Below are 121,896 nucleotides of genomic sequence, written 5' to 3'. Positions count from 1 at the left end.
GTTTAGGGTTTTTAGTTTTACTTAGTACAAGGAATAAGGAAAAGTATGTCTACTCCATCTTCCCAGAAGCAGAAGTGTTCAGATTTTTTTTTTTAAATGTAGTTGAATTTGTTTCCTTTTGTGGCTTCTGAGTTTAGTGTCACATTTAGGAAGACCTTCTTCATGCCAAAGTCATTAAGAATTTTTTCATGGTTTCTTCTGGAATTGACAATTTTTTTCACATTTAAATCTCATCCATTTGGAATCATCTTGCGATTAAGTAGTTTTATGTGAGTTTATGAACTATCGAGCTACATTGCCCTGAATTGATCAATGACATAGCGACCTGATTTATTCTAGACAAATTAAGATCACCATTTAAAAAGATGCCTTTATTGATTTATAAAACTAGAACTTAGTCCTTAAAGGCCATAGAAACTAGGCCAAGAGCCACCTTTAGGCGGGGGTGGGGGCAGAATCTCCTGTTTATCTGCTAAAGTAATTATTATGAGAAGAAATTTTCTTTTTCTGAAATTAAGATCTTGCTTTTCATCTATGCAAATGATGCTTTAATATCGTCTTAATTTACATAAGCATGCATTAATCTCTATACAATTTCAAGCAAATACGAGGTTTTCCAAAATAAACATCAGTAAAGAGGTGCAAAAACACCTTGTACTGAGCTTCTTTTCCAACCAAAATAACTATAATCTAATCCAAAACTTGATGTGCCTTTGTACTTTTTCTAAGAGCATATAAATCTCAAAAATATTAATTTATGTGCCTTCATTTTCCTTTGTTATATTTACGTATATTTAACTTTTGAAATTTGATCCCATTTGTTTTCTAGTTGTCACAAGATGTATTACTGATTCTTTGTTTCTGATTTATAGAAAGCCAGATGAGAAATTTGCTCATGTAACCAAACCCCATAAACCCAGTGCAGAGCCCAGGGGATTCAACATTTTCCCCTCCTTTTATCCCTCTCTTGTCTGTGTCTGCTCAGTGGCTACATTCTCTCAGGTACCTCTACCTGTCAGCTCTAGCAGCTCTGGAACTGAATCCCTGTAATTTATAATTGTCCCAAGGGAGAAACAAACAAACAAACATCCTCCCTCTTTGGCTTCAGGAATGTAAAATTTCTGAAAAGTATCCTTATTGGCCTAGTTGTAAACCATGAGAACTGGAAGACATCTACCTCCCGCTCAAGAAGGGGACTGATTTGCTTCAGAAGCAGGGGAGATGATACTGAGAAGATAAAAACACTGCAAGAACATCTACTTTAAGAATTTCTATTAAGTTTAATATCCAATAATATTAAAACTCAAGTAAACTCATCTACATCATGATGACTAAAATCACTCATCTTTTTAAGAGCCTAGGGATTATCTACCACATCCTGTAAAATAATGGCTTGTCTTCAGAGCTCTATTATTATCTTACATCTGCAGAGAAACTACAGTGATGGTAACATATTAAGAGTGTACAATGTTGTAGTCAAAACTGCAGACCTTGTTGAGTTCCAGTTCTGTATTTTTGGATACATTAGTAGACCTCTTTAGACTTTAGCCTCCTTATCTGTGTTATGGGGATAAAAATAAAGTCTACTTCATGGGATTGTTGTGAATATTAAACAAGATAACTTCAGGGATATAGTAACTTTCAGTGGTAGCTATTATTACCACCTATTGGATCAAAAAGCAGAATCCAATTTCCTAATAAACCCACTGGCTAATTTAATATTCTATTACATCTGCTCTAAGTATAAGACATATTGGAATAGTAAGGCTATTCTTATCCTTTAGGTCTATTTTTGTTTAAGAAGTTTCTTGATGGCATATTGAAAAACAAAACAAAAAAACGGGTAACACCTGTTTTGATGGTGTTATAATGGAAACATCTATTTTTGGTTATTTATGACAAAGGAAGGGAGTATAATGAGAACCAACCTCATTTCTCTTAAACTCCATCTTCTGACCACCCCCCCTTTTTTTTTTTTTTAATGGTATGCGGGCCTCTCACTGTTGTGGCCTCTTGCGGAGCACAGGCTCCAGGCACGCAGGCTCAGCGGCCATGGCTCACGGGCCCAGCCGCTCCACGGCATGTGGGGTCTTCCCGGACCGGGGCACGAACCCGTATCCCCTGCATCGGCAGGCGGACTCTCAAACACTACGCCACCAGGGAAGCCCAACCACCCCTTTCTTGAAATACATCCATGGAAATTTTGATATTGACATGGCTTATATCTAAAGTTCCCTTTGTCCAATTGGAAAGTTACTATTAATGCCAGTTGTAGCTTTGTTAGAGTTCTGATTCATATTAGCATTCATTTCAATGAAGGGAAAATTACCTCTACGTTGCCTCATCTCTTGACTTTCCTATTCCCTTCTGCTGTTTCATAACCTTCCATGCTATCCAAAGACAGGGACCATGATGATACCACACACCCAGAAAATAATTAGAATCAGGGAACTCAGGTTAAAAAACATACTTGTGGAAGAGGAAGGCCTGGGAGGACTATTTTTCTGGTCAAAGATAAATGTTTATCAGTGTGTAGATTGAGGTACCTTGATGAGTGAAAGGAGGCTCATCATGATTGACAGGTTCAGGTAAAATCTGCCTGTAGAATTCCTACCCACTTAACTGTGATTTACTCACATGAAGTCTTCCTAGAGCAGCATGGTACAGGGTGTGCAGAAGATGTATGTGTTGGCACTGGGAGAAAAGTAACTGAGCGTAAGGAAGAGGAAAAGCAGCAAGACAGAAAAATCTAATCAGTGAAGTGAGGTGAGAATTCTAGTCATTTTGATTTGCAATTGTGAATATTAAAATAATTATACTGTGTTCTCCAGTATTTGCTAAGTTTCCTAAAATGTTTTAAGTTCTCTAGTATTTCTTTAATATTTGCCACCCTCGACAGCAAAACACTATGAAACAAGATGTGAGGTGGCGATATCAGTAGGCACAATTTATTTTACAAATCAACACAAGAAACTTTGAAACACAGCACTATCTTCAGATCTCATACTCTAGCTTTATTTAAATACTCAGACACTAAAAACTGATGCCAGGACAGTCTATAAGTGACAGTTACAAATCAGTTTGTGGACAGGAAGAGCCATATGAAAAGCTTACAGGAAGGTAAAAGCCTTTCAAGTGGAAAATGGCACATGAGTTAGTTTTATAATTGTGGACACAGTATGTTTAGCCTTTGTTTAATTGACAGTTCCGTCAGGTATCTTTTTAAATGCACATGCTGAGATAACTGTGGCTATGCCTTAGTTCCTCCTGGGGGATTTGACATTTCTGAAGGTACAAAGACTGTAGATAAAACACCACTGCAGGAACTATATAAAGTTCAGGCTGCTCAGGATAAATTCTGTAGAAAAACTACAATTAGGTGAACTATGGCAAAGATCCTTTAACATGTAGCTTTTCTTCATTTCATTGCATCTGTTTTTTTTTACCATCTTTATTGGAGTATAATTGCTTTACAATGATGTGTTAGTTTCTGCTTTATAACAAAGTGAATCAGCTCTACATATACATATATCCCCATATCTTCATTGCACCTTAATAAGTAGAACTTCACTATTGTAAATGCTATTTATATGCATTTTATTTACATATAAGTTATGATTCTTTTAACTACCCATCTCTATGGCTATAAAATTTTTCTTTCCTGAAAATCTCCTCTCTCCTACAACTGTTCTGCTTGCCTCTGTGTTCCCTAAAACCTATATTTCTTCTTTAAAAGGCGATTTATTTTCCTTTGAGAACAACTGCTGGGAAGCCTGCCTCAGAAAGGGAATAGAAATGTTTCTCCTACATTTTGAAAAAAAATTTTTCTCCCTAGGAATATGTGACCAATTATTGAACAGAATCAGTAGGAAATTAGGGCTTGGTAGACAGAGCTTTGCTGGAGAGCACGTATTCTGTGAAATGTGGAATCCTGCCACAGTGCCATGCAGGTGTGGAGGCAAGGAGGACAGTCTCGTGAGTTTTCCAGCTGCCCGCCAGGGTGAGGACTGTCCACGCTGACACCTGCTCCGGCTCTTACTCCTCGGACTGCTGTGGACCTGCAGGAGCATCCTGTAAGCATTCCAGCCCAGCACCACTCTGAAGAGATTCTCTCTCCCCTTCCACAGAATCCTTAGGATTGCAGTCCTCCTGGGAGATTCCTGTTTCAGCCTCTGGCTGCTCTTCATTAACACAGTTAGAATTGACATTAAGTTTGCCATCTGATAAAAAGAAAAAAAGTGAGTCATTTTGTTCCTACCATGTGCTGGACACTCTTCTAAGTACTTTACGTGTATTCAATCATTTAATCCTCATAACAACCATGAGGCCAAGTATCATCTCTATTATCATTTTTTACAAATGGAGAAACTGAGAAGAGAGGGGTTTGTTAACTTGCTCATAGTTGCACCGCTAGGAGAAGAACAGAACTGGCATTTGAACTCAGGCCTTGAAATCAGGATTGCTGACTGGCAAAATCCACATTCGAATACAGTTCTGCCATGAGGTAGCTTGACGTGCTTGGTTAGGTAACTGCCTGTACAAGGCTGTTTCCTTATCCATAAAGTGGTGCATAATAAAGCCTATCCTACATCTGTGGAGAATAAAGGTGTAGAATGGTGTGTGATACGGGCTGATGTCTAACAGCCAGGAGTTCCCATTCTACTGACTCTCCTCCCATATGGCTTCTCTAGTACCTGTCAACATAAAGGATATACAAGTTTGGTTCAGGAAACGGGAGAACGCACGGCAGTCAGAAAGCCTGACTATTCTCTTAACAATTTATTTCTAAAAATTTAATTTTGTATGAATTCAGCTTTGTACCAATCATCCGTTCCCACTAGTAGTGTTTCTCCACCAGGTGGTAAAGTGGACACAGTCCCTTGAGGGGTGGAGATGGACGTGCTTAGTGTTAGAATCACCTGGGCAGTGCTTTCAAACTATCACTCCCCAGAATGTGCTATATATCCTCTGGGTAGTGTGGGCGGTTCTCTTCTCCAATATATGAATCATTGCTCAAACAACTCACTGTTCCTGATGAAAATGAGTCATATACTTCAGGAGGGAGGGAGAGGAAAAATAATATGGAACTCACTGCCCTCACACTTGTAGAAATTTAATTTGTTCAAGTTAATTTGTAATTTATAGATTTACTCTGTAATTTCACCTGAAGTTTCATAGTTAAGAAATTTAAAGGCTTCCGACCTTAAAATTTTTGGGTAGCCATTAGGGGAAATTTAATTATTTTCGTATTCAAAGACCTTAAAATCCTTTGTGAGCAAAATATAAGTAACAACTCGTTAAGAGTGCATGGTTCCAGGGCAGTCTCATGAGTCATAACGTAGAATGTGGAATAAACGATATTCCTCAGAATCTTTTTTTTAAATTTAATTTAATTTATTTATTTTTGGCTGCATTGGGTCGTTGTTGCTGTGTGCGGGCTTTCTCTAGTTGTGGTGAGTGGGGGCTACTCTTCGTTGCAGTGTGCGGGCTTCTCATTGCAGTGGCTTCTCTTGTCGTGGAGCACAGGCTCTAGGCGCGCGGGCTCAGTAGTTGTGGCACACGGGCTCAGCAGTAGTGGCTCGTGGGCTCTAGAGCACAGGCTCAGTAGTTGTGGCCCACGGGCTTAGTTGCTCCGCGGCGTGTGGAATCTTCCCGGACCAGGGTACGAACCTGTGTCCCCTGCACTGGCAGGCAGATTCCTAACCACTGCGCCACCAGGGAAGTCCCATCCTCAGAATTTTATGTCTTTCATTTTCTAGTGATAGCTAGGCTGACTACAGTCTTGTACATTATCCCAGGGACTCAAAACAGGGATGCATTTAAGCGTGATCCTTATGTTGGTTAACCCCAAGCTTCCTTGGTCCCCTGAGAAGACTCGGTTTCTGTGTGTCCTGTGTTAGTATCATTGATTCTTCCTTTCCCCACTGACCAACAGTATGATCTTGCTTTTTATACACTTACTGTTGTCCTCTTCACTCTTTTCTTTGGCAGCCTCCAACTGTTGCTTCTCATAAATGTCCTTGAGACTCTTACAGATTTTCTTGTGTGCAAACCAATGTGTTTTCTGGCAGGTTTGATCGCAATATATTACCTGAAGGCAATTGTACGTTTATTTTCAAGAGGTGTAATCGCATAATTTTTCAATTATGACATTCAACCAAGTACTGTGCTATAAAAATGTTAACTTTTCTATGCTTTATTTTAAATGACCTCCTGCTGGTCCAAGGAGGATGAGAAACACATGGAACACAAGTGCCCCAGCCAACCCCAGACATGAGAGAAAAAATAAATGATTGTTGTTTTAAGTAAAATATTTTAGAGTGTTTTTACATGTGGCACTAGTTAATCAATATAGATGGTCACATTTAATTCTCACAACTCTAGCCCGATTTCACACATAAGGAAACTGAGGCTCAGAGAAGTAAGTAATTAAAGGAAATGAAACTGGAGAAGTAGGTTATAGCAGAATATGATAGGTTACAGAAGAATATGCTGAAGAATTTCAACCTTAAAAAACAAGAGGAAATTAACATAATCTATAGGGTAAAGTGAATGTATAGACGCATGCATGTGGGTGACATTTGTATGTGAGAAGAAGAACCCATTCAGATATGCCCTTTATAAAGATAATTCTGACAGAAGTGGGTAGTAATCCAGAAAGCTTAAAGATTCGTGACAGTCAGAAGGGAGTTGTAGTTTTACAAGGAAGAGCTGATGAAGAGATTGTAGTTAAAGTCAACATCAGAAGATTTAAGACTGCATATTTAGAACTGTTCCATTGTAGGTTCTCATATCTGTACCAGTCTCAGTCCCCTATGGATAATTTTTCTCTTGTTTTCTCATATTGATTCATTCATTCATATTCTTTCCTTTTTGGGGGTAGTCAGCATAGAAGTTGGGCAGCCTGGGAGTTTGACAGAACATAGAGAGGGCACAGAACTACATTTATCCTGTAGTTCTCTTCCAAAATTATTTTAAAATATTAGATGCAATACTTTATATCTAATGGATTAGAATTTATTAGAAAACAGACATCAACTATTATATTTACAGAATATTAAAACTCAATTATCAATTTGGATGAAATCTAAACCAGATGTCAATGAACTGAAAAGAACTTCATTCTTACCATTTTGCACACTGAGCATCTTTTACTTGCTCCTTTTTCTCCACAGGTGGTGCAAAATTCAACATCCACGAAACCCACCTGACCAGTGATGGCTTGGGTAAGTACAGAGAATGCAGTGGGATCAGAACCCTACAGTGGGTTAGAAGAGGAGGAAAAAAACCTCTGAAATCACCATTGAAAGACTACAGAGAAGACATGTCAAGAACAAGAGACAAAATTATTAAGGCGAGAGACTGCACAGACTATGACAAAATGATAGATGCCTTTCTGAGTACACCTTTTTCTATACAAAGTACATGGCAGGTAAGTCATGGATCCAAATATTCAGAGAGAAAAAAACTGGCCTTATTCTAGAATAAAAGTATTTTTTCAATTAGGATTATTCAGTAAGCACACAAAGATTTCAGATATATGACAATGAGCTCAGAGTGGAATTTCCTTCTGAGAATTAAGACAATATACATATTTTGAGGGACAATTTATAGGGCACATCACAAATGTTTATCTTAATTCTTAAAAGTTTAGTGCAATTTAAGTGTTTTAAAGACTTTAAACTATTTACTTGATGCTGGTCTGCAATTCTAATAGTTAAAAATTATCACCTTTATTACTGAAATGTTCCAAACTCTTAAAATTAAAAAGACATAGATGTGATTGCATTAGGGTATTAAGAAAAACCAAAAAATATGAAAATTATCATATGGCTACTGAAAATCAGAATGGCTTGCTAAAGAGGAGTTATGAAATTTTTTTACATGGGAAATTATAAGGGCAAATATTTATCTGCCTGGGATAATGCTATTAAGACCTATTTGAATGTTTATCAGCCTAGCATAATACTATTAAGACCTATTTAGAGCAATTACAGGGTATCGAGCTGTCTTACCTACTCAAAACAGTTCTTGTTTCTGAGTTTTTCCAATTTGCTTCTTTATTCCCAACTAAATTTTTGCCAATTTTCATAATTTAAATTTTCATTTGCCTTTTCTTCCTAAGTTTATTTGTTTTAATATTACCTTATCAATTGTACACAACAGAGCTTTACAAATACCACCTTGGAACATTGTTTTACACTGTACTCATTTTGAAAACCGCCTTACTCCTCCTGAAAACAAATGATGACTGAGTTTCCTTTCACATTCAAGGGCTGAGAATTCTCTTTTGGAATGAAGATAGTATAACAGTGAGAAAAAAATAGTGAAATAAAACCTCAGATACTAGATATAAGTTAATAATTTCATAAGGAATGAATGTCTATGGCAGTTGTGCTCAGAAGAGAACTTGTTAAAAATTCAGATTGATCTATACTTTCTAAATTAGAATCTCTAAGGATGTGGTCCATGTACCTGCATTATTACAGGTAATTCTGAAACATACTAAAAGTTTGAGAATTACTGGTACTTAAATGTTACAATGAACACTTATTAATCTATAAAATTATTCTGCCTTAAAAGTAGAGTATTTGATCAGACAACAGTCTGGCCCACAGAGTATGATATATTCAACAGATTTTACAACAATTACATTTTTTTTTTTTTTTTGTAAAAGTGACTGAGACATGTTCAAAATCTCCCCCACAACAGGACTTTTGTGGGAGTCAGAAAGCAATGACATTCTCACAGATGTAACTGGAGGTAAAACTAAAGGATTTTTTGCTAGAAGTATGGCTGTTAATGTGAACTATTGCTTCAGAAAAAAATTGACGGTACAGTAGAGTAACTCCATGAAATCTTTCTTGTCACAGTTGAATGACAAGAATTCTTTCTTGCTGTGCAAAATCTTGTCATCTACTTTGTTAAATAAGAATCTGTTTAGGCACCAGAGCTCCACCTATAGAAGATATGCAGCCTAAAAACGAACAGGATGCTTTATTCAATGTATCCTATAAAATCAGAGACATTAGCTAGCCTTCCAGATGTTAAAATACACACTGTCAATTGAGAAAGCAAAATATCTTTAACAGTTATCATCTGTTACAATGCTGGAGCAGCATTTCTTAAGTGTAGCCATGCCTCACACTTCCTGCTGAATTCTGTCACAGGTGGAAGCCAGAGTTCCACAGTAGGCGGAGGGAATCAAAACCCCTCCATGAGGGCCCAGGCATCAGCACTGTCAGAAAGGACCATAGGGGACCCTCGTGGCAGCCAGCCATGAGAACCACCATGGCACGGGACAAGCTTAACACTGCTTCAGAGGCTTTTGAACTTGCAGGATACCGGAAGCCATTAGGCAGTAAACAGTGGCTATCTGGGACACTCACAACCACAAGCATTGCAGATAAATAAAGTTCTCCGGAGAGCAGAATATGTAACTCTTAAAGAACAAAAATGTTTAAAGAGAGAAATTTTTCTAAATTGCATTAAATAAATACTATCTTTTTACTGATGGCTCAGATCACTAGGATAAATATCAATCACACACCATACACTCTAACTACATTATTTTATGATACAGGGTTAAAATGGATTGTTGAGCCTTACACTAACCTGCTTTGACTTTTTAAAAAATACTCCAGGCTGCTAGTTTTAGTTTTTGTTTTCTCCCTTGAAGGTACAATGTCAGCTACACTTGTTAGTGCTGGAAATATCCCACAGCAGCCACTATTAATTGCTTCTCTGATAGCCATTCCCCCAACTCCTTACTAACAGAAACATAATTTAGTCAGAGCAGCAGTGTTTAGACCAGCCAAAAGCATTTCCCCAGAATACCCATTTCTCCAAAATACTCACTTCCACCTGTGCCACTAAGAGCACAGGTCAGCATGCGTTTCAGGGAGAGCTTATGTTTTCCAGCTACAGACCGATTTCCTTTGCTTGTCTGCCTAGGATAGGAATGTGAGCTTGGAGGAAGAGCATGAGAAGCCTTGCAACTCTGAGGTCATAAGCATGTGTATGATAATCTGTATGGCTAAAGAATATCGGGTGGAAAAACAGGAAAGTATTTGGGTCCTCAGTCCATTTCTGCGCTACTGTGCCCGATCTGGTCTGCCTACCTTTGGGCTTCTGAGTATATAAGAATAACTAAACCCTTATCTATTTAATTCATAGTTGGCTGGAGTTTGATATGCACAGCCAAAACACATTCATAATTGATACACCACCCTCATAATTTGCTAACTTGAATCTTCCAAAAGCTTAAACACCAAATAGCCAAGCATATTAAAGAGCAAGGGGAAAGAATCTCTATGTGAAATCATGGAGAGCTCTCAGGAATAAATCAGTGCATGAACTTCATGAGATCATCTTGTCTGCTTAGGTCTTTCTTCTTCCATGGTTCTGAGTCGGTTAAGTCAATGTATAAAGGAACACCTGGAACCCATTTTTAGTCCTGATTTTTCAGACTGAGAATGATATAACAGCCTAGAGAAGGCAGAGAAGAACCAACATTGCCAGATGGAGGGAGGAAACCAGGGATGGGAGTAGTGTCAGGATCAGTTTCTTGCCTAATAGACAAAGGCTGATAAAGGATTTGATTGAAATGCGTAAAAGCATAACTGGTGTAGATAAGGTAAACTGAAGCCTATTCAAAACAGGGAAGGCAGGGAGTGTCTTTCATACTACTTAAATAAATACATGACAAAAGGGCAGTAAATAATTTAAAGAATAGATAATAAAGTTAAAATTTACTTCCCATAACTGGCAAGTATAAATAGCTTTTTTTTAACGTATGGAAAATTTATAAAATCAGAGGCATTAAAGTAGAACATAAGAAGCTGGGACATCCTTTGAGATTGTTTAGCAGGACACACAATGAGCCTTCTCATGACTTATCCTCTCACATCCCCTGACAGGAAACCATCAACGCAGACATTCAATTCCTACTTTCATCTAGTTTGGGATTTTGTACTGGTTTTTCACACACTACACCTGAACAACTGTGGATCTGTATCACATAGTGGATGTGTACCCACTGTTAAGGTTTCACAGAGGCATTAAAAATGTAAGTATCCACTGTAACAATCTATATTCTGACATAAGGATATACTGTTTATTAAACCATGAACCATATAAATGGAAGAAGAGGATTGAGAGAGGGGAAATGGATAAACAGAAACAGTGTTAACAGGCAAACCTATCTCCATGTTTGCTTCTGAAGTTTTTCTAAAATAATAAAGAATTAAGTCTTTATTAAATAAATAAATAATGCTAAAGAGAACATGACTTTAATTGTACAAAATATGGTGATTAGGTCTTACTGATAGAGTTAACTTAGTTGTGAAGAGCCTTACAATTTCAACAGGAGCAATGCTTCGCACCAGCTGCTGGAGGAGTGTAGCTTCACAGTAAGGAAATTTTCTGATACTTTCTCTAATGATCTTTTCTTGATATATTGGAAAGCCATCAGAAGGTCGGCCTTTTAACAAGCTGAAAGATATTTTTTAAAAAGTAACTAGAGTTACTTTTTAAAGGAGTTGAGTTACTAAGCATTTCCTCCCAGCTGAACCCATGAACTTTGAGTAGTTTCTTCTTTGCTGCATAAGATTTTCCTTGGGTCTTCACATCATGAGGATAGACTCAATTCAGATTGCTGCTCTACCTGCGCATTAGGCTAGGCCTTATCAGGTTTAGGGGCTTAGAGATGTATTTATAAAAGTAACCCCTGACATAAAACATACTAAACACTGTTATCAGATTAGCTAGTTACTTATTACCATGTCAGTTATTTGTACAAAGAATGAAAACTCTCATTGAGTCACACCCTTCTGACTTAGTTCTCTTTTCTTAGTAAAACTATCGGAGACTTTGACCCCCAGGGGTCAGAGAACAAGGGTAACACACAGCTCTCCTGGGTCCAGAAACAGAGATACATTGAGCGCCACTGTGAATCCAGAGCAGCAATTATGGCATAAGCACTCCTATCCTCAAATTTGGACTTGGGCTGCTTTCTAGCTGTATGATTTTACACATGATATCTAACATCTCCAAACTTCAGATTTCTCACCTATAACTGGTGATAACAAAAGCACTGTTGTAAAGAGTATAGAATGGAATAATCAATTAGTTATGAGTGCCCCTTGTTTCTTACAGATGAAATGTGATCTCAACATTAACATCTGCTGCTAAAATGTTTAATTTTTAAATCCATAATGAGATCTCATATAATGAACATTATCCATTTGAGTGTACTTTATACATGACATGGGAAAAAACAGTACCTTTTGATCAGAGTGTCCAGTTTATTCTCTCCGTCTTTTAAGAAGTTAATACATTTCTGAAAGATACAGCTGATGTAATGCATTTTCATAGCCAGTACTTCATTCATGTCTCTTTGCTTCATACATTTCTCACAAATCAAATCCATCACCTTGTAGCATTTATTCAGAGCTGCTTCTTCTGCCAGCAGAGGATTCTCATTTATAAGCATCACAATCTAGAAGAAATCCCAGTGAGCTTAGAAATTCATTGAGAAATTTTCCATGTGCAAATTAGGTAGTCAGTTTTGATTACCAAATAAAGTCTTTCTTATGGTCACGTATTTACTGTGTTAATTTAAATGAGAATGCAAATTGCCACTGATCAAGTTGTAAAACTAATACAGAAGGACCCTGACATTATGGAATCTCTTGAATTCTGTGTATCAGTTATCGAGTGATTTGCCATCCAGCTAAACTAGGGTGTTAGTTGGCCAGTAGGAATCATGGTTTCACTATCTCTGTTAAAAGCACTTTCACTAAAGATAAGCATGGCATATTTGTACACCTTTTATATATAGAATCAACTAACAGAGCAATCACTACTTTTAGTTAACATTACTGTTAGGATTTCATGGCTAGGAAAACCATAATTCTCATTCATTCTTGTTAATTATAAGGAAATGAAGATTTTTACTGACAAGAAGTCTAAAAATAAAAGGTGTATTACTTACTGATTGACTACATTTCTCTTTGGAAATTTTCCTAATATGCTTCTAATCACCAATGCAAATAGGTCAAAGCGGAAAGCAAAAATAGCTTTAAAAAGGGATTCTAAGAGAGTTACCCAATCTGATGCATTATGAGTCCCACACTTCCCATATATGCCCAGGTTAAGCCCAAATTTAGTGTAATAAGGAGTATTTATTTTTTCTTTATTGGTTGTGGTAGGCTTTCATAGGACAGCTGTAAAAATCCATAGTGAGATACAGTAATGTAAACGTGTGTAACAAAGGCACAGTTGTATTCTCAGAGCAGAAGTTCATTCAGTATTTAACTTACGTGTTACAGCTAAATACCTGTCCCAGGTAATCTTAGGAAACAACAGGTGGCAGATTTCATGAATTAGATCCTTTTCTTTAGACATGAAGATAATTTGTTAACTTAAGTAAAACCCATGCTGAGCTTCCTACTTGAAAATTTAACATATATTAAATGTTCCTGTTAAATTAAGGTTTTTTACTTATTTTTGACACTACTAAATTGATATATAACCTAGTATTTTACTTAAAATATAGCACTCAATAACAAATTATTAGACTTCATGAAATAAGTATAATCAGAATCCTTATTGGTAACAAAAAGTTTGCTGAAAACTTTCCCTACCGTAATATATATCATTAATTACCTGTTTATATTTCTGCTGTCAACTGCAATCAATTGAAGCTGTTTGCTCAATATTTTGTATACAGCATTTGTAATCTAAGGATAGGATCTAAACTTACATGTAAGAGTTCTTTAAAAAATCCCAAATAGAACCCAGATTAATGATTGATTTTTTTTTAAGACATTAGACTTTATTTTATAATATACAGCAGTACACACAATAAAAAATGATATATACCCACAGCTCAACAGTGAGCTCACTGAATCATTTACATAGCTGCACACAAAATAATAATATTTGAATTAGTTTCTGTCCTTTAATCTCTGCAGCATTGTAAAATAATATATTTATTATAAAGGGAATCATTAATTACTGAAGAGGAATAAATAAATTCTGGGCTTAAAAATCATGTTAATAATCAAAAGATAGGATCACTTGCACACATCTGTTTCCTAATCACTTAGAGACTCTGCTAAACTCTATTGTCATTTTTCCTGTGACTCTGTTTTTCTCCATTATGATCTCTGTATTCTGGGCATTAGCACAATTCCCCAAGTCCCTGTTGAAAGCAAACATCCTTATTGCTATAGCAGCCACTTAACCTCCGTGCAAATGTATCTGTGTTAGGTACAATGCAGCAAAAAGGTGCACTGTTGGATCGAGTGTTGTACTGTGCTTATCTTAAAAGGTCTTTGATTTGGTAGAGTGGCTATTAGTTACTTTTTTTATAATAAGCCCTATGAAGACCTGTGCCAGCTTGAAAAGGGGTAAAGCAATGAAAATGGGCCACCACAAAAGCAACTGGGCAGCTTTTATCTAAAGTATGGATAAAAGAAAGGTTTTCAAGTGAATAGACTATTTATACGTACAAAAAGCAAGGTGTGGTCTGAAGGAAGGTACTATAATTATAGAATAGTCTCTCTTATAAGACCAAGTGCTCTAAAAAATATAATGTAGGCTATTTTAGTTTATATACCTTTACAGTTTGTCTGTATAAATATACCCCTAATCAAATTTACTCAAAATATGTGCCTTTAAAGATAATTGGAGGTACAGTAATTCTTAGGATATTTAACCCTGAGAAACTAGGTTCTGTGCACACATCAAAAATTACTCCATAGACTCAATTATCACAATAATTGAGATTACTGCAATCTCAAAGGGTGGACACAGATATAAGACACAGTGAATCAGATACATACAGGAAACTTCTTCAAATCAATCAAACCCAGAATATTCTGTAATGCTCAGGCTAGAGGGGGAATGACAAGGGCCTTGTAAAACCACACACGTTCTCTACATTGAGAAATACTGTATCCCTGGGAAAAATCCTGTCTTCCCACTCCAGCTTGCTCCACTCCTAACAGAAGTGCCACGGAGAGGGAGTCACTGTTTACAGCAGTTCTGTCTTTCCTGTGTGTGCTGGGAGGGAAAGAAAGACTGAAACAGAAGAGGCTAAATATTTTTTAGAGGTTAAATTCTAAGTCCTATAAAATCTCCACTAGAAACACAAACACCTGATTCATGACTGAATTTCCTTTTTGCCCGATTAGGGTCATAAGTGTTGCCTCTAGCGGTTCTTTCAGAATGTTAAGTAAAACATTTGAGTTTTGAAAAATAAAAACAGAATAGATACCACTTGTCTGTTGTATGGGAAAGGATCTGCTAGTCTGTCATCTCTCTAGATGGTCCAGAAAATTAATTTGGGTGAAGGACCACATGAAAGGTATTTTTTGATTTGTTTGTTCCTCGAGCTTCAAAGACCATATGCAAAGGGATGTAGCAGTAAAGTAATAAGATTATACACAATTTGGAACTTGAGTGTTAGTTTTCAAAAGAGTTACTTTATGAGAGCTGTCCACTTATTTTAATGACAATAAGTATATTCCAGATTCTTCTGTAACAGACAAAGGAAATCTATTTCACTACATTAACACTTTGTATTAAGGGAAAACTTCAATTTTTGACCCAACATACTGTCTTGCTCACCAAACAGCTCTGAATTACTATCAAATCTATACATTATGAATGAAGACATATGGTAGACATTGAAATTTGAAAAAGGACAGCATCATTGTAGCACACATGGAGTTTTATGTGATGACTCACTGAAAAAATAATATTAATTTGGATCAATTAAAAAAAAACAATCAGTTTATAAATAAACACAAAGGTCATATATAAAACATGAAGCAAATAGCAGTGGCAATAGTTCACAATAGCCCTTGAAGTTTCCCAGTTAAGCCATTTGGACTTCTGGGTTGGTCTACTGAGTTTGAAAATCTGTGTGATTTGACTATTCACTAGAAGTGTATCACTTAAATGCATCAAATACCGACTTGCATGAAAAAAAAAATGTGTTCATTATTACATTCCAGAACATTTCCTGGAAGGATAATTAGCGTAGTAGATGCTGTTGGTTCCCCACCCGGATTCTCTTTACCAGGCCTGTGTACCAGGTCCCTGCTGCTGGCTCGTTGGCTGCTGTGGGCTCCGAGCTACCTCCTTCCTCAGGGAACTTTCTTCATCCAAAGACAGCCACCTCACTTGTCACTATCTGGGAAGCTGTCCTTTCCCTCTGGGGACAGACCTCAGCCAATTACAGACTGACACATGAAAGCTTGGCTCCCTTGCCTCTCTGGAGCCATTAATGATCCGGAGCTCACTGTGAGATGAGGTGGAAGCTAGGCTTCGGCTGAACCCATCTCTCTGCCTAGCTTTTCCTCTGGCTCTAGGCTGTGTCCCTCACTCTCTTCTAGGTTTCAAACGACAGCACTCCTTCACTGTATCAAGTGAACAAGAGAGTCTATCACAAGCTTTACATCAACAAAAAGCAGCCCAAGACAATTATGATCCTATGTACTAAGAGCCGTTTAAATTCTGAAGCAATATTTGAATAGAAAGCAAATACAGTAGACGTTACGGTACCTTGACAGGATGCAGATTTGTTGTGGTGATAATTTTGTGCAGGGGGCTTGCCAACTTCGGGGGCAGCCTCGGCTCTTTATCCAGTCCCTGGGGTTTCGTGTAATAATCCAGTTTCTCTCGAGGAAAGAAATTGTTGATTATAGTCACACAATCATGTTGACCTTTTAATAGAAAAATAGGAAATATATAATTTCATTATTCAAAATAAGACATTTTCCATTTTTTTAATTATGTTACTCTGTTTTCTGAAGTAAACATGCATCAACATCTTCAATTTGTAGAAAAGGAGAGTACGGGGGAGGAGGAGAGGTAAAATGTTCTGGGGAACATCTATAAGCATGCTTTGTGATCAAGAAATAATCTTTTTTTTTTTTTTGTGGTACGCGGGCCTCTCATTGCCGTGGCCTCTCCCGTTGCGGAGCACAGGCTCCGGACGCACAGGCTCAGCGGCCATGGCTCACGGGCCCAGCCGCTCCGCGGCATGTGGGATCTTCCCGGACCGGGGCACGAACCCGTGTCCCCTGCATCGGCAGGTGGACTCTCAACCACTGAGCCACCAGGGAAGCCCAAGAAATAATCTCCTTTTAAAGACACAGAATTCACAATACATGAGAAGATTATGTGGATAACAACAACAAAAAAGCAACGTTCAACTTAAAATTGACCCTAAATGTTTAATAAAAGTTGCTTGTAATTTAAATGTCTCTTCTTCCACCCCTACACAAATGATATTCATTCTTCCCTAATCACATCTGGCTTTCTTTACACAGAATTTAAATTTATTCTGTATAAAGTTATTATTATAATTACTGTTCATATTGTTAAGCTAACCTCTTCCCCCCTTGAATTTGAGAAAAGCTTGGCCTCTTTGTGAAATGAATTAGAGAAAAAGCTTTTGCCCCCCGTAAGCTTGGAATCCACATTACGGCTCCTCATAGATCCCTGTGCCACTTCTCTAAGCCATCTCCAGAGGTAAAAATTGTTCTAGGAAAGCAAAACCTTCCCTGGCGAAGCTGGTGGCCTGTGTTTTCCTGCTGCCTCCCCCTCCCTGGCTCCCTCTCCACTACTTCTCTGGAGCAAGAAAGTGGCCACTCTGGGCCAGCAGGCTGTGCCTGCAGGGCACATTTGCAGGTGCAGGCTCTTCCAGAATCTCCGGAGGACAGACTTCTTCCTCCGCTCTGCCTGAGGAGGGCTGAGGGACCAGCGGCGGAGAGTCCTGGGGAGCCGGCCCAGACGCCGGGGCTCCCAGAGAGGGGTCCACCCTGGGTGGCCCTTGTGGCCCCTGCCCACTTGTACACAGTCCAGGGAGCATCTGCTCGATCCTGCCAACAACAGGTGACCTGTGGGGGGATTGCATTGTGGGCCAGGTGGACCCTTGAGGTTGGCCAAGGGCTCAGCCTGCCTGAGAGTTCAAGGAGAACTCAAGAGTGGACCGGCTTCCCGCTGTGTCTCAGCAGAGGACAAAATATCTCGTGGTTTGTTGACCCTAAGACCACAGGTATAGAGAGATGGCACTTCCCTTCACGGCTCCACGACGCTGTCGGCTTTACCTGACTGCCTAGGAGATGCAGACCAAAGGGGATCCAATATCGAAAGACTCTGCAATGCCTCCAGCAAAGGGCTTCTTCCGCGGAACATGTTCTTACGACTACAACCACCCACAACCAAACCATAACCACAACCACCAAAGAAGAAAACTTAAATTAAGCAGATCAACTACAGTATGTAAAGAGACTTTCATGGACCACAGAAAGATTCCATTTTTAAAAGTTAATAGACAAACTGAAAGAGGTAATGCTGGTTACTATTGAGAACTAAAATAGTAATGTAGAAGATGAAGGGGATGAAATATCTCAAAACAGAGAAAAACTAGGATATAGAAATCATTATGGAAGAGATGAGAGCTGAAAAACAGACCCAGGAAAAAAAAGAAATGGATGGAGAATTAATAATTAAACAAATGATAAAAGAACACATCCATGATATGAAGGGAAGTTTTAGTAGTGATCACAGTATCATTTTTGGTATTTGATGTTATTCTTAAATGCTGAAACACCAGTTTCTTTTTCTTTTCTTTTTTTAAAACCAGAAATCTCCATTGTATATATCTTGAGGAAAAGTCAAACAGTAACAGGAAATATTAAAAATATGAAATGTTCTGTTTAGAAAATGATCATTTCTACCTACATAATCTTCAAGAAGGGAGAAAAATGACAATCAAGCAAATATACTACAAGCAGGATGTAAACATGACAGCGCCAAAAGTAACACAGATAATGGTGTGCAACAACTGTACATGAAGAAACTAAAGAAGATGAAGACAAATTGCGCTGCTTTCTAAAACACATCCAGCTTCAATAAAAAGACAGAGGTTCCTGTTTAAAAAAAAAAAGGTGCTCTAAAATAGCTTCTAGAGACTTCCTTGGTGGTGCAGTGGTTAAGAATCCACCTACCAATGCAGGGGACTCGGGTTCGGGTCCTGGTCTGGGAAGATCCAACATGCCGCGGAGCAACTAAGTGCGTGCACCACAGCTACTGAGCCTGTGCCCTAGAGCCCGCGAGCCACAACTACTGAGCACACGTGCCACAACTACTGAAGCCCGCACGCCTAGAACCCGTGCTCCACAACGAGAGGCCATTGCAGTGAGAAGGCCGTGCACCACAATGAAGAGTAGCCCCCGCTCACCACAACTAGAGACAGTCTGTGTGCGGCAACGAAGACCCAACACAGCCAAAAATAAATAAATTTAAAAAAATTAAAATAAAAAATAAAATAGCTTCTAACTATCAAAATAGACATAGGAATATCTGAAGGTAAAGGGATCAGAGGAAAATACAGACTTAGTTTGTAACTACATCTTCTCATCAGTCCTCCAACTAGTATACTCAGAAAAAGCCTTGTTAGCAGTTGGAAATATTTGTACATAAAATACTGGCTACTGTCCTACTGTCGTAGGACTAGAGGTTTGTTAAAATTACACCTTTGTGAGAAGGAAAAAAATAATATTACTTTACTTTTTTCCAACATTAATCTTTCTCATTTTAGGTAGTACTTAGGTAATTTTGATATTTTATTTAAAAAAATCTGCTAATAATTTATATTAGAGTGATATACATATATATTTAAAGTTTATCTTTATAAATTTTTACTTAATTTATATTTAAATTTTAAAATGGAAACTATTAAATATTTAGTTTTATGAGTTTTTAATTTATGAATTGTGAATACCTACAAATAAAATAGTACTATTAATATAGAAAATGAATGCTGGGGGTGGGGGCTGGGTGGGGACCAGTGCATCATTTTGTGCCATTATTACTATCACTGGACTTGAGTCTTCTAGACTGAATGGGCTCACTGAGTCAGCCCTCGGCAGGATTAATGAGAACATACACACAACCAGACACGTGCTAGTACAATTTTTTACTTTCAAGGATAAACTGAAATTGAAATACAGTTCCAGACTAAGAAATGAAAAGTTGACAAAGAAAAATAAATTACATTCTCACTTACACAACCAGGATTTAGAAAACTGTGGAGTAACTTCTACATATGATTGAGAGAATAGAACAGTGATATAAGAATCATGAAACTAGCCAACATATGACTCGCATTTCAGAGAAAAAGAGAGTTTTGGTTATGATGGGTTTCAAACAATATACAACTTACGTACCATCTGAGAATGTCCTGTAACCAACACCTAAATGAGAACAGAGATCTCAAGATGGAGCAACGAGAAAAGAGAGGAGAGAGTGAAGAACAAGAGCCCTTGGCAGCAGAGTTAGTTAATCCCAACGGGTGGAGACAGCACGATGGAGAAATTATACTGTAGATGGTGAGGACTGCTGAAGCAGGAAGAACACACCATGAATGACACTCTAATGACATATTGGCCCAAACATTCTAGACTTTCTCAGGCAAGTCCACAGCTAGTCGTAGTGGTGGAGGAGGAAAGGAAAGGCCTGTTGCCTGACAAGGCAAACACAGAGAATGTGGAGAAATAAATGAGTTATAAGGATTTCATCTTGTTGGGGTTGCTAAATGGGCAAATGCAAAACCTTAAGAGTAGGGCACTGGGTATAGTTTTGCTCTTGTTTCTAGATAGTAACTGAGAAATATGGGTTTAACTGGGAACACTGTGAATAGGAGAGTACGCACTGGTAGAATATAAAAGCATTCTTGATCTTTCAAGTTAATAAAAGGAAAAAGAAAATTTACTCTAACAAGACCAGGCCAATCACATTAAGGAAACACACACACACACACACACACACAAACAGCCACATACTGAGTGAGACGGGAGGGACTTCCATGGTGTACTGGTAAGTGAGGAAAACAAGTTGCAAGGAATATATTTGTATGACCTGATTTGTAAAAGATGAAAAAATCTTGCACGTGTGTGAGTACATATGTATACATATTGATCTGCCTGAGGGGAATGAAAGTGGGAGAATGAGTTTTTAATAAGACTAACTATAAGGAGAATATAATGTCAACTTGAAAGGGTACAATGTAATTTTCTGTCTATGAAATTAGTCTAAATAGATTAAAATGGAATGAAAGCATTACCCTCACTTTAGGATGGAATTGTGGACAGGTGTACATTAGATTTTTATTAACGTAGTATTGATAGTATTAAGAAAACAGAGAAAAAGAAAAGCATTGTATTAATGGTTGAAAGTGCAGGCTCCTCCGCTTCCAGCCCTGTGATCTGGGGAAAGTTACTTAACCTCTATCTCAGCTCTATTTCATTACATTGTGGACATAATGAAAACTTGTAGAGTTAAAGAGAACTTCAAATCATCCAATTCCCTGGCTTCTTCGTACATATCAGGAAACTGAGGATCTGGAGGTGAAGGGATTTGCCTGTGATCTTGTAACTAATTAGGAGCAGATATGAACTAAAATATGAGTCTCATGATTCCTAGTTAATTCTTTTTTCTTACTAAACTGACACCCTCAAAATTAGCTGAGGGCTGAGGTGGTAGCAACCAGGAAGCCCCTAACTGTGGGAGATAAATATTTCTCTGAAGTTTGCACAGCAAAGCCATACCTTTTTCAAATCCTCCTGAACTGAAGTAAAATAAAACAAGAATATTTGTTCTTAAAGAGCTGTCATAAAGTGACTCAGTGACTGTTTTGACTTAATCAACAGTACTTACTATTAGTAGTTTTAAGTAATATAATAATAAAATTTAACACCATATACAGTTACTGTCCCCCGTATCTGACTAATTCCCACTGTACCTTAGCTTACATGTAATTTCTCTCTTGAAATTCCCTTGGAATGGGAGAGAAGATCCCTCCCTTTGATGTATTTTACGGAACCCTTAAGTCACCATTGGAATACATTTTCACATAGTCATTGCCTTTATCCTCTTAGTGCCATGAATGGAGGAACACCCTCTGTCTTATTCACCAAAGCATCTAGAGTGCTGCTTGGTCTACAGGTTGTGAATGTTAAGTATCTGTTTAATGAATCATTAGGCCTCACCGAGCTACTTACTACATTCCCAATAAATCAGATTATTTCTATCATTGCTTTTCTATCAATGGACTCTTCTAACTGCCAACTCATTGGGGCCAAAATACCAAACATCAAATATTCACTCCCACTCTCTTCTAAACCCCCTATATTATACCAAGTAACAGGATTAACACATCAAGAAATATTGGGCACACGCAATAAATGTTTGTGGTTGATGAGGATGATAATGAAACAGCTGTATATTGTATTATCATTAATGCTCCTTCCTAATCATTGTTGTAATTATTATAAACAGCAATAACTGATGGCATTTATTGAGAGGTACATGTAAAGCTCTTTAGGTCTATCATCTCATTTAATCCTTTCAATAACCATGTAAACATTTTGCAATGAGGAAACTGAAGATCAGAATCATTAAGTAACTTGCTGTTAAGTGGTACAGCCAGAATTTCAACCCAGGATCACTGACTCCACAGTTCCTGTTCTTAAACATTAGGTTAAACTATTTCCTTAGAGGAGTAAAATATTCTCATTCAAGCATTTGACTGCAACAAAAAGGCCTCACCACACTCTGTATTTCAGAGTGGAGATTCAAAATAGCTTGTTCATGTTATCCAAAGTGTCATTAGGTGTTTCATTAAGTTAGACAAAACTGTAAACATTTGCTTTTTTAAAAATAAACATGACAGGGCTTCCCTGGTGGCACAGTGGTTGAGAATCTGCCTGCCAATGCAGGGGACACGGGTTCGAGCCCTGGTCTGGGAAGATCCCACATGCCACGGAGCAACTGGGCCCGTGAGCCACAATTACTGAGCCTGCGCATCTGGAGCCTGTGCTCCGCAACAAGAGAGACCGCGATAGTGAGAGGCCCGCGCACCGCGATGAAGAGTGGCCCCCACTTGCCACAACTAGAGAAAGCCCTCACACAGAAACGAAGACCCAACACAGCCATAAATAAATAAAATTAAAAAAAAAAAAGTGAAAGGGAGACAAGGTCATTTACATGGCTGTTATAAAAAAAAAAAGAAAAGAAAAAGAAACATGACAGTATTTACACTCTGAGAAGCAAAGTGGTATTTTTTTCCATGGGGGAAACTCTGGGTATAAGCTAATGTAAAACTGCCATAAAAACTCACCCACAAAGGCTGCCATCTGAGCTGCTGTTCTTCCTACAGAGTTGACAACATCTGTCTCGGCACCAGCTTCCAACATTACCCACGTGATGTCTTTATTACCTAGAGTTAAAAAGAAACATACTTGTTAAAATTAAGGACTGCACAATTCAAATATTCCCTTTTAAATAATCTGTACCCTTTTTTTTCTGCTGAGTTTTAGGTTTCTATTTTGTGGATCTTTTCATTTTTTCCAAAATATAAATCATAACTATAGCAAAAAGTAAAATGCTATAGAACCCGCATAGAAATTAACCTTATTTTCTAGAAAACACATCAAGCAATACAAAAATGGTATGGAATTGAATATAACTTTTTTTTTTAACAAGACAAAGTATGTTTTTCCTATGATAATACTTAGTATTAAAAAAAAGAATAATGCTTAGTATAAAGTCAAAACAAAAAACAAAGACAGAAAAAATAAAATGACTAAAAGTCTCCCCTTAATGTCTACTAACTCATCCCATCCTTCACACCTACAGGCCCTGAGATAACTACTGACAGTTGAGGATCTATCTTTTTACACTTTGTCCTATCTACACATTCATAGTGATTCTATTTGTGTTCTTTCACTAAAGGAATCCTTACAGATAATCTGCTATTATCAACTATACTCAGTGGACACCATTTCCCATTACTTTTTGCAAGCTTGAACTATGATTTCCTTAGGAACAGTTCCTGGAAAACACTGTAGGATCAAAGGTTATGCATATTACCAGGCTGCCTTCCAGCAAGGTTGGGCTGATGTACACTCCCCAAAACAGTGCACAAAAGTTCCTGTGCCAAGACTGGGCATCATCATTCCTCCTTAACCTTTGCCAGTATGTTTAAGTGAAAGGTTATCATTTGTTGTTCTAATCTGCAGATCTTTGAGAGCGTCTTAAGCTTATTAGCCAGTTGTATTACTTTTGTTCTCTGTTCAATTTTCTGTCTAATTTTCTACTGTAGTATTTGTTGTTTTCTAACTGACTTATAAGAACTCTTCATATATAATGATACAACCCTTTTAGAAATGGTAATAACTATTTTCCTTAGTTTTTTAATTTATATTTTAACTCTATGTATGGTATTTTCTATATATGGAAATGTTTTAAGATTTTATGTAATCAAATTAGGCAATGTTGCCCTTTTTGAATTCTATATTTTATACTATGCTTAGAAATGCTTTTTTTCCCCCTGGATTATAAAAATACAGATTACTGCTTTTAAAGCATGGTAATATTAAGTTACATATTTATTTTCTTAAAAAACTGTAACAAGGACAGATAATTCCACTTAATTTTAGATATTTCCCAATTGTCTTTCTTCAGCAAATTATAAGCAACATGAATCAGAGTAAGTTTCTAAATGGATCATCATATTTAGTACTTAAATGTCACTGAAGCAAATAGCCCTATCATAGCAGGTATTCTCTCAAGAGAACAACAAAGAAGCTTTCATATTACTTCAAAATATAAAACTATAGAACAGCAAAGGAACTAAATTGTAAGAATAATAGATCTAGCTCCACAACTCTAAACAAAATATATTGTCAATACAAAGAATCAAGTGATTTAAATAACTAAAGAAACATCACCAAATAAACTATATAACATACTTCATACATTATAGCTTTTCAAAACCGATTCCCACCATGTCTTTCCACAAGACATGATCTTAAAATTACTATAACAAAAATGCGCTTAATTTAAAAATGTACACATTCTTATAACAAATTTGTATAGGTGACTATTATTGGTATATTAGAATAAATGCTAAAACTTCACCAGAAAGTGCAGCAAACATGAGGGCTGTATATCCATGTTCATGTTGATGACAATTTACATCAGCTCCATGTCGTAAAAGTAATTTGCACATATCAAGTTTTCCTTTATATGCAGCATGCATTAGAGGAGTCATTCCATTCTTTAACAGAAAGGGAAAAAAAGTATTAAGTTTACTTATTTACCTTTCCCCCTGCCTATGAACAATTCCTGCAATTAAATTAAAACACAAAATAAAATGAATTAATAAAATCATCTTTATAATCTGCATTTTTATACTCAATTCCCCACTTGGATCTTCCATAAACTGCTGAAGAAAAAAGATGGTTTTATTACCTGAGGTTTTCTACAGATTAGCAAACAGATTCAGAGAAGAATTGCTCAACTTCACATGACTAGTAAAATGGCCAGGGCAAGGACCAAAACTTAAATTTATCAGGGCTCTCATCTCTACTACACATACTTAGCTCCTGGGGAAACAAATGAACAAGCAGATACAAATGCGTTAAAAAAAGAAAAGAAAAGAAAAAAGTAAGGAAAAACCTTAAAACAAATAGAATGCTTATCAAGGGGAAAGTTGAATATGGTATATCCATAGCATGGAATAGTATGGAATAGTGTGATGTTACTAATTGAATACATTTGTATCTATTGAATTGAAAAAATTTCCATGAATTACTGCCAATGAGAAAAACAAGATGTGAGAAATGTATGTTAGAGTGTTCTCATTTTTAAAAAATGATCCTCAAAATCACATTTATATTTTGATCATATATATGATTTGGTTATATATATGATTATATGAATATGGAGAAATGATTGGTAGTGTTTATACCAGGCTACACTGTTTAGTCTCCATATGTTTTGTCCATATCCAATGAAACATCCAACTTTATACGTTGACTACCTAATACTATTTGGTGGATAAATAAATGAGATGTTCCCTGTAAGTAAATCTTCTCAGAATCCAGGAGAGACTCTCTGAGTGCTGGAATTTCAGAGTTACTCTGGATGAAAACCTCTCTAAAACACATAATCTCTTTTTTAAGCAAATCTTAGAATACTAACATAATTTGAATTGTTCTTGATGATTCTGGACTATTATAATGAACATCGTCATCAATATTATCAGAGGTTTGTTGATGTGAGAATCATAGGAAGGTTCTACACGAGGCAACTTAGTAGTAGTCAATGTTTCTTGAGAGTAGTAACGGGAAACTGATAAGGAGATTAAAACTTTAGTAGTTTAAAAAACTTTAAATATGATGACCCTAAAAATAAAGTTTCTCTCCCATAATTTTTAAATCAAAGAATTCATCAATATTAGTCTACTGAGTTACAACTCTATATCATTAAATGCAGCATTCATTCATTCAGCAAATATTTATTGAGTGCCTAAGATATGTCAGACACAGATCTATGCACTGTGGGTAGCAATGAGCAAATTCCATGCCCCTAAAGTCTAAGTCCCTGGCACTAAATTTTAGTAGGGGTGACAAGGCAGATGGTGATAATAAGTGCTATAGGGAAACAGCATCGAGTAAGGGGGAGAGGGAATGGCAGAAGGTAAGAAGAGATCCTTATTTTTAAAAGAACAGTCAAAGAATGTCCCTCTGAGCAGGTGGCATTTGAACAAAGCCCTGGAAGGAGCAAAGGATGTAAATAACTAGAGGAAGAATGCTCCAGTAAAGAGAATGCAAGTGTAAAACTCTTTGGGGGAGAGGATCATTGGGTTCAAGGAATACCAAGGAGGCCAAATCTGTACGCAGCTCACTCATAGAAGCTCCAGGAACCTCCTTGTCTTGAATTTGGTGCCCCTAGGTTTAAACATTAAGTACAGGAGTGTGTCTCATGTTTTAACCTTAAGTAGGATGCCAATGCTTGTGGAAGGTTTCTGCAAACTTATTCAAGTTACAGAAAAGCCATTCTACCTTAAGTTGTTAAAAGAGTTTTTACCCCCAGTAGTTAAATATTATCAAATGCATTATATCTATTGAGATGATCATATTTCTCTTTTATTCTGTAATACAGTGAATTACATTGAAAGATTTTCTAAACTGAACCATCCTATCATTCTTGGAGAAACCTTACTTGGTTAAGTCTTATTATTCTTTTGATACACTACTGGATCAAGTTGGTAATATTTTATATAGTGTTTTTGCATCTGTATTTACAAAGTGAATTGAGCCCACAGTTTGCTTGGGCTTCTTCCTGTTTTGGCATCAGCATTATGCTAACTTGATCAAATGAGTTAGGCAGCTTCCCATCTTTTTATGAACTAATGGTACAATCTGTGTAAAATGAGAATTAAATGGTCCTTGAATGTTTTGTAAAGCTTACTCAGGTGTGCAGCTTTAGAAGGTAGTTGGCACTTAAATACATTTATACAAATCTTCCTTAATTATCCCAGTTTTTCTATTTCTATATGAGATAAATACGTTCATTTTTATTTTTCTAAAAAATCACTACTTTCATATGGGTTTTCAAATGAATTGGCTTTAAAAAGTTATGACAATTCCTCTTATAATTGCAGTTATGCTCTTACTTCCTTGGTGTTTATTTATTATTTTCTTGCTTATACTTTCCAAATTGTGTCTATTTTTTTGGTCTTAAATTGATAACTTTGTTTTATCTTTTCTTTTTTAACAGCTTCATTGTGATACAATTTACTCATTTAACGTTACAATTAAATAGTTTTAAGTATTTTCAGAGTTGTGCAACCATCACCACAATCAATTTTAGAATATTTTTGTCAAAACCAAATGAAATACCATACCTATTAGCAGTCATTGCCGTTACCCCTCCCCATCCCATTACCCAGCCTTAGGCAACCGCTAATCTACTTTCTGTGTCTATGAACTTGCCCATTTCGGACATCTCCTATACATGAAATCATACAATATTAGTCTTGTTTGATTGGCTTCTTTCACTTGGGAGAATGTTTTTGAAATTCACCCATGTTGTAGCATGCACCAGGACTTCATTCCTCTTTGTGACTGAATAATATTCTGTTGCATGGATACACTACACTGTGTTTCTCCACTTATCAGCTGATGGATGTTTGGACTGTTTCCACCTTTGGCTCTTATGAATAATGCTGCTATAAACATTCATGTTCAAGTTTTTGTATTGTCATATGTTTTATTTTTCTTAGTTACATACCTAGGATGGCTGAGTTATATGGTAACTCCATGTTTAATCATTTGAGGAATTGTCAACCCATTTTAAAGAGCAGCTGCACCATTTTATATTCCTACCAGCAAAGCACGAGGGTTCCAGCTTCTCCACATCCTCACTAATACTTGTTATTATCTATATATATATTTTTTATTATTGCCATCCTAGTGGGTGTAAAGTGGCCTCCCATTGTGTTTTTTTTTGTTTTTTGTTTTTCCTTTGCGGTACGCGGGCCTCTCACTGCCGTGGCCTCTCCCGCCGCGGAGCACAGGCTCCGGACGCGCAGGCTCAGCGGCCATGGCTCACGGGCCCAGCCGCTCGGCGGCATGTGGGATCTTCCTGGACCGGGGCACGAACCCGTGTCCCCTGCATTGGCAGGCGGACTCTCAACCACTGCGCCACCAGGGAAGCCCATAAACCAGTTTTTAACAGTGTTAAATGTAAATGGAGATGTACTATTTCTGTCTTATATAAAGTGCATAGACTGTTAGGTTATTCAAATTTTCCATCCCTTGAATACTCTTTTCTACTTATCATTTTCTAAAAGATGCTATCGTGGTCTTACAAATTTCTCCTTTGAATTCTACTTTTTTCTTTATAACCTCAAAGCTTATAAGATTATTAGTGAAGGCTTAGGGCTGGTATATTCCTGGTGGTTTATCAACTTTCTATAAGAAAGAGTCTACATCTTTTTTTTTTTTTTTTTTGCTTTAAACTTTTTTTGCGGTAAGCGGGCCTCTCACTGTTGTGGCCTCTCCCGTTGTGGAGCACAGGCTCCGGATGCGCAGGCTTAGCCGCCAAGGCTCACGGGCCCAGCCGCTCCGCGGCACGTGGGATCTTCCTGGACCGGGGCACGAACCCGTGTCCCCTGCATTGGCAGGCGGACTCTCAACCACTGCGCCACCAGGAGAAGCCCTTTAAACTTTATTTTGTCTGATATTAACTTTACTACCCATGTGCGGGTAAAGGGTTAACAAAACACCAACTTTGCTGCATGAGAAACTGAAATTCAGTTAATGTTCTAGTACTAGAACTGTCCTGTATAATACCTACTAGCCACACATGGCTAATGGCTGCCATACTGGACAGCTCTGAAGAGAAACTACCATCTCAGAAAGTTATTCTGGGTTGCAATTGTTCTAGAAAGTTAAGTTTAGGTCAGTTAACCCTCCGGAGAAGTAGAATTGCTGGATCAAAGGTATATACATTTAAAAATGAGAAATATTCTAAAATTTTCTCCAGAATATGATGCCAATTTATACCTAATCCAGTAGCATATAAAAGTCCAGTGTTTCACAAGAAATGATATGGAATTGGTTTAATAGTCACTTATTTGATTACCAGTAAAATTAAACATGTTTTTACATCCTTATTATCTTTTGCAACCTGTTGCTGACATTTGCTTTAGAGCTTAGGATAACTTGAGCACAAATGCTAGAAAACAACTCTTATTATTAGATTTTATATATTACCCATTCTCACAGGAAGTAAAACTTTATTAAATGTTTTAAATTTTACCTCATCCAAGCAGTTGACATGAACATTCTTGCTGGCTAACAATGTTCCAGCTTCTTGGACAGTACCTTAAAAAAAAAAGAAAGAAAGTGCAAAGGTTTTTTTATATCTAGAATAGAAAAAAAATCTAACGTCAAGGAAACAGACTTTAAAGGGTTACCTGTAAAACTAAGATGAGTCAGGTCAGGTTGCTAAGAAATAAAGCGTCAATCGCATACTGTTTATTCCGCAGAGTAATTATCCCAGAGAACAGATTCATATAGACTAAAATAGCTGCATCTTGCTTTTACTTCCATTGGCCTTATAGTATATTAAACTGGCCACATTTTCCTTTTGGCAGTAATACAATAACCACAAAGCATAACACTTTTAATACTGAAACAAATCTTAAAGGGCATCTAATCCAACCCACCATCTGAAGCTTAAATTGCAGTCAATGTAATAACAGTTCAAAATACAGTCAGTATTTATATACCTTGTCACCACTACGTCCTGTGAATTGATGGCATGCTCCTAATAGAATTCTTGGTTTGGAAATGCTGAGGTAAATGTATCTTTTATGCCTCGAACTATATAAAAGTGCCATATGGTCAGTATTCAGACTCTCATACTGAAAGCCATCTGATGTAAACCTGAAGGTCAGTCTCTGTAAATTTGTAAATAAGCTGTAATTGGGCCACGACTATCAGGTTTTCCAGCCTTCTGTAAGGCATACTAAGGCATAGTTGCAGGAGAGAATGTTGCTATTATCATCCTTAATAGGAGCCAATCACATGTTCTGCCAAAAAATTTCTGGTGTGACAGGGAACAGGATAATGAAATTGCATGTTCTCAGGGAGAAAGGATGAGATAAGCCTCTCCTCTAAAAGGACATAAAAGAATAGAAGCATCCTCAACTAGGAGTTATTTCTTGTCTTTAAATTTAGAATTATAGTTCAAGAATGTGTTAAACTTTGCAATTCTTCCAGAGCTAAAGGTGGAATGCAGAGTGAAGCTTAGCCTGCTTCTTTCCAGCCAACCTGCTTCTTAGGCACATGGTCTGAGTGCCCCTCACCAACAGAGGGGAGATACAGAAATGTCTCCTAGTTTGATAGCGAAATAGCTCAGCTGGGGAAATGTCAAGTGAGTGATCTACAAGGCCCCGAATTATGACAGCAGCTATTGTGCCAAGAGTTCATTTGTCTGGTCCCACACTCCACCTGAGGGCAGCTGGTATCACTGGCTGAATGGCTACAGAGGGACAGGGGAAAGCCTTCAAGCATGCAAGCAAGTTGTGCAGGGCAGCTTATCCATACCTGTGGCTTCTCACCAGAGACTCTCAAACATCTTTGGAAACGAATTAGAACAAACTCCTGCACACCAATTTCACTTGAGGAAGATGCTTCAGCTGAACCCCATTATCCACTGAGGAATAACTGAAGTTATTTTCCATCTGACTGAGAGATGTTTATGCAATAAAGGGAGAATACTATAGGGATTGTGATCATGCCAGAGCCTGCTATATGTTAGGGAAAGGATGGGGATTGCAATCATAAACATTTGGCTCATATTAGACAACAGGCCAATAATTCTATAAAATGTTTAGCCCAGTGGCTAACAATGTACAGTAAATCTGTCCAATCGCAGGGCAATTAAAAGAAAAAAAGTGAGTTGTTCACTCACATACCATGGAATACCAGTTAGTCTTTTGAAATGCAGGGATCAGGATGGGAAAATTTTTCTGAAACTGTTTGGGCTTCTAGAGAATGAAAACATATTTTGGAAAATAGATGAGCAAAATACCCCCAAGAGGAAAAACTTTTGATGATTTCTAACTTGGAGTTCCTAATTTAATGACATTAGGAAACTGTAGAAGGTCTAGAATAGCATGGAAATGGGAAACACATAGTTTACACAGAAGGATTTTTATTTTTTGTCATTCCTTACTGTGCATAGTATACTCTCAAACAATATTTTGCAATTAAAAGATTATTTGCTTTACCTGGGAAAGAAATATGTTAAATCTGATTTAACAAACTCTTAAGATGAGGGGATGTGGTACTATAAAGGGGATGGGAAATGAGTCAACATTTATCCTCATTGGAGACAAAAAAGAATAGACATAAATGACGAAAATAATATTTAATAATTTGTTTCCCTTGTGAGAATTTCTCAAAGTTGCTCCAGAGAAGAAAACACAACCCAACCTGCTCCATTAGGGTGGGATAGATAACTTATCTGGATGGACGAGCATTTTAGCAGAGAAGAGATGATGATAAGAGTGATATTCTCACTGTTACTACCCTCTCTTGTATCACACTAGAGCCCTTTCAGGACCACTATAAAACTGAACAAGTCATATAAAACCCTCAGTTTTCTTATATAGGAAGCAGAAATAATAACATCCATCCCACAGTGTTCTTAGGACTAAGGGCTTGGCTTGGTGCGGGGCACAGAGTACAACCTCAGTGCATATTAGATGCTCTTGTTATTTATATTTACAGCAGCATAATATAATTCATTGCGACATTTCTGATATCTAGTTTGGGACCACTGGTCTCTACTGAAGACAAGGAGAAGTAGCCAAAACAAACAAAAAGGGAGAAACAAACTAACATGTCATTTTCTGTTTCCAGCCATCCATCAGATAGTCATGAGATCTGAATATTTATGAGTTTCAATCATTTAGTGGGATCCCTCAACAGGAATGTTTTGAGGAATCTATATCTAAGTTAAGTATTTAAAAAACTATTTGGCTTGTTAGTTGCTGTTACATTTATGTATAAGTAAAATCATGTATAAATAATTAAAGTGTCTGAATTTAAAAATAATATATGGATACAGACTTAATCATAGATACATAGTTATAAATGTATTTTAAAATAGACTTCTAATTACAACATATATTTTGAAATAGTGAATCTGTTTAAGTGTAAAGTTTCTAAATTCTATGTGTATCTATTTTTAGACTTTGTAACAAAATGTCTTCAAGTTAGGATTATGAATCACTACATAAAAATTAGAGTAACTAAAAGAGCTGTTGTTTTGTAAAGGAAGACAATGAAGCCCACAGAGGTTGCAAAACCTGCCCAGTCATATAGTTAATGGTAACTACGTATTTGAATTTAAATTTGTCTTTGAACTCTATGCTATAATTATTAGTAGACCTGAATCTTTCTATATACCAGAGGTGCTAGAAATAACATTATTAACTACACAGGACCTTAGAGCAGGATCTTTTAACAGTCCCAAATTGTAAACAACTGAAATGTCCATCAGTGTCACCAGATAAGCAAATAGTAGTATATCCATACATAGAAAATAAAAGAAAAAAATAAGAAATTATTGGTGCAGTATGGATGAACATGAATATCATGATGCTGAGTGAAATGTCATGCAAAAAAAAAGGAATATTTATTATACTTACTGTATAATTCCACTTACATAAAATTCTAGAATAGAGAAATCTAATCAATAGTGACATCTATCAGTGGTTGCCTGGAGACAGGGGTGGAGGGAGTGACATTACAAATGGGTATGTAGAACGTTTTGGGGGTGACAGAACTGTTCACTGTCTAGATTGCAGTGGTTTCATGGATGTATACTTATGTCAAAACTGACTTTTAAAAAGTGTACACTTGAAATATGTACCATTTATCATACTTTAGTTATACTCCAATAAAACTGGTAGAATAAACCTTATTGTCCGAGTCCGCTTCACATCTCCTTTAACACAAACAATAATAATAAAAAAAATAATTACGTTACTTTCTTGTGAAATTGGCAGCAGTGATCCCAGGGATTTCAAGTACTAAACAAGATAAGTAATGAAAGACTTTCTGGCTTATATTCTTAAAGTTTAATTTATTTTGAAATAGTGCTTCCTCAGTGTTTAATGAAAAAGATATCAGAGCTTAGAAGAATGGGTCAATCTACAAATAATATAACCCAGTTAACTGTGCTTAAGTGATTTCATTTCTCTTCTGAAATGTTGTGAAATGGATGCTGTTAGTGACTATGATTTAAATGGATATGTGAGAAACAGCTTCTCAGTTTCATCTGGAACTTCTTTTTGGCATTCTAACAAATAAACAACCTGTAGAATACCTAGAATGTGCATTTACTCAGAAGAAGAAATTGTTTAAAAGTGTCCGGTAGCAATGTGCGGTATTCTCTGGACTGTAAGTCCCACTTACAATCGGCTTAACTTCTGGAGGGCAGTGGTTAGCCGGAGGGAGAACTCAAAAATTTGTTGAGTTTATTTCAGATTGGCCAAGATGACAGGTCACACGTGGCTGGAAACTTATTGTTAGTTCCACGTACTAGTACTGACTAAGCCAGTGGTTCTCAAAGTTGAGAAATGTACTGAAGGGAAAAATATCAGAACTCTACTCACCTCCTTTCAAGAAAATTGCTTCTTATGAGTACGAATATAAACTTTGTTTATGAGCTTCGTTCAACTGTAAGCCAAAAATTATTTTACAAATTTTAAATGCACACAAAACTACAAAATCAATAACGTTTACAATTAAAATTAATTTAACTTGACAGATGAAAATATTTTGCTGCAATTAAATTGCCTCTCAAAGTGAATAAGATATGGTATGGACTCTGGTGCTGGTTTCATTTTTTCATTTTGTTTAGTTTGTTTTCAAGTCCAGCATATTTCTAGGACTGTGGGCCATATGATATCTCTGCTCTGCCACTTATTACCTGTATTATATTGGGCAAGCTATTTGAACTTTTCAGTTTCTTTGTTTCTTGTCTATCAAGTAGAAACTGCCATGTTTACCATAATAATAGCCAACAGAGTATTTTAAACACATTACTCATACTAACTCATTTTATCCTTATAGCAGTGTTGTGAGGTGGGTACCATTTTTCACATGGAGAACCTAAGGCTCAGAAACAGTAATTTGCCCAAGGCCAAGTCACCAGCAGATGAATGAGGTAGGATTCCAAATCAGACTTGAAAGGTTAACTACCATCCTATGCTGTCCCTCATAATGTTGTAGCTTAAAAATAATTCCTAGCTTATCAAGATTAAATGCATGGATATATGTAAAGTGCTAAGAATTATGCCAGGCCCAAAATAACAATCAGTCAAAGTTGGCTACGGTTGTTACTTTCTCTTATCTCCCATTACATTTTTTTAAGAGTATGGTAATGTCCCACAGACCTTCACTTGACAAGAATGTATCACATACTATGTCTATCTCACTTCTTTTCTCATCAGCTTGGACCAATTAAATAGGTGAGACAGTGTCTGTGTAATTTGTTGCACGATGTAGGCCCAGAAAAAAATCACAGTGCTAACCAGGCAAAATTCACATTAATTCTTTTATTTAATCTTTAAAAATAAAAACTAGTGGATACCTAATAATGTATCCAAGGATTCCCTCCCTACGTCTCCACACACACCACCTGCCGCTTTCAGAGACCCCGTTTATAAAACTGCTCACTTGTTTACACTTTTGAGAGAGGGTGATAGCTCTGGACTGCTTAAAAACAGAATTTGCATCCCTGGTGGATTATAAGTTGATGCGTTGTCTCCTTTTTTTGCCCAGCACTGTACCTGGCACAGAGCTGAGACTCACATGGTTGCTGAGCTGAATCCCAGGGCCACCAAAGGCACGGAGACATGAACCAGAGACAGGCAGAAAAGGGAGACTGCAGTGCCAAACAGGTCAGCGAGGACCGTGCTGGACAAACAATCTGCAACAACTCCAAGTCCCACAATTCTAGGCAAAGAACACATCATAGCAAATTACAGCTGTGACTGAGTTCAGCCTGTCGAGATCAGATGGAGTGGGCTCAGCTCATGAGCACCTGTTGAATTCCAATCCGATATTTCTCTCCTTTACGTTTAGACTTTTCTTGTCAGTATAAAGAATACATGTGCCTTTCTCTCTGTAGGTCCAGATGGGAGCCAGGTTACTTAGAAAAAAAGAAAGACTGGAAATTACGGAGTTTATGTTGCAATGACTGGCTCCTCTGCCGTTCGAGGGAGCTTAAAACAGCCAAATGAACAATGCCCGCAGTTCCCACACATCCGTATCGCCGCGCCGTGACAGTGCAGAAGCCACGTAGTCACGCTGTTGTCACCTGCCAGGTAACGGGACTTCGGGAACTCTTCTGGGACGTCCACTCGGGGACGGAGCGGAAAACATGGCTTCTGGCTCGTCCCCGGGGCCTGCGTCTCCCTCCCTAGGACCCGGAGCGGCGGAAGTGGGACGCGCGTTGGGAGAATGGAAGGGAAAGCGCGGAAGAGCGCGATTAGAAGGTCGCAGCCCTGCGAAGTGCGCAGAGCGGTGTGGACGCCTCCCCAGCCCCCTCGCTGTTCTGCGAGTTCCTGCGGCGGCCGGGGGTTTCTGGAAGGAAGCCAGGGAGGCCCTGGACTCAGAAGCCTCAATGCGGCAAATTACAGACCTTGTTTTGTGCCCTTGTAAGGAACCCTTCTCCTTAGGAGCTCCCTCCACCCGCCCCAAGCGAGGGCGGGGACAGCCAAGGGATCCAGATCTTTCGGCCTCCGGAAGTCGAAACGGCCCTCAGACAACCGATCTAAGAACCTGAAACTTCCAGACCACTATCGCCCAGACGGACGGTGGTCAAAATCACCTTAGGAGTTTTGAAGAATGCACATTCTGAGGCCCCACCCCGGGTCGCTCATTATCATCCGAAGTGGAGCCTGGAAATGTGCACCCTTCCAAAAGCTGATTTAGAAGACGAACGTCTGCAACCTCCGCTCCCGTCCCAGCGGCGCTTCTCCTTCCCCACCTCTCCGCCCCCGCAACCGGTCCCAGACCAAAGGTAGGAGTGCTGTTTCCCGGTCGCAGGATGTCAGCCTCGCAAAACCGCAACCCAGGGTCAGCCGGGCCGGGGGCGCCGCCCGGGCTCCGCCACGCCCCCCTTCCCTCCCAGGCCAGGCAGGCAGCACCCCCGCCGCAGCCCAGCACCCACACCTTTTCCGATGACTTCCAGCAGATCCTTTTCCTCCTGGGTCAGCTCGCCTTTCTTTATGTGAACCATTGCTTCCGCCAGCTTGACAGCGATTGTTTCTTTGGGAGTATTAAAAAGTAAACGACGTGTCTGTATTAGGAACGCCAGCCGCAAGGTTAGGCAACTTGAGACTAGGACATTAAGTAGCCAACCGCGGAAGCGTTCGAATTCTCTCCACCCTCCCGGGGGCTGGCGAGCAGCGGGCGAGCTCGGGCGAGCCGGGCGGGCAGTCTCTGCAGGCCCAGCAGTAGTCTCCGCCCCCCGCGAGTCATTGGCCCGGCCGGGAGGAGGAGCTGCAGGAGGCGGCAGCGAGAGTCTCCCATTGGAACAGCCTGGGAAGGAAAAACCAAATGGAGAAAATCAGAGGGGGGAAATTAAATGCCTGTTACACGTCTCCCACCGCCATCCTTTCCGGTGCACGTATTTAGGGACACACAGTATTTAAATTCTCTTTCTGGAATTTCTGTGTTCGGCAGTTTCTGCTAGGGGCATGCATCTCCCTTGCTCTCGATATACACCCCCCTTCATTTCCCAGGGAGTGGAGCGGCCCGGGACGGGGGCGGGCTGGGAGGCGGGGCGGCGTGGTAGGCGGGTCTGCGCCGAGCTCCGTGTGTCGGTGTCAATGTGTCTGTCCTTCACTCCTCCATTGTCTGCCGCCACCACTGCCGCCGCTGCCACTGCCGCTGCCGGAATCGCTGCAGCCCCCAGCCTCGCGCGTCGCCGCTACCTCCTCGGACAGGTGAGAAGCAGCCCAGGTAAGGCAGCGGGGGAGCCGGGAAGCCTTCGACAACCGGAGCCAGAGCCCCACCGGGAGCTTCCCCCCCTGCCGGTGCTGGCCCTAAGGAAGCATGTGCCTGCTGGGGCGGCTTCCTTCCTCTCGGTGGGGAAGCCGCCCCTCCACCCCATTACCATCACTCATACCGCGTATCAGTTCCCCGGAGTGAAGACCCGCCACTTGCCACATTTGGCCGTCCCGGGAGACCGAGAGCGGCCAGGCGCCGGCCACGAGGTGGGAAGTGGCGGGTGCCCATCGTCCCGTGCGTGGCATCGCCAGATGTAACTCCCGGGGAAGCCAGGGTTGAGGCTTTGGACTCGGGGTGGGGTGGAGAGGAGAGCCTCCCATTACGAGCGAGATGAACGCATGTGAGAGTAGTCTCGGGAGAAGGTAGTTCTCATTTGGCAACCTGCCCTCCTCACCCCTCCACCCACCCACCCCCACTTGTCATCTCCTTTGGCGTCTGTGGGAGCTGTAGAAGAAAACCGGATCTGATCGCTCTATGGTGCCCGTTAAGGACGTTTGGAAGCAATTTACACTTGAACTAATACTTCGTTTATGAAAGACAGCCGGGGATGAGGGGGGGAGGAGGGCCTCTTCTCTCTTCTAGAGTTCCCAGTCTCTTTGTAACTCAGATCTTGAGATTTATGGAAATAGGAAGGGGAGGGAGAAGGGGCGGAGATTAAATTGGTGTTGCTGTCTATATATAGCATTAGATTAGCCTCTTAATCCAACCTTCATTCAACTGTAATATGTAGCTTCAGGCTTTCACTATAGGAAGCCAGGGACCAAATACAAGCGTGTACCCTCCTGTGACTCAGAGACAGGACTTGCTTGCTAATACGAAGTCAGTCGTTCCTCCTGGGTGCACATCCATAACATATTTACAGCATCAGCGAAAGCTTCTGTAGAAATTAGTGTTTACTGTTGTTTCTCTACAGTATTAGTATTAGTATTAGTGTTTCTCCCAAGACGCGTCTGCTTCAAAGAGAAATATTTGTATAATTATGTAGATTTTTTTTGTTAAGCATCCCCCCCATACCATCACTTTCTCCCCGCTGTGCCATATATGAAGTGAAGTGTATTTTCCTCTGGCCATACGCCTTCATTTCTTGGAAGCATTCACTAACACTTGTGAAATCCTGGAAGATGTTCATTATTTCCTGCCTTTAACAAAATTTTTTCCCCAAATCCCAGATGTTTTCTTGTCTAAGTCTTCATCTTTACAGGCTGGGGCAGATCTGAGCCAGAACATATCACATGAAAATGGTTTGAAATTATTCATCGCAATGTATAACAAAGAAACTTTTGTTTGGGAATGCTTTAATAATGATGTGACTGTTCAAACAAGTAGTAACGCTTTTGAGTGACCCATCTTTTGTAACACTTAGAATGCTGCTATTGCCACAGTTACAACTGATTGAAAACACAGTATCATGAAGAAGAAACCCAGAAACCTAAGAAAATGCTTGCGGAGTAACCTTTCCTTACCATGTGACTTAACATTTTACAAGGGATGTTACAGAATTGGGTGCTTCATTGACAGTATTTCCATCTCTTGTGTCAAATTGGGGCCATGGTTACTTGAAGGTCACACCTGTTTGTCTCACTGAAGTTGTCTGTTCCTCGAGGATAGCAACTTATTATCTATTTTCCTGGTGCCTTATGGTACCTCCTTGGTATTTAGTCCTCTGTGAGTACATGAATTCCGTAAAGCTAGAGTGAATGACATTTAAAGTAAAAAAGCTAACATCTGCCTAGAAATGTATATAAATAATATGTTAAGTTTAAATTTCTAGAAGCAGATACGTAATGGATTGTGTTCATCAGATGGATTCCATTAATCGTTTTTGGCCAATGTTAGTATTTAATGTAGGAATAAGATTAGCTAATGAGCATACCTTAGACTAGATCAAGGAACTTTTTTTGTATTAAGAATGTATTCACATCTAAGGAGTTTTGTTGGTAATAAAATAGCTACTACTTATTGGGTCCTTAGTCTGTGCCGATATTCTACCAGATGCTTTGTTATAAGATTTGTTTAATCATTGTTGTAGCGACCTAGGAACTAGCCAGTATTACCCCTGTTTCTGAAAATAAGAGGACAGAAACAAAAAGAAGTTAATTTGCCCACAGACCCACAGTTTGGAAGTATCAGAGCCAAAATTGGAACATAGATCTGTCTCCAAAACCTTTTCGCTTTTCATTATTCTCTATCTCTGTGGCTAGCAATAAGGGGGAAATTATATATTCTTTAGCTAATAGATAACACATTCATGTGGTTTAGCGTGACAGAGGTACAAAAGACTCTCTGACCTCTTTGCACAGTTTCTTCTCCGTGCCGTACAACCCATGGTGTCTGTTTTTCTCATACCTTTCTTAGAAATTGTATGTGTTTATATAGCTTATATGTATAGTTCCACTTTTTTTTTTTCTTACAGAAATGAGAGCATACTAACACATTGTTCCACAATATGCAATAGAATTTATATGTTGCTTTGGTCTCTGTTTCTTTCTTCTCCTTTTAAAAAATAATGATTTCTGAAATGTATGAAATCCTTATATGTGTCCCCATCATCCCTTTTTCTACTGCTACCACCCTGGACGTCTCTTGGCCTGTTGCAGTGGATTCCTAAGTAGCCTGCTTTCCATCCAGCTCATTCAAGGCACCACCATTAAGGCACCACCACCAATATACACTGAGCACTCATCATGCACCCAAGGATGAGACGTACTTTGTAAAGACAGAACTGATTCACTTAAAGCATGTCAGTGGCTCTCCACCTGCCGCAGAATAGAGGCTCTGGTCTCGTACTTCTGGTTCCTCTCCACCAGCCCAGGTTCAGTCTAGGAGGCTCCGACTTCTGGTCCCAGCCGGCATTTCCAGTCAGCCAGCCCCTCCCACATACTCTGCTCTAAGGTCACCTCACTGATTCCCTAACATGCCAGTAGTTTCCACCCCTTTGTTCCTGCTTTTCTCTTCCTGGAGTGACCTCCCTTCCCTCTTTACGGAGTCTTTCTTTCCTTCCAGATCTGATGAAGTGTCAGCTTTCAAGATACTTTCATGGTCCCCTCTCCCACCCCATCCAGGAGGGGAATACAGGCCCTAGTAAACATTTTTATTCCTGTCCCTCAGCAAGGGCGATAAGAACAATCTTTCCTCAGGAGTTGCTGGTACAGTTGCTGACATCCTCTAATTTTCTCCTATCTTCTTAGGAGCCCTGGTCCCCACCCGCCTTGTACCCCGAAATTAACATCACCTTTGCTTCTTCATCTGGATCCCCATGAAAATAACCTAAGGCAGGCACCTTTTTCATGACATCCTAGTTCAGTTTTTGTTAATCTATTTGACCCCTTCTCCTTCTAGACTGTAAATTAACTAGAATTAGTTTACCTTTGCTTCTCAAGATTGTGACCCATGTCTCGCACATAGTGTGTGCTCAGTACATGCTGAGTTGAATTCAGTTTGATCTCCAAGTTATTTCAGGTGGATTTGTTTCCCTACTTGACTAATCCTTCCTGGCAATGTGAGGTGATGTGGCCCTAAGCACACACAATCATAACCAAGGGGAGAAGGTCTGTAAATGTTTTCGGTCTCAAGCTGCTTGACATTCTGATGAATGCTACCAACCAAGAAAAAAAAATTGTACATATGCACATGTTACAAATTTTGCAGACCATTCCTGGACTCCCTCTTTGAAGCCCTTGACGTACAGCTCTGTGCTTTAAGAGAATGCCGTTTTCTTTTTATTGCAGGGGAATAGCTCATTTTTGAGTGTTGTAACTTTTGGGGTAATGTTTTCCTTGACATTTAACTTTCTTTTCTTGGGTACATTTCTTGACTGAGTGGATATTTGATGATATTAAGGATTTTTATTTTCTTTGAAACTAATATTGTGGTTATATGTTTAAAAGGTCCCTTATCTTTTAGAGATATGTACTGAATTGTTTAAGGGGGGGAAATGGTAGGACATCTAAGACTTGCTTCAATATAATTTTGTGACAGTGGGGGACAGGGACTGAGTAAGAGTATTAATGAGACAAAGTTCACTGTGTAGTTAAGGGTTGAAGGTGGGCAATGAGTACATTGACTTCATTAGACTGTTCTCTCTGCTTTTGATACGTTTGAGATTTTCCATAAGGAAGTCTTAAAAAGGAAATCTGGACATATTACAGCCCCTAAGAAATTGTCGTTGTAGTTTAAACCAAAAAAAAAAAAAAGAGAGAGAGAGAGAGAGAAAGCAATATGGATACAAATGCTCTTTCTCTATACTTAGAGTTGAGCTTATGCGGTTATCCATTTAATGTTAAAACAGTTACACCTAAATCTGCAAAAGACTGTCTTGTGAACAATGCATTTCCATAAACTGTTCACATCACCCTTTAGCTTCTCCACAAAACGAAGAGGTAGGTGGCGTATCTCAGTGCTGTGTCACAAGCTTGTGAATATCCTACTGGCAGCTAATCTTCATCTTTTTTAGACCCTGACGAAGTAATTTGCAGACACGTCTCAACAAGGGGTGCAAATATATTTCGTTTAACTGAGAAAATCAAGACATGAATGAAGTGGAGATACTGATTTTCTTCTTGTGTCACATAAATCAAGTCAGAAGGCATTTCCAAAAAAAGAAGTACTTTGGTAATGTCACGAGCAATAGTTAGAGGAGGTATCTCACTGCCTGAAAATCGGGAGCACACTCAGGTGTGCCTGCCACGTCCTTCCTCAGGATTTGCTTAACTAAATGCTTGCTTTGACAACTGCTTTCTGAATTCTTAAAACTTTATAACTTGCATGTCTTGATGTTTATGTTTCTTTTATGATGTTTTGGACTTATGAAATGTTAATGTTTCCAGAAGCCAACATGGAATTTTTTGGTATCATTTATAACATTTCTTCCCAGATTTGGTTTGAAGCGTTCTTAAAGAATATTTAATTAAGCTTCAAAGCCAAGCCTTCACAGTGTCTAAGGACAATGTAGCCAGTCCAGTCTCATTGCCAGGTAATGCTGAAGCACACATTAGTGTATATCCAGCTTCAACTCATATATATTTATATTAGCTATGTCACTGTGGAATTTAAAACTCAAGGCTGGTGCCTCTTATCTCTGAGTATAGTAAAACAGTTCCAATAATTAAAAATAGAAAGCTATTTTTGCATCAGAAGGGAAAAGGTAGCATTCACCTTCGCAATAAATACATTTAAGCTAGAAAACTGGTGTTTTTATCTCTTGGTATTTGGTTATCTGTCGCGGGGTTGTGTTAAAAAGACCCAGCAGACAAAGCAGCCCTTAAAACTACATTCATCAGCCTCTGAGTAAAATCTCTTCCTGGTCTGTTGATTGTGGAGTAAAGCAGTCCCATTAAGTAGCCTCTTCTGACCTGGTAGGAAATGATTATGGATGAGCCCTGGGAGACAGCCAAGCACAGCCATAGCTCTGAGAATTAGAGTGGGAAAACCAAGACTCCGTGATGAGATGGCTTTTCCAAGGCAATGTCTCTTGCTTTCACTTTCTTCATATATAAAACAGGGATACTAACCAAACTTACAGGATGACTCTGAGGACCCTTGAGGATCCCCTGTGAACTATAAAATGTTATATAAAAATTAATTGTTTTTTTTAGGGCCAATTCTACCTGTTTCTACAGTTGAGAAGAAGATGAATAACACAACTACAGGCCTAGTTAAGAAATCATTTTAAAGTAAAATTGTATAGACATTAGTATTTGCCATAAGCCCAACTTCCTACATTTTGGAAGAGATTTATTTTTCAAGAGAGACTTTCATAAAGATATAATTCTAGTAATTCTATCTCAGGATTAACTTATTAAAAATATTAATCAGGATTAACTTTTTTTTAATAATAATAAGAAAGTTCTTGGTATGCATCTGTTGTTTTTAGTGAATCCCAAATGATAAGACATGATATTTGTTCCCAAGAGGCCTCTATCCTTTAGGAGACGACCCGCCAGCCCCTGAAACAATAGGGACTAAAGTCATCATCCAAAAGCCCCCCCCCAACACCTCTGTCAGCCGACAGGTTAGACCCCTTTGAGAACTTCCCTTTGCCTGTTCAGGTGGCTGTCCGGTTCCGTCCAGTCTTTCAGCTCTAATGTGAACAATGTGGTTACTCCCTACCCACCCACTGGCTTCCTGCTCCCAGAATACCCTCCTCCACCCGTTTCTGCATATCACATTTTACTCCAATCCTTCTCAGCTCAAATGACCCCTTCCCCACACAGCCTTCTCCAGTCCCCAACCAGAGCAGTACAGTCACAAGTGCATATTCCAGAACGTGTGGAGCTCAGTGGGAGGACTAGAGAAAGTGAGATTCTGAACAGAGTCTGGAAGGATTGGTGAATTTGGGCAGGCGAGCCAGAAAACGGAGAACATTCCAGGGAGAACAACCCCCAAGAAAACAACTCCGTACAATATTATAACATGTTATAAATATTTATAAAATAAATATTGGCTGTAATTTTCTGGCCAACCGTATTGGAACTAGAAATTTTTTCTTTCAAAGGCAAGTTTTCTTCCGTATGTCAACTTTTTTAAAATCATGGAAGTGGAGATTATATTTTAAAGCACACTAGGTTTGTTCTTGCTCTCAAGTAATTTATGACATCACATGTTTTAGACTAAACTGAAAATTATAAAGCAGTATCTTCAGAATTGGTGGTAGCAGGAAAGTTAATAATGGACATAAAAAGAAACCATAGAAGAGAAAATCATATACTTATTCGGATATTTTGCCCTTGAATACAAACTAATTTGAAATTATCCAAAATAGCTAGAATATCAATAGCCAAAATAACTAGAAAATAAAATGAGTAGGAAATTGTGAAATTTATTTTGCAAGTGAACTATGATGCATGGAACTGTTTTTATCTATATAGTGCCTTAAAGGAATTTTATTCTCTCAGTTTGATTTTTTTTCCAGTTGGACTGTTCTGATTTTTTGTTTTCTACTTCTATTGATGAATGGAATAAAGACATGGCTGAAACAGTTAAACCTGAGAGATGCAACTTGGGGATTTAATAATCAGGTTAATGTGAATCATTTTAATGCGGGATTGTGGTTGTCGTTAGGAGTTTCCACAGCATTTTTCCTTTGTATCTATTAGGGGAAAAAATACACGACAATTTAGAATAATTTCTAAATTAAAAAAATCTGCTGTATACCAGTATCAGCAGTATACACAAGAATACTTTTCTTTCTTAACTCATTCTGATGTCTATGTTGGGGCCATGGGTCTCTTCAGCAAGTATCTTTTAGGCAGTTAAATGCCAACTGGAATAATTTGGCCTGTTCTAAATTTGGCATGTGTTGAGTGAAAAGTGCCAAAAAATATTCTGATAGTCATATTTGTAAACTGCTTTGGAAATAAAAGGTTTAAGTAACTCACTGAATGAACCATTCTTTTGGCAAATGCCAAAGAGACAATGCTTTCATTGTTCTTTCTTGATTTTTTAACTTCAGGTGTATCCTTTGGTGTTTTTTGTTTTGTTATCTTTCATTCTCTTAATTATGTATATAAAATAATATATTAGTAGGAAAACAATAATAACAAATTTGTGAGATGTGTAGAATTGTGTTTCCTCTTTTCGTAGTTCGACTTATTTTTATGTTAGAAGAGGACTTTTAAAAAATAATTGTTAGATGCACTGTTATTTTGAGGACTTCTAAATAAATCTCAAGAAAAGTGCTAGGCAGAGGTGAGTAACAGTAAGCAACATTAACTCTTAGCACTACGGAGACTATATCATAAGCCACCATGGGGTGTGCAGTTTTATAATATCCTACTGTATCCTCTTCTTTTTTGCATATTCACACAAAAGACTTTAATGCTTTTCAAACCAACCTCGACAGCTTCCTGGATTTGTGATCATTTCTAAGGAAAAAAGAGAACATGACATATGTTTTTCTCAGTATACAAGGTAATAGAATGGGGTTATTGTAAACAGGAAGGAGAAGCCCACATTGCTGGTACAGAGGAAGCTGCTGGCTAGAGGAAAGGACGCCACATCGCGCGTGGAGGAGTGTGAAGATGGTGTTTACGTTAGCATTGAGCCTCTGCAGGAAAGAAGTTGAGAACCAGCTCCAGTAGTACCAGAAACCATGGAGCCATAAATTTCCTACTATTTACATGTCCTTAAGAGGCAGGATTTCTGTTAAATCCTCTTGCTAAAGACAAATGTTTTTCTCCTTACTAGAACTCCACGGAGAACTATTTGGCATTTGGAAGGTAACATATGTTAATTCAGTTTATCCAAGTGCTGAACTAGACGTTAAAATTAATATTTATGCTTCACTCTCTGACTCTAAACCATAAAATTCATGAGGCAAATAATAAAAAAGCTGCCTTCAAGAGTCATATAAATGGTTACCCAACAACTTCAGTTGGTTCGTTGGAGAAGTGCTCTGCAAGTAGACAGTTGACGGGTTCTGGCCCTGACTGTTCTGTGTTTGTGAGGGCCTGATTTTTCTGCTTTGATCTCTGCTTTATCACCAAGGTTAGAATGGAATGCCTGACCTCAGGCAAGTGGCGTGACATCTCAGAACCTTATCAGAGTGTGAGATGAAGGTCTAGGTTTAGTTCTTCAGGTTTCAAAGTGTTCCATACCTCATGGATATCCATTATAAGTTAAAACGTAAAAAAACAAAAATGCAACACACGTTTGATTGTTAAAGCATTAATAAACACAACTGCAACTCAAATTCATCATGTGATGTACTTTAACATACCGGAGACCATTACTTCTTCTTAACTCACACTGCCAGGTTTTTCTGTGCAGTGCTTGGGTCAAACTTCACCTGCTAGAAAGTGAGCACCATGCATCTTGTCTATGTATTTTGTCTAATTGGTCCCATCTGCATCCCTATTGACCAGTACCAGATAGAGGTATGTTTAATAAATGAATGCAAATGAATGATTTTAAGCCTTTTGAAAAAGTATACTTGAAAGTTTGTAATGTGGCACTGATCTTCTCTCTCTCTCTCTCTCTCTCAATTTGAGTTTCTGTAATTCACTCCTTTAAAATTGTATCTGGGAATACAGTTTCATATCATCAGTGTGCTATGTCCGATTAAGTCCCAGGCTATGCTTGGGCATTTCTATCCATTTCATGCTGTCCTCATTGTGAAATAGGCATGTGTATGGTAGGTAACTTTTTGCGTGTGTGCAGCCTTTCAAATAAAGCTTCATCTGCTAGACAGGCTTGGCTTGGGCAGGTCCCCTCCTGGGAGGATGGGGGCCGGAGTGGCCTGGTTGAGAGAACTCACAAGTGAGAAGACATTTGGACTCCTGCCCATCACCACCTTTGAACTTCCTGAGTTTCATTCCCATGTTTTGTAAAAGCCATTGCTCCAAAGCAACATTCTCCCACTAGTAACCAGTCTAGGGTGTTATGTTTTTTTCCAGAAGATTCTGTCATCTTCTCCTCCTTGATTACAATGCTAAGAAGAGAGGAACAGACTTCAGTCCCCCTCGCCATAATAACTTATCTTCTACTCTTCTATTTGTACTGATAGTCATAAACACTCCCATCAGTTTTGTGTTTGATACAAAATTAGCCTTAATCAACTGAATGCTCTCTGGCATTTGACACCACTCCCTGCTGATTTTTTTTTTAACTTAATTTTTTTTAGAGCAGTTTTAGGTTCACATCAAAGTTAAGAGAAGGGTACAGAGATTTCCCATATACCCTCTCCCCCGATACATACGTAGCCCCTCCCCATTATCACTCCCTGCCAGAGCTACTCGGTGATGCATTTGTTTTGTCTACAATTGACATTAATGTTTGGCAAACAGAAATAAGTCTTTCAGGGAAATATCTGCCTGGTTGCTGCTCTGATGTGTTTAGACCTGTGTGCACAATTTTCAGTTCTTGAGAGCAAGGCCCATCTCTGGCTTTGCTTACCTTTGTTTCCTCTTTAATGCAGGGCTTTCCAACCTTGGCACAATTGAAACATTGGGCGAGATAACCCTTTGTTGTAGGGGGCTCTCCTACAGCATTGTAGATTGTTGAGTAGCATCCCTGGCCTCAACCTACTAGATTCCAGGAGCAGCCCCTTCTCCCAGCATGATAAGCAAAAATGGCTCCAGACACCGCCAAATGTCCCTTGGGGAACAAAATTAACCCTGGAGTGAAACCAGTGCTCTAGTACAGTGCCTGATACACAATAAGCCCGCTCTAAAATACTTGATAAATTAATAAATATATTTAAACCACAACTAGACATTTAATCATTGGATATTCCTCTGTTTCATGCCACCATTTCCTCTAAATTCTCTGAATTTACAACTTGAAATATTGTAGGTATGCAATTGTTATCACTATCCTGTTGTCTTGCAGACAAAAGTTCGAAGGGTCTTAACTAGAACAGAGGTTTTAAGACATTTTGCTATTAAGATACCCTGAAATGTTACATTTGAGGAATGAGTTTTCTAAAAGCCAAAGTATGTACAGTGTGTGTAGTTGAAGGTGTGTTTGTGTTTTTCAAAGTGTTGAGACATAAGAATGACATCAGCAAGATTAGGCCATCTGGGAAGCTGAGTGGGGCTGGTCAGTTGCTGGGGGAAGGGAAGGGCCTGGGAGAGATCCCAAATGGGGAAAGTGGAAGGGCCCAGAGAAGGACATGTGCTTGCCCCAGGGACTGCTTACAGAGTCCCTTGAGTAGATGGCATGAATTGATAAGCAGAGTGAAACTATTTCGGAGTTAATTTATACTTCTTGAAAGTTTTTGAAAATAACTTCATTGAGATGAAATAAGTGACATTATGTAATTGTCTTTATTTCAGTGAAGAGGTTGTACATTAATACTTAAAATGTAATTTCTGGAATATTTTTATTTACAGGGAAGCAAGAATCATTCGAAAATAAGATAAAGTTTAAGAAGTGAAATCAATTTGGAAATGTCATAATGAAAATTTAATCACGATGCTTTTATGTCTTCTTAAGGCAGATTTAAATGAATATAGTTAACTCAGTGTACTTTTTTTCACAACACAATTCCTTTGGGCTTTGATCCCTCTTTCTTAAAAGGTCGTTGCTTAGCACAATTTAAGTTCCTACCATTAATGTCCCTTGTTGCATACTACTGTTGTAAAATTTTGAGGAGAGAACTATAGTTTAAGTTTTGTGCTTTTTAAGAAAGATATCTTTGTTCTTTTATATCATTAATTATAAGAATGAAGAGGATATGAATATAATAGTAATATTTTTGTATTAAAGAAATATTTGAATTTATTTAGAAACATTTTTCTTTTATAGGTAGGCTATTTGTTATTTTAAATTTTTAATGTTTTTTCCGTTATTATAAATACTGAAACTTAGATAGAATTTTCTAGGAGCTATAGCGAAGTTTGTTGTAGAGGCTGGGTGATTTTGAGTCCAGAGAGGCTGTTACAAAATCATGGTAAGGATATTGAACAAGCTAATGTTATTCTGGACAACAAAATTGTGTAGTGTAATTATAGGCAAATATTTAGCTTATCACTTTAGAATGTTCATAATTTAAAGTTTCACAGAGCAATTTAATTTTGTTTTTCTTTTGAGAGAAGGATGCTACAATGTTATCAACCCAAACGATCCCTAGATATGACAACTTTTTGTACAGGAGTTTATGATGTTTGTTCTTGCAGTTTTAGCTTTAATGGAAAGGAGAATAGTTTATAATTATGGGCAATTTTTAGTTTTCTTTTATGGTAAATTACTTTACCCATTTGAAATATAGAATAAAAGGTAGTTCTTGAAACTTACTCCTAAACACAGAGTACATCCTGAGAACGTTGCAGTAAAGTGGGTCAGTTATATTTTGCGTTTTGTGTGCTGGTGTTATTGCATCTTTATGACACACTTTATACTTTGGGGATAATATTGTTGCCCTATAATTTTTATTATCTTAGAATCGGAAGTCTCTCTCTTCCCATTGTCTTAAGTAATATTGACGGTACAAAGAGAGTTTCACTTTGAAGTTTGGTACTTTTTCTTTTCTTTCCTGCTATAGCCACATAGTTTTGAAATTTGGGCAAAATGCTCTGCAGAGCTACTTTATTTGAAAAATATTAATTAAAAAATTCCTATCCTTTGAGTGTGTTTTCACCTTTTTATCAAGTTTGTGTGTTGGGCCGTAGGGAATGCTTTAGAACTGGGTTGCCTGACATAATAGCCACTAGACACGTTGGCTATTTCAATTTTAATTTTAATTAATTAAAATTAAATAAAATTAAACATTTAGTTCCTCAGTCACACTAGCCGCACTTCAAGGGTCCAATAGCCACATGTGGCTACCATATTAGACAGTGCAGATATAGAACATTTTCACGGTCACAGATAGTTCTGTTGGGTACACCTCTCCAGGATGGGTGTTGGCAAACTGCAACCTGGGGGCCCATTCTGATCCACTGTTTGTTTTGTAAATAAAGTTTGACTGGAATACAGCCATGACCACCTATTTATATATTGCCTATGGCTGCTTTCAGGCTATAACAGCAGAACTGAGTAGTTGGAACAGAGACCATGTAGCTCACAGAGCCTAAAATATTTTCTTTCTATCCCTTTATAAAATAAGATTGATTCCACTTTAGAGTATCCATAGTTATAATGTCAAGGTTGTTTGAATAGCATAGTTATTTTATGTGTAGCATATATTAGTAATATTAAATGCCTTACATAAGGCAGATTATCATACTTCAAAGATGAGCCAGACCAGAAGAACAGGCAAGAATAGAGTATCAGGCCAAATCGCTTGATTACTAGTTGACAACAGGCATCCACTAGTAGGGACAACTAGAAGGTATGGCCTTCTGTGATAGGTCAGACACTTTCCAGAATGGAGAGAATTAAGGAAGAATACGAGGGAAGACATCATGCAAGGTGTCAATCTACTCAGGGTGGGCAGGGCAAGTGGCAGAATTAATACACAGTAGCCATGAGACCCTTCAGTGCTGCTGGCCCATTGTCACACTTGGACCCAGAGTCTGGTTGGGAGTAAGGGGTGGAATATGAAAAGAGCATGAGGGCAGTTAGAAGATAAATAAAGTGAGGTGGGGCGATATTTATCTAATATGTTAGACTTAAAAATCTTTCAATTAAACTTTTCCATTTAGACTTAAATAGAAATTGATTGAAAAATGTTTATTTCATTAATAAAGTACCTGCTTTCTATTGTTTGGTTGATTGTATCGCTTTAGTATTTTTATGGCCTTCTTTTATCTTCTAAACTATCCAAGAAATTTAGTCTCTTAGATGACGTGTGAAATACTTGAATCCGTTTTGTTTTACCACTTTACATACAATTTTTTAAAATTCTATTTTAAGCCGTGGAGCTTTTTCATTTTGGTGGGACATAAGCTTCTTTTCTTTTTATTTTTTTAATAATTTATTTTTATTATTTATTTTAAAATTTTTGACTGTGTTGGGTCTTCGTGCATGGGCTTTCTCTAGTTGCAGCGAGTGGGGGCTACTCTTCGTTGGGGTGCACAGGCTTCTCATTGTGGTGGCTCCTCTTGTTGCAGAGCACAGGCTCTAGGCATGCGGGCTTCAGTAGTTGTGGCACGTGGGCTCAGTAGTTGTGGCACGTGGGCTCAGTAGTTGTGGCTTGTGGGCTCTAGAGTGCAGGCTCAGCAGTTGTGGCGCACGGGCTTAATTGCTCTGCGGCATGTGAGATCTTCCCGGACCAGGGCTCGAACCCGTGTCCCCTGCGTTGGCAGGCAGATTCTTAAACACTGCACCACCAGGGAAGTCCCATGAGCTTATTTTCTATGTGAGTGTTTGGGTTATAGTTTCTATGGAAGCGAAATCATCATGATTTTAGTTGATTTCAACTTGTAAGTTGTAATGCAGTCTAATAAAAGTGAGCTTTTGGGCTTACCTTGTGGCTCAGTGGTTGAGAATCCGCCTGCCGATGTAGGGGAGACGGGTTCGTGCCCCGGTATGGGGAGATCCCACATGCCACGGAGCGGCTGGGCCCGTGAGCCATGGCCGCTGAGCCTGCGCGTCCGGAGCCTGTGCTCCGCAACGGGAGAGGCTACAACAGTGAGAGGCCCGCGTACCGCAAAAAAAAAAAAAGAGTGAGCTTTTGACCTTGGCCTAAGAGAACTGCCTTTGTTAGTCTTCCTTTGTTACTTTCCCAGGTTTAAGCCAGCACAGTTTCTTAGTCATCTTCCTTTGTTACTTTCCCAGGTTTAAGCCAGCACAGTTTCTTAGTCAAAGTGTCCTTGCTCTTCTTCAGCCAGAGCTTCAGTGAGTGCCTTATAAAGGCTGACCCTCACTGGAGCAGATTATAATGTAGCACCAGAGCTAAATTTAGAGGGAAGCCAAGCCTCTACTCCAAATAGTAACAGCTGAACGATAGAGACTTTTGGTGAACAGAATATCTTCATTTAGTCTTTCAATACCAGTAGGTGAGTCTCTGTGTTTGTTTATTTTGGATGTTGTGTGTGTCAAAATCTTTGCATACTTTTTTTATGTTTATGTGTTCTTTTATTATTTTCCACGTAGACTATATTGAGGTTGTGTAAAATAAGCCTGCATAACTCGGCTATGAAGAAACAAACTTTTGTATTTAGAACTAAAGAAAATATAAACAGAGCTAAAGAATTTTTAAAATAGAGTAATTCTCTCCAGTGTAGGCTGTGTTTGGTAGTAATTCCCCATTAGCAGGAAAATAGAAACAAGGTGTAAAGGTAGAGTTAATTAGGGAATTCTATATGTTTATATTCTAGACGTTAAAATAAGTCTTTTAGAGGGGGCTCCCACTTTAAAAATATTTTTAAATTCTAAAATAAAAACATCTTTGGCAAAAAAGGAAACTTCTTCCTTGCTTGTTCACCTCCTGGAGGAGTTTCAGGCTCTATTTTTGGTTTTGTATCTCGGTAGGAGACCCAAACTCTTTAACAGATATTTTTCTTCGCTAACCCAAGAAAATATTTTGTATGGTATTTTGGTATTTGTTGTGTTTTGGGAGGTGTGGAAACATTAAGGAGAACACACACACACACACACACACACACACACACACACACGTATATTCATTACTTGTGCTCCAATAGAAATGTTTGCTGGTATAGAGTGAATCTGTTGAAAATTCCAACAGGGAAAATTCTGAATGAAAGAGTTTTGCAGTGAATATAAATAATGCATTAGAAACTCTATTTCCAACATCTTTCAAATGAAATGAGATTTCATTGATTAAAGTTATTGCTTTTGTAGTTATTTCACTGTGCAGCTGCTGCCCCATACACATACAGCAATCAATCCCTTCTCTATACTGGTTAGCTAGGTGTGTCCCGCTGTTGTTTCACCTGTCACATTGTACTGTAGATGTTTGTATTTTATCTCTGCTGGGCTCTGTGTTCCTTGAGGGCTTGGAATCCGGCTTAGTCACCTTTATATCTCCAAGCAGAATGTAGTAAGTTCACCTTATAGGTTTGATAAAAATTCTCTCTACTTAAACCATAAAAGATATTACTTTGGGGCTTTGTTACTTTATTTAAAACATGTTTTTTTAGTTTCACTTTAAAAATGGTGATTCACGTTTTCAATGATAAACAGATTGATTTCTATGTGAAAATAGAAGTTTCTCTTTTTTCATGGGGTTGGAAGAAAGTTTTAGTACATAAGTTGAATAATAATTTTTCCACATTCTTGAGGATTTTTTAAAAATTTTGAGATATAATTAATGGTATAAGTAATGGAGAAAATCTAGACATTTTCAAATCACAATTTTAAAAATCTTTGAAAGTTAATTAAATAATTTGCTTGACATTATCTTAATCATTTGGTCCTCATAATTTAGGCAATCTAGACATATTTTCAGATTGTAATATTTATGCCAGCAAGGTTATTCTCAGTTTGTAAAAGGTCTTTTAGAGCAGATTTTTCACTTTTTTAAAAGATCATTTTTGATATTTTTAATTATATATTAAATCCAATAGGAGAATTTAAAATACCCAAATACTCATCCTCTGAGGTTAAGCAAACAAATGAAAAGCTTACTAACAGTTTCTTGTATCGTTCTTAAATGTTCCTTGCCTAGAAAAGGAAATATTACCTGTACCCCCCTTTTTAACCGAAAAATTATGCTTTGCACTCTTTCATTCAACTTGCTTTTTTCCTTTAACAATTTTACTTGAACATCTTTCCATATCAGTGCAACAGCTTATTTGACAATTATTTATTAAATTTAAATGCTTACTCTCAGTATTGTTTTAGGTGCTAAAGATACAGTATTGAGTAAAACCTAACAAAATCCCTACCCACATGGATGTTACTCTTGGGGGAAATAGACCATGGCAAACAGATGCTAATGAAATGACAGGGTCTGCTGTGAGCTATGAAGAGAAATAGAGCTAGATGAGAGGGAGAGAGAGAGAAGGAGCCTTGTTAGTTCAGGGTGGTCTGGGAAAGTCTCTGAAATGGAGGCATTTGAGTGAGTGCAGAGAGTTAAAGCCACGTGAATGGCTTCTCTGGCCCACTGGAAGAAGCAAAGAGGGCAATGTGGCTGGAGCAGTGAATGATGGGAAGAGGTATACGTAGGAAACAATCAGAGAGGTAGGCAGGGCCATATGTAGTACATTGGATATAATTTATTTTGTAAAGCTTCGTAGTTCCATTTGATGGCTTATTACAACTTACTGAACTAGATAGGTTTATGAGTATTCAACTTCCATTTTTTTATGCATCCAACAATGTTGCAGCTAAATCCTTTTATATATACACATACACGTATATTTGCATACTTGTGTGGGTATAAATTGTAAAGGAAAAGTTATACAAATTCCTTGTAAAGGAATTGCTGGACCATAGGTTATGCACATGTAAATATTTATAGATATTCACCAAATGCTTCCCCAAAGTATTGCATGGAGTTTATCCTTTATATCAAAGTTTATGTCTGTGGTTATTTTCCTTGTGTCTTTTGTCCACACTAGATATTATTAAACTTTAAAAGTTTTGCTAGTTCAGTAGTTACAATTATCTCATTTTTAAAAGTATATTTAGTATGGGTGAAGTCAAACATATACTTATTAGCTATATATTATATCAACTGCTTATTTGAAGTGCCTAATCTTATTTTCTTTGTTTTCAGAAATTTTATGAATAAGCATCAGAAGCCAGTGCTAACAGGCCAGCGGTTCAAAACTCGGAAAAGGGGTAGGTAGTGTTGTGTGTTTGTGTGTGTATGGCGGGGACGGGGTTGGGGGAAATGTGTGTTTAAAGTTCTAATCAAAATATAAGGTTGGTGAATGTCAAGTTTAACAATACAACAGCCAGTTATTTTACTAGCAAAAGCGAGTTTCTTTGGGAAGAGCCCAGAGGAATTGCAGTTCGGGGTATGTGAATTATGGGGCAAGTCAGAGAACAAGGAAGAGGAACTTGCTATTATAGGGAAAAGAGGGTAGTTGAGAGGAGCTATAATAACCCAACAGTCCATGTGAGGAAGCTGGGAGTCCAAAGTATGGAGGCTACTCATAGGTTGGTCTGGTACATTCTCTTATTGGCTGGGCTGTGGTTAGGTGGAGAGAAGTTTTCTTCTTCCTTCTGGATAGTTAAGTAGGCAACACCTTTCCCTTGGAGACTAGAGAGGAAGGCATAAGTATCTTCCTGTTTGGAGTAATTGATGGTGCATGGCAGGGTATAAGAGCTCCCCCTACAGGCCTGCCCGGACTCCAATTTTAGCTGAAATTTCTTAATTAATTCCACAAAGAGGAATTGGGATTATCTTTGTTTCCACCTAACCTCACTAATTTCTGTCTTTTGAGCTCTGACTGTAAAATCTGAAGGTGTGCATTCAAGCCTCAGAACCACTGGTTACTTAGGTGTTTGATTTTGGACAAGTCATTTAACTTGTCTGAGCTTTGTGTCTTCATCTACAAAATGAGGATGATTATACCTGTTCAGGTTGCCTTACTGTCATGTGAGGCTATGAAGGCAGTTGATAAACTTTACTGTTTTTAACATCAGCGTTTGCATTTGGTTTTTGCTTTCTTTGTGTTTTTAAGAAAACGTTCATAAGCCAAGATAGTAAAACTAAGAGAAGAGTAAATTAGGGAAGACATTGAAGTGTTTTAGCCTTTTCAGAATTTAGAAAGTCGAATTAAATTTACTGCCCTAAATATCTGTAAAACTCAGGATATTTTCAAGTGTCTTTTATCGTGGGAAGAAAAGTGATATAGCCAGTTTGATGGTGGCTGGTACAATTTCTATATGTGAGTGACTTCTTTTTGTTATGTTCATCTTCCCATTCTTTTTGTGTACAGAATTTTTAAATCTTTTATAATATTTAATCAGTTTTGCGTAATTATATAGAAATCCTCTTGGTTTTAAGAGCAGTTGAGTCAAAAATTGATAGGGAAACTTTTTAATATATTTATTTATTTATTTATTTAGGCTGTGCCAGGTCTTAGATGCGGCATGTGCGCTTCTTAGTAGCGGCCTGCAAACTCTTAGTTGCGACATGCATGTGGGATCTAGTTCCCCGACCAGGAATTAAACCCTTGCCCCCTGCATTGGGAGCACGGAGTCTTACCCACTGGACCACCAAGGAAGTCCCAATAGGGACACTTTTAAAAATATGAAACATGGTATGAAATTATTATGTTGACTGACACTGAGGAGAGTGACTGAAAAATATTTAAGGAAGTATCATGTGTAAAGATAAAGGATGATTGAATATGTTTTTGAAGGCCTCATAGCTGATTATGAAGCAGAATGCCATGTAATGGTCATCGAGTGCTAAATTGTTGAATTGATAAGCTATATCACATGCCTTTGGCATTTTCAGCCAATGCGTGTAGCTGAAGTTCTCTTGCAATGCTGTGACTATGTAAGTAGCAAGTGTAGCCATGTAGAAAGAAAAGAATTCTCAGTACAATAGATCATTTGAATTAGAAGAGATTGCAAGAGTCACTAGGTAACAGTAAGGACTAAAATGCTACCTGCCAGAAAGCTTCACATTCCCACTAAAAAAATGAAAATTAAAAAATATTTTAAAAACCAAAAGATACGGTTATTTTGTATAGTATTTCTGTCTTATACTCTTTTTTATTTTTATCTTTTGCATCCTTGACTCATCCCCAAAAGCTAAGTATAAGTATAGTCTGAACCACCTCCTTCTATTATATTTAGCCCTCTTACAAACTGTGTCCCCACTACACAATGTGGATTGAAATCTGGAAGCAGATAGCAATGCAAGGTGCTACAACCAGCGTACGTTCTTTGTCTCATTGTTTAAAGCCGTCTTGAAAAACATAAATGACGTCGATGATTTCCAAAGGACTTAATCAGAAACCTAGTTACAGTTAAGCTATTGTTGCGCCTAGTAATGTGATAATATTTAATGTATGCCCAACTGTCAGGTGAAGGAAAGTTTGCCATCGCCTGCCCGCTGAGGGAATGTGTTAATCTCAGACCTGGATCTCCAACTCGGCAGCTTTCTTAGTGTGACGCTGATTCACGGTAGCTGAGCTCCAACGCCAGGAGAGGGCCCAAGGATGTCTTGCACAAGAGCAGGCATGATTCAGCGAGTAAACTGGCCCTTACGGTCAGTTTTCAGTTTTGGACTGGAAAGGTTGCCTCTACCACTGAAGTGGTTTGCCTCTGATTCATTTGGTGGGCAAGACTGTGTCTGATAGCTGCGGGAATACTCACAGAGAGCCACCCAGAAGTATGTTATCTATCATTTGTCAGTTGATCTAGATTTATATAACTCAGGTCTGTTGGGGATCAGAGCAGCACTTGGGCCATTTTGTGCCAAACTGCTGACTGGAAAAAAAAATGGAGTCTACCTCATTTTCTGCTTTTCATAATAGTGAATTGCGTCCTGACGATTCATTGTGCTTTGGCTTTTCTTCTGCTAGTATGATGGGGCTGAATTCAGATAGGTGGTTGGCAGTTTTGTAGAGCCAAGAAAAAAAATCTACGGAGGATATTTCAAGGTCATTTTAATAGGCTGTCTTCTGAAGCTCTGTCTTCAGTTTGTACCTATTTCCTAGCAAAGTTAATGCTCTTCCCTGCCAAATTAGTATAAAAATGTATTTCTTTTTGCTTAACATCAAAATTAAACATTATGGTAGGACACATCATATCGAACGTATCCTTTGTGAAATATGCACATCTTGCTTATAATATTTTCTCCAGAGAGATTATGTTTTCTAGTGTGACTTGGAGGAATCTGAAAGGATGAACCCTTCTCCCTTGAGCCATTGTTATGCTTAGTGAAATGAAATATTTAATAATTGAACTGGCCTCCCTCTAAATTTTGTGGAGAAATCGGATTAAAATTAGTGAAAATAGGAGAGAAAAAAATGACCAAACTTCAGGCCTCCAGAGGGACCACATACTCAGGTTTCTCTTTGAGGCTTTAGATCCGTTTTGGTGGTTTTAAATCACTCTTAGATTTGTAATAAGTGGTGTTAGGAACTAATGAGGTAAATCTTTAAATATATACGGAAGTAAATCTGTGTGTGTATAGTTAGAAAACCCATGATCGTTCTTATTCATTTACTGTAACTCAGTGACCTTCAGAAAGGGAGGGTAGATTGTTATTTGTCACTTAACACATTGGGAAAATGCTGTCTTAACCATTTACCATAGTTCTTAGAGAAAGCAATGTATTTAGATAACTTACAGGCGTATTTGAGTGTCGGAAATAGGCCTGTTTCTCTGTGTTTTGTGAGGGTGATTATGACTGACTCTTCAGTGTCACACTTGTGATTCACCAACACAGTGTAAATGTGAGACCCTAATTGTGTACTTCCTACCTCAAAGGAGTTTTGACCTGCCAAATGGAAACTCAAGGAAGCAATGGCATATTTTCGTTAGGATGTTGTTGGTACTTCTGCTACACTGTCCTCAAATGAAATACAAATCATATACACTGTTGATTGTTTCAGATGAAAAAGAACCTATGGGTAAAATATTGTCTTGTTTCCCCAAACTTCCAGTAATGTTCTTGCCATTTTCCTGTACAGGAATTTAGTTTTCCTCTAGATGGACACTTATCTTAGCAGGTGGGAGTTTTGCTTTTCATCCTGCAAGAGAATTATTAATCCTCCCAGGCCATCATGACTTTTTAAGATTCCTAAGCTATACTTGATCATTTTGACCTAGTGCATTATTACTCACTGTTGAAATATGTCTGGCCATGATGTGCTGTCTTCCTCCTTTTACTTTCCCTCTCCCTTAGCAAGTCTTTTGGAAAAGTATAACTGGTGGATGAGGGCCTTTTTACAAAGAAGAGTTTTTAAGTTGTCTCTTAGATTCAAAACAAAGCTGTCTGCATGAATTTGTAGCTTACCTTATTGCTCAACTTATATTTTCCAGTGTCTTGAATTTATAATTTTCAAACCACCAAAGTCTGTTCTACCACCTGAGTCAATGTCAAAGCATGTTGAGGTGCCATTGTGCAGATGGCCTCAGTTGATTTTGGGAGGTGGTCACAAGACTTAATAAGCAGCTCGTGGTCTTTTCACTTCTCATGCTTTTGTGTTCAAGGAGAGGGAACTTCTTCCCAAGGTGGGTGGTGAATTACCCTTTGGCTGGACCCCGAGTAGGGGATGATGCTTGCCAATGAGTTCATCCTGTGGGTCACAGTTACCCACTTCTTCCGAGCCCCGTGATCTGCGCTTCTAGGGTGCCCATTCTCTCCCTCCCCCGCTTCACAACAAGACCCCAATTATGTTTTTCCTGCGGTCAACATTTGCATGTTCTTGGCTGCATAATGTTTTGCTTATGGCATCAAAAGGACTTTTATCTCTTGTTCATGACGAATAGTGTTCAAGTTAATTTACATCTGTCTTCATGGTATCTTATGCTGCGTGACTCTGACTGGTACTGGGAATGCCATTCTTCTCTGTTTCTGAGGCTGTGGTATTAACCCCTTACAACACATCCCTTCTGTTAGACTGTAGGTAGGCAGTCTGTACAAACCAGGCAGCTGCTGTCTGGTTTTTACATGTAGTTTTTAATTGTTATCAAAGTCATGCGTGTACGTGGTTTAAATAGTCAAACAGTTCTGCAAGACCCCAGCGGAGCTCTTTCTACTCTAACTGCTTCTTTTAACATTTGCATTCCTGTGGCCAAGTAACACTCCTGTATGGCTGATGCTTGATGTTTCTGTTGGAGGTATTCTAGATGCATTTCCTCCTATGGGACGTGAGGATTCGGCTCTTTCATGCCTCACCCACCTGCAAACCTCTTCTCGTTCTCCGTCCTTTCATTGTATCACAGTTTTAGCTAGACTTCTGTTTAGGGTGTATGTTATTGTGACTTGGTACATGTTCTTCAGAGCTGAGCTATTATTTGATTTATTTTTCTGAACACCATTTTCTCTTTGGATTTAATGAATTTAATAATAATCAAAATTTTTTTTTTTTTTTGCTTAGTCTTCTGTACCTTAAAACTAGTCAACCCCATCCTTTCCCTTGTTATGTAAATCTCTTAATATAAACACTTTAGGAATTCTAACAATGATATTACATTGAAGGAATTCTGACTATGTATCATATCATATTGTATTGAAAAACCCTCTTCCATTTGGTTTGCTCTCTAGGCCAACTGTCCAGCTGTTAATGTGAAATGCTTGAAATGTCCTTTCACCACTGTCCTGAAGAGTACTGTTGTCTGTCTCTTAGATTTTTTTTCTCTTTTTCCTGGGATCTCGTGACTTACTAAGATTGTGAAATCATGAGTTATTCTCTCATTTCGTTGTGGTGTCTGTTTCAATCGCTTTTAAAAAGAGTGTATCAGAAACATAATTTTTGAGGCCTTGAATGTCTTGAAATATGTTTATTCTGCTCTTATGTTTGATTAGTTGTGTGACCGAACACTGGAATTCTAGTTTGGAAATTGTTTTTCCTCATAATTTTGAAGGAATATCTTCAGGTTTCTGGTATTTCTGTTGCGCAATTCAAAGTCATTCTGTTTCCTGATACTTTATATGTGATTTGGTTTTTCGCACCTGAAACTTCAGAGAGTTGCTTTATTCCCAGTGTTCTGAAGTTTCGCAGTAATGAATGCACCTTGTGGATCCACTTTCAGTCCTTGTGCTGGGTCCCTAGACAGTCCTTTATTGGGAAACTCATGTCCTTCAATACTGTAAAACTTTCTTGAAATTTTTAAATCCTTTCCTTTCCTTTTTTAAAAAAATATATTTTTATTCACTTATTATTTGGACATTTGACGGGTCGGCTCTTTTTCTTACCCTTCTGCTCCTATTTTGTAGGTGTCTGACTTTTTTCCCAGTTTCTAAGAGATATTCTCAGCTTTCTCTTCTTTTAACTCTTCAGTTGAGTTCGTATGTTTTTCTGTCATATTTTTCATTTCTAGGAACTTTTTCTTTTAATTCATGAAATGCTTCTTTTTCTATAGCATTCTTTTCTTCTCCTCCTTCTTCTTCTTTTTTTTTTTTTTTTACAGTTGCAATATCTACTTATCTCTAAAGACACATATGATAGAATTTTTTTTCTTTTTTTAACTTCTGGGTTCATCTTTTGTCCCTCTCTCCCCATATGCAGACTCTGCATAAGGGGGGGAAAAAGGTGAAATCCTTTGAACTGAATCCTACATACTTTGCCTTTAACCTAGCCTTTTTTTTTTTTAACACCTCTTCTGACCTCTAGTTTGCTAGCTTCACATTTTTTCAACAGCATATGATCTTTATTTTGTTCAAGATTTTGCTCCAAACTGACCTTCCACAAGACGTCTCTCTAGAGTCTGCTGAGGAGAGGAACTTACATAATATCTGTACCTCTAAATCCTCTGAAATACTTCAGGGTGTCTACAAAGTCAAAACTGTTTTCGAATTAAATACCGAGATATCATTTGCCCCTTTCACACATTCTCTCATGAGTTTACAGTGGGTGGCTACAGGTTGTGTGATATTGCAACAGATTGCATGCAGCATGTTTGGAAATCTGTCTGCCATTAAGCCAGACATTAAAGAGATTTACAAAAGTGTAAAACAGTGCCTCTCTTCTCACTAAAATTTTTCATGTAATAAATAATTTTATGCTTTAATTTCTGTAAAGTAAGTATCCATAGATGTAACCTCCATAAACAAGAACTCTTTGGAATCTTTAATACTTCTGAAGGGTGTCAAGGGGTCATGAAAACAAGAAGGTTGAGAACATCTGCTCTGAAGCTGGATATCCAAACGTATAGCTCACGATAGTTTTTAAATATTTAAGTATGCTGGAATAATTTATCTTGTTAAGAAAAAAATTCCTCCAGGAAATAACAAGTATTTGGTGATGATGTGTACAAAGGAGAACCCTTGAACAGTATTGGTGGGAATGTAAATTGGTGCAGCCACTATAGAAAACAGTATGTAGGTTCCTTAAAAAATTAAAAATAGAATTACACATGATTCAGCAACTCCACTTCTGGGTATTTATTGGAAGAAAATGAAAACACCAACTCAAAAAGATACATGCACCCCAATGTTCACTGCAGCATTATTTATAATAAGCCAAGATATGGAAACAACCTGTCCATTACTCAGCCATAAAAAGAAGGAAATCCTGTCATTTGTGACTACATGGATGGATCTGGAGGGCATTATGTTAAGTGAAATAAGAAAGGCGAATTCTGTATCATCTCACTTACGTGTGGAATCTTTAAAACAAAAACAAACAAACAACGACAAAAAAACAGCTCATGGATAACAGATTGATGGGTGCCAGAGGCGCACTGGTGGGGACGTGGTGGGGAGGAGGCAGTGGGTGAAGGTAGTGGTCAAAATGTACAAACTTCCAATCGTAGAATAAGTAATGAGGATGTGATGTACAGCATAATAACTTGTTAATAATACTGTATTGCACAAAACAGACTCACAGACTTAGAGAACAAACTTATGGTTATGAGGGGGGAAGGTGGAGGGAGGGGATAGTTTGGGAGTTTGGCATTGACATGCACACACCGCTATATTTAAAATGGATAACCAACGAGAACCTACTGGATAGCACAGGGAACTCTGCTCAATGTTATGTGGCAGCCTAGATGGGAGGGGAGTTTGGGGGAGAATGGATACATGTGTATGTATGGCTGAGTCACTTTGCTGTGCCTCTAAAACTATCACAACATTGTTCATAGGCTATACTCCAATATAAAATTAAAAGTTAAAAAAAATACTGTATTGCATACTTGAAAGTTGCTAAGAAAGATCTTAAAATTTCTCATTACAAGACAAAAATGTGTGACTATGTAGGGTAATGAATGTTAGCTAGACTTATTATGGTGATCATTTTGCAATATATACAAATATCAAATCATATTGTATTCTTGCAACTAATATAATATCATATGTCAATTATATCTCGATTAAAAAAATTTAAAAAGAGATAACCCCTCTTGATTTTCTTCCTCCCAATCTTTATTTTGTTTGTTTATATATTCTCCCTTATTCTTAAGTGATTCTCCCTGCATCATTTTCTTTTTCTGTCTTAAGTGGAACAAAATTTTAAGTTTTGGTTGTTATACTTTATTGTTTATCAGATAGATAGGGTTAGTAGTTTACATTGGCCTATCCTATGAGTGACACAAATGATCAATCATCAATTTTTTAAGATAGAGTGTGGCCCCTTTCAACAGAAATAAATTGCTTGAATAAATATTTAAACAAGGGCTTTAACATGAAAAACTAGTAGAAAAACTTAATCATCCTTCAACTTTTAAATAATCATACTATCAAATAAAAACCAGTGAACAAAGGAAATGTATGGTTGCATTTGGGAATATGTTGTGTAAGTAAAAGGATAATTGTATTCTGTATTTATTTTAGATGAAAAAGAGAAATTCGAACCCACAGTCTTCAGGGATACACTCATCCAGGGACTTAATGAAGCTGGTGATGACCTTGAAGCTGTAGCCAAGTTTCTGGACTCTACAGGCTCAAGATTAGATTATCGTCGCTATGCAGACACACTCTTCGATATCCTGGTGGCTGGCAGTATGCTCGGTAAACCATACATTAGAGCACCTTCTTGTAATATTATGTACTTTCAATTCTACTGAAAGATTTTCTTATGAGATAGAATCTTTATAAGCTTACATTTATGATAGTTGGTAAAAAAATGTAAATGGGAGTCTCTACAACTTTTACCTAGATTACGATTTAGAATGGTATTAATGTGGCTATGAAATGATTGTTAGTTAAGAGAGGCATAGCATTGAGGATTTTTGTTGACACACAACATGATTGGCCCCTTGACTTTAGATAAAAGCCAATTTTTCCATGTGTCCCTAATATTTGAATGTTTCTGAAGTGGACTTAGGAGGAGTAATTTCTACAGTAGAGTATAACTTTATGTTTGTCATCTAGATCCTTCCAGTATATATCATTAAATCCCAATTGCCATAGCACATTTCTTTTGAGTCCCACCCTTTTTTTCTTTTTCTTTCTTTCTTTCTTTTTTTTTTTTTTGGTATAGTGAGCAGTGAGATCTAACTGTGTCAACAAATTTAAAAAGAATTCGCATTAAATTTAATTCTCATTAAAATTCATTTTATCCATAGAAAGCCGTCTACGAAATATAGTTTAAATCTAGTTTTTAAAAAATCCTTGTAATTGTGAGTGTATAGGTAAAAGGATTAAAGATAGAAGTTTGGAAGTTGTTAAAGATAGATAAAAAGCAAAATAAAAACTATGTCTTATAGAGCAGGGACATCAGGGGAAAAGGCTTCAGAATACTATTTAAGTGGTATGGTATATTGTTCTAAATGTTTATTAGGTATCACAACCACCCATTTTTCCTTTCATAGTTATTCTTAGAACTTGGTTTTCATAATTAGTTCCTATGGTAACCATAAATCACTGGAAATTGTCAGATCCCCAGGCCAGTGACTTTCAGCTGCCTAGGGGACCTTCGCAAATGTGTGGAAGTGTTTTGGTTGCTACAAAGACTTGGGAGTGGAGGCCAGGTATGCCACCTACTTTGCTATGCAAGGAACATTCAGTACAATGAAAAATTGCCCTGCCCAGTGTGCTGTGAGTGCCTTTCATTGAGAAATGCTGCTTAAGCCAATCTACTTTAAGCCAGGGTGTATACATACATTTTTAGGTAGAGCTACCCTTTAATTCTTCCCTCTGAGCTCTTAGATCTATCTGTGCTGGTACATGGTCCCGTTTACTTTCAGGCCCCCTTTTGATCTGAACTGCTGGTTTTCACTACGTACCAAGTTTATTTTGTTGTTATCATTTATGAAAGTCTCAGTTTATCCCTGTAGATAATTCAAGTCCACGTATAAAAAGCTCTTTATCGTGTGCTCAAATCCCAATACACAGAGATAGCTATTGTTAATATTTTGGTTAATTCTTTCCTAGAAATCTCTTTACCAAAATACATAAACTTTTGAGAATGGGATGATATTACACAAATGTGGTACTCTACATGCTGTTTTATATTTACTCTGCAGTATGTTGTTGCCTTTCATGCCCATGAGTGTTATGTTACCTTAGATGATTCTAAAAAGAATGAAAACCATAATTAATAGTGAAGTTGAACCTTTCCTGATGTGATTATTGGCTTTTTCAATTTCCTTAGTTATGGTATACTTTTATCGATGCACTGGTAAATTGTATGCAAGAATAGTCTTCGGTCGGTTTTGGTTCTTGCCAAAGTCACACATGACTTCACCATTCAATTCAACTCACGCTTTTCAGTTCTTAGTGCCTTCCTGGCAGCACTGTTGACCCTTTCATCATTCGTGAAATGCTTTCCTTTCTTGCCTTACGTGGGACCATTTAGACTCCCTCCTACCTCTCTAGTTGCCACTTCTCACATGACTCCTAGGTTTCCATACTTGTCCCCTTACATATGTTTAAAATTATATGCTTTGCATTGATTATCTCAAGACTTCATTTACCATCTCCATAATGATGATCAACAAATTTATATCTGCAGCCTAGATTTCACTCCTTCACACCACACCTATCCATCCAAAAGAGGGGAGGGCAAATGTTTGGTACAACTTATGAGCACAGACAGTACAACCCCAGATGTCTACTGAGGCCAGACCTATGATATAATGAATAAAGTCAGCCAGGTGCATTCTTTTTATATAAACGTTTTGTTTACAAATGGAGTATGTAAGAATTTTCTTCACACCCACAAAAATATTTACCTTCCCCTGTTATTCTTGAGACAACAGTTACCTTTGTTTTTCAGTCGTACCCTTTGAAGAGTAGATACAAGAAATACTTTACTTTTCTCGGGGCTTCCCTGGTGGCACAGTGGTTGTGAATCTGCCTGCCAATGCAGGGGACACGGGTTTGAGCCCTGGTCTGGGAAGATGCCACATGCCACGGAGCAACTAAGCCCGTGCGCCACAACTACTGAGCCTGTGCTCTAGATCCCGTGAGCCACAGCTACTGAGCCCATGTGCCGCAACTACGGAAGCCTACAGCCCGTGCTCCACACGAGAGAAGCCACTGCAATGAGAAGCCCGCGTACTGCAATGAAGAGTAGCCCCCACTCTCCGCAACTAGAGAAAGCCCGCGCACTGCAACGAACACCCAACACAGCCAAAAATAAATAAATAAAATAAATAAATTTATTTTAAAAAAAAGAAATTCTTTTACTCCTAGTTTGAGAAAAACAGCAGGATCACCAAAATTTTTAGAAATGGCAATTCATACTTCGTCCCGATATCAGGGAACAAAATTTTAAATGTGAGGTGTAGCAATATTATCAATGTGTAACAAATATTTTCTTTTGTAAGGGATTGCAATTTTTAAATCTTACCTCTTAAAAGAAAAGACTATAGTTTCAAAATCAGACTTTTCAGTTATGTAACTTCTATCAGATAGGTATCATTAGCCCAGGGTTTTTACAAGATTATCATCTTAATAAAATTTTGTTCCAGGTGGTTGTATTCATTACAAAGAGCTAATTAAGTCTTGTGCATAAATTAATTGCATGAGAATAGACTCCTGAAGGAGCAGACTTTTCTAAAAACTAATTTACTTATAAAACTGTATGCTGGAGCCTGTAAAAAAGTTGATTATGTGTAGCTCGTTTCATCCAAAGATCTGAAATATGACTCAAATCAAAACACTAAAATAAATAGAGTGGCCTATACAAGTGTATACTCTGCAAATACTTGTTGAGTATATAATAGTTATTACTCTAACTTGGCTTGCTCAAATTTCTACCCTTATTCTGATAAAGTAGAATCAGAAAACAAAAATACCTAGTGTTCTGACTCTGGTCTTCTAATCAGCCAATGTTTGTAATGACCACCATTGAAACTTACAGGAGGAGCCTTTGAATGAGGAAAGTTGAGTAATGGAAAAAAGGCATTCTTTTGGTCTATCCATTTATTCCATGATTACTGTATAGGCCATGGGGAAGAAAGATTAGAGAGGATAAAATACACTCTTTCCTAGCCAATGCAACTGCTGCGTGATCAAATACAAATGACAAGGGGTCAGAGTGTATACTGTTCAACCCTGTGTGAATAACTGAGTTGGTGGAGGAGGGAACATTTTTAATGCCTACTGAAGTAGAAACCAGCAAGATTTGTAAAAGCCAGGTCTGGGCAGTTCCAGTATTGGTGAACTGGAGTCCAGCAAAATATTATCAAGCCTGAAAAGTGAATCATGTCCCAATGTGGGAAAACATCAGGAACTGCACTGAGAATAATCAAGTTAAATTCACTGAACAAATGTTATTGTTTAGCTGCCATGGTTAAAGATATACTTTGGAAAGAACCAGACTTGTAGTGGTAGGATCTAGTGAAGGCAAGTATATAGAACAACAATCTCATCATACACTATGGTAGGAATAGAAAATCGAACAACCACTTTGCATTATGTTAGAAATGTAAACTAATCATAACATGTATGCATCTTTTATAAGTAAATTAGTTTTTAGAAAAGTCACCTCCTTCACGAGTCTATTTTCATGCAACTAATTTATGCACAAGGTTTAATTAGCCCTTTGTAATAAATACAACCACCTGTACAAAATTTTATTAAGATGATAATCTAAAAACTGTGTGTGTCTACACATGCACATCATTCTATGAAACTTTATGTGACGTCTACCTTTATTGTTTTCCTTGATGTGCAGGAATTGATCTCTTCTGCAAATGCTCTTCTGATTTCAGCATCATCCTAATGGTCATTACCTTTCCCTTTTTAGCCCCTGGAGGAACACGCATAGATGATGGTGACAAGACCAAGATGACCAACCACTGTGTGTTTTCAGCAAATGAAGATCACGAAACCATCCGAAACTATGCTCAGGTAGAGCCTGTCACTGAGAGATTGTTGTACTGGAAGGGAAACATTTGAACAGGATTTAGGAAAACATTAGGTTCAGAAATTCTACAGGCCACTTTTTAAATAGGGATATTAGATAGGTCTTAAGCATAGGAAGAGATACTGAATTGCATTCGTAATAACGGACATTAAAGCTTCACCAAAGTAGAGTTTCTTTACCTTTCACCTATAAGAGATATGGGGAATCACAGTTTCTGGTGGAGTATATATTGGTCCAAGCTTTAGGGAGAGCAGTTTAGCACTATCTTTCAAAACTAAAACTACACATTCCCTTTGACTCAGCAATTCTACTTCGAGGACTTCATCCTGCAGACAGTGGCATGTGTAAAGTGACGCAAACAGCGACAGTTATTGTAGTGTTGCTTGTAATAACATCAAACGATGAAAACAATATATAAGTCAATCCATAGAGTTTAGTAATTCATATTAACAGACTCTCAGGTAGCTGTTTAAAAGAAAGAGGCAGGAAGAAACTTGTAATACATAAAACCGATAACGGATTCATATCCAGATTAGATAAAGAACTGTAAGTCAATAAGACAAGGACAAGCAACCTATTAGGAAAAGACTTACAGGCATTTCAGAAAAGAGGAAACACAATTCCTCCAAAAAACAAAGGAAATGAGTTCAAACTCATTGAGAAAATTTCAATTAATATCGAGATACCCTTTTGCATTCATTAGATTGTGAAAATTAAGAAGTATTTAGGCCCTGGTGAAGATCAGGAAGCGGTGGTAGTGTAAAATGGGACAACCTTGTAGACATTACCTTCTAAAGCTGAACATATGTGCATTGTGACCAGCCAGCTTAGGGTTGGTGTGTTCCTATTCTGATTCTTTCACTGACTCTTCTTAAAAGTCAGTTTTTATTCCTATCTAAACCATGAAGGCAAGTCCCAGGTCAACAAGTCTTCTTGTTTTACACATTTCATTATATATATATATATATATATATATATATATATATATATATATATATATATATATATATATATATATATGTATATGAAAAAGGCCATAGGAATCCCTGGCACCTACGTGATTTCAGATGCTAGAAACTGTCTTTACTTTGTTTATTAAAATGTGTAAGGCATGCTAAGCTGAGTAATTTGGGATATGTGGCCATTAAGAATTTAAACTTCAAAAATCATTATTTTAATCACATGCTATTTTAGCATAGATATTTATTCCCCTTTTTTTATATTTAAGAAATGTGTAATAGATAAAAACCAAGGAAATCTTTAAAAATGGACCAAAAGCTTAAGCACGTGGGTTCAGTGGATGAGGTTCTAACCTGTCCTCTCTAAATCTGTGCTTCTACTGTCTTATGTCAATGGCCACAAACACCTTGGGCCAGGTGGATACTGAAGCAGATGTTCTCAATTCAAAAGCTGTTCGTTTAAAATTCTCTCTCGCCTTATGATATATTAGATAAGTACAGTTCACTGAGGATCAGAATTTCTGAGTTCTGTTCCTGCTCTGATACTTAGTAGCAGTTTCCAGGTCTGTCAATGATGTTAACGCCTGCCTTACCTTCCTCAGAGGATTTTTGTTAGGATTAAATTAATGCAAGTACAAGGTGTATTATTTGCTGTTTGAGTCCCACTGGGAAAGAAAGATAAGAAGGCCTGGAAGAAAAATCAGTACTCTACTATTCTCATAAAATTGAAAAGATCTATATAGACTTAACCTCATCATTATTTCTAAATAGGATAGTTTCTTTTACTTATGATTTATTTTTTCATATGGAATATGTATATTTGAAAGAACTTTTGATACATTATTGTTTCTAAGTTTATTAAACATTATTATATACTGATAGACTGACAGAGGTCAATGGGGTAGTCAGGGAGAGAGATTAAATTGAGAAAGGTATTTGAGTGGAAGTTAATTGTATAAGTTAATAATAAGAAGTTAATTGTATATTGAGTGGAAGTTAATTGTATAATATAAAGGTATTTGAGTGGAAGTTAATTTGAGTGGAAGTTAAATGTTAATTAGTTCATTGAAGAGTACTTTGGTAGTATAATGACTTTTGCTTTCATATGTAAACATTTACCTGTGGGGATTTGGATAATCATTCTTGGATAAGGAGAATTCTTTTTCCTGATGATAATCACACTAAGAAATATGTGAGTGCTGGTGTAAGTTGGAAATCAAATTTGTGGGACTTCAGTATAGTTTATTTATTTTTTTCCTTATTGCATTATCAATTCCCTCCTGGCTCACTTTTCTTTCCTCATAAAGGGCAACACTATAATTTTTACTCTTGGACTCCATCTTGATCACATTAAGGAAGAAACACAGAGTTTTAGATGAGAGTATATCACATGGGTATAAGAGAAAAGAATTGTATTCAGAAATCATTTTGACACTTATTAAAATAATATTTATAAAATCTCCATTTAAATAAGAACATTGTATTAGTCTGTTCGGGCTGCCGTAACAAAATACCACAGACTGGGTGGCTTAAACAAGAGAATATTATTTCTTGCAGTTTGGGAGGCTGGGAAGTCCAAGATCAAGGTGCCAATGGATTTGGTTCCTTGTGAGGTTTCCTTTCCTGGCTCTTAGAAGACCATCAGTCCTGTCAGACTAGGGCCCCACCCTTATGACCTCACTTAACCCTGTCCCGAAGTCCCTACCTCCAAATGGTCACATTGAGGGTAGGACTTCAACATATGAATTTAGGAGGAACACGAACTCAATCCAGAACAAACATCATTCCTCTTAAAAACAGTCCAGAATTCCACTGACACAGTTGCAAACCCTGCTTGAGAATTCTAACTAGATTGTGGAGGCCAGTAATCTTTATTGCGCATCAGCTGAAATCATGTTTGTGTTCACCTGGAGTATAATCTCTCCTGAACTCTGATCTCCTCTTCATCATATCCAGCGTGTAAGTGATTCTATCTATGATCCCCTTAGTTTCAGTTATTTTCAATCTCTACATCACATAGTTTTAAAATTATATTCATTTCATTTTCATCAAAGTTATTTTTGGTTCTCACCTGTTACATTCTCAAATGAATTTATTTTATTCTACATGTGCATTTTGATCCTCTTTTTCCCTCAGGTCATAATAACTCCTTGAAATGCTGATAGTTCTCATACCACAGTCTGAGAATGTTTAACTACACCTTTTTATTAGTGTAGACCCTTGTAGTTAGGGTGAGTTTCTACACCTCCTTCTATTGCCTTTTAAAATTGTTCACGTAATATTGACTGGTTCTCTTTTATGTTTAGGTCTTCAATAAACTCATCAGGAGATATAAGTATTTGGAAAAGGCATTTGAGGATGAAATGAAAAAGGTAAAAATTCAACTGTAATGCTCTGTTTGCTAAAATGATGAAATGAAGAGGGACAAAAATTTTGCTTTTATAGTGATGGTCCAGAAGTACCATGGACCTCTTAAGTTTTTAATAAATGTTTGTTGAATGAAGGAATGAGTATGACAGATCATTAGCTAATAGCTGTAGAAAGAAAACATGATTAGCCTAGAATTTTTCCTTCATGTTTAATGTAAGCCAGCATGCTTTGTTCAAAGGAATAACTTTACAGAATATGTAATTAGTTAAAGCTTGTGAAAGAGCATAGCACAGCAGCTAATACTCAGTAAAATTCCTTAATTTTAGAAGATACAGTTTAGCAAAGGGGATAGAAGCACATCTTTGGAAATAGTGTCTGGGTGTAAATCTCAGTGGTTTTTCTCATCTATAAAATAGCTGCAATAAAAGTACATACTTTATGGTTGTTGTACTAATAAATGAGATGAGCTGTAAGTAATTGGCCTCTAATAAGTAGCCTTTAATAAGTAGCCTCTAATAAGTAGCCAAATAAACAATAGCACCTTATTAAAGAAGCCCTCTTTTCAGAAACTGCAGCATGTTCCTCCTTCTAATTTGTAGCTCCTCTGTATTTATATATAGCAATCACTACATTAACTTGTTACTCTGATTTTAGGTATATGCCTAAATTATAAACCAAGAGAATAAAGAAATCATCTACTTTGTTACTTACTTTGTTACTTTGCAACATCTACTTTGCTGCTTACCTACTCTTACTTTCCTTTGTTCAAAGTGGTTCCATGTATAATGAAGAACATCTAAACAGTAAAATCATTGTTTTAAATTTACATTCTCCATGACTCAACTTTCACACTTAAAAGAATCCTTCAGCATGGATACATACAACTATATGTATAAAGATGTTCATCACAGTATTGAGATGTAACCCAAATGTTCATGGTGGGAGATGGGTTATTAAATTATGGTCTCTCAATACAGTGGAATAATATGCAGTCATTTAAAGAATGAGGCACAACCATGTGAATTGATAATAGAAAATGTCTATGATGAATTGTTGAGTGAAAAAGCAACCATTTGGTAGAAGTTTAACCTTAGGCAGGTCACTTAAGTTCTTTGTGCCTCAGATTTCTTTGTCTTAAAGCGAGGATCAAGACTTTTGTAATTATTAATACACATGAAGTGTTCAGAAGACTGTCTGCTTCACTTAACAAGTTTGAGCTATTATCAGTGCATAATTCAGTAGAAGCATGTGTATATGCATCTAGTTATTTATAAAATGTAGACATATATAATTGCATTTAGAAATCTGAAAGAACACGTCAGACTGTTAATAATGTTAATTCTAAGGAAATAGGATTAAAGAGGAGATTACTCACATTTTTTATATTATTCTGTGTTGTTAGATTTGTTCTACTAGCAGGTATTACTTTTTTTAACATGAAAAAACATTTAAATGGATAAAAGTGGTCCATTATATTGATAGATGTTTAGAAAATAACAAGTGCATCATTAAAATAGAGGGATAGATATGACAAAAAAATGATGTTAAAGCATTCAAATAAACATCTTATCATTTTGCCTAATAATATCACTCATGTTTTTCTTTTAGTTCATTTGAACCTTGAAAACTTTCTGTTTGATTCATTTGATGAACATGCTCTCAAGAATTATTTATTTTTCACAGTGTATCCTTTTTTTTTTTTTTTTTTTTTTTTTTTTGCGGTACGCGGGCGTGTCACTGTTGTGGCCTCTTCCATTGCGGAGCACAGGCTCCGGACGTGCAGGCTCAGGGGCCATGGCTCACGGGCCCAGCCACTCGGCGGCATGTGGGATCTTCCCGGACCAGGGCACGAACCCACGTCCCCTGCATCAGCAGGCGGACTCTCAACCACTGCGCCACCAGGAAAGCCCAGTGTATCCAATTTTTAAAGAAAATTCTGCTGCAATACATGTAGCATCTGATTTTAATGCTGACTAGTATAATTGAGCAATGTGGATATTAATTTTAAGAAAAGATATAATTTTTGCACCATCTTGCTATAATTGAGGGGTTTTTTGATGCATGTGAGTATATTAACGTGCTTAAACAAGTAGTGTTAATATTTTAATCTTGGGGGCTATTTTTCATTATTTACTTCAGTCTTACTTATTTTGATAATAAGAGAAAGAAACCAGATTGATATAAAGTATCTACAGTTTTGTTGGTTTTTTTTACCCCATTCCTGGGACTCGCTGGAGCTTTAACCATTGATACCTCCTTCCCTCACTCCCTCTTTTCTTGTGAACTTAGAAAGTGACTTCTTTTTAAATCATTGAGATTTTAATAGGCATAAATTGGGAGTGAAATGGACTGGTTGGTTCCAGTTCTGCCACTTACTCATCATATAAATATTTGGAGTCACATAACCTCTCTGTAAGGTAATAATCCTTTAACTGTTGGGAATGGTAAATTAATATAGTCCTACCCACTGCACAGAGCTAATGGAATTTCATTGGCCCTAAAACATTTAATAAGCCTATATTGATGCCAGTGATTTTTTGTCGGTACAGAGTAATGAAAAAGTCAACAGGGCCCCGATAGTGATACTGGGCCCTGGGGAATCTCAGTAACATGCCCAAGGTCTGTTGAAACAGAGAAAATAACCATGGAATATAAATATAATATAGTCAAAGCACTAAGTGGAGGAGGGTTAGGAAGGAGGGCATTCTATAAGCCTGGATACTCTTAGAATTCAGAATGGCAAGTGGGGTCTAATCCCCTTTGCTTTGGCTTCCCTTCAACCATTCTGGGGTTGCTACTTTGTTACTTTCCCTACTGCTGGGATAAGAGGATGGCAGCATTGTGACCCAGAAGGACCCAAACAACACTGTCATCCTCTCACTGCAAAATCACAGCAGAGGCCTTTACTCTGCTAGGAACTTTTCTTTATCTTACATCCATCATTACCTCATCACCAGGGCTGGTGGTAAAACTGTATGATCTAGGAAATACCTAGTTTGAATTTCATTTTTGTTTGTTTGTTTGTTTATATATCTTATTGTTTTTATTTTTTTATTTTAACTTTATTTTTTATTGAAGTATAGCAGATTTACAATGTTGTGTTGAATCTCATTATTTTAAAAGAGGCATCAAGAACCTAGAAAACCCTTTTTTCACTCAGCAGTCTTGTTTTTAAAAAGTTTTTTATGCTGTGGGTTCAGAAAAGTATATGCTACATGTCAAAGCTTATTGACTCCTGTTTTTTTTTGTTTGTTTGTTTTTTGTTATAACCCAAAGAAGATGGGTAGATGTATTGTAGGATGAGGATGGAGGGGGGACCATGCATAGAAGTGAAAAACATATGAAAGGCAATAGTGTATTTCAGAAAACGCTTTGTAATACTTACACTTTGTCATATACAAAGTCGAATGTAAATTATTTATGTGACCCATTTACATTGTTCTCCAAATGTCTGTTTTCCTTCCCCTGAATGCTATCTATAGCTTTGTTGTAAGTGAACTTGGAAGAAAGGAACTATGATAAAGCATCCAATTTATAATCGAACATATGGGTGTGTCTCCAATGAATAAGAAGTGTGCTGCGTAAGACCCACCAGTTGTGTGCCGTCTAGCTATGGACGTACACTGTGTGTTATTTTTCTACCTTAGTCCTTTACTTTATAGACATGGTTTCTTTTGTTTGACCCACAGCTTCTCCTCTTCCTTAAAGCCTTTTCTGAAGCAGAGCAGACAAAGTTGGCAATGCTGTCTGGGATTCTGCTGGGCAATGGCAACCTTCCTGCCAACATCCTCACCAGTCTCTTCACTGACAGCTTAGTCAAAGAAGGTATTTATGCTCATTTTCTTACCTGTCAGATGTGAAAAGAAAAGAAAAGCCAAAGATAGAAAAATAGCAGTACCTCTTCTTAGTGTTCTCTACTTCCCCCCCATCCTCCATGTAAGAGACTTGTGTGTGTGTGAGTGTGTGTCTTCAAACAATAAGAGAATTGTACATGTTTATTGTAGGCAATTAGGAGAAAAAATATGCACACCTATACAAAGACAAATAAAGAATAATAATAAGCTGGAATTTTTGGTTTAAGACTCAATGCCTAGGTCAAATACCCTGAAATTGATCTGGTCCAAACCATTTCTCTCAACATAGATGCTTACTGGCATACTTTGTTGGGACATTGCTTCATTGTGCAGGACTCTTTTGTGCTTTGTGAGTCATTTAACCTTTTTGCCCTCAGACACAGAATGCCAGCCTAAAACACCCACCTGCATTTAGCAGAATAGCCAAAAATGGCCCTTCACATTCCTAAATGCCCCCTTAAACAGTTTTTCATTTCCCTGGTTGGGGCCATTCTTCTGAACTGTTTCCCCTCAAGATGTTGTGCTCAAATGTTCATTTAGATCACATTTTTAAGATATTCATTCTGTTTTAGAAGTCCAGGTGGCTGCCTCAGAGTTTTGCTTTAATTTTAAGACATTAAGAGATTGATGGGCATACATATGATTACTTGATTATAGAATAATACAAAAGTGGGCTTTTTTTCTTGCAGGAGGATAATGATATTCAAATTATAATGCAACACAAAACAAAGAGTTCTTTTTTTCTTAAAAATAAAAGAGCTTTTGTGAAAACATCTGTTTCTTCTTAGAACTTGGTTTTTCTCCTATAAATGTGAAGTCCCAGCCTCATTAATACCTGCAGTGAAATGAGTTACAGTTTCTTGTAGCTGAGAAAAGAATAGTAAACTAGGGCTTCCTTGGTGGCGCAGTGGTTGAGAGTCCGCCTGCTGATACAGGGAATGCGGGTTCGTGCCCCGGTCTGGGAAGATCCCACATGCCGCAGAGCGGCTGGGCCCGTGAGCCATGGCCGCTGAGCCTGCATGTCCGGAGCCTGTGCTCCGCAACGAGAGAGGCTACAACAGTGAGAGGCCCGTGTACCGAAAAAAAAAAAAAAGAATAGTAAACCAAGAGTCAAATGATATTATTTAGAGATTCTCTATAGTTTTCAGGCTCTCTAATTGTTATTAATATATTGTTAATACTATAGCACTTTAAAGTATTCTCCTGAAGAGAATTCATGATCCTTCGTGTTTTACTTATGGTACTAGACATTTTATACTAGGAAGACAAGATAAAATGTAAACAGTAAATATTAATTACATCAGATTATACCTAGTGTTTATAACAGAAAATAATTGCCTTTCTGGTTGTATTAAAAACCTAAGTGATGTATACAATTTCTTTTGAAATGTATTAAAAAATAAATTATTAGAAGGATAAATGGACAGACCTGATAAAGCAAATGCAGCAAAATATTAACTGTTATAGAATCTAGATGGTGAGTAAATGAGTGTTTATTGTTCAACTTTTCTTATGTTTAAAATTTTTTATGGTAAAATGTTAGAGGGGTAGGAAAGGAGAAGAAAAATACCTTTGTTATGGAAGTTATGTAGTACCTATGTCATTATGGTTTTTCTTTATGCTCCAGCATCTCTAGAAACAAAAGTATTAAGCTTCTGCTTCCCAAATAGGAAGGGATTATGAAATTATACCTTTTCCCCAACCTCCCACCCAACAAATGGCTATGGGGAGACCCTCCACTCAGTAGAATCTCAAGTACAAAGAAATTTCTCCAGTCCTTCCACCAAGAGCCACTTTTAATGTAAAATGACAGGTTTGAGCCTCGTTTTTAGACTCCTAGTTTCAAGCATGCTTTATTTCTCTTACTTGCAATGAGGATTACAAGATCGGTTATCTTTATTTTTATTTAATTACATAAATTTATATTATGTTTTATATTGACTTTTGGAACGAATGGTAATGTTAAAAATCCAGGTCAACAAGTTGATAACATAAAATTCTCCAGGTCATATCACAGGTGTTATTGTCATAGACAATTTGGGGGGCTTAGTTTCTCTGCTATTCAAAAGAAAAGAATTGGGTAAAGTTGGTGTCTGTATAAATTATATTTTATATATATATCTCAATTGAATTTGTTTACCAGCAAGTAACTGGAAGACAAGACCCAAATTTGTATACAAGGGCATTTCTTTTTTTCTTTCTTTCTTTTTTTAAAATTTTTTTTTTTTTTTTGCAGTATAGTTGATTTACAATGTTGTGTTAGTTTCAGATGTATAGCAGAGTGATTCAGTTACACACACACACACACACACACACACACACACACACACAAACACACACACATACATTCTTTTTCAGATTCTTTTCCCTTATAGGTTACTATAAAATATTGAGTATAGTTCATGGTGCTATACAGTATGTCCTTGTTTGTTACCTATTTTATATATAGTAGTATGTATATATTAATTCCAACCTTCTAAGTTATTCCCCCCACCCAGCCCCACCAAGGGCATTTATTTCTTATGTAACAATAAATATAAAAGCAGAGCAGACTTCAGGGTGAACAGCAATATCATTCGGGACTCAGGCATTTTCCCCCATTACCATAGCATCGACTTCATTCCAAGGGTGGACTCCTTAGCCTTTAAAAGAAGTCTGCTAGTCCAGTTATGGCACAGGCGTCTTCATTCAGGTTCAGTAGAAGAGACTTCTGAACATAGGATAATTTATCTTGCCTTCAGCTGATTGGCTGAAATTGGCCACATGTCCCACCCAGTAGTAATTGTTGGGGGATGCTATGGCCAACAACTTAGATCACTAGGCTAATCATTGCAGAAGAAGGTGGTGCCAGGGCTTAGACTAATTAGATGGAAGTCACCTGGCCTGAGCAACATGGGAACTCTCTTAGGAAAGAGGAAAGGAGAATAGACACTGCTTAGACCATCAACGATACTGAAGCCTTCAACTCAGAAAAATCAGTTTAATATTTCAACTACTCCTTAACTCTTCATTAAACAAATGCAACATTAATTTAGAAATCTGGAGTGTTCACAGAAAAGCTATTAGTTATCTGATTATTTATGTTGGAAATAAATCTTATTATAAATATGGGTATGTAATTGAGTAGATTCCTGATTAACATAGCTTTTCTTTTTTTTTTTTTTTTTTTTTGCGGTTCGCGGGCCTCTCACTGTTGTGGGCTCTCCCGCTGTGGAACACAGGCTCCGGACGCGCAGGCTCAGCGGCCACGGCTCACGGGCCCAGCCGCTCCGCGGCATGTGGGATCCTCCCGGACCGGGGCATGAACCCGTGTCCCCTGCATCGGCAGGCGGACCCTCAACCACAGCGCCACCAGGGAAGCCCAACATAGCTATTTTTAAAATCTCTTTTAAAATATCCAGAAAAGATTTCAGCTTAAAACAGCACTGACATTTTCATACCTTAACTCGTGAATATTTTAAAATGCTTTTTACAAAAAGCAAAACTGTGAAGTAAATAATGCATGTTCATCTATAGCTTTATTTATTTATACCGGTCACCATTGATGTTCTTTCACTGATATTATTTATCAGCAAATTAGTTGACATGTTGACATTTCAGTTTTATGGCTTTCGATTTATTTGGTGTACCTCAGGATCACGGTTAAAAATATGAAATACTGGTGAACCACAGGGTGAAATAGAGGCAAAACATTAGAAGATCCTTGGCTTTGAATCTGGTTTTGACCAAGGTAAAAATAAATAAATTTACAGTTATAACAGGTTGGAATTAGGGAGTCCAACTTTGAAAAGTACTTTAACATTTTTTTTCCCTTCTTATGAAAATATTTTCTTGAGTAATGAATAGTACAGTGCCTAGAGAGCTTTCCATTTTTCCTTTGTGCCAAATCAAGTCTTTGAGTTATTTAGTCATTTCAGGACGCCTAATGGGAAATGTTGCCTTGTACATCATCACAAGTGGTTTTTGTTATGAAAGGTTTACTCTTTTTTTTTTTTTTTTAACAGGCATTGCAGCCTCATTTGCTGTCAAGCTTTTTAAAGCATGGATGGCAGAAAAAGATGCCAACTCTGTTACCTCCTCTTTGAGAAAAGCCAACTTAGACAAGAGGCTACTTGTAAGTGTTGTCTGGACAAAGGGTTGTATGTTTCATGCTTCTGCCTTGGCTCTGTCAATTGTGATGTAATACATAACTGAAATGCCCGAGTCTATGTCGAATTGGAACATGGTTCTTTTTATTTCTGTATTATTGGCAGATAGAAACTAATTCCAGTTTAATCTTTGTTGCATAAATAAATGGAATGATAAAATTAAGGAGTCATAGGGAGTACAGAGACTTTCAAATTTAGAAGTTTGTTGACATAGTGATAACATTTATCAGAATTAACTCTTTTGCAGCTAATAACTATAGAAATGTAAAGTTTTAATATGAAATTTAAAGTCACATCGATCCCACCTAATTAGATATTTGTGATTATCTTGGGTCGTAGGGGAATGACACTGACCTCAAATACACGTTAGTTTGTTAACAAAATAAAAGGTTGGGCTTCCCTGGTGGCGCAGTGGTTGAGAGTCCGCCTGCCGATGCAGGGGACACGGGTTCATGCCCTAGTCCGGGAAGATCCCGCATGCTGTGAAGCGGCTGGGCCCGTGAGCCATGGCCGCCGAGCCTGCGCGTCCGGAGCCTGTGCTCCGCAACGGGATAGGCCACAACAGTGAGAGGGCCGCATACCGGAAAAAACAAAACAAAACAAAACTATAAGCTTAAATCAACTATACTTCAATAAAACATTTTAAAAAAAAAAAAAGGTTAAGGAAGATTCCTTGTTTATACTAAGATTCCTTGGAAATACTTAGATATTTAAGAAAGCTAACAAGTTAATAGTAGTAATTTGAAGCTCCCAGTATCATGATTGCTTGATTATATTTTTATTTCTCTTTGTTTTTTCAAAGAAAATCAAGAAAAATATTTTGTCCTCATAATTCCTATCTGCTCCCTATAATTTCTGCCAGAAGCAACAGCTGTGCAGATGACAGAGATTGCTTCAAGTGAAATTGCTTTTAAAATTTTAGGACAAAGTCTAAAATTGCAAGACATGCTTGCCATCTTCTCTTTACCTAGTTACTTATCTGTTTTCTCTTCCATTGCGTTCTGTGCAAGGGTGTTGATTCATGGGATAATTCCAAATCTGGCTCATTGTAATAAACTCTTTTATTTTCGATGACTTAAAATTCCTTTATCTCTTGAGGTTTACCTAAAATAGCCCTATTTGGGTCTTGGAAGTCTTTAGAATATGATAAAGAAGAAAAATTAAGTCTAGATTCTTGTTAATTTCTGCCACTGATAATACTTTTCATTTAACTTATATTTATTAAGTGCCTGCTCTGTGCCAGGCACAGTCCTAGAAGCTGTGGAGCCAGTAGAGACAGGACAGAAAAGTTTCCTGCCTTCATGGAACCTACTCTCTAGCAATGAAGGGTATATAGAAGTCACAGAAGACAAGTGAATAGGTTGCTGATGTGGGTGGAAGTTCATATAAAGGAATATATTCGTGTCCCTGAGTCTGTGGATTAGCTGTATCTTGGCAAGGCCCCAGCCCTTTCATTCTGGGTCCCAGGCTGAAGGAGCAGCTCATATCTGGGCTATTCTGTCCTCATGGCAGAGGACAGGAACACAGGTGACTGAAGGGAGACATTCTGGTGCTTTAAAAGCTCACCTTCTTTCGTCAAAAGAAATCACGGAGAAGCCTGGCGTGGGGTAGGAAGATTTAGTCCACTCATGGGCTACTTCTCCACTTGTGGAGACAGATACAGCAAGGAGGGTCTTCACTGAATACTTGTTTAAGGGAGAGGGGTGGGGGGTGAATTATTAGGAACAAAGATACAATTACAGCTTAACCACAAAAGACTCAGTTATTTCTTAAAGCATGGTTCCTTAAAGATGCCAATAGGCAGAGCTTGGTTAACTTAATTAGGTTACTTCATTAAAAATTTTTTAATGTATTTCCTTTTTGAAAAATACATATCATTTAACTGTTCTTGCTAGGTTTCTTTGTCTACATATGTTTTGAACATGAAAAGCATAGGTAGCAGTTTCTACCAGAAACTCCATGAGGACAGGGTGGCTGTGCCTTAGAACCATGCCTGCCTGATATCATGCCCCCATCCCTGGAAAAGGGAACAATGATCAAGACATTGGCTAGAAACTTTTCTAGGAGCTGAAGATATTGAAAGAAATCAAGCAGGCAACCTGTGCCTTTATGGGGCTTACATTCTGTTTCAGGGGGACAGGCAATAAACTAAATAAACAATTAAAATAATACATGGTATAATAAAAAGTGAAGAGTGCTCCGAGAGAAAAACTAAATAGGGAAGCACTGAGGAGTGTCAGTGTGGTATGAGAAGGCCTCTCTGATAAGGTGACATTTGTGTGAAGAAGCGATCTATTTAGATATCTCCAGGAAGAGTATTCCAGGCAAAGGCAGCAGAAAATGCAAAGGCTTTGAGGCGTGGCATGTTGGGGACAGCAAGAAAGAGAGGGTAATTAGTAAGAGCAAAAATGTAGGAGATCAGGTCAGAGTCATAGCAGGTCCCCTATCATCTAAGAACTTTGGCTTTTATTCTGAGTAAGATGAGAAGTTTTTTGGAAAAGTCTCTGCAAAACGTGCATAATGTGATTTTGGGGTCTTAACAGGATCTCTCTGGCTGTTGCATTGGGAGCAGATTCAGGAGGAAGGGCAGAAGTAGGGAGACCTTAATCTAGGGATGAGGTGATAAAGGTTTTTACCTGGGTAGGATTTTTCTTTTTTTTTTTTTGCAGTACGCGGGCCTCTCACTGTTGTGGCCTCTTCCGTTGCGGAGCATAGGCTCCGGACGCGCAGGCTCAGTGGCCATGGCTCACGGGCCCAGCCGCTTCACGGCATGTGGGATCCTCCCGGACCTGGGCACGAACCCGTGTCCCCTGCATCGGCAGGTGGACTCTCAACCACTGTGCCACCAGGGAAGCCTTGGGTAGGATTTTTGTAACAAATGCAAACTATGTTCCAAGTTAGTAAAGGTCATGACATGATTTATGCTGATTTTAGCTCAGTTTAATCTGAATAATAATTTTTAAGATGTTATGTATCATTCATAAGGACTGTGGTTATAGTTCATAAAAATAAATAAAAAACCACTAGTGCTCTTTTTCGTGGCGCCTCGGAGGCGGTCGGCAGCTTCAGAATGAAGCTGAACATCTCTTTCCCGGCCACTGGCTGCCAGAAACTCATTGAAGTGGACGATGAACGAAAACTTCGAACCTTTTATGAGAAGCGTATGGCCACAGAAGTTGCTGCTGACGCTCTGGGTGAAGAATGGAAGGGTTATGTGGTCCGAATCAGTGGTGGGAACGACAAACAGGGTTTCCCCATGAAGCAGGGTGTCTTGACCCATGGGCGAGTCCGCCTGCTACTGAGTAAGGGGCATTCCTGTTACAGACCAAGGAGGACTGGAGAAAGAAAGCGCAAATCTGTACGGGGCTGCATTGTGGATGCCAATCTGAGCGTTCTCAATTTGGTCATTGTAAAAAAAGGGGAGAAGGATATTCCTGGACTCACTGATACTACTGTGCCTCGTCGCCTGGGGCCCAAAAGAGCTAGCAGAATCCGCAAACTTTTCAATCTCTCTAAAGAAGATGATGTCCGCCAGTATGTTGTGAGAAAGCCCCTAAACAAAGAAGGTAAGAAACCTAGGACCAAAGCACCCAAGATTCAGCGTCTTGTTACTCCACGTGTTCTGCAACACAAACGTCGGCGAATTGCTCTGAAGAAACAGCGTACTAAGAAAAATAAGGAAGAGGCTGCAGAATATGCTAAACTTTTGGCCAAGAGAATGAAGGAGGCCAAAGAAAAACGCCAGGAACAGATTGCCAAGAGACGGAGGCTGTCCTCTCTGAGAGCTTCTACTTCTAAGTCTGAGTCCAGTCAAAAATGAGATGTTTTTAGAGTAACAAATAAATAAGATCAGACATCAAAAAAAAAAAAAAAAAAAAAAAAAAAAAAAAAAAAAAAAAACCACTAGTAACATGTTTGATGATGTCTTACTCTGAACATAACTTTCCATCAGAATTTGCAGTCACAGTCTCCCTAAATTGAGTATTGAATGCTGGCACGAGTAACAGAGTAATTATTGCCTTTGGGGTCACACAGCTATGCCCTTAAATATTTCTGGCTGCATAATTTGGGTCAAGCTGCTTAGCCTTGTTGAGACTTAGTTTATTTTTGTAGAAAAATTTCTACTTTTTACAATTATGAGTAAAATGCCCACCACCTCTTGATTCGTAGAAGAAACTCAAAATTAAACTAGTTCCCTGCCCCCACGAATTTGAAAGGCCTCTTGAATGGTAGAATAAATATCAGTGACAACATTTCAGTCAGGTATGAAATGTTTGCTTTAACATGAATGTGTGTTTGATAGCTGCTCCCACCAACTCTGTTCTGACATTTTGAAACTGATGACTCAACAAGGCAAATTATGGGATGATGGTACAGAGAATATTGAAATTTGAGTCATGACAGAAGCCATCTGGCTATGTCCCTATGCTTGGTGGCAAACTCGTTGCAGATCTTTCTTCTGAGATTTTTATTGAAGCCACATAGCCATTGGCCATCTATATATGCAAATCTCACCATCATAAAAGTCTGGATCTATTTTATAGACTCTGCAGCAGTCTGAAAAATGTGAGAGCTTTGAAAATTGCCTTCCTTTCTTAGTTGGGTGTTGGCGTCACACAGGGTTAGAACATGACTAAGTGTTCCTGAGACTCTGCCGAGCTGTGTAAGGTGAAATGGAAGTGAGGTGAGAATATGAGAGCAGCCATGGTGTGCTGCTCTTTTAAAAAATTTCCAACAGAATTATGTAATGAACTGAAGAGATGGTAGGGCGGATTTAGATTAGATCTCGCCGTGAACTTAATTTAGAGCCACCATCGTTAAGAGATACAACAAAAATTCCCTTTAGCTCTGAGCTGTTATTTTAGAATAATAGCAGCATTTTCCTTAATGAAATGCTGAATAGAGGTCCTCGAGATGATAATAGTCAATGTTGTTTTCCTCATATTATCTCAGATCATTTCAGCATTACTAAAACTGGCTTTGGTCTGTTAACTCATAGTTAAGGAAACAGTGTGGTTAATGATTTCAGTTTTTTCTTGTCGGTTTAAAATAATCCCAACGTTATTCAGGGTTATCATCTTATTGGTACTTAATTTAGCAAATTTAGCTCTGTTTTTGTACGTGCTGCACTTTGATTAAAGTAAAAGAAAAAGGAAATAGCAGTGCCAAATGAGTGCAACTAGTTTATGTAATTTGCTTAGCATTTTTTATTCTCTTTCTTTGTCAAATTGCCTAATTTTGGAAGGTACCTTAGCAGATGCTCAAGAAATATATCCGAGATTTATTCTTTTGAAAAACTCCATCCTTCTTCTTTTCTTCCAAATATGAGATATTCTAAGTGTTCTCTTAATATGAAAATGTTGTTCTTTACGCTTGCTGAAATGTGAATGGCATGTTGTGTAACAGTCTCTCTTCTTTTCTCTCCCAGGAGCTCTTTCCAGTTAACAGACAGAGCGTGGATCATTTTGCTCAGTACTTCACTGACGCAGGTCTTAAGGAGCTCTCTGACTTCCTCCGAGTCCAGCAGTCCCTGGGCACCAGGAAGGAGCTGCAGAAGGAGCTCCAGGAGCGTCTTTCTCAGGAATGCCCGATCAAGGAGGTGGGGACCATGGACTGACATCACTGCAAACCCGTTCAGCGAGAGGGATGATGTAGCACAAGCTTTACCTCCCTTAAGGAGACCTCCCTTTGTTTATTGCTATGAACTCGAGGCCCTTTTCATACCATTTAAATGAGCTCGATTTCAAAGTATTGATTCAGACTCCTCCAGGATGTTCCAGAAAATAATGAGTATTTCCACACAAGTGACTTATTTACCAGGTTGCTATGGTTGTCAGAATGTTTCATCTGTTGAATAGATTTACTCTCCACTAGCAGTATACCTCGATTTATGGTGGTTTTCCCATTTTATTGCAGATTACATAATATGGTTAAGTATTGGGTGAATATATATAGGTTTTAATTTTAAGACAAAAAGGGGGTGATTTTGCAGTCATATCATGGGTAAAGACCAGTTGGACCAGTGGCTCATTGGATCCCACTCATAATAGTTGCGTATTCACATAACATAAATACTACCTTCTTGTATAGCTATCTTTCATATGACTATGATTGTATCTTTTTTTTTTTAAGTCCTGCCTGAAGAAAACTTCCTATTTGAACTTTAAAAACTTTTACATGATAATTCAAAAATTGCATAAAGAGTCCTTTCCTTTTGCCACTTACTCCCAAGTCCCAAATCCTCACTATCCTGCGTGCTCGCAGCCTTGCAAGGTACCTTTTGCGGTTTAAGACTGGAGAATTCCGGACTGATGCTGTCCAGCAGGTGGAGGTGTTGGTCCTAAGTCTCATGGCATTAAGGTCAGCAATATATTCAGTAATCTTTCTCCAAGCAAAGAACTTGAACATGATTTAACATGGGGAAAAAAAAGCAAACCAAATAACACTGCGATACCTTTAGGTGCAGACATGTCACCTTTCTTTGCAGCTGGGGGACTAGGACTTCCCAGTTCCTTCGGTTCTCAAAGGCTGCTTAACCCACAGCTGACCCCTCTGTACCCCAGGCCAGCAGGAAAGAAAGCAACGTATTTTCATTAAAAAAAAGGAAGGGAGAAAAATAGCTGTACTACTCACAAAGTAGTACACGTGAGATATATTGATATTATGGTTTTTAATCACTTCTGAGGCCCTCACCTCTATTTGTGATTCTATTCAAAAGGAGAAAGATTTTTCCAAACAAGTTTAATATAAGATACACTGTTAGGCAGATTTTATTCCGTACGATCAGGTTTTAGGATACATTTGCATATTTAAAAGTAACTCTGAAGGGAAAATAGCCTGCTGAGGGTTGCTGCTTTGATATGTATCATATGTAAAGTCTTTGCACTTTACAGTTTATTTACATGAGGCATGAGGATCATCAAAAGCGATAATTAGAGGATGAATTGCAGAGAATGCCTTGTACAAGCCCAAGACATTTTTCAAGAGGTTTAAAGTTAAGGATCGGAAGTAAAAATTCACAGCTTTGTTGCCTTCTTCAAACCCCAGAAAGTCAAACTGGCTTAAATAATCTTTGCCCTGCTTTGCTCAAAGGGGTTCCTGCCTGTAAGAGTATAGCCCCTAAGAAACCACGATTCTCTTTTTTTATTTTCTATTATCCAGCACCTCCTGGCCAGAGATAAGCCTATTAATTTGGGGACTAAAAATAAATCTGCTTTGAGAACAAATCATTGTGTTTTTCCTGCCTCTCGTAACTGGAGAGTATATGCCAGGAAGGGAGGAACTGAGCAGAATATTTGTCTGCCCCTAACCTTTTACTGATCGGGCACAGTGAGAGGGGAACTCCCCATCTGTCTGTTACTCTCTGACTCCTTTTTTTGTGAAATTTAGGTGGTGCTCTATGTTAAAGAAGAAATGAAGAGGAATGATCTTCCAGAAACAGCAGTGATTGGACTGCTGTGGACCTGTATAATGAATGCTGTGGAATGGAACAAGAAGGAAGAGCTCGTTGCCGAGCAAGCCCTCAAGCATCTGAAGGTACCAGGTCCCAACAAGGCACAGTCTTGGCTGCAGGCCAGCTGCAGCTCTTAACAATGTGATAGATGTGTTCTAATCAGTCCAAACACATACTTCCTAGTGTTTTTCTTTTCAAATTTGCCACTACCTAAAATGTTTCAGATGTAAGAGCTTATGAAATACCTAAGGGTAAATTCTTACTAAAAACAATGTCAGAAAATCCACAGAATAGTCATATATTCAATATTTAAAGGGAAATATAGTCTAACTATTGGTTCTCCTTCTACATGATAAAAATTCTTAATGAGTATTTTTTATGTAAACTACAAGCTGACATTAGAATTTGAAAACTGAGTGGTGGAAGAAATCAACCGATTGTGTAAATTGTATATTTTTGTGGGGAGATACATATGTTTTTGCTTTTATTGTCCTCTCCCTATAAAAGTGTCTTAAGACAAGTGGAAGACTTAGAGCCTGCCTTCAGAGTTTACACTTGAATTGGGAAATCAACAGGTACCTAGTTTAAACTAGGTAGGATGTAAATTCAGATTACTCTCAGTATTCAGGAAGACAGAGCAGTGAGTAGCCTATGCAGGTTAAGTTGACCAGGGAAGGCTCAGAGGAGGAGTTAAGTGTTGAGATGAGTAGGTCTTAGAGAAAACAACAGCCAAACAACTGGAAGCCAAGGTCATTTGGGACGAAGGGAACAGTATGAACAAAACCATAAAGATGACATGTGGGGGGTCTGCGATGTTTAGGAAGGAGATGCCCACTCTTCCAGTGGCAGAGCCACACTTCAGTGATGGAGGGGTCACAGCAGCCCTGGGAACCTTTGGAACTTAGGAACTCTGTCTTATTTTCACAGGACCCATTAGACAGACACAGTAGCATGGCAGTTATCTTTAATATAGTCAGAATTTCATATTTGGTTGCTTTTAGTGGGTACAGCGAGAGAAATCTGATAAGGTGCAGGGATAAAAAAATTCATTTTGATTGGTCACAATATTAGAATAAGATAATCCTCAAAGTGAAGATTTTCTAAGCAAACCTCCAGATTATTGTTATGATTCAAGTGGTGTCAGCCCTGCACCTCTCACGAGAGTAAATGGTTTTACTCCCCACTTCTGTTCCAGCAATACGCTCCACTCCTGGCTGTGTTCAGCTCCCAAGGCCAGTCAGAGCTGATCCTCCTCCAGAAGGTGCAAGAGTACTGTTACGACAACATCCATTTCATGAAAGCCTTTCAGAAGATCGTGGTTCTTTTTTATAAAGGTGTGTATCTATGTCATCCTGCCACTATGTTTCTATGTTTTGTTGAAGCTTTTCGAGGGACAGAGTAGGGGGTGAGGCAGAGGGGGATATAGGTTAATGATAGTCTTTGAGTTTTAGTGATGCAGCCATATTATGTAGAGAGAGAAGGTGCAAACACCGTAGACATGCGTGGCCTGAGGAACCAGCCTGAATAGGCCCCTGTACACTTGTCACTGGTGGAAATTGCTAGAAGACTGGTGATGAACTAATAATTTTGGTGGGGAGGGATGGTGAAAAAGACTGTAATTACAAAAAATAAGGTCTGTTTTTGCATTGTAAGGATTACCTATAACAACGGTGATCACCAAGTGGTTACATATAGTATGTTCATACCTTTTCAGATGCCATAAAGCTGACTTTAAAATTACTGAAATAACTAGCTTTTCACTTTGCAGTTTAGTTATTTGGCCCAGCCATTCTACTGTTTTCCAAGGAAATGGCTATTTTTAGAACTTCACATTTACTGTCTTGTTATTGTATTTATAAGGATTAGGTTGCCATGACAACTGGCACAGCCAGTTTATTAAAAATGAATGCTATTAGGGTTGTTTTTTTTTTTTTTAACATCTTTAGCTATTAGGGTTTTAACTGATCTCAATCTCTATACCTATAGTATATGAAGAAAATGATCCTGGACTCTTCTTTGGTCTAGGTGTTTGTAGTTTTATGAGGCGGGGGGGTGGGGGGAGGAACACTTAAGAAACGAGATGTTTTGAACATTATAAAATGTTAATTAGAAGTTACTGCTATCTTAAATGGCATAACACAGAAAAGGCTAAAGTATAAATTAATACCAACCAAATGTTTCTTTTCTTTTTGATGTGTTCTTAAAGTTGTCTATCTTGAATGACAAGTTGGACATTTGGAATGTAAAAATTTTACATTACTGATTACTAGCTGTTTTTAAAACGTTTAATAGCATTTCACAAAGAGTTTTAACTGGCTGTCCAGATTCTTCAAATGCATACGTCTTGCCCACAAGGGTTTGGGTGATCTTTTGCTTTCTCAGCACTAAGGTATTTGGCACAATTTCCATATCAGTGGGAGACTGTGATGACTGCCAAGTCCCATTTGAAATTCAGTAATAGGTGTTTTTCTGTGGCCAGATCTGAATTGGCCCTCTTGGATGTGGTCATGGGATAGCAATGTCCTAAAACTAGGGCTTAAATGATACCCAGGGTCATGAGATAACAATGTCTTAAGTCTAGGTGACCCATCAGAACCAAACCTGCAGGTCCTATGGCCAACCCACCTGTGGTACCCAGGAGCCAAGAAAGAGGAGCAGCCCCCCGCAGCCAGTAGCCATTCTGTCCACACCGGCCACAGCTGGCCCCATTTTAAACTGGTAGAGAGGCCTGTGGGATAGGTTTCACATTTGCTTCGTGAGTGGTCAATATTTTCCACTACAGAAAAGCAAACTGTTTATAAACTAGCTGCCTAAACACATAATTTCCTTTCTTGTTGTTTAATAGCCAGCCCAACCAAACAGGGTCTCTTACCAAATCCTTGTTCTTTGCTTTTTTTTTGCGGTACGCGGGCCTCTCACTGCTGTGGCCTCACCCGTTGTGGAGCACAGTCTCCAGACATGCAGGCTCAGCGGCCATGGCTCACGGGCCCAGCCGCTCCGTGGCATGTGGGATCTTCCCGGACTGGGGCACGAACCCGTGTCCCCTGCATCGGCAGGCGGACTCCCAACCACTGTGCCACCAGGGAAGCCCGAAATCCTTGTTTTTAACTGAGACGTAGTTGTTTGAGCCTCGTCTGCAGCAATACCTCATTTCATTATTATACTTAATTCAAAAAAACAAAAAATAAACTACTTTTTATCAGTAAAGGCATTTAAGTGGCATATAAACTATCAAAATCCTATTCTTCAAATTTCTCATTTTAACCATTAATGAATGCCAACATCCTTCCCTATTAAACTTCTTATAACAACTACGAACAGCTAGCAAAACTGATTGCTTTATTTCCTATTCTTCAGCCCCAAATGCTAGGGAACAGTGACCTGAAATTATAAAATAACCAAGCAGTGGGCCCTGAGAAGTAAAAAGAAGAGGCATTAGCTCTTCCTTAGGCAGTTGATTAACTAGGTAGTCAGCTTTTTAAAATAGATTGTTTCAGTTAGTAAGGTCTGTGGCAAGTATGAGCAGGCCCAAGGGAACACAGGGGGATAAGTGTCAATAACAGTTTTATTCTGGCTCAGTTATTTGGAAGTGAAATCAGGAAGCTTTTTACAAATGGAAACCTAAACTATATCACTGAAAAGTTAAAACTAAATGTCATTTTCTAGGTAATTTCATAATTTTCCACAAAATTATACATACAGGCTGTTTTTTTTAGTAAAATAATTGCATTTTTTCTCTTGAGAACGTGGAATCCCCAAGGAATGATTGTTCCATACTACTGTTAGGAGAGTTACTGTGTTTACCTTCCCTTTTGAATAGTAGTTTTTACTTTGACCTTATTTCATCCAACAAACACTTGTGCACCTGGAGACATATATTTCATTTTTTTTTATGAGGATTTGGGTGCTCTTGTTGTGTATTTCATATGCCTAGGAAGGCTTGAGGACAGCATGTATTAAAGCACTCCTTTCTCGGTGCTCGTGTGCACGTGACTCACCTGGAGCGCTTGTTAAAACAGATTCCCCAGGGATTCTGATTCAGTGGGTACAGCATTGGGCCCGCAAATTTGCGTTTTAACAAATTTCCAGGTGATGCTGTGACTGTTCATCCGGGACCACTGGTCTAAAGGGTATCAGATGTGAGAAGTGACAAATCCCATGAACCATGGTAACATGGTTAAGATTATACTTATCATTAATTCCATACACACATATACATTTTACAAATAATCAAATAGTGTCTTTGTTTCTTTTATCTAGTGATGTGGATCCCTTGACATTTTGCTTTCAAGCAGATTTTCAAAAATGTAATGGAAATCATTTCTTCTTCCCCATTTTAAGTCTCTATTACATACACCCACCTTACTGTATTTCCAGAACTTGAGGATAACAGAAACATGAGGGTATGATTCCTCATGTCCCCTTTGAAAACCTAATTACTTAAATGAATGATATTATTAAAGTATTTTTAGATGTTTTAGTTAAAGTATTTTTGTTAAAGTATTTTTAGATGTTTATATAAAAAACAGTGGAATAAAAGTGAATAAACTTTAAATAATAATGCTTTTCGGCAATGAAAGGAGAAAGTGGTGATTGGTCACTCAGTGAAGATTTACTTTTTGTACTAAAATCTAGATTTTTATATTTCTAAGGCAGTAAGAAAAATAGTAAATTCATCACTACTTTTTAAATATCACATTATTCACTTTCTAAAATAATTTTCTTTCTTCCTGAAGCTAAGTACCATAGTCTCAGCATGTAGGTCTGAAAAATATATAACTACCTTCTCAAGTACCATTAGTATCTCTATCATGGCTTTTATTGTTTGCAGATATTTCTTAGGTTAAATTCTGTTCCTCACGCACATTTTTCTAAAAGAAGTTTCTTATTCTTGTTCTAAAAAAAAAGGTTATTTGCCTTCTCACCATATAGTGCCAACTTTTTAAGGTAAATTATTTTTGACTTGTGTCCCTATGTGCCACTGCTAATAAAAAGTACTGAATTTTCTAAGTTCCAAGTGACACAGTTTTCAACTTAAATATTTAAACAACTAACGTTACCTAAAACTTCGCAGTTCTCAAACCACTTTTACAATATTGTCTCTTTGACCCTCGTGAAAACCCAAATTTTGAATTATAACTCTACACATTGAGACATATTTAGTTTTTCACATCAAGTTCATCGATTTGTACATTATACATTTATTGAATGCAAACTAGATGGCAGGTCTTATGTTATTAAATGCTGGGAATGAGATGCTGAACAAAATAGTCCTTGACTTCCTAGATTTCAGAGTGTAGAAGAAAATCAAGAAACATAATCACCTTGTCAGTGGCTAAACTAAGGCTCGTACAGATAGATGCTGATGAAGAGTGAAAGGATGATAGAGGAGGGGCCCCTAACTCAGAGCTGAAGCTGACTTGGAGAAAGAAAAAGGAAGGCTCTCAAGGGACACAAGTATTTCACCAGAGATGATGAAGAAGTTGGCCACATCGAGGGGAGAGAAGTGTACTGTAATGTGAGGGGGTTCTGTGCAATTGTAGAATGTCTTCCTTTCTTGCTGTACTTTTACTGATCCTCCGTATTCCTACTGTGCATTTTGGGAGATCCCAACACTTTGTCATCTTCATCTCCCAGTGATAATGAACTCCTCTCCCTACTTTTCCTTAGTGGGAAAAAAAAGTTCTCTCTCTTCTTCATTTGTCAAGGAGTTCCTTCCTTTTAAGATGAGACGTTTCCCTACACAAAAGTTGACTTTCTTTCTGGTGTTCGTGCTTTGCCGCAAAGTCGCCCTGTGTAGGTGCTTATGTCCCTTCTTTATTGTTTTATTCCCCTGGGACTAGAAATTTGGTCTTGCAGCAGGTGCTTATTACTAAATTAGCTTCTTCTAAGAACTCAGCTCTGCACAGTTTGTCTGATTTTCAGTGGATGAGACATCCTATAAGTTTTACCTGTCATGTACTGTCCTTTTCACAAGCACAGTCACTGACAAGTATTCTAGTAGTTGCATGGCCTCTTTCGGCCTCTGTGGGGCAATAAAACTCTCAACCTTCAGAGAATGAGCTCTCAGCCTTCAGAAGGAAAACCTGAGACAAAGAGTATCGCTAAACTACACTCTCCGTTGCCTTTCCAACCTGTACATTGTGTCATAACATGATTCATTAAGGGGAGGAGAAAAAAGAGAATTTCTCTTTACATGTTTAATTCTATGTTTTGTTTTATAACATTAACAATAGCAGTTATATAGTACATGCATATAATTTATAAAACAAAAAATACACATATGTTGTGTGTACACACTCAAAATTGTCTTACTGATAGGGGAGCATGATCAAAACAGTTTGGAAATTATTGGTCTAAATCACAGGCATTTTAAACATGTCATAAAAACAAATTATATAAAAGGGACTTTAAACATCCATGTTTGAGCTAATTAGCATTCCTGAAAGGTTTCTGCAAAGCCATCTTACCCAGTAACAGGTCACTTCCTTGAGCTGTAAAGCATCTGCTCGTCATTGGTATGAAAACTGGACTTTGATGGCAAGAGGCAGGAGAATTCTTTCATCATTGTGAGTGGGGAGTGTGGAGCTGGAAGCACAAGAAACTAAAAGACTAGAAGCTAAGAGTAATTCCTTAGGGCTCCTGGTTATAATTTTTATATCTAGTCCTTATATATGAATAAATCTAGACTTCCTTCTTCCTTTGCAAAATGTAGTGTATTTAATGACCAAAATAAAACAAACTTTATATTTTCTAAAACCAATCATGTGCATTTTTAGTCAATTTGACCTCTTCAATTGAATCCAAGAGCCAATTATTAATTTTAAAAAAACAAAGTTTTTGTTATGAAAAGATCACTGAGGTTTTGAATGAAACCAGTATCAAATCATTTCTCTTGTTTTCATAAGCTAAAGGTATATTTTAACTGCAAAAACATCATTAGAATGATTTATCAGCATTTGCAATGGATTGGGCAGGCGTTGGGGATGATAATAAATCCTTTTATCTGTTTGCCATCTAATTTCCCACACCAAAATCCCAAAAGATAACCCATTAGAACATTGGCAAAGTCTGTAGGCTATTTTTTTCATATTCCCCTTTCTATTCTTAACATTAAATATTCTAAATTAATGGTAACTTGAAGGTATCAAGGAATATTTGTGGAATTTAGAGTTCTAGGTAATAGTTAATAGATAACACTTTTTGTTTCTCTCCTAACAGTGTACGAGGAAAACATTACTCATGTGATTTAGATATTGTGCTGTGGGGAAGTAAATTTAGGACTTAGCGATAGAGTACTGTAGAACTTTGGATTATGTGTGTATTGGTCCCATGGTACACCCAGGAAGCTCATCATTATATTTAATTATTAACATTGTTATTGCATCCTGTCTGCATTTTTTTCATTTGCTTTCTTTTCCTCCTAAAGTAAATCCCCTTGAAAGACCAGTCATTTGTGGTTGCTGCTTAATCAAGATGTGTTTGCAGTTTGTGGCAGGACACAGAGTGTTCTGAAAGGCTGGAATTGATGATTCATTGGCAAAATTACAAAATAACCTAGTTTCCTGCCAGCACATTAGCACTGTGAGATTTTCAAGTCCCAGTCCCATCACCATCCCTCCCCTAACTACTAAAATACACAGGGCACTGCGCTGTATGGAAATAAGCTTGGTTCTTGTCTTCTGATAAGTTTCAATACGAATTTCTTTTATAAAAGAGCTTTAATATTTGAAGTGATTGCTTTCTATTAAACTATAAGACATGAAGTTGCTTTAAAACATGACATGTATGTAGTAGCTTTGAAACCTTTGATTTGAAATTGCAGCTGATGTGCTGAGTGAAGAAGCGATATTGAAATGGTACAAAGAAGCACATGTTGCCAAAGGCAAAAGTGTTTTTCTTGACCAGATGAAGAAATTTGTTGAGTGGTTACAAAACGCAGAAGAAGGTATGATTCCATTTAACAACTCTGGTGACCATTTAGCAAATCCTTTCTCACTACAATTCAAAATAGCTCCGCCCTCCACAGATTTTTCTTGCCTTCCTAAAACTAAAGTTCTGAGGTGTGTTCCACAGCATTTTGTCCACCTCTTAGCCTTCCTTTCTGAATCAAGGCAATGAAAATTTCTGCAAGATAAACAAAACAAAACCAAAACCTCTTAAATTATTCCTAATTTAAGGGACAAAGAGGAAGAAATAATCAGCAGCTGTGAAAGGAAAAAAAATACATTTGGCTTAATCACTTTTATGGGATGATATCGATTTTTATGGCACCTTTACCAGTTGACTGGTATTTAAAATGGCAATACAAGTTGGAAGAACAATAATGATGAGACTTAATCCAACTGAGCATGAAAAGTTGCCGATCCAGAAAAATATAAATGGTTTTCGTCACCAATAATATTTCTGAGCATGTTGCATTTTTAGAAAGGTAATTTCGTTTAAAAGCAAAAAGGAGCAAAAGTTTACTGCCTGCCCTCTATATGACTCTCTTACCTAGTAAATGGATGCCTAGGCAAAATGTCTTTTTTAGTGGGGGAGGGAGATAGAGTAGAAATTCTTTCATGACCTTATTTAAAGGTGTCTCAGAAGAAATGACCTGACTTTTCTTTCTTCTCTCCTAGAATCTGAATCTGAAGGTGAAGAAAATTAGACAGCTCAAGAAGCACAATACCTAGGTCACCACACAACACTCTTACGGGGAATGCTGAACCATTTGAGAAGAGAAACTTGGCTTCTGTTTTCACAAAGGAAAAAAAAAAATAGGATAGGCTTCCCTTGTGCAGAGGGGGAAATGGTTTTTGTTTTTGTTTTGTTTTTAAATGGAGCCCTGAGGCATCAGCTATTATACTTGGGACTCTACCTCTCACTCACTATATGCTAACTTAAAGCCATTCAACAGGGAGTCCAGTAGGTGTCTGAAATTAAATACTCCACAGACTCCTCTTTTTTAGCTGTATTTTTCAGGTACTGTGTGGTGAATGCCCCACTGGTGTCTATTACAGGGCCACTTTGGTAGTTGTGTATCTGCTCGTGTATGTGATTTGACAAACAGTTTTTTAAAATAAATGGCTTTTTAAAAATCTGGGCTTATATTTTCAGAGCTTTTATTTCTTTACTGTTCTGACTTCTTACACAGATGACATTTCAGTGTTAGGCTTTTTTTTCCCATCCAAAATGCTGAATTGTTCTTGTCTATGAAAACACTTCTGTTCCTTTTATCATCATAACTAATACACTTCACTTATCTTTGTAGTGAAATAGAAATCAACCCCAAAATACAGGCACATAGCAGTAATACCAAGAAGTGATTTATTTATTTATTTATTTTGCGGTACGCGGGCCTCTCACTGTTGTGGCCTCTCCCGTTGCGGAGCACAGGCTCCGGATACGCAGGCTCAGCGGCCATGGCTCATGGGCCCAGCCGCTCCGCGGCATGTGGGATCTTCCCGGACCTGGGCACGAACCCATGTCCCCTGCATCGGCAGGCGGACTCTCAACCACTGCGCCACCAGGGAAGCCCTAGAAGTGATATTATTAATAATAATTATTATCTACATGTGAGAATGTCATTTTCATTACACAGGAAATAGTAAGGACAGAATAACTGCAGCCAAGAATGACTGGAAGTCACAGGATAAAGAACTTTAAAAGTATTAACTCATCTACCGCACTATGGTACACTGCCCTGGAGATGAAAACCACGTGGTACTAAACAAAGACAATTCTGGAATGCATTGCCTTTATAGCATAGTCCCTTGAGAGAAAAGCAGGAAACCGAAGGGAGGGGTATCTGATTTCTTCCAGTTCGTCAGTTCATGGCAAGCCTCCATCATCTACCTACCCTTCCATCTATCTAAAAATTAGAACTATGAAGTTAAACGGTAGTCACGTTATAGAGTGCATATGTAACGTGTTTATTTGAAGTGAAAAAAATGAATCATTTTCATTGAAAACAAAGTTGGCAAACTAATTTGACAAGTGCTGACTGCCAATTAGGATACGTGACAGGCACACTCTGTAAATTAAGTTCAATCTTCATCTCCGATGTTTTGACGAATATATTTAAAGATAAAATAATGCAAATTACATTCAATTTGTAATAAAAATTTTATATGTCAACTTTTATGTATCTTTTTTTTTTTTGCGGCACGCGGGCCTCTCACTGTTGTGGCCTCTCCCGTTGCGGAGCACAGGCTCAGGACGCGCAGGCTCAGCGGCCATGGCTCACAGGCCCAGCCGCCCCGCGGCATGTGGGATCCTCCCGGACCGGGGCATGAACCCGTGTCCCCTGCATCGGCAGGCGGACTCCCAACCACCGCGCCACCAGGGAAGCCCAACTTTTATGTATTTTATATTTAATTTTATGTCAGTATGTCCCCCTTCATTTTAGGGGATCATGTGTAAAGCATGCGAAGGGCACTGCAGTAGAGGATATTTGACTTTGCCCCACTATTTCCAAAGGGTCCACACTAAGACCTAGAAAAGCAGAGTTGTCCAAGGTCTTAGAGTTAGTGACCAAGATGGAACTAAAAGTCCCACTTCTGAGTCCCACGCCTTTGCTCTTTTTTTCCTATATTCTGCTGTCAAATTATTTATGAGAATGTAAGTTTCTACAGTTCAAAAATTTTTTCAACTAGCACTTCTATCGAATAAACATCTGGGAAATCAATTTTGTAGCCTATAAACTATAGGAGTTGTAGAGTACTAATACTTATCTTTTCTAGAGCATAATATTTTCCCCAAACGAACTTAAGGTAGTGATTTTCAGGTAAGCGAGCATTGGGGGAGATAGAGGATGCTCATCAGCAAGAATTTAATAACAAATCAACCAACCAAAGCCCTTTCTTTCTCTGAAAGACGTGTCTCTTTTTCTTTTTAAAAATAAAACTTGTCCTAATTATAAAAGTAATTACATTAGTTATCTATTGCTACACAACAGATTATCACCGCATTTAGCAGCTTTAAACAACAGATATTTATCCTATCCGTTTCTGTGGTCCGGATCTAGGAGCTGCTTAGCTGGGTGGTTTCCAGCTCAGCCTCTGCTGAGGTTGCAGTCAAACTATTGGTTGGGAGTGCAGTCCTCTGAAGGCTGTAGCGTCTGCTTCCAAGCTGACAGCGGTTGTATGATCAGGCCACTCAAGATGCCTGCTCTCTTGCTCTCTCTACATCCCCTGCTCAATCAGTCCCTGCCTCACATGACTGACCTTCCCTCCTAATCATAGTGTCTAATCAGTAAATGCCTACTTGACCCTGGCCCCAGCTGGTGATTGTTCTGATCTTTAGATCAGAGCTCTACTAAGATAGTTTGAAAGGGGCGTGCCCCTCAGTTGGTTTCCCTGGTAACCAATGAGCCCACCTGATATCCATTCCCTCTATAACTGGTAACCTCCCTTTCCCCGTGGTACCGAAGACTGCTGCCGCGTCTTGCCCTGGTGTCCTGCCTGCCGTCTGCCGCATACCGTGGCGTGTCACTCCAGGCTCTGCTTCAGACACGTAAGATCCCCCATCCATTAAACCATTAATATCCCCGTTGCTGCCTCGGGGCTCTTTCTTTGGTCTTGAGGCTGGGGGAGTACAGCGCTTGCCAGCCTGTGGGGTGTAGCCCAGCAGCAGTGGTTGGTGGACCTCAGTTCCTCACTGACTTTTAGCCAGAGCCTTGAGTTCCTTACCACAGTGTCCTCTCCTTAGGCTGCCTGAGAGTCTTCATGGCCTAACAGCTGGTTTTCCCCAGAATGAGTGGTCTGAGAAAGGGAGCCCTGGGAGGAAGCCATCTTTAATAACCTAATATTTGAAATGACTTCCCATACATCCCGTCTACACATTCTTTGGGTTACACAGACCAACCCTGGTACAATGTGGAAGGCATCTGCCTGAGGTGGACTACCAGGCAGTGGGGAGAATTGAGGGCCGTCTTGGAGGCTGGCTGCCACAGTAGTACGAATCTACATACTAAAATAATTCCTGGTTAGGTTAAAACTGTATGTTAACCATATTGTTTTTCATCTGGATAGATTAAAACTAATGTGAAAACAATGAAAGCACAAAAGACAATTTGGAAATATCTTTATAACTGTGGCATGGGAAAAGCATGACACAAAAGCCAAAAAAATCTGATAATAAAAAGTTAACACTTTTTCTCTGTATTGAAAGATATGCATAAGTCTTGGGCAGGGGTGGGAGAAGGAAAGGGGAAGGAGAGTTTTTCTCTTTTTAATCTATATACTTGGATTTCTTTAGAAAGAGCATGCAATATCTTTATAATTTAAAAACTAATACATGTTTATTTTGGAAAATATAGGAAAGCTTTCGGAAGAAACTAAACATCACATAGTATTCTGCCACAGAAATGAGAACTTCTAATGTTTTTATATTTTTACGAATATGGTTTTGCTCAATTCTTTAAAAAATTAAGTCCATTCTGTACCAGTTCTTTTATTCTGCTCTTTATTAAGTGGTACTTGGTACTACATCAATAACTGTCCTTCAAATACATGATTTTAAAATACATATAATTGGTATGGATGGGGCATAATTGTGACTCTTTATATTCAATATAAGGTATTATATAAATTTTTGCTTTTAAAAATAGCTATTTAAAAGATTCTTACATAAGTCTTTGTTCATCTTATGGTTATTCAGAAAAAAATAGAAATGGAATTTGGGTCAAGGAATTTAAATAATGTTAACACAACGTGGTCTTATTTTCTGAATTTGCAGTTTATACATTTGAAGGTATTTAACTCCCAGGCAATATCATTTCAATAAGAAATTGAAAAAGTATCTGTTAACCTCTAAAAATATGAAAGTTTTAAGATTCTGGAATTCAGGTCCAATTTGTAAAATTCTAGAAGTGGGGAACTGAAAATATTTCATTGTCAAGCCAAGCAAAGCAGCAGTCTGGAAGCACGTCAGGTCCTGCATGGTTATAGACTCACGTGGTTTGAGCCACAGTGGTGTCCCCGACTCAGTTGGTTCAGCGTGTCTGGCCTCAACTCCTCCCCGCTGACGGCAGCTATTTGTTAACACTCTGTCTTTCTGAAAAATGATAGGCTTCAATGTTCCTCCTGATAGATGCCTTTAAACTGCCACGGCCCTCTACTTGTGGAATAGATGGAAATAAAATATTTCTTCCGTGAAAACTTTAGAGCGACTCTTGGCGTCCTTAAAGTCTCTACACCTTGATTTTGTGTGTTTGATGTACAAGAAAGAAAAACGCATAGTCTATGGATTGAACAGAAATTAAGCACACCTGTGGGAGCAGGGCTCAAATAAAGACCGTAAACATGAGCAGAGTCCCAGAAGATGCCGCCTCCCAGCCTCCACTTCTACCTCCCCGAGGTAAATCATCATCCTGAGCCCTGACAGCGTAGGTTCATTTGGCCTGTGTCTGAGGTGGCTGCATACAGTATTGTTTCGTTTGTGCCGCCTTTTATTCGACTTTACCTTGTTTCGTTGTCTTTTTTTGTGTTTAATTCTTTTCTGGTATGTGATTAAGCACACCCGGTCAATCAAGAACATAAGAAACATGAGGACACTATTTTTTTTTAATTTATTTTCCTTATTTATTTTTGGCTGCGTTGGGTCTTCGTTGCTGCGCACGGGCTTTCTTTAGTTGCGGTGAGCGGGGGTTTCTCATTGCGGTGACTTCTCTTGTTGCAGAGCACCGGCTCTAGAGCGCAGGCTCAGTTCTTGTGGTACACGGGTTTAGTTTCTCCACGGCATGTGGGATCTTCGCGGACCAGGGCTCAAACTCATGTCCTCTGCACTGGCAGGTGGATTCTTAATCACTGCGCCACTAGGGAAGCCCCGAAGACACTCTTTTTTAATGAACCAGAATGCTGCACTATTTCCTTTTGGCACAGGGAATAATTCCTAGGTGCATATCTGCTTATCAGAGATAGTTTTGGAGTGCATATATTTCCTCATAGTAGTCATTACGAAAAAGAAAATTATCCCTGCCTTCTCTGAAGGAGTAGTCCCATTTGATATGGGCAAGATAGATTCTTTAATCAAATTAGAAATTCTTGTGGCTTCAGTTGGGTGTCCTTGCTCCCACACTTTGCTTTTGCTAATGTGTAAGCAGAGGAGTAGAGAAACGAACTTGGAATTGGTTGGCTTGAACTTGGAGGCACCATTTTGTCATTAATTATCTGTTTAACAATTAGCAAGTCACTTAACTCTTGGTATTTACTTTGCTTAATTGTAAAATAAGGGGCTGGACAAGATCAGTCCTTAAACTGGGTCTTCATTGTTCAGAACATCCAAAGTTGAAAGCAAAACTGTTTTCATCAGCTTCTCAGATTCTTAGGTCTGGGACCTAAGAAAGGTAAAATAATGAGGCTAGATTGCTGGTTCTTAAATCTCAGCATGCATCAGGACCACCCAAGGGACTTAAAATTGATTGTTGATCACCCCTCCCCACCTCCACTGACTCAGTAGGTCTGGGACAAGGTCTGAGGACAACTTCTCGGTGATAATTGATTCCCCTGGTGCCGGGACAACACTGAGAACCACAGAGCCAGATGGTTACTAAGGTCCACTCCTGTGCTGACTTCTGCAGTCCATTAGGTCTTCAGTAAAGGAGGTGGGTTGTATTTTGGTCATCACTGTATCTCTGATTGCCATTCAGCATAGCTTCCAGAAAGTTGGTGTTCAGGAAATGTTTGAATGAATAAATGAACAAATGTGTATTAAGAATTCCTTTTTAAAGAGTTCATCAGAAATTCATCCTAATGTGTTCCTATACCTTCTTTAAAAATTTCAGCATTGGGAACACAGCCTGATTGCTACTTGGTGAGAATTTGGAGTAATGTGCTGTATTAATCGTCATTATTGATTGTATCATTCTCTGAAACAGAGCCAATAAAAGGTGGGGCTATAATTTATAAAATGATCTGACCCTATCATTTATTTGTTTCCAAAAGAAGCAAAAATATTTTCTCATGAGGATTGTTTAGCCAGGCTCTGCAACAGTACATTTGTGGGTGTTGACCACACAATGTTGACCAACTGTGAACCCCTCAGCCTACCCTCTCCATCGTAGAACAGGCCTAAGAAAGGGAAACTCTCACTGGGCTAGATCACTAGTTTTCAAACTTTACCGTGCATCAGAATCATGGTAAAGGGCTTGTTAATCATTCATCATTCAAGAGGGCTTGTTAATTACAGATTGTTGACAACAGCGCCAGAGTTTCTGATGCAGTACACCTGGGTTAAGACCTGAAGACTTGCATCTCTAACAAGTTCCCAGGTCATGCTTCTCCTGCTGAATCAATGACCACAGATTGAGAACCACTGGACTAGCTGGTTTCTAAACCCTTGGGAATAGGCATGTTGAAGAAACCCAGCCTCACAGAATGGGAACTTGATTTAGACTAACTCAAAAGCTATTGAATTTCTATAATTTCTTCCCTAGCTCTCTCAAGCTCCCGTCTCCTCTGTATCCTTAAGTATTCTGAAGAGGTATGAGAGAGAGTTTGAAACATTTCAACTCGGACAGTCTTGACTTCTTGCAATAGAAAAAATCCTTTTGAGTAAATGCTGCAACCTTTCTTAACATTCTCTTTCCCTTTGAACAGGAAAACCCAATGGTTTTCTAAGTGCAGACCCCAGACCAGTGGCATCAGCATCACTTGGGAAGCAGCTAGAAATGGAAATTGTCAGGATCCACTCCAGACCTGCTAAATTCAAAACTCTAGGGGTAGACCCAGCAATCTATTTTAACAAGCGTTCCTGGTGATTCTGACCCATGGTTAGGTTTAAGAACCACTGGCCTAAATTAAACTTAAGGTGTCAGATTATCTTGAAACACATCCCTAAAAGACATAAGGGTAGGAGGAAAATTAGGACAAAGGCAGGACCAAGCTTTGGCACAACATAAGGGGTTACTGAGATGATAGATTTCACTGCTTTTGAAGGCTGGATCAGAGACTGAACAATATGTCTGGGGTCAAGCTGACCTGGAATGCTTCAGGGAGGCGTTTTTTGTGGTTTTTTTTCCTTCTTCTTTGCTAATTTAAGAGAATAAAGGATGTCAGTGCCCTGTAACTATATAACTCAGACCAAGCTGTGGAAGTGGCTGTTAGCTAATATGAACTCATTCCCAGGTGCATGGGAACACCTTCTGAAAAGTTATAGTTCTTCTAAAAACTTTTTCTCTCAATTTCTTATCTTCTTACTGAGCAATGAAATGAAAATGTATTGGTTTTTTTTTTTTCTTCTTCACAGTAGCTTATCATGGATAAGTACAGCAGCAGTTTTAGTAGGAATAAGCAGCACATTTTCTAAATACAGTAGAATCTGGAAGATGAGTATTCTCAAATAGACTTCTGGATAATAGAGAGGAACATAGGCATATCAGAGTAGGAAAAGATGAATTTTATATGTACATGCATATGGGGTCTAGATAGGAGGATTACATTTAGGCTAACTGGCTTGTAAACAAAAGATTTTAAAATTCGCATGCCATATTAATACCGAGGATAAAATAACAAATGAAATTTCTGATCATTTATCTTTCTTTTGGCCGAAACTTTAAAGGTTTTCCATGGATTTTAGAAAAGGTGTTAACTTTGCCAATACAGCCTCTAGTCTTCTGTTCACATCAAAACACATCATAGTTCATGTCTGTTGATTCTGTTCACAACAATTCACATCATAGTGAATACTAAATGGCTTCTGAAATATTATAAACTGTGACAATGGCCCATGAACTATTTACAAGTGCATTTTACAATTTCCAGATATTTGAGTTTTTCTAACATATTGTTGTTGCTGCTTTCTGGTTTAATTTCACTGTGGTCAGAGAACTTGCACGGTATGATTTCACAGCTTTTACATTTACTGAGGCTGTTTTACAGTCACACATTTGGTCTGTTGATGAATGTACCACATGCTCTTGAAAATAATGTGTAATCTACAGGTGTTGGATGGAATGTTCTGTAAACATCAGTGAGGTCATTGTGGTTGATGGTGTTCAGAGATTCTGTCTTTAATGATTTATTTGCCCAGTAGTTGCATCAATTGCTGAGAAAGGGGTATTAAGATCAACTCTGGTTATAAACTGTCCATTTCTCTCTTTAATTTGACCTGTTTTGCCTCATGTGTCTGGGAAGCTCTGTTATCAGATGCATACATATTTATGATTATTATGTCTTTCTCATGAAGTGGCCAATTTTTCATTAGAAAATGTCCCTTTTTACCTCTAGTAATAACCTTTGTCTTGAAGTCTGCTTTATCTGATGGTACAGCCACTCCACCCCTTTTAAGGCATACTATTTGTTGGCATATCTTTTTTCATTCATGTCCTTTTCAATCTGTGTCTTTATATTTAAAATATGACTCTTGTTCACAACATAACTGAGTCTTGCTTTTTAAAAAATCCATCTTGATAATCTCTGCCTTTTAAATGGTGTGTTTGGTTCATTATTGACATAGTTGGATTTAAGTCTACAATTTTAGAATTTTTTTTCCTATTTGTCCCTTCTGTTTTTAGTCCTCTTTCCATCTTTTCCTGCCTATTTTTAGAATTAATTGAATAGTTTTTAGAATTCCATTTTAATTTACCTGTTGCCTTCTAGCTGTACCTCTTTATATTTTTAGTGATGGCGCTAGGGGTTAAAATGGACAATCTTAAATTTTCAATTTAGCGGTACTATTGTTATACTTTGCATAAAATATAAATACCTCATAACTGTATAGGTCTTCCTACTATCTCCTCCATTCTTTGTGTAATTGTTATCATATATATGACATCTATAAATATTGTACACTGTAGAATACAATATTATCACTTTTTGTTTTCAACAGTTCTGAGTGTTTTTTTGATGAAAGAAAAACTTGTTTTATTCCTACCCAGTGATTTGCCATTTCTGGCACTCCTCTTCTTTCGAGAATATCTGAGTGTTCACCTGGTGCCGTTTCTCTTCATTATAAAACAAAACCCCAAATCCTGTTTTTACAGTTTGTAGAGGTATAGATCTGCCCACATTCTTCATTATGAAAGAATATTTTCACTGGATGTAGTGTTCTGGGCTTGCAATTTTTTTTTTGTTGGTTTTTTTTTTTTTTTTTTTTTTTTTTTTTTGCGGTACGCGGGCCTCTCACTGTTGTGGCCTCTCCCGCTGCGGAGCATAGGCTCTGGACGCGCAGGCTTAGCGGCCATGGCTCATGGGCCCAGCCGCTCCGCGGCATGTGGGATCTTCCCGGACCGGGGCACGAACCCGTGTCCCCTGCATCGGCAGGCGGACTCTCAACCACTGCGCCAGCAGGGAAGCCCTGGGCTTGCAGTTTTTAACTCTAAGTGCTGAAAGATCTTGCTCCACTGTGTGACTCCATTTTTTCCAACGAGTGGGGAAGGTGGTTGGGGAGGGGTGAGGAATTCAAGTCATTGTCCGGGAACTTCCCCGAGGCTAAAAGGTACACATAGACATAGATATTATTAGATAGCATACATATCATACTTCTGAAAAAAGGGGAGTGGGATACACTCACCAGGTGCTCTTCTCTCCCTCCAAGTGTCAACTCCTCCCATTGCTTGTGTCCCCACCAGTATCTGCCTGATTTTTTGTCCCTCTCCAGTGCCTTCAAGTAATTATTTTTCCTAATGTGTTTAGAGTTTATATCTATTATCTATGGAGAGTTCAGTCTTACAGAAATTAGCCGTTACCAGAAGCAGGACCTTGAACAATGAATTCTTTAGGGATGTTATTGACCAGCCCATCACTCCAGCTTGCGGCTGTAGTCACACAATACCCACACCTGTCCTTGTTCATTTACATACTTATTAGATGTAAGCTTTTTTCGACTCAGCTACATTCGTCTTTTAAACACCCTGGGAAAAGTCTGTAGCCTCCACATTTGGAGAGCTAATTTAAGGAACGATTTATCATGTTGCTGTTAATGGCTTAAAGTGGGGTTCAGTTTGCCCCCAAAGTCAAGAGAGATCTAGGAGATATCAAAGGAGAGCGTGTTTCTGCTATGAACTTGGCATCTGACTATACCACACTCAAACAAAAATTCGCATCCTACTCTGCTAGATCCTAGTCAGAGGTATGTATGAAAGTTGGTTAACTCATGTTCAACTTGATTGCTCACAGCTCCGAAGAGAAAGCTCTGGTTCCAGAAATCCTCCTTCATCTTAGATTACCATTTCTGTCAGGTATTAGTTACTTTGGCAGAAGTAAGAAAAATCTAATGTTTTGTAAAAATCATTGTAGGTTCCGTAGGAAACAAAAATCTCTATTAAAACTTAATCTGGGGGACTTCCCGGGTGGTCCAGTGGTGAAGACTCTGTGCTGCCAACGCAGGGGGTGCGGGTTCGATCCCTGGTCAGGGGAGTAAGATCCCACAGGCTGCGCTGTGTGGCCAAAAAATAAAAATAAAAAAGCAACTTAATCAGGAAGGCAGGTATACTCGCCACCATAAATAATAATAATAATCAGGGACTGGAAATGGATGGTGTCATGGGAAGAGAGAATTCCTTTTGGTCATAATTTATATCACAAAATTAATATCAGTGAATGAGTATCAATATCACACCTGGGGTGGGGTGCAGTTATCAGGTCTCTGATAGTTTTGTTTCATTAAAGCCACCTTTAAAACCTAGTATAACTTCTTATGTTCTAGTTGACAGAAAAAAACAAAAACATACAAATACTGGCATATTTCCTGGTAATTGTAGTATCACCTCTACTGGCAACTTGTTGAAAGCACTTAAAAATAATGATGATAAACCACTGTAGAAATAGATTGTGGGTTTCATTACATCCCAGAACTTCTTCAGTGAACTATGATATCAAGATATAAGGATACCAAAATCTGTACTGGTTAGAGTTCTACCAGGGAAATAGAACCAGTAGGATATACATATATATCTATAGATATAGATATAGACACAAAAACACACATATATACATACATGGGGACATATACACTATTTTGCATAGGAGCTACATGGAATAACAAAATAATATTAATCCCATTTTAAAGTGCTGAAAATATGACTTCAGTTTGTCTTCAGGTTAAAATAAAATCTCCAACAATGTCAACGAAAATCTCTAAAATGGATATTATAACCTTTTTCATTCTTAAACATATTCTACAAAACTGTGCTATGTTTGAAGTCTGCAGTAAATGGTTTTGGAGACATTTAGTCTCCAAGTGCATCAGATTGGGATTCAGAAGACCATGGTCTCAATTGTTGTTTAATTTAAAGAAAGAGAGACCATGATCTCTCTGTTCTTCATTCTTCTCTTGATGGGTTTCTTCTTGCCAAATCAGAGGGTTAGACATGATGACCTCTAAGAACACAGATCTTTCTAAGTGTCCGTGATTCCATAACTCCATACATAGGAACTGAGACTTGGAGCTGCTCTAAAACTGCCTTCTGATCTCTTTGAACCATATTGATATGCTCTCAGGATACCCTAAAAGAATGGTTGTAATAGGAAAATTTAATATTTGCCAATGTCACAAATCACCATTTTTTTTACGTGCTCCATCAAATTCATAAAAGCCACTGATAAATTCCTCTACCACACTGTGGTTAAAAATAATCATTTAAGTCAAATGTTAATTCCTGAAGTTGTTTTAGTTAGATGAAGTCCAAAGGCTTATTTATTTTTTTCCCCTTGTGTATATAGACAAGCTATCTTCCATATACAATGACCAACAAAGTTTCAAGCAAATAAACTCCCAGGAGGTTTTTATGATTTGTGTATTGTTTTAAATGTGGGGAAAATATTCTTGTTCTTAAAATCATGCTGAAAATAAAGAATGATTCTAATGGTAAAAGATTTGCTAGTGGGCTTCCCTGGTGGCGCAGTGGTTGAGAGTCCGCCTGCCGATGCAGGGGACGCAGGTTCGTGCCCCGTTCCAGGAAGATCCACATGCCGCGGAGCGGCTGGGCCCGTGAGCCATGGCCACAGCCTGCGCGTCCGGAGCGTGTGCTCCGCAACGGGAGAGGCCACGCCAGTGAGAGGTCCGCGTACCGCAAAAAAAAAAAAAAAAAAAAAAGATTTGCTAGTTACTAAATGAATACAGTAGATGTCTCTAAAGATTGGACTGCAAAATATGTTAGAAATGTGTACACTCAGGAAAATTACACAGAACTCATGAAAGAACGTACTGCTTCTTGGAAAAATAAAATAAAGAAGCCAGCTGGCAAGGGCTTGCCAAATAGTGGTATCAAGGTAGCTCAGGCAGGTAGTTAACAGCAAGACAGCCCCACTCCCATGGGAAATGTGTGTGCCATTGTCAATATCAGAGTCCCCTACTAGCATCTCACTTTTGCCCTGGGGGCCATTCTTCTTTCCTTTGGACATATTTTCATAATGCAAAAATGAAGAGGAAAGGGAACTCGGGGTATAGAGAATGGAAGGGATGGGAAAAGGAAGAATTGAGGCTGATTTAATGAAATGTTTGTTCCAGTGACCCACTTACTATTTGTCCATCTCTGTCAGGAGTTGGCCTCAGAACAGGATACTGTTTCAAAAAAAGTAACAGCCCATTTTCCAAGAAATATGGAGTAGTTTAGATAACTCACTGTACCTTTCAGTTGTTAAAAACTCAGGTAATAAACTTGATTTGTCCAACACAATAGCCAACTAAAGAATATGGCCTCTTAGTGTCCGTTTGGGAAGGCAGCTATGCTCTCTAGCATACCACTGATGCTGCACATACTGGTGTCTGTTTTGGATGAATTGGGTTTTCTTTTCTTCACTTTATAAACACTGATAAAGAATTTAAAAAGTAATACGCATCGTGCTAAAGATCCAATTTTTGAAACTGGATTGGAATGTTTAGAGGGGTTGCTGGCCCTCAGAATTGCAGAACCCAGAGTGAATTAAATGTGACTTCATGCCTTAACTTAAAAAAAAAATTGATCTCTTACAGGCCATCTTTCACAGGATTTTAGCAGAAAGTGCTGTAAGACATGGACACACATACACACGGAGCAGCTCTGAGGTTATTATCTTGGAAGGTAAATGAGGGATAAGATGAAGAAGCAATCACAGAATCCAGCCCAGGAGAATGAAGGGAGACAGAATAATATTCTTAATTCTACATGGAAGCAGAAGGAAGCCACAGGCAATCTGGGCTCTGAACCAAATAGGAAAGAGGATAATCAGAGAAAGCCTTAAAGATTAATATTTAATTAAACAGCATAAGAGTATCGCAGTTAGGAAACATTTTTCATATCAATTTGGTCTCATAGTTCCAGACTTATCTCAGAGCAATACAGGTTCAAGATGAGTTTACTCCAGTGAAATTTATAAAAACTCAAATTAGCTTAAGCAGTGTTGAGGAAGAGCTAAAACTTACTGCTAGAGTCACTGATTGGGCTTAAGTATTCATGTTTCCTTGAATCTTTCTCTAGGTGTCCATCTTATTCAAAATTAATTTTTTAGTATTTCTGTTATAGTGAATAGCCTTCTAATCTATATCTTAGGTAGTCACACATAGGAGAAACGGAGCTCTTTATTAGAAGGCAGCGAAAGCAACACCATTCACCTAGGATTTCAATCACCTTTAGGCCAGTAACCAGAGGCACAGGCTCGAGCAGTGCTGGCCTCAAAAACACACCTAAAAGCAGCACTAGAGGCAACAGGTGCAGATCCCACAAAGGAGATGAGTGAAAGCTGCTTATAGACCATTGTTGGATTAATTTCCTCTTGGCAGACAAATGACCACATGTATAGTAGCTTAAAACCACTGTCTGGTGGTCAGAGTCTAGAATGGGTCAGCAGACCTGTGTTCTTGTGTAGGCTCTAGGGAAGAATCCAGATCCTTGCTTTTTTCAGCTTCTAGACACTGTCTGCCTTCCTGGGCCTGTGGCTCCTTCCTCCATACTCAAAGCCAGCAGCATAGCCTGTTCTGTGTATGCCTACTCTCCCTCTTATAGGACTCTTGTGATTACATTACACCTGGATAATTGAGGAAAATCTCTCCATATCAGAATCCCTAATTCGATTACATCTGCAAAGCTCCTTTGCCATGTAAGTAACATATTCACAGGTTCTGGAGACGAGGATGTGGATATCTTGCAGGGGTATGTGTGTGGGGTAATTATTCAACCTACTACAGTTGTCAAAATGTCAATCAGAGTATAAGGAAGCTTCCTATTATATATAAGGAAGGTTACAATGCTCTTTCGCGATGAACTAAGAGAAAAAAGAAATTATTAGCCCAGGATACTTTAATTCAGCCTTGATTAAGTCAAAGGGGAAAAAAAGTCCCTATTTGAAGATCCTTAAGTGAAACAGAAGAAAAAATAGAAAGATGCTGAAGGAAGTGATGCATGAATTTACATCACTAAATTAGTCATTACTATATGTTTACAGAGAAAGGAAGACAGATAGAAGACAATGTATAGCCTTTATTTACCATAAAAAGTAAGTTAAATCTACGTTTAGTCTGTTCCTTATCATCCTAAAGTGAATATCTTTGTACTAAAAGGGGAAGGAAATTTCCCCTAATATTTCAATTTTCTAACTTTTTATATTTGTTTTATTAGAGATTCCCTAAGCATTGTTGACCTTAGAATCGTTTTGTTTCATGGAAAATGGTGTTTGTGAAAATATTTGCTTTGGAGAACAGCTTGTTCACTTAAAGTTGCAGACAATGTTTGTTTTTAGGAGGATGAATTTATTCACCAGCCTCCTGATAACTGCTATGACTTCACTGATCTTGCAAAAGCAACTCAGCCAAAAAAAAAAAAAAAAAAAAAGCAATGACAAGAAAACTTTAAATTAGAAGACTATCTCATGGACTTTTTATTTGTGAAAGTTGATTTTGCAAGTAAACACTTTTTTATTTGATTTTTGATTTTAAAAGCAGTTCATTTTCATTTTAAAAAGCAGTTATTTTTTTAACAACTTAAAATTCTTTATTCCTCAGTAACATAGTATTTTTGAGTCTTCTGATTCTTCTATCAATTCTTCGGATAGTGTGCTATTGAATCTTGAACATAAGTCTCCAGTTATCCCAGCATCTCTGCTCTTCTCTTATATATTTGAAAATGTTCATAATTAAAAGTGAAGAGATTTTAACTGTTCTTGCAACTATTCTAAAATATATATTTGAAATTGTATTTTAGGATCTGATGACACTTCGCTTCTTTCATTGCCAAATGAAATACTGAAAGTTCTGTGATGATGCAAATGGATTTCAAATCCATACAAACTTTGGAAATATCAAGTATTTCAAAATAATATTGAAGCTTTTATTTATGACATGGATTTTTATCACAGTAACACGTTGGCTAAATTAAACTTAATAGTGAACACCATTAGCCAGAAATGGAAGGAAGACCCAAAAGGTCTTTGGAAGGGTATCTCCAAAGTCTAAGATATTCTTAAGTTTCAGTAATCTCAGAAGTATAAATGCTTCAAAATAAAAAAAAATTGAAAATGTAAATTATTTACATTTACCACATCATGCAGTTTTGAGAAACTTTGAATAAGAAATTTTTTATTGTGGTAAAAATCCCATAACACAAAATTTACCATTTTAACCATTTCTTAATGTACAGTTAAGTAGTATTAAGTGTATTCACATAGTTGTGCAACCAATTTTCAGGACTTTTTCATCTTGCCAAAACAAACTCTATACCCATTAAACAACAAGTGCCCATTTCCTCTTTTCCACAGTCCCTGACAACCACCCGTACACTTTCTATTTCGATGAATTTGACTACCCTAGACATCTCATAGTAAGGAAATAATTCAATATTTGTCTTTTTGTGACTGTTTTATTTCACTTAGCATAATGTCCTTAAGGTTCATCCACACTGTAGCATGTGTCAGAATTTCCTTCCCTTTCAAGGCAGAATAATATTATAATATGTATATAACCACATTTTGTTTATCAACTCATCCATTGATGGACATCTGAGTTGCTTCCACCTTTTGGTTATTGTCATTAATGCTGCTATGAACATGAAAGTATGAATATCTTTTCGAGACCCTGCTCTCAATTCTTTTGGATATATATCTAGAAACAAAATTGCTGGATCATATAGCCATTCTATTTTTAATCTTTTGAGGAAATGCCATACTGTTTTCTCTAGTGGCTGCACCATTTTGCATTCCCACCAACAGGGCACAAGTGTTCTAATTACTCCACATCCTTGCCAACACTGGTTATTTTCTATTTTTTGATAGTATTAGCCATCCTAATGTATATGAGGTGATGATATCTCATTGTGGTTTTGATTTTGCTTTTTCCTAATGATTAGTGATGAGCATTTTTCATACGTTTGTTGGTCAAATAATACATTTCTAATTTAATTTTTTGTTTTAATCAGTGTCTGCCATCTTCAGAGTGACTAAAAAAATTAATTTTTCAAATATTTAAAAACTAAATAAGTACAGGTAGTCTTCCAAATCATGCTCACTTTATAAATTTGTAACATCTATACTACTGAAGATATTAAAACTTAAAACTGAACGAAGAGTTTTGGGATTCTGTGAATGTAAAACAGAGATCAGGTTTGCTGTTTGAAGCTGTACTTGGGCAGAGCCCCTACTATGCCTCTGGGTGTCACCTGAAACTATTTGACTCGCTTCCACCTGGGATACAACTCCTATAGCTCCTCCCTGGGCAACTTGTCCATGATGGGCAGTGTCACCCTCGATAGCTCATGGTTTGGGAGAACCAAGGACACGTCCTTAAACTCCTCTTGCTTCAGGAGCCCCTAAGTCACCTGGCCAGGGCTGGATGTCACCAGTGAGGAGTCTAACACCCCCAGAGCCTGCTTGGTCACCGAGGAGCTACAGATGTCCTGCTGCGTTACATAACTGAGTCTTCTTTCTTTCAGCGTGATTATTACTTAGCTCTTAAGATGTTGTATCAACCTAATTGTTCTCCTGCAAGCTGGTAAAACTTTTTGAGCTTCATATTTCTCTGGACTTCTGAGTATTCAACATATTTCTAGCATCTTCTTGGCTTTTGATCTCATCAGAGAACGCATTAGCTGGCAGCTTTCTCTAAAGGCTAACAGATACAAACCCAAAGAAGGAAAGTCATAATCGTATTTTAAATGTACCCTGAGTGTCAATGAGCCCAAATCCGTAAAATGTTACTTGCTATTCTTCTAAATGATTTGATACCCTGAGTGGTACATAAGTAATTGAATAGTGACTTTTAATTAAGGGTCTGAAGTGAAAGCTGCGTTATGCAAAATTAAATGCTTTTTAATAGCTAATTGAGAAAACACTTTTAAACACTAAAAGTACCGTACCAGGAAACTGAGCAAATTGCCAATTTGATTTGGTAAAGTGTTCTCTGATGACACTTAGGATTTAGTTTCTTTTTGTAAATGAATGTTTCTTTTTTGTTCACAAAGCTCAGAATTTTATTTCAATATGGCCAATACTTCAAACATAGACCATGTAGTGTATTAAATAATATATTAATGTGAAAAATCAATATATCCTATGACTACTTAGGGACTAAATAATATGTTTCATATCTTTATCTAAGTTTTACAGATAGTAAAGTTAACGAAGCATTATGTATTGAATTGTGCCCCCCTTATTCATACGTTGGTATCTTAATCCCCAGTACCTTAGAATATGACCTTATCTGGAATAGGATCATTGCAGATGTAATTAGTTAAGATGAGGTCATTCTGGAGTAGGATAGGCTCCTAATCCAATATGAGGGTGTCCTCATTAGAAGGGGAATATTGGATACAGAGACGCACACAGAGGGATGCCAAGGAATGCCAAAGGTTTCCAGCAAACCACCAGAAGCTGAGACAGTGGCATGGAACAGATTGCCCTGTGTGGCTCTCAGCAGAAACCAACCCTACTGACATTGATTTCAGACTTCCAGCTTACATAACTGTGCGACAATAAATTCCTATGGTGTAAGCCACCCTGCTTGTGGTAGTTTGTCATGGCAGCCCTAGCCAAATGTTATGAACCGAATGCTTGTATCCCTCAAAATTCATATGTTGAAGCCATAATCTCCATTGTGAGGGTATTTGGAAATAGGGCCTTTGGGAGGTCATTAGGTTTATATGAGATCAAGATGATGGGGCCCTGAGTTGGAATTAGTGTCCTCATAAAAAGAGCCATCAGAGAGCTTGCACTCTCTCGTTCTCTCTCTCTGCCCTATGAGGACACAGCAAGAAGGTAGCCATCAGCAAGGCAGGAAGAAATTCCTTCACCAGAACCCAATGATGCTGGCACCCTGATCTTGGACTTCCCAGCCTCAGATCTGTGAAAAAATAAATACCTGTTTTTTAAGCCACCCAGTCTATGGCATTTTGCTATAGCAGCCTGAGCTAAGACACCAACTAATATACTAGGTAACCCACATGGAACTCCAAGTTGAATATAGAGCACAAACAGCTCTGCTGGGTGTCTGAAATCAAGTTGACATAAAAATTTCTTTTAAAATATTGAATATAATTATAAATGTCAAATTTGTGAGCATCCTAAAATTGATCAGAAATTGTTTTTAGAGACAGATGAATAAAGCAAATACTTTTAAATTTGAGTGTAATACTGTGTTCTAAAGTGCTTCAGTATTGGGAATCTTGCCACTGAAAGCTAATTTAAACATTTGCCAAATTAAAACACATAGTAATCAAATAAGTACACAGGCTTCTGTAGATGTGAGTAGGCAAATATAATTGTCATTTCAGTAATTATACTTATTCCCTAAGGCCAAATAATCAATTTTCGTTTTATCTTCAGAACAACCCTGTAGGGTAAAACTATTATTAGTCTGACTTTACAGCTGATGAACCAGATTAGCAAAGCTAAGTTACTCACCCAAATTTTTACAGATAATAAACCATGTGTGACTTTTAGGTGTGGATATTTAAATGCTATAACACCCTTAAAGAATATGCATACATTTCAAAATACAAATTTTAATAAGTTTATTTTACAAGTCTATCATTATTTTTATAAAAAACTTAAAAATGAAAATTATGCTTAGAATTTCTATATCTGAAAGGCTGGCTCTTTGAAGTATGTAGTCATTTTAAAGTTGACCCCTGAAAGACGTGGGTTTGAATTGCATAGGCCCACTTATATCTGGATTCTTTTCAATAAATATAGTACTTGTATTTTCATTTTACAGCTCTTTAAACAGAGTGTGGGGGGAAAACTCTGTGTTGGATTAGAGATCACAATATGTGAGATCCAAAAGTACTAGGATTTGAGTCTTGATTCTATTCAAACTGTTTAAGCTTCCTGCCCTTGGGTGAATCGTTGATTACTTGCTTTGTTTTTGAGACAGAGATAATACTTGGATTTTTGATTTCACAGGGGGTTGGCACTTCTAACCACTGCATTGTTCAAGGGTCAACTGTATATTTAAATATATTATCTCAATGAGGTTTTTTTCTTAAATAGACAAGTAAAGAAGAATTTCTAACTCATTGGTGGGATTCTTACTTATTTATTGTTTTGATTCTTTAACAGACTCTTAGTTAGGATTTTATCCTTAACTTTTCTATCTAGTGTTTTGAGAATTATGTAGAATGGAATAAATTGTGTTTTGCAAGTGTAAGTTGCTATTTATTATGACTGATACTCTAGAATATCAGTGCCATTTAAAGGTCTCTAATCTTATATTCTGTTTAAGATCTGTTGGCTTTCCTTACCAAATACATCAAAACAAACTGTTCTGCTCTTATTTGTCAAAGGTTTTACCACAATTATTACTTTTCTACAAATATTTCCCAACCTTCCTTTACTGCAGTTATTGTAGTCCCTATGACAGAAGTTTATTAATTTCTCATAGGGTTGCTGTCACCGTTGAGTGAGATGAAATTTATTTCATAATATAGGTCCTCTCATACACAAGATTATGCACATCACCCAGCTTCTCACAAAATTTTAGTGACAATTAGATGAGATAATCAATGTAGTATGCTTAACACATTGTCAGCACATAATGAGCCCTCATTACATATTAGTTGTTAATAATACTGTTAACAACAAGATGAGATTCTTTTAATAATAGAGATTTATGTTGTAATAATGGGTTATGATCATGTACATACTGATAATAGTTCATTTTAAATGTTAAAAAAAGGAATGGGAATAAATCTTTTGCTTATGTTCAATAAATTAAAACAATAAATAATTTCTTCTTTTTCTTTATGCTTTTACCTGTTTACCAGTAGGGATACCCCAGGAGGGTAAGCCATGGGACCCAGCTTGCTACTGGGGACCTTGGAGGAATAATGGTGGCTGCGCTGGTGTGGCACTTGGTGCCTACCAGCGCTTTATGACCTGAATCTCATTCTCTAGGACTCCCTATGGGACCAGAAAATGGTTTCCAAATTGTGGATGACTCTATTGGTCCACTGCCCTAAGACTGCTTCCTTTGCAGTATTTGCTGAGTGGAGGTGCTAAATAACTTGAAAAGTGCAGCTCCTCGTGCAGAAAAATGAGTTCATGGTATCAGATGCCTGGAAGGATGAAGGTTTTGGGTACTTCTGCTGGGTAGTGCCTTTGGAAGTCCTCAGAAATTTCCTTGGTGAGTCCTAGAACTTAGTTAACTATATCAGTGCCAAGTGGCTGAAGGAAATTATGTCTGTGCTGTCTTCCTTCACAGCTCTAGGTACTATGATCTTATTTTTTTTTGACTGATGACTATAAAAAGGTAGATTGTTTTTCGATTGGTAATTAGATGATTGGATGACTGCCAAAAAAGTGGAGATTGTTCTTTGACGGTTTTAATATCTGGCATATATTTTTGGGACCAGAACAAGACTAGCAGAAGCATTTTATTATATATTTCTGTGAGTAACCTCTGAAGCAGAAAAGATTCAACTATTCAAATTAAATAGAAACTTTAAATAGCTAATATAATAGTGGAGGAACCTTAGAAATGTCCATGTAGTAAAAGGCAAAGACAATTCTGGACCATTCTAAGAAAGATCTTAAGCATTTCAGCAAGAGTGCGTTGTAAACAAATTTATGTGGAGCATGAATTGTATGAGAAAAGGAGTGGAAGAAGGAAAACTGGCTCAGAGACCATCCTGGTAATTCAGGTGCAAAGTGAGTGGTGTGTGTGTGTGTGTGTGTGTGTGTGTGTGTGTGTGTGTGTAATATGAGATGTGCAGGACCTACTCTGAAGCCATTGAATCAAACTGTGGAAGTGAGGCCAAAAATCCATCCATATTTTTTAAAACTTCCTCAAATGATTTCAAGGGCAACCAGGACTAAACTTCCTGGCTGAGATGAGGAAAAAGCTAAAATTAAATTGTTGCTTTTTGCCCTATCTCCAAATTTTATCTTGTTCTTATGAATCTTTGTGCTGACGTTGCTACTGAAGCAACCTTGGGTCCACTTGCCTGCTGTGCAGCAAAGCCAACTGACCGACAGCAGGCTGTGGTGAAGGAAAGTACAGTATTTATTTGCAATGTGCCAAGAAGTACGGGAAGCTCGTCTTCCAAAGACCCAAACTCCCCGATGGCTTTCAGGGAAGGATTTTAAAGGCAGTGTTTGGGGTGAGGGCTACAGGGTGTGTGGCTTTCTTCTGATTGGTTGGCAGTGGGATAACAGGGTGATGTTTGAGGAGTCTTAATCAATCTTCTGGTCCCCACCAGGGGTCTTAATTTCCAGCAGAACAACTCAGATATGTGTGTCAGATTGTTATGCATTTCCTTTGAGGAGGAACTAAGAATGTTTATAACTAAACTATTGTCGTTACTTTTCTTCTTTAACTGCTTTTCCTTTGTTTCTGCAGTCCCTCACTTCCCTAATTAGTAACTGCTTGAGTCTGCTCTTTGGAACTCAGGGAAGGCCTCAGAGACGAAAGCCTTTTTCTACAAACAAGAAATGGCAGGCATAGAGAGACTTTTGTACCCAGGAGGGCCCTCAGGGTCCTGCTCAGTTTCAACCCCCCCCCCTTTTTCTTTGATGCTTCTCAATCCTGAGGGCAACAAGGGAGGGACAAGAAAGGGAATAAAGTTTTGGATAGAGAGGTTCGTCTTATACTTGGCAGAGGAACTCGGTTTTAGGGGACTCAGTGTCAATATCACTTAACTGATGATGGACTTCCCTTCCTCACAGACCCTTCCTTTTGTCTATATAGCCCTGTACCCTGTTCTTGCTTTTCCTTATTGCCTAGATGAAATCTCTTGGGGTTGAACAAGAACAACAAAATTTTACAATGAAAAAAAATCTAAAAGATATCATCAGTGGAACAACTTGAAAGTTCAGGGATCTTCCGAATAACTAATAGTCAGAGGTCCCTAATAGGTACAGAACGAATGACCCTGGATGACATTTCCAAACAAAAAGCATCATGTGGATAAGAACAATGTTATTGCAATAATGTGAAACATCTCTTTTCAAATGTAAACATTTCAGATGCTGGATAACCTTTTACTCATTCTAAAGAAGAGATGGATGGCCTCAGACCTTGACAGGGCTTCACCTCATCACCCTGGTTCTTTAGTCACTGTCAGGGCAACCAAAAGCATCATTTCCCACCTGGGGAGTTGCTGTGGCCTGCCCTTTCAGAGGCCTCCTCTAAAAAGTTAAGTATAAATAACAAGTTCTGGAAAGTCTTTAATCCGTGAATTAGCATTTCAAAGATCAAAGATAATAGACCTCTGAAGTCTCTCTCTGTACCAAAGAGCTGTCACCACGCTAATAGTTCAGAGGCTCCTGGTCTCCCTGTTTCCCTCCTGTCTCTATCTCTGTTCTCTCTCTTTTTCTCTCTGTCCCCTCGAACCGTTACAGTTTTAGGAATATGCTCTTTGTTTCCTTTCCCTTGGTGGTTATTCTACGATTGTCTGTCTTTCTCTATTTTCTGTGCTCATCCAGCTGTCCTTCCTCCTGTACCTCTCGTAAAGCAAATATTGTCTGAGCTTCCACTTTGTATTAGGCTCTGTACTAAATTCTGGATATTCAACAGAAAATAAAACAAACGTGATCCTTGCCCTCATATGTATATATGTTGCTTGCATTTTCCCTTTCCTTCAATCTACTTTCTCTTGCTCTTTTTCTTTCTACTTCTTTGACCTCCGTTAATTGGCTATAATGCAGAATGAAAAAAAAATTTAATGCAACTTATATGTATATATTGCTAATCTCTCTCCTCTCACTGCCCTACGTTTTGATGTTTGTTTCACTTAAAAATCAAAGTAAAACAATAACTGAAACTAACCAAGCAGAGTCTGGGATATTATGCAGTATTCAAACACATTAATAATTCTCAGTAAAATGTATCAGGATTTATTTATATCAAGTGGAGTAAATGAAGGTTAAATTGATACTTAGTCTCATGATACTTTAGGTCAAATTTTGCTACTAAAAGAATCTCAGCATCAGACTGATAAAAAACTTTGCTAATTTCAGAGCTTCCTTATTTTAGAAAAAGGACGAAGGATTTCAGACCTGCTTAGCACATGCCTGGCGCATAGTAGGTAGTCTTAGAAATATGTGCTGAATGAAATTTCACCCACTTTATTGTCCACATGTGTGCAGCATGTAAGGACAAGTATAACTCAAAATTAAGAGGTTTGATTCTCCCTATTGACAATAAGGGAAGAGTTTTCCTCGCTCTCTTTTTCTTGGAGCATTTATTTTAGAAAACTTATAATTGGAAGTACTTTCTTCTGTTTTTGAAATGTACATAAATCCTTTTGAGGGTGACATTGGCATTTGGTCAGCTTTGTGACCCAAGAATATGTTTCTCAAGAACCTGGGAGCCATCTCTCTGAATACGAACATCAAGGGAGATAGCACCCCTCTCTCCCAGTTTCTGGGGGATGGTAGTACACTAACTTAGGTGGGTGCTTTGTTCTAAGTTGCAAAACTACCTCCTGTCATAAAGATCTGAGAATTTTGTTTTTTTTCTTGGTGAAGCCAGCTAGGTAATATAGATGGTTACCTAATTACCAGGTAAAGTAAGGATGAACTACGTGTGTGTGACAAATGGTGCTGTCAAGTCCTCTTACTTGAGAACTAGTTATTAGTTATCTTTTGAACATGTATAAGGTGAATTGTATCTGCTTGGCTATATAAAAGCATAAGATTCCTCTCTGTTCTTGCAGCCTCTTAGAGGGATTTAATGCTTATGCAATTAAAAATAAAAGGTGTTTCTTTCTCTACTGTCTTTGTGGAGAGGATTTCTGGGTTGGGAGATGATTTTGTTTTTAATTCTATTTCCCCAACGATTTACACCATGATGTAGTAGCCACATTTTAACGATAACGTTCAGCTAATTTTTTTTTTTTTTTTTTTTTTTTTTTTTGCGGTACGCTGGCCTCTCATCATTGTGGCCTCTCCCGTTGCAGAGCACAGGCTCCGGACGCGCAGGCTCAGCGGCCATGGCTCACGGGCCCAGCCGCTCCGCGGCATGTGGGATCTTCCCGGACCGGGGCACGAACCCGTGTCCCCTGCATCGGCAGGCAGACTCTCAACCACTGCGCCACGAGGGAAGCCCCCGTTCAGCTAATTTTAACTCCTTCTTACTGAAATTTTTGTTTGCTAGTGATAAATTTCAGTTAATGTTAAATTAGCCTTTTGTGTAAAGCATGGGCAGTTGGCAGGTGTCACTTGTAAAAGTATTATGTGTACTTCTTAAATATTGTGGCCTGAGACGGAGATTGCTGAGGTAGGGGATGGTCTATTGATATCTGAGGAATTTGAAAGTTACGAAGGAAATCTTCTAAAGTCAATGGCAAAAGCTAAAAAGAGAAAAGAAGTGTGTCTGAGCTGAGCAAGTTTGAGAGATTATTTTACTCATTGGGTGTGATGGTTAATTTTATGTGTCAAATTGACTACTCTAAGGGATGCCCAGCTAGCTGGTAAAACACCATTTCTGGGCATGTCTGTGAGGATGTAAAGAAGGTCACCCTCACCAATGTGGGGGGGGCACCATCCAATTGCTTGAGGGACTGTGTAGAGCAGAAAGGCAGAGGAAGGTCGCGTTTGCTCTCTTTGCCTGAGCGCAGACATCCTTCTGCCCTTGGACATCAGTGCCCCTGGTTCTCTGGCTTTCAGATTGAGACCTGGACTTAAATCACCGGCCCCCCTCTGATTTTCGGGTCTTTGGACTCAGACTTGCACTACTGGTTCCCCTGGTTCTCAGGCCGTCCGACTTGAATTAAATTACACAACTGTTTTCCCTGGTTCTCCAGCTTTCAGACATCAAATGATGAGGCTTCTCAGCCTCCATAGTTTTGTAAGCCAATTCCTATAAATAAATTCCCAGTGCCTCTCTCTTTTTGTCCTGTTGCTTCTGTTTCTCTGGAGAACCGTAACGCAATGGGACTCACTACAGTGTTCCTGTAGAGTTTTTCATTTTAACTCATTTAGGATCACAGACACGGGTGCTCTCATGTAAACTTAGTTTTATCCAGACTTTTGAGTGATGTTTCTTTGGTCACCTCTGCATATTTTTGAAATAATTGTGTACGTTGTAGATCTGCAGGTATTTTGGGAATTTAGATATTTAATCTGTTAAAATATCTTTGGCTGCACATAATAAATACCTGACTCAGTGGCCTTATGAAGACATATGTTAGCTCCTGTGCAAGTTTAGAGGAAGGACAGGGCTTCATGATTGGCTAAGCCCAGTGGCTCTGATTTCATTTCTCTTTTATTCTGTTGGTTGTGCCTTCTTTGTGTTATCATAATCCTTAGACTGGTTTCTCTTATCATGGCATGTGCCATGCTTTAAAACTGCCTACTATGAGAAGCAACTTTTGCCCTGGTATTTCAAGTAAGACTCCTGAGATTCTCCTTTATCAGACCACTTTGTTCGCATATATACACCTGAAGCGAAGCCTGTGGTCAAGGAAGGCCACTAAACTAGCTAAGAACCAGCCTTGTAGATAGAATGAGATTCCCCTTCCTCTGCATTACATGTGTTACTGGGAAACAGTGTATACTTTCAGCACGGGAAAAGGTAGCTGGAGTAAATGGGTACTGGGTAGGTACCAAGGCACCGTGTGTTGAATAGGCCAAGACGTGTCTGTTACATAAAATTTTACAAGGTATAACCTGCCAAGGCACCCGTGAGTTAGTGTTACTAGGTGCTAGAGAAGACTTAGGGTTCGCATGCTTTGCATAGTTTCTCACACTGCTATTATCTTATAGGAATGATTCATCACCCTGTGACACATCTCTACTGTGGTAGAGACGAATGGTGCTGACTGCAGTTCATTCTCTGGAAGACTTCACAGTCTCTTGCACCAATTACTTCAGAAAATGAGCTATATGGAGCGACTGGGACATTTAAGAACAGGTGCAAGTTTGCTTTTCTCCCTTCCTCTTCCCAGGATATGACAAGCCTAGAAGCCTTGTATTGAGAATAGTCACATCACTAGATAGGGGAGCTTCTGTCATCCTGAATCCAGTGGCAACACAAAGCAGAAGCCTCTGCTATCTCTGATGAAACACCATAA

General features: G+C 38.1%; 3 protein-coding genes across 8 annotated transcripts; 2 read left to right on the top strand and 1 right to left on the bottom strand.

Annotated features, from left to right (window-relative positions):
• Positions 1 to 2,814: 2,814 nt before the first annotated feature.
• ANKMY2 (ankyrin repeat and MYND domain containing 2) lies at positions 2,815 to 37,208 on the bottom strand. 3 transcript variants are annotated; one of them, XM_079931754.1, is made up of 11 exons: positions 36,633 to 37,208; positions 34,067 to 34,130; positions 29,695 to 29,759; positions 25,003 to 25,141; positions 23,201 to 23,299; positions 16,576 to 16,736; positions 12,285 to 12,499; positions 11,358 to 11,493; positions 7,130 to 7,258; positions 5,962 to 6,091; positions 2,815 to 4,220 (listed from the first exon to the last, which is right to left on the bottom strand). In XM_079931754.1, the coding sequence occupies exons 4-11, from the start codon at positions 25,133 to 25,135 to the stop codon at positions 4,036 to 4,038; spliced, it is 1,188 nt and encodes a 395-aa protein (XP_079787880.1). In that variant the 5' UTR covers positions 25,136 to 25,141; positions 29,695 to 29,759; positions 34,067 to 34,130; positions 36,633 to 37,208; the 3' UTR covers positions 2,815 to 4,035. The 3 variants fall into 3 exon arrangements, with proteins under 3 accessions (XP_079787880.1, XP_079787878.1, XP_079787879.1); XM_079931752.1 differs by lacking the exon at positions 34,067 to 34,130; XM_079931753.1 differs by lacking the exon at positions 34,067 to 34,130 and having other exon boundaries at positions 16,576 to 16,691.
• BZW2 (basic leucine zipper and W2 domains 2) lies at positions 36,382 to 95,562 on the top strand. 4 transcript variants are annotated; one of them, XM_079931745.1, is made up of 13 exons: positions 36,382 to 36,480; positions 37,371 to 37,424; positions 54,538 to 54,602; positions 63,229 to 63,405; positions 67,592 to 67,695; positions 70,977 to 71,042; positions 74,730 to 74,865; positions 78,899 to 79,008; positions 84,471 to 84,641; positions 86,432 to 86,578; positions 87,691 to 87,829; positions 94,321 to 94,443; positions 95,120 to 95,562. In XM_079931745.1, exons 3-13 carry the CDS (start codon positions 54,545 to 54,547, stop codon positions 95,146 to 95,148), a joined length of 1,260 nt encoding a protein of 419 aa, XP_079787871.1. In that variant the 5' UTR covers positions 36,382 to 36,480; positions 37,371 to 37,424; positions 54,538 to 54,544; the 3' UTR covers positions 95,149 to 95,562. The 4 variants fall into 4 exon arrangements, with proteins under 4 accessions (XP_079787871.1, XP_079787874.1, XP_079787872.1 ...); XM_079931748.1 differs by lacking the exon at positions 36,382 to 36,480 and having other exon boundaries at positions 37,212 to 37,408; XM_079931746.1 differs by lacking the exon at positions 36,382 to 36,480 and having other exon boundaries at positions 37,279 to 37,424.
• Positions 82,077 to 82,923, top strand: LOC307191604 (small ribosomal subunit protein eS6). Its single transcript, XM_079931755.1, has one exon. It carries the CDS (start codon positions 82,113 to 82,115, stop codon positions 82,860 to 82,862), a length of 750 nt encoding a protein of 249 aa, XP_079787881.1. The 5' UTR covers positions 82,077 to 82,112; the 3' UTR covers positions 82,863 to 82,923.
• Positions 95,563 to 121,896: the final 26,334 nt, after the last annotated feature.

The sequence above is a fragment of the Stenella coeruleoalba genome (genome assembly GCF_951394435.1).
Source record: "Stenella coeruleoalba genome assembly, chromosome: 9".
NCBI classification, from domain to species: domain Eukaryota; kingdom Metazoa; phylum Chordata; class Mammalia; order Artiodactyla; family Delphinidae; genus Stenella; species Stenella coeruleoalba.
This window is presented reverse-complemented; position numbering and strand designations above follow the sequence as displayed.

Coding starts and splice junctions, on each gene's coding strand:
- ANKMY2 (XM_079931752.1), bottom strand. CDS start 36,699: ATGGTTCACATAAAGAAAGGCGAGCTGACCCAGGAGGAAAAGGATCTG. Junction 11,494..12,284: donor CTGGACACTCTGATCAAAAG/GTACTGTTTTTT, acceptor AATATCTTTCAG/CTTGTTAAAAGGCCGACCTT. Junction 6,092..7,129: donor GATGCTCAGTGTGCAAAATG/GTAAGAATGAAG, acceptor AATTGCCTTCAG/GTAATATATTGCGATCAAAC.
- BZW2 (XM_079931745.1), top strand. CDS start 54,545: ATGAATAAGCATCAGAAGCCAGTGCTAACAGGCCAGCGGTTCAAAACT. Junction 54,603..63,228: donor GTTCAAAACTCGGAAAAGGG/GTAGGTAGTGTT, acceptor TATTTATTTTAG/ATGAAAAAGAGAAATTCGAA. Junction 67,696..70,976: donor CCATCCGAAACTATGCTCAG/GTAGAGCCTGTC, acceptor TTTTATGTTTAG/GTCTTCAATAAACTCATCAG.
- LOC307191604 (XM_079931755.1), top strand. CDS start 82,113: ATGAAGCTGAACATCTCTTTCCCGGCCACTGGCTGCCAGAAACTCATT.